Consider the following 105,598-nt stretch of genomic DNA (forward strand, 5'->3'; position numbering starts at 1 on the left):
CATTTTTTTGGCTGAAAAAAATTTTTTTTTCAAACTGATTCTGACTCCTCTCCAACATAAAAACAAAGTGCAAAAAACACATTTTTGATATCTCATGTTTTTAATAGTATTTTTTCATGTCCATTCCAATGGACGCCACGACAAAATGGGCGTAAAATGTCATAAAAACCTAAGGAAAATAATGCTGAGTTTTTCCACATGGTAACCAATATGGTATGACCTAAACATCTGGAACTGGATGTTTGGATGGTTTTGAGTCTGTGTACAGTTTTTAACATGCACATTAACTTTATGGTGTATCATAGAGTTGGTAGGGAACAGTAGTGAGGTCATCACCAGTAAAACCTGGAGCCTGCAAGAAGATACAGAAATAAAGCAATCTGAACATGCACATGATCACAATAGATGTGTGACTGCAGATAAGATTACCTGAAAAATCTGTTTTTCCCATAGTAAACTGTATGAAAATTAAAAACTTACAGATATGTTGTATCTTTACATACTGACACTAAACATTTTAGTGTTAGCTGAACCCGCCCAACTCCTGATGTCCATTGCAATGGACATCAGACTTTGAAAAAATCCTATGAATTAATGATATGATATATATTCAAAATAACTTCAAATATTATCACTTGTAACTGTTACAATTATACTGAGAGCAAATTTATTTGGCCAGCATGAACATAAATTGATATTTTTGATTGAAAATGGACACTTACTCTTCCCTCTCTGCAGTCGCTCAGCCATGCTTGTCTTGTCTGATGTCTGTCACTCTCTCAGAGCTTGCTCAATGTCATGAAATGATTGTGATTGGATAATCAGGATCCAATCAGTAACATGCACTGCTGGCATCATTAAATTACAGAGTATTTATTGGTTTAGAGACAGAAATATGTCATGTCCATTCCAATGGACGCAGGGTCTGAAGGGGTTAATCACCGATTGTGCACGCGCGATACAAGGTAGGCTCGTCCCCACGCTTATTTATCTAGACTATTGAACTTCATTACGGGCTAGTCTACTTAAGCGTTCTGATAGATCATGTAAACTCTTAAAATGCCAAAAATTAGGACTTTACGTATGACAACAACAAATCCTGCAGACTGCAGCTTTAATGTGTATTTGTGGTCTTCAGCATATATTCTGCACAGGTGCACGGTTTGTCACTTCAAGAAAAGGACTTTGGTAAGAGACAGATATCCTCACACAGTTTGTGATGTGACATTAGACTCTGCATGTTATCATTATCACATAAAACTGCTGCTACACACTGCAACTGAGCCACAAACCCAAGCGTTCACATTCAGTTTAACATCCCTAAAAAGGATTTCTACAGTTTGTTAACACACATGGATTACTCATTTTTACAGATGTCGATCTACTGAAATGTCCTTCATACAGACAATGAGATGAGATGAGACATATATGAGATATATATGAGAAATATAAAGGAGAATATTAATTCTATATGTGTGGATGTACTCATACGAATCACTAAATGTACTCAAAAACACAATTAACAAAAATTCCACACTTGAAAGAGAGAAAGTAGCTGCTGCACAATAAATTATTATTGCACAACATGTTGACTTGTTCTGGTATGTATTGATTGACACAAAGAGATTTACCTGCTGTAACTCTGCTTTCTGCACTGAGTCTGTTACTGAAGCAGCTACCAACAATGTGGTGCAAGGGTGGGAGGTGCTGTCCATTATGGATTATGGTCAGCTTGGCTAAGATCCACTGAACAACTGCTGGAAGAGACACTAAACTCCCACATTGTCGTTGTACCCTCGTGTACAATGACAATCAAGTCTTTTTTATTCTAAATAAATCCAAACAGACAAAGAATGTTAAAAAACATCCAAAAGCGTGATAAACAACAACAAAATTACCACAGATTTAAAAGGAGCACAAAGAGACAAACAACAAATATTTAAATTCATTTCAATTATTTTATTTGTTTCTCTTTATATTCTTTTATGTATTTTTATGCTTCTTACACTCCCTGCTGCAATTCTTTTATTTTATGTAAAGCACTTTGAATTGTTTGTACATGAAATGTGCTATATAAATAAATTTGATTTGATTTGATTTGAACCATTAGAGAGACACTAAATAACTTCTTTTTAAAAAGTCAAACAAAATGGCACAAAAAAGAGAAAAGTCACAAAATGACCTCAAAGGGAAATTAGGGAAACACAAAAAGTAAGATGTGACAATACAGACATAAACATCACGAATGTAATAAGATAAAGAGTCAAAAACACATCATGTGATGCATATTTTTTGGAGAGCAGAGGTCCGTTTTACAAAGCAGTGAAAACTCTGAGTTTATTAACGCTGAAATGAGGGTGTCACAGCCCCTGGGGCTTGTGCCGGGTATATCTCTCTCCTCCCTCTCTCTTTGTCTCCTCCCTCAGACCAGGAAGCTGATTGGAGTGTGCAGCAGTGATTGCGGCAGCTCATACACCTGGCCGTCTGTGGGAGTGGATTTAAGCCACCTTACTTTGTTAATTCTTCCCTTTTGGTTCCTGGCTGGGTTTGTGAGAACAGCAGTGTGTTTTGGGTTTGTTTGGTTTATCCTCTTGTTATATTTTGCACCATACAACACCTTTGCAGCACATTCATGCTCCATAAGACCACTACACTACTGATGACTGATTGCCACATCCCATTGTTTTACTTTTGTTGAATTCTCCAGCTTAAGTTCGAATTGGTTAAATAAAGTGATTTCCTTATAACTTACAAACCGTGTGCTTCCTCCTTTTTGATACGGCTTTTGAGCCAGGTCTTGTCAGAGGGGAACTCAGAATTTTCCGTTTTACAAAGGGAGGTAACTCAAACCAGAGAATGAGGTGTAACTCTAGCTTGTTTCACAAAGAGAGGTAACTTAACCTCTCGGTCAGTTACCGTAGTAACAGCCTCTATGAACCTAACCTGGTCGGGACCAGGTTTTACTCAGTGAACCTGGAGTTTCTCTCTGTGTCCGCCCTCTTTCAGCCACACACCCCATTTGATTTCCTCATTCATTCAGTCAGCAGAGCGAGTTTTGGCGTAGCCTAGTTCTCCTCGTTCTAGAAGTCCATTAGGCAGGAGGCGACTTTTTGTCACGAACATGGCATGTCCTTTTGACAACGATCCCGTGGATGAAGGTTCAGCATTACTGCGCAGAGAATTAAATATTCGTCAGGAGATGTTTATCAGACAGGGCATAGATGTTTTAGCATTTCCAAACAATTATCGTTTTGAGCGTCACCATCAGAATTTTGTTGGGACAAAAGAATAAAAGACAAATAAATATTTGTATGAATAGGCTTAAAAAAGATATATATATATATATATATATATATATATATATATATATATGCGCGCCTATTATATTTTATAAAGGCCCTTGTGTCTTGGGGGTGGACTCCCTCCGGGGATTCCCTAAGCCATTGGCCTTCCGTAAAAGGTGGCGGTGCTGGGCCACCACCCGTTTTACGGGCATCTGCCTTCTTTCTGTTGGCTGAGTAGAAGTCTGTGTTAGTTTAAATAGGCTTAATTATTTAACAGAACATGATATAGATGAGAATACATTTGTGTGTGAAAACAGCATTATGTTGGGGATAAAACAACTGCACAGTCAAATGGCCACTTAATATTTACTTTACAGTGTAATACATGATCAAAATGAGGTACCTGAAATACCGGAAATGCTGCTAGGTGTATTGCATTTCCGGTGCGAGAGACCTACAAACATGTCCGCTATCGACGAACATCCAGTCTTCAATACAACTCAATGGGATTTACAAAATGTCAAATAAAACACGACAGAAGCAACTTTTCGCTACGAAATTTGATATGGATTACCAGTGCACACCAGTAACCACTCCGGTGAGTTGATTATTTTGAAAACGGACGTTAATGGTGCTTTTACGGACCTTTTAAGACATGCACATGACTAGCCGTTCTGAAGCAGGTTGAGAAGAATCAAAATTAGGCAAATACCAGAGACAGCAGTAAACATCAAAAAAGCGGTGAGGGGGGTTCTAAAACATTGCAGACGACTCAGAAAAGAGGCTTAATGTTGAAAATACAGGAATTCCCCTTTAAACTGCTGCCAAGTGCGCTTCTCCCCCGCGGCATTGCACCTAAATGAATGGGTAACCATTCAAGCAGTTTTCCCCTGTAATATTATTGTGATTGCAAAGGACTACATTTTAAACTTCCGCTTTTGCTGCTGCAGCGGTGTTGCACTTATTTCTAAAAACATGTTGAAACTCGCCGTATGAGCGCATTAAGATTTCCAATTCGAGGTTGGTTAAAAACGTAGCCCCTCCTCTTCCCCGTTGCCATGGTGACTCGTCGAATCGGGGCTCCATTGATGCTGGCTTTTTAAAGTTGTGGTGCACGCGCTAAACTCAAGGTGAAATTACTCAGAGTTGACTAAACTCACTCAAATCAGTGTTTCTGGAACCGAAAACTCAGAGTTTTCTATCTTAAAGCAGATCAACTCAGAGTTAAGGAACAGACTCAGAGTTTGTTGAACCTACTTTGTGAAACGGACCCCAGGTAGATAACTTCTATCTTATTTTCTTTACATGTCCTCAAATTAGACATAAACCGCTCTCAGGTGCCTCCTGTAACTCTGTTTTGTAACCATGACTGGGCCTCATGTATCAACCTTTGATTGGATCCTCTGGTGTTGCCTCTTTACCACAAACCACCAATCAGGTCCCTCCACCTACAGCCTCATTTCCAGAGTAAACACAGCGCCACAACGGGCCTCTGTGGTTGGTTAAGAGACAACAGATTCAGCCGGGCACAGAGCACACAGCTCCATCATGGTCCTGTGATAGCGTGCACAGACTGACTGCTGAGGCCCTGTTTACAAGTTCCTGAGTTTACATTCAAGTAATGAGAACAAATGACCTGCAAAAGTAAACTGTAACTGCAGCCAAATCACCTCCTACAACAGGCAGGATAAAAAGGACCAGAAGCTGCGGGGTTGGTACCGGAACTGGAGGTTTGTAGGTTTGTTTTCTTTCAAATGCACAGAGGAAAAGTGCTGGTGCTTAAAGGATTATACTCTGCTTACTGCCAGTGTATTCTGCTTACTGCCAGTGACTCATAAAAATAAATAATAAAAAAATAATTCTTCTAAAGGAAGACATGAAAGGAAACTTTGACTTTGAGGTTAAAGGCCGCCTCTGGTAAGAATAAAGTTTATAACCTCGTCAACATGTTTGTATTCTAGGTTTAAAGATAAATGGATACATATCAGATCCCAATTTTAATGTTAAATAAACAAATGCATCTGCACATGGACCCCAGGACAGATTTTAATGGAACATAAACTGGTTGATTCTACAGTTTAAATTTGGTTTACTAAAGTTTTGCTGCAGTTCCTCCACAGTGGGTGTGAGGATGCGCTGAGAGCATGCCTGCTATGGAGAATATCATAATCATATCTGGACTGTGCACAGACAAAACCACAGAGGATATGTATATATAAATAGTTTTCTTTTATGTGGGCGATAAATGTTCTTTTGCACACAAGACAGACTTTCTGTATTAATGTATATACTGTCGGCCTGGTGCCTGGTGTATTAATAGCTGGTAAAATAATTGAAGTTGCACTGTGAAAGTGTTTCCTGAAGTCATTTTGAAACTTGAGACATTTGACAAACAGCCAATACATGAATTTACTCTTCACACTTGCCAATGGCAGCAGATGCAGTTATTATACCTTTTAAAAGATTCTGTAATCTGTGAATATTCATGCTATTCTGCACCACAAGGATGGCAACAATCCATTTATCTGGTTCCTGACACAGATCTGCCACCACACACCTTCCCCAAAGACTTGGAGAAGGAGTCTCTGGCATGCTTTTCCAGCTTGTATAATGCTGTCTGCCTGTTTGTGAGAACAAGTTATATAATCTCACCAGGTTTAGTGTGCTACCTCAGGACCAGAGGACTTTATTTTGCGCCTAACAGACAAGTGAGTACTTGACTCTGAAACCACTGATCCTCACATCCAAGTTTGAACAAAAACAGCTCTCTTTGACAATCTGTGGAGAAAAATCCAACCGGTCTGTTGAATCTGAAGGCAATGAGAATAAAGCCTCAAAAGCTATGCAGACATATAAAAGGCATAGGTTTACATCTTTCAGATGTTTGATTTTATTAACTATTTTGGCTTGCGAGACTGTCTTCACCGTCTCTTCATGAGGTGTCTTAAAGGTGACATTTGACACCATTTTCTTTTTTTTAAAAACTTTATTTTGGAATTTTTCATCTTTTAAACAAAAATGATACAGAGCATGTTGTTCAAGCAGTCCCACACCTATAGCATATGGTATGACTAACAATTCTACCAGACTGCCGAAATAAGAGATCTCATATTCCCCCCACCCACCTCCCTTCACAAAGAAGAACAACTAAATAAAAATTACAACCAACCAAAAACAAACAGACAAATAAATACATTAAAAAAAAAAAAAAAGGGGGTCAAAATAAATAATAAATCAGATGCAATCAATTAGAATTGGTGCATCCCAAGCTGCGGCAACACTCGGCTCCAGATACAATCATCCTCAAATTGTTAGATCCAGCCCGCAGTTCTCTATATGTGTGATGAAAGGCTGCCAGGCCTTGTAAAATCTGTCAGTTGATCCCTTCAAAGTGGACCGTATTTTCTCTAGCCGCAAGAACTGCATTAGATCTCGAATCCAGTGGTTATGTGTGGGTGGTGCTTCGTCCTTCCATTTAAGAAGAATTAGCCAGCGAGCAATCAGAGACGCAAAAGCAATAGAATTTAATTTATATTTTGGAAGGTGAGCATCTTCAGTCACTCCAAACAGTGCTGTCAGTGGAGACTGATTGAGAGGAATCTCAAATACTGTTGAGAGAGTTTTAAATACATCCTCCCAGTACTTACAAAGCTTCCAAAACGTGTGGATAAGAGTCCCTACCTGATTTTTACACCTAGCACATAAGGGGCTCATATTAGGATAAAATCTGGCCAGTTTCGCTTTAGTATAGTGAAGACGGTGGAGAATTTTAAAACTGCAGGAGTCCGTGCCGCGCGCAGATAGATGAGGAGTGGACCCTGTGTAGAATTAAATCCCATGTGCCCTCGTCCAGTTGTAACTGCAAGTCCTCTTCCCATTGGTCCTTAATTATAGATAAGGAGGGACAGTCAAGTTGTGAGATTAAATTATATATTTGAGCAACCACACCCCTTCCAAGTGGGTTAATATCCAAAATAGGGTCTAATATGGTTTTTTTTGGTGTATGAGGGAACTGAACTAGATTGGTTTGAGCGAAGTTTCTAACCTGCAGATATCTAAAGAACTGGTTGTTATGAAGATTATATTTCTGCTTCAGCTGGATGAATGAGGCAAAAGTGCCATCAATATATAAGTCTCCAAAAGATTGTATACCTTTTGTCTTCCAGATTTTAAAAGCAAAGTCTTGAAGTGATGGGGGAAAGTAATGATTTTGATCAATTGGTGCTGAGAGGAGCATTGATAAAAGTCCAAATCTTTTCCTAAACTGTACCCAGATCCTAAGGGAATGTCCAAGTGTTGGGTTATTTTTATATGCAGAGAGTTCTACCGGTATGGGGCATGTCAAGAGAACAGAAAGTGAGGATAATTTACAAAATGAGGCCTCAGTGGCCAACCAGGGTGGTTGTTGTTTATCCAACGACGTTTTCCAGAATAGCATGCTACGAATATTGGCAGCCCAGTAGTAATGTTCAAATTTAGCTAAAGCCATTCCTCCTAATTGCTTTGGTCTTTGCAAAAAAGCCTTCCGAATTCTTGCAGATTTATTATTCCAAATAAACTTTGAGATACATTTGTCAAGAGCTACAAATATTTTTTTTCTAATCAGTACTGGCACACATTGAAACAAATAGAGAAATTTTGGTAAAATGTTCATCTTAACAGCATTGATTCGGCCAGCCAGAGACAGGGGTAGTGTACTCCATCTCTGTAAATCTTTCCTGACTGATTCTAAGAGGTTAGTAAAATTCAGGTCAAAGAGTTTGTTATGCAATTGGGGAACTCTGACCCCTAAATAAGTAATATACTCAGAAGTTTGTCTCAGACCAAAGTTCTGAAGAGGAAGAATCTTTGCAATAGCATTTATAGGAAGCAGCTCGCTCTTTTGAATATTTAATTTATAGCCTGAGATTTCTCCGAAGCGGTTTAGTATGCTGAAAACATAGGGTAGCGAGCCCAAAGGGTCGGAAATATAGAGCAGAAGATCATCCGCATATAGGGAAAGTTTATGCTCCACTCCAGATCTGAACACTCCCTTAAAATGTGCCTCTGAGCGGAGTTTAATGGCAAGGGGCTCAATAGCTACTGCGAAGAGGAGGGGAGATAGGGGGCAGCCCTGCCTTGTACCGCGGTGAAGTGGGAAGTACTTTGATTTATCCTTGTTCGTTTGCACCTGTGCCATTGGGGATGAATACAGTAATTGTATCCATGAAATATAGTGTGCCCCTAATCCAAATTTTGTGAGGGTATAGTACAAATAGTCCCATTCTACCCGGTCAAAGGCTTTTTCGGCATCAAGTGATAAAATGATCTCTGGTTGATGTGAGGAGGGAGTGTATAAGATTTGGAACAATCTGCGTATGTTAAAAAATCCATGCCTTCCCTTAATAAACCCAGTCTGATCCTGCGATATTATTGTTGGTAAACTTTTCTCCAGACGTCCAGCCAGGCATTTAGATAAAATTTTAAAATCAACATTCAATAAGGAGATTGGACGGTATGAAGAAGGTTCTAATGGGTCTTTGTTTGGCTTTAATATTAAGGATGTTGTAGCTTCATTTAAGGTTTGAGGCAAAGCATTGGATCTTAAGGATTCATCATACATCTCATACAGGAGCGAGATTTTTGCTAAAGGTTCGACTGGGAAGCCATCTGGCTCAGGAGATTTGCCTGTTTGCATAGTTTTAATTGCTTCTTCAATTTCTTCTGCAGTAATTTGTTCGTCAAGCTGTTTCCTAGCCTCTTCGTCCATGTTGGGAAAAGTGATGTCTTCAAAAAATGCATCCAGCAGTTGTTCATTTTCACAGGATTCCGATGTATAAAGTTTGTTATAGAAGTCACTAAATGTTTTGTTGATTTCACCAGAATCGTAAGTGAGGCCAGAGTTGTTTTTGATTTGATATATTAACCTTGAGTTCTCTGAACGCTTTAATTGGTGGGCTAGAATTTTAGATGCCCTTTCACCCTGCTCATAAACCAACCTTCTTGATTTTAAGATCATCTGCTCAGTCTGTTTAGTAGAGAGAAGATTAAATTCTGTCTGTAAACATAATCTCTGTTTATATAAATCGGGGGATGGAGAAGTAGAATGTTGCTGATCTAGATTTAAAATACTATCAGTCAGTTCCAGCAGGCGCATCCTTCTTTGTTTGTTTTTGAAGGAGCTATAAGAAATTATTTTCCCACGGATATATGCTTTAAGACTTTCCCAGATAGAGCTCCACTTTACATCTTTGGCAATATTAATTTCTAGGAATATGTCAATTTCTGAAGATATAGATGTTATGAAGGCTTCATCAGATAGTAAGTAAGTGTTAAATCTCCAAGATGGAGAATAGGATGGTTGAGTCCGAAAGCATAGCTCCATGAGTAAAGGACAATGATCAGATATTATTATAGCATTATATGAGCAATTTTTAACCATAGGGAGAAGGTGTTTGTCAATGAAAAAATAGACGATGCGTGAGTATGATTGATGTACAGGGGAAAAGAAAGAATACTGCCTGGCTGACGGGAAAAGGAAACGCCATACATCTACAGCCCCTAGTGTTTCCAAGTGTGACTGCAGAGCCAATGCACATTTTGGTAACTGCACGGGTCGTGCTGAGGAGCGGTCTAACTTCGGGTATTTGACACCATTTTCTGAGGTTTTATTGAGATGTGAGACAGGCTTTGGTAAATAATAAAGTTTCCGAAGAGATTGTGACCAACTCTGACAGAACCAGAGTCAAGGAGCTCCCAGAGGTTCAACCATCAAGGCTGCAACAGGACGTTGGAAGGGTTAGATTCTGTATGTTCGTATGTTTCGCTGAGGACACACTGTCATTCTGCTGTGGAGTTGGATATGCTGAAGTTGGAAAGCGCATCTCTTCATAGCTGCAAAGGAAAAAGATTGATGAAGAGGCACTTTATGGTCGGTGACAGGTAGATCCAGTAGCTTCAGAGAGTTAGAGTAAAACCAGACGAGAGTGCTTGTAGAGTGCAGTCTCTTTCACAGATTTAATTAGGTTAAAACAGTCGAGAAGTTGTAAGGATTTAGAGGTTTGGTAATAAAAAAGACAACAAATGAACACTGAAGTCACTAAGTACACGCACCCTGTCACATTTAGGTATTCCAATGGAAAAAATTCCAAAAACTGCTGAGATAAAAAGAGATAAATGAGCTGATTTAAGGTGTTTTCAGATTAAGATGCATAGTAACGTGGAAACATAGAGCTTCAAAGGAAATAAAATCAGCTAAATTCATAGCTGTGGAGACTGGAGATCCTGCTGAAAGGTCCAAATCCATGGTTCAGTGTCAGAATGGGACTGAAGAAATAAACTGATTTGCCACAGGCCATTACACATAATAGGTTTCCTATGTTTAATTGTGAATAAAATATTGGTTTATGCGATCTGAAAATCATTGTATTCTGTTTTTATTAATTTTAAACAGTGTCCCAACTCTTTTGAAATTGGAGTTGTACTAAAGATAGATTGCTTGTTTTAACATGTGGTCATCCTCTGAAAATAAAACACATTAAAGGAGACACACTATTTTACGCATGTTACCTGTCATCAACACCTGGACAACTGCTGTGTAATTTAATGCAGTAAACACAGACAAAATTAAGCTATTCCTACAGCTCTACATTTAGATATAGATAGTTACTCTATTGATCCCAGAGGGAAATAGTTTAGAAGTGTAGCTGTAAGTTAGCAGCAGATGCTAGTAAACAATGCTTTGTCAGACACACACCTGTTTCCAGCCACATTCAGACCCCCCCCGTGCCTCATCTGTCCACCCTTTCACCACCATTACGATCTCATTGACCCACGGGTTGAGATCAATGCCCTCTCCAATCCCTCTCCCTCTGAGAGAAACTCTCACCCTCTGAATCTTTATCAAAGATTTGATCAAAGATCAAAACATCTTCTCTTGTTCAACTGAACATCTTCAATATAAACCTGAGCTAATGTACGTCACCAAGTCCTTCTCAATTCACTCAAACATTTTTAATGGAAAGACCTCATTGCGAGAATATAAGTAAAATAATGCAGGTCTGCCGTCTAGTGGAAACGAGTAAAAACAAGATTTCTTTAAGTGTTATGTGGGACTTTTAGCCTTTTTTATTCAGCAACAGTGACGCTAAAGGGGTTAAAAAAACGCTGTAGCAGACACCCGGATGTGTTAAATGAGCACTACGTGGCCTTTTGATGTCTATTTAACACCTGGTGGTGTCTAATTATGGTCTCCATCCCAGGCTTTTAAAGCAAGTTCATTTTAATATTTTTCACCCAATCAGAATTATGACCTTTTTGGGTTTCCATTAAAGTAGAGCAGTGCTGTCTACGTAAGTGTGGTGGAAAACTGGAGCGGACCGAACCACAATGCGAAATGTGAGGAGGGGGATCGAATCTTTCAAACTTTCAAACACAGTTTTCTTAAAAGTTGGGTACTTATAATGAACTTTATTCATTCATGTAATTCACCGATATATATGTAGCACGTCACTGTTTTTCCAGGGTGGTGATTACTGCCTGATTTTTACAGTCAGTCATGTCAGTTTTGGAAAGTCCTGTTGTTTTTCAGCTCTGGGACAAATCAGCGACCACAGACAGACTGGCTGACCACTGAGTCGACTACTCTCGGATTAAGGAACTCAAACTGGTCAGTTTTGCTGCTAATTTGAGGTTTTTCAATTAGTCTGAAATTTTCAGAACCAGATGTGCTTTGTCAGATGCACTAAGCTTCATATTTTGGTCGGGGCACCAGCCTAAACCTACACAGCCTGAACTCTCTTAGGCAAACTTTCTGTCATTTCTTTAAGCAGTCTTCAGGAATAGTTTTCCAGGCTTCTTGAAGGAAAAACTCTTCTTTGGATGTTGGCTGCCTTTTGTTCCGTTCTCTGTCAAGATGATCCCACACTGCTTCAATAACGTTGAGATCCGGGCTCTGGGGAGGATTCATCCCTCCATAAGACCTGTTGTCATTGATTTTCAGTCCACTTCTTGTGTCATTTGGAATAGCTCAGCCTTTTCTCTCTATTTCCCTTCCTTAAGAATGGTTTCTTGACAGCCACCCTTCCATGGAGACCATTTCTGATGAGGCTTGGGCCATCAGTAGATGGATCAACTGAAGGTCCAGATGCATCTCTCAGGTCCTGTGTCAGGTCTTTGCTGGATTTTCTCCTCAGGACATGAAACTAAAGAAATGAGAACAAATGATGTGTCTTTGTGACAATCCAATTTGAAATGGCTTCTTTGCTAAATTGTCTGTAATGTGTGGACACAACACTGGTTCATCCCTTGAGTTGGGAGCCTTTTTTATGCTTGAATGATTCATAGGTCTGCGTTAAGTGGCTTAACAAAGGATGTCTTTAATCCTAAATGTACCTGGAGGTGAGAGGCTAACTCGGCCTTTACTGGAAGAGGTGTGAGTAAGAATGTCTCAGAGTGCATGACATTGATTCCACATTGTAAACTGAATTAAAAATAAATTTGTACATTTTGTGGTCATCTGACACAGCAATAAAAACAACTGCAGGGTGTAACAAAACCATATTTATGTGATGCATTTGTGTCACACATCGGTTGGTTTGAAATGATGGCTGACTTTTTTTTTTACTGCACATGTACATACTCGACACTTTCTGCTTCTTTGCACTTCTGGTTAGATGCTAAACTGCATTTCGTTGTCTCAGTACTTGTACTCTAATCTAATCTAAAAAATGTTGTCTCTGCAGTGTGGAAGTCAGAGTAAATTGATGTATTTGGACACGATGGGTTCCCCACACTGCTTCCTGCTGCTGTTTCAGTTCCTGCAGGTTCAGTCCAGACCAGCCTCAGAGGACAAAGTCACAGGTAACATATTTCACAGATGTCAGAGCCTGGACGTCTGAATGTGGTTTTTCTCACAGACATTAAAGCTGAAACAGTGATTCTTGTGTTTGTGGTCTACATCAGGGGTTTTCACACTTTGTGTGTGTGTGTGTACCACTATTTGTGATCAAGAATTTTTGCGGACCACCTCATAATACACATGATAAAATATGTTTACATACAGTCCTACCTGAATTACCCGCACCTCTTAATAGGCCTACTAGCAGTGGTGAAAGCAGTTTTATTTTCTTGCCAGAACTATTACATTAAATCAAATGCACTGATCCCCATAGCAACCGCTGTGTTTCGGAAGTAGACGCGCATGTGCACTCACGTACTGCTGAGTGAAATCTCCGGTCGTTAGCTCATAAGCAGTTTATTTTCCGAGCTGTTTTGTATTGTTAAAATTGAACAAAATAACACGAAACACAACTGCTTACCCTCCTACTGATTTTAATTAGGACATTTAGCAACAAACGTTAAGACATTAAACGTGTGGTACATGTTTCAAAGGCTAGGCGCAGAGGAGACAGAGGGGAGGGGGAGAGAAGCAGGGCAAGAGCCTCGAGGAAGAGAGGGAGATGCCCGGCCACGGCACTATCTTATATTTTATTTTGCTTTTCCACAGACCACCTGCAGTGGTCTACATGATGTCCAAAAGCCAAACATGTTCAGGTTAAATGTTTCTAAGACGCGATTTTGAAGAGCTCTAACTTCCTTGAACTCATTGATTTAAAGCTGGATTTTGTATCACTCCATTTGATGTGAAAAACAACTGAAATGATAAATCAAGTTTATCCTCAGTTTTCATCAGCAGATCCTTGTTCCAGCCTCTTTTTTAACTGTGTGGTTGCTGTTTTGAGGTGTCAGTCTTCACAGCTGTGAACAGAAACTGAAGTGAATTACTTCACGTTGTCGTCCCCTTACTCTCATCTTTCTGCCGCAGAGCATTTCCTTCAGTCCGATTCTGCAGGATGGTCTGCCGGCTAATCAGACAGCGGTGGTCGGCAGCAATGTGGAGTTTGTGTGCAGTGTTCAGCGACCCACAGCATTACATCCAGTGGCTCAAACACATCACTTTCAACGGCAGCAGAGTGGGACCAGACGGAAACCTCTACGTCTCGGTTCTGAAGGTATGAACAGCAGCGTCCGTGCTGATTTGGTTTCAGCCCAGTTTTACTCCACGTGTGACGTGTTTTCCTCTCAAACTGCAGGTTTCAAAAAACGACAAAATAAAGAAAAGAAGGTTTTGACTCTAAGGAATGCAACTGCCTGGCAGGTGTACTTGCCAGCATCAGTGAGCCATGCAGAGTGTCGTACCGCTCTGCGTGGCCCACTGTAGTCTCTTTGTGATTTCTCTCACTTCAGAAGTGCTGTCCTCCAGATTTATCTGCTGCTTCCGCTTTTTATCTGCGGATTCCTCTGAGGAAGGTGAGGAGGCACGTGTCCGCCGACTCCTCTTCAGGCAACTTTTAACCCACTGACTACTGCATGCATGTAGTCAGTTGGTTCTGCTCATTTCTTATCAAGGCCTTTGCACCCACTCCTACACATTTAATCTAATCTAGAGAAATTGACAGTGCTCAGAAGCAAACATGACGAGGTTTTGCTGAATGGTGTAACATGACAGCTCTGGGAATACTGCAGACCACAACGGCTTCAAACCTGATCAGAAACGGTCTGAAGGGGTAACATAAGAAGTCAGGAAACTACAGCAGCAGCAAGTCAAATAAAAGAAAAAGACTAAACCGAATGTGAAACCAAAGAAGTCACAGATCTCTGCCATGGATTAAGCTAATTCTGACATTTCCCTTTTCGTGGAGTGTCTTTACCCAAAGAACCCAAAGTGTTTGTGGACTAAGAGCAGGAAATACGACGCAGCGAGGCCATTAGCTCTGAACTGAAACATTTTAGTTAAGCTTTCAATCAGACGTGTTTACTGGTGTTATCTTCAGCCGTAGTCAAACCTTCTAAACTTAAAGACTTTGACAAAACCCTCACTCATGTTGATAATCTGGTGCCAACTTTTAAAACTCCTCAAACCTTTGGCACTGCCGGCAGCTCGGGACAATTATACATTCAAAAATCAGATTTGGCAGAATTTGTTTTAATTTCTTCAAGTAAATTCCAAAACATGCAGAATGAGAGGAGAATATCCTAAGAAAACATTAACGCCATGTAGCAACTCCTGGTTTACAGTGAAATAAAATCACAAAGGTTTACAGACTCAGCAGGACGTGACAGGAATTAAATACACATTTTATGGTGGGTGTAAACTGAAATTTCTGACACTAATCTAACTTTTAATCTCATTTCATACATTTTGTTCCATGTAATCAGCAACTATAAATGTGCATGTTGCACTTTGAATTGCCTTGTGTACAAATTGTGCTCTACAAATGAACTTGCCTTGCCTTACTCAGTGAAAATTGTTCATTTATAATCAAAATAAGCACCTGACATGAAAGAACCATTCTGGATTATTTCATATGAGTATGGTTCATATGGTTCTATGGTTCATGCTACATTTACCTGTTTTGTACAGATTCAGGTGAACAAGGAGTAACAGTACAGTTTATATCTGGATAAAACCACTAGCTTCCTGGAGCTTTATAAAAAGCCTCATATGCTACAGTTAGCTTCCTAAATGCTCCACATGACAGCATGGCTAGTTGTAAAAGCTCAACAAGGAACAACTTTTAGCCAAAATGGGAGAATCAAACACCAGAATGAGTTCAAACTCGGCAGGGTGCTTCCTCACGTGGTCAACAACACACCTGCCAAGTCTGGTTGTCTAGAAATGTGAATAACACACACTCACAGAGGAACCACCGGGCTGAAATAAACAGGTATCATCCTTTAATAACTGTCAGAGGTAATATGAAGAAGGTGGAGATCTTCAAGGGTCCACCCAGACCTGAGGGCCCTACAGGGAACATGTTCAGGTTTTAGAAGGTCAGTAAATTCCACATTAGATCCTGTTGAACCTGTTTGAAAAACCTCCATAGGGAGGCGACCAGAAGACATCCTAACCAGATGAACCACCTTAGCTGACTCCTTTCTATGTGGAGGAGCAGCAGCTCTACTCCGAGCTCACTCCGGATGGTGGAGCTCCTCCCCCTATCTCTAAGGCTGAGCCCAGCCCCCCTCTGAAGGAAACTCATTTCAGCCACTTGTATACACGACCTCATTCTTTGGGTCACTACCCAGATCTGTGACCATAGGTGAGGGTTGGAACAAAGATGGAGCAGTAAACTGAAAGCTTCGCCTTCCGGCTCAGCTCCCTCTTCACCACAAAGGACCGGAGCAGCGCCCTCATTACTGCTGACAAAGCCCCAATCCGTCTGTCCATCTCAAACATCAACTCACCATCATTGAGAACAAGATCCAGAGATACTTAGGTGCTGTTTACACATACCCGGGTATTTTGATAAACGCATATTTTCTAACCTTCGTTTTCAAAAAAAAAAACTTGGTGCACACAGCCCCGTTAAAAAAAAAAAACAAAAAAAAAACACGTCTACATTGATCCGCATAAATACGCTATCAGGAGCTGTTAAATTACGCCAAGCCTGACGGTGGTATGGCCGGGCTCTGTCTGCCAACAGAAGCTCCGCAATTGCTGCTCTCCGCGCCGTAATGCACCTTTGTTGTTCAATACATTGTATGACTGTAATTTTCAAAATCACACAAGCGAGTATAGCTCTCAACAACAGAAATGCTGCTAGTACCTCCATGCTTGCCAGAGCGGGGCGGGGCTCTGTACTATGACGACAACTCCGCATTCCATTCTGAAAACTCTAACACAAACGCTAAACGGGGTTTTTAAAAAAATCTCCACTTTTGCCGGAGTTTTTTTTTTAGCTTCGTTTTCGGAGGAAAAAACTCCGTTTGTGTATAAACGAAAGGCACAAACGAAGGGAAAGGTCTTCGTTTTTCAAAATACCCGGGTATGTGTAAACAGCACCTTAAACTTCTCCACCTGAAGCAGAGACTAATCCCTGACCCAGAGGGAGCACTCCACGTTTTTCTTGTTAAGAACCAAGGCCTCAGATCTGGAATAGCCGACTTTCATCCCGGCTGCTTCACACTAAGCTGTGAACTGAAGGTCATGGCCTGAAGAAGCCAACAGAACCACATCATCTGCAAACAGCAGAGGTGTAACCCTGAGGTTCCCAAACCAGATGCCCTCCTCTCCCCGACTACACCTCCAGATCCTGTCCATGAAAACCACAAACAGGACCTTTGATGAGGGGCAGCCCTGGTGGAGTCCAACACGCTCCGTTACCCCATACTCCTGCAGCATCCCCCACAGAATCCCTGACCCATTTTTTATTTTATTTTTATTATTACTGCACACCTGGGGTCCGTTTAACTTTACATATAAAACCAGAGTGGATCTGAGGAGTCCCCGCTGTGAGCACAGCTTCTGTTGTGTCATTCAGATGATGCAGGAAACTGCAGAGCGTTTCTGTGGCATCACATGGCACCTGTGAGCTGCAATAAACCGTCAAAGTGGAGCCACTTATTTTACTACCAGGTTCGTTAGTGCCCTCCAAACCTGAGAAATTAGGCTCTTGTCTCTAAACCCTCCATGTTTCCACATTGGAGGAGAGTTGGCTACTGACGCACAGTGTTGAGGTTCAGGTTCAGAGGGAGGGGCTGGGACCTGGACAACCCACTACACCCATCTTGTCAGTTGAGCCCCCTGAAAGAGGTGATGGAGTATATCTGCTCAGCAGACACTGAGAGGGTGCATTAACAGCATGACGCCGGTCTCAGCACACCTTGCCACGTGAGACCCGCTGTGGTGGTCGAAGAAAGGAGAGGTCCAGCTGGTGTTAGAAGACCCCACCTGTCTAAGGGAGACCCCACACTGAGTGACATTATTTAACAGGACTGAATCGTGTCAGTTTACCTGTTAGTTACCACTTGATTCGGCTCTCTCAGATAGATGGTTCAGTTACAGGTTCTGGTCTGAGCTTGTGGACCTCTGAAGACCTCCTGGTGGAGGTAACTCGTTCTATGAGACAAACTAAACATAATTTAGATGGATTTCTTAGTTTCACATTGGGTCGCCCTCTGAAAATAACATAATAAAACCCGACCAATACAAAACCTGGATCAGCTTAAACACAGGTGGTCTGATTCTGATAATACCCGGTTCTCTTTCTAAGCTTTCTGTTTTGGTTCTGACAGACATGAACTGCAGGGAACTTCACCTCGAATGATAATTCTGTCTGAAGGTGGCTCAGAGTGAGAGCAATTATTTCAGTATAATAAACATCCAGCTTCCCTTTCAGTGGAGAACTCCTTTAGCCTGAAGCTGTAGAAACATTCAGTGATGCAGATGTTGGGCCAGCTGCTGATGAGGTGCTCATTTGTCGTTAACATGTATATAAAGGTCTTTAAAACAGCTCAAAACTGTTAATCAAGGGGTATGAATATCACACTCAACAAAACACAGTATTAAAAAAAAAAACAATGCAAAACTACATTCAAAGCCTTTTTGTAAACATGAAACAGAAGAAAGTGTTGCTGCTACACAGATTTCTCCTGTCTAGATCCAAGTTTAGTTGTTTGCCACAAACATGGTTTAAAAAAAACAAAAAACAAAAAGATGATAAAATCATGTTTTCATCCAAGAGCTGAATAAGTAAGGTTTGGCATTCATCCGTCACCTCGACACTGGGAGAGTAATCTGTTGGGATGTTTCACCGCACGCTCTGAGACATGTGCAGTGGAGTCAGCATCTCCTCGAAGATGGCTCCCTTCACGTTGGAGCCTCTGAGGTTGGCTTCCTGAAGATCGCATCCGGACAGGTCGCAGTTCTGAAGAAAAAACACAAAAATAAAAAAAGACACACCAGAGTTAGAGAAGTTTGCTGTGTTTTCTGCTTGAGGATTTTAACATTGGTGGGTTGTTTTTATCTCATTACAGCTGGTTGTTAGAAGAGTGTACATTTCTTAATGTGGACGACACTGCAAACTAACAATTTGACCCAATTTTCTGATAATGAAGCTATTCCTCCAGTCATACCAAAAACACTCCAGCTATATATAAAGATAGTTATTCTATTGATCCCAGAGGGAAATAGTTTAGCAGTGTAGCTGTAAGTTAGCAGCAGATGCTAGTAAACAATGCTTTCTCATCAACAGTAATGGACCAAGCCGGAAATGTACACAGCGTAACTCGTAGTAATGCATGTGTACCGTTAATTACTGTGTTTAAACATTTTGTGTATATTAACCTCATTAAAGAATTGTACTTGAAGACTTAAATCTTTATCAGAAACATGCCGATAATGTAATGTTTAACACACTGAGAGGCTTCAATCTAGCAACCAGAGTGAGGAGTTGTGTTGAAAACACACCTTATCGACATAGCTGCAGGTTGTCTGAGTTACAGAACGTAACCATTCAAATAGAAAGCTTCAGTTAACAAAGTAATGTGGTAACAATAATGTTCATCTTTCAGAAACTTACAGCAATAACTCCTTAGAAGTTGGTGTACATCATCTACATTAGCTAAGCTGTTAGGGTTAGCTACTGCCTAAGGAAACAAATAAATAAATAAATAAATAAACCATGAGGAATTATTTCTCACATACTTCCATTTCCCTGCTCTAAAGTTCAGGCTCTCAGAGTGCGTACTGGTCCCTCTTTGCAGCTCAGTTTCTTCAGTTCAGCGTTAAACTGGATCAAGTTGTTAAAACAGTGGAATTCTAGAATGCGCTGCTGAGGGTGGCAGCACGTTGGAGTAGCTCTGTACCTCATATTGAGATTTATTCTTTTTTCTAAATTTCATTCCTGTTTTTTCTTGGAAGAAATTGCATTTTTTGGACAACTGTTCCTTCCTGCCTTGGATGCTGTGCAGCTGGATTGATTTTTCCCAATACTTTTGTATATTTTGCTCTTTTGTTATGATGCATAACCATAGCAACAAGGTGGCTTACAACAGGGAGCAGCTGATTAACATTGGAAAAGCAGAAATAATTCGACAACTGAAGCCAGAAATCCCACTGGAATTGAAAAGGAGGCGTCGTGGATGCAGAGCAGGAGCAAAGAGGAGAGAAAGAAAGAAGAAGTTCAAACCATCTCTGCCATCCGTCATCATGGGCAATGTAAGATCGTTAGCTAACAAGTTGGATGAACTTTTAGCCTTGACAAGGACTCAGCAAGAATATCGTGAATGTAGCATTTTGTGTTTTACTGAGACATGGCTGCAGGATCATATCCCCGACTCCAGCGTCTCTCTGCCGGGCTTCCTGACTGTACGAGCAGATCGAGATTTAAAGAGTAGCAGGAAAAGGAAAGGGGGTGGATTGGCAGTGCTTGTCAACAACAGATGGTGTCACCCAGGACATGTTACTGTGAAGAGTCGTCTCTGCAGTCCTGACATTGAACTATTGGCAGTAGGTTTTCATCCATATTATTTGCCAAGAGAGTTCACCAGTGTTGTTTTGGTGGCTGTTTACATTCCACCCTCAGCTGTTGCCAGGGCCGGCGCTAGCCATTTGGGTGCCCTAAGCACAAATACATTGTGGTGCCCCCCCCCCCCGAAAATGGACATCAATTCAGTAATTGTCTGTACGTTTCTCTTTATTTCCAAACTAACTTTGCATTAACAAGAGCACTACACATTAAACTAAATACAATAAAATTCTGATATGTGCATTCACTGTAGAAGAACTGAACATTATAAACACAGTACGAAGTATTAAAGTGATGATGCAAGTAATAACCACAAAAAACAGTGCAAATACAAATACAAATAAAATACAAATAACTGCACAATAGAATGTACACAACAGAACTTAAAATAAGAAATTAAAAGTGCACATTTCTTCAGTAAATAACCATAAATAACAGAACAACTACAAATAAAAATACAAATAACTGCCCAATAGAATGTACACAACAGACCTTTAAATAAGAATTTAAAAGTTCAAATTTCTTCAGTTAGTAACCATTCACGAGTGCACATAGCTGCACAATAGGATTGCAGTGCCTACAGATGGACACGTCTGCATTTCCTGGCTGCAAAATCAGCAATCAGGTCATCATATGACAGTTTCTGAGCCACGTCTCGATTGATGCTGATGACGGCCAGTCCACTTAAACGCTCCTGCCCCATTGATGAACGCAGGTATGTTTTAATGAGCTTGAGTTTTGAAAAGCTTCGCTCAGCAGAAGCAACTGTGACAGGGAGAGTCAGTGCAATTCGCAAAGCAATCCACAGATTGGGATACACCTCTTGGAGCTGATTGTCATGAAGAAATGTCAGCATTTCCAAGGCAGATGTCTTTGGTGGTAGCTGAGGAAGGTTGAGGATTTCCTGCATCATCTCAGGTCCATCAATGTCAGCTGTTCCCTTTTCCGTAAGTGTCTTGTGTACCTCATTGCAGTGTTTTTTCAAGTCCTCCTTGGACATTCCACTAACTTTGCTGAAATCAAGCAGCACTCCATATTTTTCTTTGACTTGATTCATAGTCTCAAACCTCTCCTGCAGTGACATTAAAGAAGAGTCCACAACACTGTTAAAGAATGTGACCTCAAGCTTTTTAATGGCATCAGTGAAGGGCTCATCAACAGTTTCATAAGCAAACTGCCTTTTTGTGCTCCTGAGCCTTTTCTGCTTGAGCTCTGGTTCTATATTCATGGCCTCACAGAGTTCCTTAGCAGTTGACACAGCCTCATCAAACCCAGACTGTCTGTATTTAGTGAGGTTACTTTTGGCACTGTCAATGAGCCTAACAGCAATATCAAGCTGCATGGAAGCTGATTGAAGTAGCTTGTTCACCTGGTTAGTGATGGTAAGAAGTTCACACCACACAATAGAGCAAATCAAAAATCGAAATGAGGCTACTTCCTCAGCAAGAGCTTGAGCCTCCACTTTTGCCAATGGATCATTTACAGCCTCCCTAGCCTCCAGGAGAGCACATCTCACTTCTTTTGTTTGATTCCGGACAGCTGTTACACTCTTAAGCCTGCTCTCCCATCTAACATCACTCCAAGATTTCAGTGTCAGTTGGACATGCTTTGTCAAAATGGCCCATCGCTGGGTGGCCCCTGAAAAGAAATTGAATAACTTTTGCAAATAGCCAAAGTAGCCAGTGGCATCTTGGGAGGATTTGGCAGCATCAGCTATGACGAGATTCATGGTGTGAGCTCCACAAGGAACAAACAATGCTCTTGTGTTTAATTGTAGAAGTCTAGCCTGAACACCTTGCTTCTTCCCCTTCATGTTGGCTCCATTGTCATAGGCCTGTCCTCGACAATTTTCGAATGGAATACCAAGCTCCTTCAACTTTTCTAGGATAACATTTGACAGGCTAAGGCCAGTAGTTTCCTCCACATCAATATATCCCAGGAAGTATTCTTTAATGTCTGGTTGTAGTTGGAGATGGACAATGCGCACTATGACTGACATCTGTTCCTTGTGACTCAAATCTGGGGTACAGTCAAGAATGATAGAAAAATATTTTGCTGACTGGATATGTCTCACTATAGTGCGTAATGTTTCTGAAGAGATGATCTGAATGAGTTCGTTCTGTGTCTCATGACTGAGGTAGTGTGTGTGAGAACGTTCATCTTTTATTTTAGCCAGGTGAGTCTCCATTACAGGGTCATATGTTGCCATAAGCTCCACTTCCTTCAAAAAGTTGCCATTGTCTGGCTCATAAGGATGCTCAGAAGAGCCTCTAAAAGACAAATTTCTTGAAGCCAGCGAAAGAGTGATTGAGAGCAGGCGTTTCAGAATATCTCGCCACTTCTTCCTTTCTGCCTCTAGTAATGTCAACTCCGCTTGGTCTATTGCCATGCCCTTTTTAAGCCGTGTGTCCAATTCTCTCCATTTAACCATGCACTGTGTATGGTTTGGGCTACACTCATGACCTCTCAAACTGGTGTTGATGTTTGACCAATCACTGTGGCCCTCTGCAGTCAGCTTTATGTCCTTCACACTAAAAAGTTTGCATGCAAAGCAGATCACAGCATTATTCTGTGGAGAGTACACTACCCAGCTTCTGTTAATCTTCTCTCCATTTGGTAAGGTTTTGAACTGGAGGCTGGAATGAAATGCTCTTCCATCGGGTCCCTTTGGAAAACTAAAATCAGGGCTGACTTTTAAAGGCCCTCTGTGCACAATTTCAACCCGATCAGTATCTGAAATGTGTGCTGGCCATAGAGCAGGATCAGTTGGAGGAGGCACATAAGTCTCTACAATGTCACTTGCTGACCGCCTCTCAGTGACAGGACTCACTCTGCCAGAAGTGGTGGTTGTGGGCTGTATTGCATCTGTACCTAAACTCGAGGTTGATGGTTGGTCAGGGCTGGGTGCTGTTGCAAAGTCTGCTGAGATTGGTGATTGATGGTGTGTGCTTGAACTGCTGGTGGATAGTTGATCATCTTGGTCTTGAGGAGCTCCTTGCACATACCTAAGCATTGACCCTGCATTCAGAAATACAAGAAAAAATGCTCAAGGATTGTACACTGAAATACAGTTTTGCAACTTGATTAAAAAATAATAACATATTAATTGCAGATCTATGTAAGCCTATGTGTAAATCACTGGTGCATGACAACATTTACAATTATTTTACCTTTAAAGACAATGACTGATGGCTCACAATATTAAAAAAAAAATCTACATAATTTGAAAACTATGAATGTGAAGGGAGGGGGATCTACATAACTAAGATTTCTTTCTTTCAAATTGTAGTTTCACCTGCAGATGTCGCCCTTGGCCTATGAACCTTTTGAAAATGTCGGCATCTTACAACTAATAAAGTTGATGAACGCCCGTCTAATTTGGCTTAACACATCTCGTTCAGTTGCAAGCTTCCTCAGAGTTTATGTTACCAGGAGACGTTTTTTCATTCATCAACTCATTACACATGCATAACGTAGGCTACATAACAGACGCTAAATAAACATCCTGAAATGCAGTAGGCCTATTGTAAGCCTACAAAGCAAAAAGGCAGTAACGACGCAGTGTGCAGAACTGAGAAAAAGGACTTTAAAGTTATCTTGTCGTCCAGCCTAAGCTGTTTTAGGTAGATTAATGGACATGTGGCAGTTTTGTTACTTTATATTAGCTTATTCTTTGTATATATTAATCCTCATTATTGATTTAATATTTTACCCTTATTTTGCAGTTACTGTGTTTGTGCTTTGTATAACTTACCAAAAATGTGGCACCATACCAAGGAAAAAGGCAGTAACTGTAGATTCTTCAAAAACTATTTTGTCAAAACTTGGGCTCTTGGTGTGTTAGATACACTGTATTTGGACTGATTGGAACCATTTATTTTCCTTAACATGGAATAATCCGACCATTTTAGGTCAATATTTTCCACCCGGAAGTTGCTCTGGTGCTGAAATTGCTGCTTAAAGTGTCTTGCTAAGCTGTATCAAGGCCCAAATGGGAACAATTTATTTTGAATAGGACCACATTATTTGTGAGTATTAGATTAATGTGTATCTGGGTGTGTTTCTGTATCTGCTACAAGAAATCACATTAACATTAAAGCACTGCAAAACAATTTAACTTTGTAGCAATATATAGGCAAGTTAGGCTAACTCCAGTTCAACAGAGCAAAACAAAATAATTTTGTCTTAGTTTTTTTTAAGACTTTTCAAACTCTTTTGATGATAACTAAGATGAACAAGTTGATGGTTTTATGTGGTACAGTATATCTGTTTCAGTAGGCTAATGAATACAAAGTAGTGAATGAAATTAATAAATGGGACACATATTTCAAATTAGTAAATATTTAATAATAATTTGAGACAACTAAGACAACTGCATTTGGAAATTAGCTCCTGGGCTCAATCTGGCATATTTACAACAAATTCTTTTTTCCACTTCCATCACAAATAAACTAATAAATGAAAAACTCTACAAGAATCATTGGATTAGGAAATCAGAATAGGAATAATAATAGTTCAGTGGAGGCCACTATTTATGAGTAAGCTACAAACTGAGTATTATATATATAATAGATCATTTATAAGTGGTGTTGTTTTCTATAGCTGCTCCAAGAAAGCTTAATCAACCCTAAAACATCTAATAACAGCTGTATTGGGATACACAACATTGTTGACCACTAGAATAGATGATGCTTTGTGACTTCATGCTAACAAGCTAACTTAGCTAACTTCTATAAATAGCGGACATATTCTTCAAACAGTGGCTAAACATAGAGTGTGTTTTAAGTTGAAGCGGACATTTGTCACGTTAAAAAGTAACTGTTACACCGACTGCTTTGTTTATTGGCAATATATTCCTGCCGGACAACGCCGTGAATGATTATGAATAAAATGAAAATGCCGTTCATGTAATTAGACGAAGAGACAGATAACGCTCATGGCTGCTTGAATGTTGTGGGATAACTTTAAATATGATGCCTTTTGCCTTTAAATATTTTTCCACCGCTGGTTGGATTAAAAATGTGTGATGTGTGAACGACAAAACGATGACATGGGATTGGCGATGATGTGAAGTTACAGAGGATAAAGTTACAGCTAAGAGCAGGGAGGCCCGAGAGCTGGCAAGTAAACGCTAGCAGCTGTATTACAGCTGTATGACAGCTGACAGGTGTTTATATTGTGATTGCTCATTTCTAAATGCTTAATGTCACTGTTACTTATCATAGTCCGGGTATTTTATTTTCAAGGCCAGTTCAACCATCATATTTCCCCTGGATTGTGCCATTTCATACAAATTTGTGTTAAGTTAGAAGAGTGAATTTGCCGGTAGAATGTCAAAACAGTCGCGTGAGGATGGGAAGCCCGCGAAATCGGCCGCAGCTGTCTGTGTTCACCATGGTAACAGTAACTTCACTGTGCGGCTATACACGGGTGTTTTTATGTGAAGTAAAACAAAGCATAAGTACAGTAACTGACATGAAACAAAGCAAGAATACAGTAATGGATGTTACTGTATTCTTGTTTTGTTTCACTTGGGTTTTTTGCAGTTACTGTACAAACGACTACCATTTTTCTCCAAAACGACACACATTTGAGATAAGATGTTTTGTCACATAACAAAGGATGCCTTGAATGTCATGAAAATAATAATAACTCATTTTCGTCCAAACTCATTCAATAATCAATATCTATATCAATAACGTGAAATAACTAGCTAACCAGCATCAATTAATTATTTGCAACAGAACACTTAGAACACGGAACACGGAGCTAACGGTAGTTTGTTGACGTTAACGTTAACACTACCTATCATGAGCATAGACATTCATACAAGGACTAAATGTTACAGAATTAGCCATTTTTATTAAAAAAAATTGTCTTACCTGCCATCGACGCGCGTACATCATCTCGCTGTCTCTTCTTTTTTCTTTTATCCGCCCCCGACTCTTGATGCCTTTTCGAGGCCATGTCCACCGTGACAGGTGTCAGTCTGCCAAACTTGAGAATGATTCCAATCGAACATACCACTGATGTGTGTGTGTGTGTGTGTGTGTGTGTGTGTGGGGAGGGGGGGGGGGGGGGGGGGGGGGGGCACTAAGGGGAGAGAGAGAGGGCCGCACAGGAGACGCATCTTTTTCTCGAGCAAATGTTACTTTTGTATTGCTTATCTATTAACACGTTTTACACATGTTTATTTTAAATACATCGTGTTATTATGATTATTATTATGATATGATTATTGTGGTTTTTTGGTGCCCCCCCCAGGCACTTGGTGCCCTACGCGCAGTGCGTGTTCTGCGTGTGCGGAGCACCGGGTGTGGCTGTTGCCGACACTGCATGTGATGTCATCAGTTCCGTTGTTGCTAAGATACAGACTCAACACCCCAATGCTTTTGTGGCAATATCTGGTGATTTTAATCATGCCTCACTCTCTGCTACACTGCCAACTTTTCAACAGTTTGTCAGCTGCTCTACCAGAGAAAACAAGACATTAAATTTGTTTTACACAAATGTCAAGGATTCATACATTTCCAAATCAAGACCTCCCCTGGGTAAATCAGATCACAACCTTGTTTTTCTCTGTTCAGCATATAAACCCCTTGTCCAGAGACTACCTGTCACAAAAAGTACAGTTAGAAAGTGGTCACAGGAAGCTGAAGAAGCCTTACAGGGTTGTTTTGATGCAACCGATTGGATTTCTCTTTGTAAGCCACATGGAAAGGACATTAATGCCATGACTGAGTGTGTGACTGACTATATAAACTTCTGTGTGGACAACACCATCCCCACCAGAACAGTGAGATGCTTCCCTAATAACAAACCCTGGATCACCAGTGAGCTAAAGGAACTATTGAACAAGAAAAAAAGAGCCTTTAGGGAGCGAGACAGGGAGTTACTGAGGAGTATACAGAAGCAGCTCAAAGTCAAGATCAGAGAGAGCAAGGAGGTGTATAGAAAGAAGCTTGAGAGTAAACTGCAGAGGAACAATATCAGAGATGTGTGGTCAGGAATGAAGAAGATCACAGGCCTCAAGCAGAGGGAGGATCGGATGGATGGAAGTCTGGACAGAGCAAATGAGCTGAACACATTCTTCAACAGGTTCAGTTCAGGAACAAGCTCACCATCCTCCCCTCCTGTTCCCAGCCAAAGAGACATCCCACCCTCCTCTGACCCACAGCTTTCCTGTAACATCTCCACCTCCACCTCAGTCATGGATTCTTCTGCTTCCACTAGTTTGTCTTCAACCCAATCAGGAGATGCTGCTGTCCCCTTTGCCTCCCCCTCCCACTTTTCTGTTTCTAGAAGTCAGGTGAAGAGGCAGTTGGAGAGACTGAACCGGAACAAGGCTGCAGGTCCAGATGGTTTCAGCCCCCGAGTCCTGAAGGCCTGTGCAGAGCAGCTCTGTGGGATTCTGCAACACCTTTTAACCTTAGCTTGACCCAAGAGAAGGTACCACTGTTGTGGAAGACATCCTGTCTGGTTCCGGTACCAAAGAAAACTCACCCTTCAGACATCAATGACTACAGACCTGTTGCCCTGACATCCCACATCATGCAGGTCCTGGAGAGACTCCTGTTGACCCACCTGTGTAAGCAAACCAGCACATATCAGGACCCCCTGCAGTTTGCTTATCGCCATGGAGTTGGAGTTGAAGACGCTATCATACACCTGCTTCAACAAACCCACTGTCATCTGGACAAAGCAGGCAGCACTGTGAGGATCATGTTCTTTGATTTCTCCAGTGCATTTAACACAATCCAGCCTGATCTGCTTCGTCTGAAACTCAAGAAGACTCAGGTGGAGGCCTCAATCACCTGGATTAATGACTACCTGACAAACAGACCACAGTTTGTCAGACTGAAGAATTGTGTGTCTAACCAGGTGATCAGCAGCACAGGAGCACCACAGGGGACTGTACTCTCACCATTCCTTTTCACTCTGTACACTTCAGACTTCCAGTACAAGTCAGACTCCTGTCATCTACAGAAATATTCAGATGACTCTGCAGTTGTCGGGTGTATCAGAGATGGACAAGAAGCTGAGTACAGAGAGCTGGTGGACCGCTTTGTGGCATGGTGTGGGAACAATCATCTCATCTTGAATGTTAACAAAACAAAGGAGATGATTGTAGATTTCAGGAGAAACAGGGTCAGATCAAACCCTGTTTCCATCATGGGAGAAGAAGTGGAGGTGGTTGAGGAATATAAATACCTTGGTGTTCATGTGGACAACAGACTGGACTGGAGACACAACAGTGAAGTCATCTACAAGAAAGGACAGAGCAGACTGTACTTCTTGAGGAAGCTAAGGTCCTTCAAGGTTTGCAATAAGATGTTGCAGATATTCTACAAGTCTGTTATTGAGAGCGTCATTTCCTCTTGCGTCATCTGTTGGGGCAGCAGCATCAGAACCAGGGACCTAAAAAGACTCAACAACCTGATAAGGAAGGCTGGTTCTGTTCTGGGGACGACTGTGGAACCTCTGGAGACAATAATGCAAAGAAGGATTTTGCATAAAATCAAGAGAATTATGGACAACCCTGAACATCCTCTCCATGAGACTGTTTTCGGAAAACAGAGTCTCTTCAGTCAAAGGCTTCTTCAGTTTGGATGCAAAACGGACCGCTACAGGAAATCATTCCTGCCCACAGCCATCAGCATCTATAATAACTCCTTGATTTAATTGAGCTACATCAACATTTAATTTCCCTCTGGGATAAAAATAAAGTATTTTTGAATTGAATTGAATTTGAATGAAAAGTGGTTGCTGCACATACACAGTCTTTAGCTAACTCTGCTGGAATATTACCCTCAAATATAGTTTATCCACTGGGCTCTAAGGCTCCGAGGCTGCTGGTAGATGGAAGATGCATGCTCCTCAGTACAGCTGACAACAGAACATTTCCACCAGAAGCTGGCTTCATCTGTCTAGCGGGGTGGATGTGAGTGGACGGGGCTCAGCAGAGGAGGTGGAATTAATTTAGGATAGTGTATCTAGCAATGTGCAAAATCTGCCTCACAAAAGCCACGTTAACCATCTCCCTGTAAACTTTGCCTCTAAGAGAAGAAGGAATCATGAAATCGGTGGCATCTTACAGCGCCGAGGATCCATCAAGTTAGTGGTCAGAATATTTTTTGTTTCACCAACTGTCAACTGTTAAAGGCTTTCCATCACAAACTTTACTTTATAGAAACAAACAAAAAAAAACACACTATAGATATACGTTCCTGGAGTGGATCAAGCAGACACTGGTCCTGAAAAGTTTCAGCTTTTTATATTTAAAAAGTAGTTTTCTGTGGTTATAAAGAAGTAACTTGAGGATAGAAAAACATCATGGACAGGAAACTCTGATCAAATCATGAGACAAACCTCTGGTCATTGTAGTCTGTTAAGATTTTACAGTTTAACTATCACAGACATATCCGGGCCAGCTGCTGTTCTTACCTCCAGGTCGGTGCCGGCCAGCGTGGCTCCCCTTAGATTGCAGTTCTTCAGTTTGGCGTTTTTCAGGGTGGCGACCCTCAGGTTGATCCCCGTCATCTGACTTCCCTCCATGTCCACACCCTTCAGGTTGGCTCCTGACGAGACACACACACACACACACACACACAAGTTCTGAATAAAACCAGTCTATCTGGGTCTACCTCAGGAGCAAATGTGTCTGGCTGCCTCACCCTCCAGATTCGCTTTGATTCCTGCAGGATCCTCAAAGTTACAGCCTCTCAGTGACGCCCCCTCAGCGTTGGTACACAGCATCTTCACACCTTGCAGATTGGCCGCCTGTTACACAAACAGAGTTGTATTTATGTCACTTCACAAGGACTTACTTTTGTTTCCTTCCATCTAAAAAGTGATTATTAACATTTTGAGGACTGAGTTTAGTCCAAACAAAGTGAATAAACCAATCTAACAAATGAGAATGTACAGAATGAACTGTAATAAATAAAACAAATAAAAATAGTAAGCTCAGATTCAGATTGAGCACCGACTGTTCCTGATGAAGAGAAATTAAATGCTGATGAGCTCTGTCTCCATGTCAGGTGGTTGAAGCGAAACTCACATCAAGACACGCCATGGACAGGTCGGCTCTCTCCAGGTTGGCCCCGCTCAGGTTGGTGTGGCTCAGGTTGGCGCCTCTCAGGTTGGCCATCTTAAAGTTAATGTAGCGAAGATCCAGACGAGACAGATCTGCATCAGCGAAGTTCAGACCCTGACAAACCACAAACAGCAGCCATTTAAAACCAGCTCATTAACAGGGTCATTATTCTGTTGAATGCGTTTACATCATCACAAACCCTCATTCATTTTTTCCTTTATCTGTAAGGACTGCCTCATCAAAAGAGCCAGACTGACAGACAAATTAAATAAAATGTTTAATTAAAGAAATAGAAGTGTATGATACTCATATTTCAGTATTGATTTTTTTCCTGATGACAACAGACCACAAATTCAGCTTAAAACAGAGACAAATGGACATTTTTTAGAATATAAAACTAACAAGAGAACTGATGTAGAGTAGTTGGCAGAGCCTGATCAGGCTACTGGAGCTGACCAATCAGAGAAGACTGGGCTTTTTAGGGGGCGGAGCTCTGCTTCAATCGTTTCTGTTTTACAGGAAACACGTAAATATGCGTTGTTAATGTTTTGTATTAAGACTAAACGCGAAATTAACGTTATCCTCACTTTGCTCGCAATGACAAGTTCAGTTTCCAGTCTTTTTGAAGGATTTCAAAACACAGATTAGTGTTGTTCCGATACCAAAATTTTGACTTCGATACGATACCTGCCATAAATACCTCAATACTCGATACTGAACCGATACCACGGCGAAAATCTAAAGAAATAAAAATAAAAAAAAAATCTGCAAAAGAGATGAATAATGGTCCAGCTCGGTCTCACTATGGTTTAATTTTCAGCAGCTTGCTCCTTTCCTGTTATTTGAGCAAATTACTACAAAGCAAGTATGAGCACAATCTCTTCTGTTAGCATATTGGCTTTTGCTTAACAAGTTACTTTTCTGTCCAATATCAACGTTTGAACAGTGAACACATTAATGACTGACTTACACATTTCAAATACCATTTTATTTAAAGTGATACTATGTAACATTTCTACCTTAAAATAACAGCTTGAAAAAAATTGTGCGGCTAGAATGAGTTTTAATATTACGATTGGCCTGTCTCCTATGCCCTTCGGGGGTCTGAGTTGGAAAAACTGCGCTATGTAACTTTGCTGGACCGGCCCGGGAGCTGAGCGGAAGTACTTTGACTTGCTTTCTGGCACACCTACCGCAAAAACAAATAGACCCCTCTCACGCTCCCAGGTACATTTGATTACTCTTACCTTCTCGGTCGACATAGCTTGCACCTTCTGACTCCTCGCCGGTTCATCAACAAACGTGAAACGTGAAAGCGAAAGGGTGTTGTATTTACGACAGTGTAACCGTACATTACCTCCAAGCCTGTAAGGGGAGCTCCATAGTGGGCTTTTTGAGAAGTTACATTGTATCGCTTTAAAAAACAAATAAAAAAAAACCCTAAAAACTAAAAAAAGGACGTATCGCATCGTTTTTTGTGTCAGGGTATCATGATACCGTCCAACACTGAGGGGCACTTTACACGGAAACGAAAACGGGTTAAAAACGCAAAACCTTTTTGCGGAAGCACTATATCGTTTAGATGGTAACGGCATTTTGGGGGCATGAAAACCCGAAAAAGTGAAACCGCCCTCCAGAGTGGAATTCTTGAAAATGCTCCACTGTCACACCATGACAGTGACATGACACGTGTAAAGGATGAAAAATGAAAAACGCAAAACTGCGTTTCTCGTCACATAGAAATGACGTGACAAGCATCTTGGTAGTGTTGCCACCTAGCCATCTGGCATGTTTACTGCATCGATAAATATGAAACGTCACACACTTTTGCATTTCCGTATGCACGCAGATTTTCACCCTAAAACGCTCGTCTAAATGCAGATTTAGAAGTGAAAACGAAACGCCACTTTTGCGTTTTGGTTTCAGATCGTTTCCGTGTAAAGGTAGCCTAACACAGATATTCTCCCCTCAGGGAGGAGGGTCAGTCTTTAGCCACCATTAATTACGCTACAGACAATGATCTGCTTTGTATCTATCAAAATAAGTAGATCTAAGATTTTTTACAGTTTTTTACTTTTTCGTTACTTTTTCCTGTTAGTCGTTAAACATTAGACTGGACGCGTTTTGGGTCTATGTAGCAGGTAATACGGGTAGAACAAACTGCTGAGGGTTATATAGCTCATACTCTTATTTCAGAAATCAGGTAAAACTTTATTTTACCCGATTTCTGCTTCTGCCTCTTAATTCCCTGCTGTATTGACATATAATACTCGGTATTAAAACTAGTATTATTCATGTGTTGCCATATTGTCTTTTGTGTCCTTGTACATGCAGAGGGGAGGGCAACGCCGTAACTATGGAAGTCCTGAGGGAGCTGCAGCAGTAGAAGTTAAAGAGAAAACACATTTTCTTTAAAAATAGTCTAAACCACAAAGTCAAACTGAGTCCTACCTGTTACCTATAACTGAGCCGACAATGGAGCTGAGTTAAAGCAAAGCTGTACCTGTTACCTGTAACTGGACCAACACCGGAGCTGACTTAAAGGACAGCTGTAATCAGAGAGTGCCCTGATGTTCATGATCACAAACGCTGTCATTCATTCTAGGGCTGAACGATTTTAAGAAAAAAATTGAAATTGCGATTTTTCTGGCAGAGATTGCGATTTCAATCACGATTTATTTTCTTTAAATCAAGTTTCAGTGTAAATTAATTCAATGCGGCTGGCCCCGGTTCGACTCCCGCACCGGGCGGCCCTGTGCTGCGTGTCTTTCCCCTCTCTCTGCCCCCTGCTTCCTGTCTCTCTCAAACTGTCCTAACATTAAAGGCATAAAAAGCCCCAAAAAAATAGCTGCGGTCGGCAACTTTTCTTTAGTCATATTAGCTTGAACTGTCATGGGATTCTGGAAGTGGAATATTAAATAGGCTGTTTAGGAAAAATAACGAAATCTGTAGCTCCCTCTGAAGCCTGTAATCATGCTTGCAAAAACCGAGCGCTCCCGGCTGTTTTTAACCAATCAAGTTAGGGTGGAGGAATCCTACCTGTCAATCACAGCTTGTGCACACGCATCTGAGCGTGAGTCTGCCCTAGCTTGTGTGTGCTCACACTGGTGTGAACTCACGTGCACAACCTCATCCACAGAGGGGGAGGGGTTTGGGGGGCGATTCGGAGCTTGTTAGAGGTTGGAGAGGGACCTGAAAGTTGTATCAGTTCGAATTTTCCGACTTTAGACTCGGAATTTTGAAAACCTGCCGACGGCAGCTTTTAAAAAAAATAAAAATAAATTATGCACCAAAAAAACCCCGCAGCTTTGACAATCGCAAAATCGTGTTGTCTGAGATCGCGATTTTCGATCGAAAACGATAGATCGTTCAGCCCTAATTCATTCCTAAATAAATCTACTGATTCTTCCTCCCAATGATGGAAAAGAAACTCAGCATCATGAAAATGATCAGCTCACGTTGAAAGACTTCCCACTTCCCACTGTGTGACATCGTGTCTATTGTTCTGTTTCTGCTTGTGATCATGCTGCACACGCAGGTCACCTTGTGTTCAGGCATTTTTTAAATTTTTTTTACCTGACACCGCAGCTCTGACTTTGTGGTTGTTGCCAGCAGAAATCTGGTGAACTCCTTGCGAGTCAGAGGGGAATGATCATCAGGAGGCTTAGAGGCCTGAGCAGCAGAAACAAACATGGAGATTCAACGTTTTAACACTAAAAACATACAGGACTGAGCAAAATACATCACACACACACACACCTTTATGAGAGTCTCCAACTGCTCCGCGAGCTGTTCTATCCCAAAAAAGCGAGCTTCTTCCAGCACACCTGCAGAGAAAAAAAAAAAAACAGGTGAGAGAAAGCCAACGCAGGATGATTTTTGTGTGTGTGTGTTTGTTTTTACCCAGAGGGTTGATGCCTTCATTGATGATGAGCTGTCCATGTCTCAGGTAATTCAAGATGGGTTCAAAATAGTCTGGACTGCGATCGATCAGGTACGCTCCCCGAGAGTCCCGCTTGTTCCCCCAAACATCTGGACGCAACGCACGGAGAAAAGGCGTCACTTAACACGACAGAGATGACACACTGACCTGTTATTTCCTGTGAGGACACAGCGTTCACCTTTCTCCCTGAACATGTGGGCCAGCATGCTCTCAGGCTCTTTACTGACCAGCGTGCTCCTAAACAAACACACAAAAAAACACATCTCAGGTTTCTTGTCCTGAACCCAGCTGCCTTAACCTCTCATTTAGAATCACAAGTTTGTAGTTTTATCTTTCAGCTGAAGGTGTAGGCGTGTGCAGCTCCTTCATATTACTGACACTGATGGTTTGAGTTTAGACATAGAAACAGTCAGACAATGCTGCCCTTTTGAGGTTAAAACAGTGCACTACAGTCACGTTTACCTTGTGGTGGTGAAGCAGCGTCCACCAACATTGAGCGTCAGCCAATCAGTGTGAGTCTGACACTTCTCTGGGCCTCTGAGCTCCTCCTGAGGGTCTAAAGAGAGAAAATCACAGATTTCACCTCAAATTTGCTTTAAAATCCGTTTCTGAATAGATTGAGCTACGTAGTTGCTTCATTTTCACTGTGATCTATAAGCTCTGATTTTAAATATTTCATAAGACAGGAGCTCTACTGTACTTCCAGGTATCTCAATTATTTTTTCCCCCTTAATTGAACAACTTTTACTTTGCAAACCTTTTAGAGCTGAATACTTCATAGCAAAGTAAATTACTCACATATGAATAGATTAAGAAGTAAAGGGTTAGTTATTATTGCACCTCCCTTATTCTATTCTAAATAAATGCACAATTAGATTTCTAACGTTTGTAATTGTCATATTACAACAAATATTTGTTTTATATTTCTGAATATACTATAATATTTCGAGGCGTAATCCCTTTAATTAAGTGTGGCTAAACTGGTTTTAGTCCCGAGTAATTCACGGTGAAGTAATGACTGATTCTTGTTCGTAGTGATATTGGAAGAATCTGAATGCTGATAAGCTTCCACAACAAGAGTCTCCCTAGTTTTGTTGCTTAAATTGAGCGATTTTTAACTGGGACAGACGTCTATCTGCAACCTTTTATTGACTTTGGAGGGAATCGCACGGCCCATCCAGTTCACAAGACTAAAAAGAATATTTGAGGTGAATTCTGAGGTCTTTAAAAACCCTCTTTCAATGAATTTCAGATGTGCTTTTTATCCAAACTTGAATGGGACTTACCTTCAAAAGACTCTCTGTCTGATACGTAGAGCACATCATCATCTCTGCGGACACAAAAACAGGTTTCACTGAAACAGCCAAACAAACTGGACTCGCCTGCTTCAATTTAACACTCATTTTATGATCATGAAAGAAAACAATTAAAATTTGCCAGGATGAGTAAGAATATCTTCCAAGACAATATCTCTGATGCATAAAACAGTTTTAAGTGTAATGAAACACAACATTGACTTGATTTGTAATGGACATATTGAATTGTTTTTATTAATATAAACTATTTCAAATGGAGGCGTAATCCCTTTAATTAAGTGTCCACCTTCAAAGTGACACGAAGGTGGATAAGCAGCAAAAAGATGGAAAATTGGCCAATAAAATGTCCCCCATCTCAACAGTTAAGAAAAGGCCCATTTCAGAGCACTTTTGGCATTTAAACATTTATATCCAGACTGGGTTATCTCACAGAGAACAGAGATTCTTCAAAATACAGTTTGTAGTTTTAGCTTTATTTACATAAAAAGCTCCTCCTTACTACGAAAATATATGAACATCACGTGGCTGGTGTTTTTAACCTGGAGCAAGATGTTACACATCAAAACAGGATTCATGAACCATAAACTGTACTTTATAGAGTACTGTGTATATACAGTATATATATATATATATATATATATAAATAAAATACTTCATACGGTCTTTGGGATAACCAACCACATATTTGATCAATCTAAGCATCCTAGTTTTCTCGTTTGGTCTGTAGACGGCAGAAAAAAAACTGTGAAATGGTTATTTTCAGCACTTTTACAAATGAAATAAAGATTTATCAGGTAACTAAATGTGTGTGAAATAATCTGTATTATCTGTAGGACAATCTAGTCCAGAGTTAACTGTCTAATTATTGGGTTTTTTCATCTGAACTTGTTCTTAAACAGCATAGATCCCCAAAATACAGTAAAATGGTCCATTTTTGCACCTCAACGAACAGAATAAAGTTTTCACAAATCACAAATTGTGTCTTATATAATTTCTATCCTTTATGTGATGCCACAGTGCAAATTTGACAAGTCTGGACCTGGTTTAAAGTGTCCTATAAAATAAATAAATAAGAGAAATGGTCCTTTTCTAAATTTAACTGCCGCATCGGAGGCCAAATTCAGGTGGTCAGAAGTACATCTCAGACCTTTGTCAATTAAAGACATTTTAATATCCTTTTAGACCTTAAGAGAAAACTGAGTTTAGTAGTTTTTAGGTGCAGCAAATCACGGATAACCGGTTGGTTTTGTCTCACCTGATCAGCGATATGTCGTCGATGACGCCGCCGTTCCCGTTATAAACACTAGAGGCTCTTATCCCCAGTTTTGAACTGGCCACACTCAGTAAATCCTCCATGGAGCCGTACACAGCCACCACCTGTATGATAACATCAACAACACACACTCACCTACGTTACGGCGTCGAAAATTAAGCAAAATGTCTGACAGTATCTTCTACAAACCGCAAACATAACTGAAATGAGCCATTTTGTTTGGTCGTGTCGTTACGGGCGCTAACCAACACACCTATTTCCCGGTTTTATCTTTCACTCTTTACCTTTCCATTTGTGGACGTTCCGTTGACAAACAGCGTGACTCTTCTCATGGCAAAGAACAATCAACCAGAGCGTTAACTGCTTGGAGATTTATTCGGAAAAAGAAGCTTTATTATTCGATGACAATAATCTCTTGGCAGCCTTTTCTTCAGAATCCACTAAACGCTAAAGAGGCGATATTAACCAATCACCGTGTTAGAGTGAGATACAACAGCCAATCAGTGAGCGAGGTGGGCGGTACGTATGCGTCTCCGTTGAATAATTGATCATTTTACTTTTGTACAAGTGATGATGCAGCACACTATGAAGTACACCGTCAATTATACAAATTAGTCAAAAACAAAGTGAAAAATAAACAAACCTTCCTGTGAAATCCTTTACAATACTTACAGGAACAAAGATGAACTGTTGGTGGCTGTTGACTGTAAAAGTTTAGGAAACAATCTTAAAGTATATGGTATAAAACTGCAAACATTTCAATTAGAAACTACAACTAAGAGACTTGAACAAAAAATTATCACTTTGAAACATCCCAGGTTTATAACTTAAAGATATTCTTGCCAATAAAGTTCTGAAAAATCGATTTTGATTTTCTTTCAAAGTGTTTCGTTGGACATTTTCTGCTTTTTCACTCATTTTCAGTCCAGTCCTTGTACCGACCATTTTCAGAGGAATGTGTTTTTTCTTTGTTAAGACACTTAACTCTGACCTATGAATCATTCAAGCAGAAAAAAGGCTCCTAACTCAAGGGATGAACCAGTGTTGTGTCTACACATAACAGACAACTTAGCAAAGAAGCCATTTTAAATTGGATCTTTAGGCACTTTGTTACTAGCTGCCTGTCACAAAGACACATCATTTGTTCCCATTTCTTTTGTTGCATCTGTGAAAAACACCAAAGATAACACAGTTTGACAGACAGAAAATAGTATTTTTGCAACAAGGTGATTTCCAAAGAGCTATTAGCTAAAAACTTAAACATAAAAACATATCTCAGCATGGTGTGCAGTGTGTCCTTAAAAACATCTTCTTTTTGAGAACAGGTAACTGACAGGTGTCAGGCCTAAAATAAACTATCTACAGCAGATGAACAGTATCTGAAAGTGATGTCCTTAAGAAAGGGGAAAATAAAGACAGCAAAGACCTCACACAGGACCTGAGAGATGCATCTGGACCTTCAGTTGATCCATTTACTGATGGCCCAAGCCTTATCAGAAATGGTCTCCATGGAAGGGTGGCTGTCAAGAAGCCATTCTTAAGGAAGGGAAACAGGGAGAAAATGCCGAGGTATGCCATATGACACAAGAAGTTGACTGAAAATCAGTGGCAACAGGTCTTATGGAGGGATGAATCCTCCCCAGAGCCCGGACCTCAACATTATTGAAGCAGTGTGGGATCATCTCGACAGAGAACGGAACAAAAGGAAGCCAACATCTATACTTTATTACAAAGACATAGGAAATCTAAAATACCAACTAATCTTCAAACCCCCCATTTAGTAGTTTAAAGCAGAAAAACAGGCCTTCCCCTCCCTCTCTGCTGTGCTTTAGCTCTGCTTTAAACTCCTCCTGGAACATCTGCTCAATTAGAGGTGCTTTCCACTCATTTCATGGAGTTGGTTGACTCTCAATGTGAGGTGTTTACACATTTATTTATATATAATTTCTCCACCTGTGTGCACACAAAGAAAGTTTTTTTTTTTAAATCTACGAGAAAAGTATTTTAATTCACTTCTGCTTTAGAAGCAAAAACATAGAAAATTTTAAAAGAAAAAAAAAAAAAAAAAAATTCGACCTGTAAGCATTTTGAATAATTTTATAATTGTTTCTGCCACAAAGCAAAAGTATCAAAAGATCTACTTGATTTATGAGATTTAATAAAGAAATTATTCACAGAGACATAAATTAGAGCTCCTTACCAGACAGAGATTGCATGTGAATTTTCTTTTTTGAGTTTTACAGTAAGTTTGTTTGGCAATAATAAAAACTAATAAACAGCTTCATAAACCATATTTGACCCAGGAACTCTTATTTTATATCAACGGGAAAACAGCACATTTCTTCATTTTCAGCTGCTTCAATCCAGCAGTAAACAAACTAAAATATTAACACTTCAGTGTTTAAATCCCATTAGTTCTGCTCCAAAAAGGCCAACAAATGAAACCCAAGTAGCATTAGTGGATCCCACTAATGCTACTTTCCAAAGCTATGGGATGAGTTCACTGGTCAACTAGTCGTGTTAATATAGTAAACGCCTAAGAAGAAAAATAAAACTCACTCAAAGATGTGCCTGTGCGTGCGTGTTTGCATTAGAAGTTCAGGATAATGGAGTTAAACCATTGTTTGCAGGAATACTGAAAACAAACTGATTTTGTCCCACATTCAGCACATAAAGATGGAAAAATGAAAACACCACTAAAGTGAGGTCAAAATATTTATCTTGCCTTTGATTGTGGTACATGTCACAAAACCTCAAAAATACACCTCAAATAAATTATTTTACACTTCCCGTCATAAAGTCCCCTGCAGACATTTTACTGCAGATTTGACTTGTCATCCGCTTCAAACTAATAAATACGTAGTTTGGTATTAAACTGAGCTGACAGTAACCCTAAAAGCTGCATGGTTAGTTAAAAACTAAGTAAATTCACTGCTGACATGAAATCACTGATTTGATTAATAAATGAGTAAAAGCAGAAAAACGGAGAGTGACCACTGACTGGGAAGTAAATCATCATTCAGTTTAGGTGTAACGACAGGTTCTCTCAGTCATTTCCTTCTTTAATCTCCATAAACTGTCACGGTGCAGCTGAGGTACAGCTGAAGGCGCCTCGCGTTTGTTGCTGAGGTTTTTTTTAAAAACAGCAGAAGTAATTTCAAGGATAAAACTTCTTGGTGTCTGTAACTGATTTTATATCCAGGAAGCCTTAACTCGCATCAGAAAGCTTTAATCACTGTTTTATGTTATATTATTTTGTCTGTATGGATCTTTGTATATAAGGAAAATCTTACTTTAAGGTAATGGGGCCCTGATTCTTAGTGTGATGCCACAATGATGCATCTTTTATGTATTTGACTTGTTTAGTTGTTCTGGTTATATATGAATCATTTTCCTGGTTTTAAATTGCATTTTCTGGAGATTTAAGTCTGTTTTAACAGCACCGCAGTCAGAACCTGCTCTGTGATCAGATATTTCCCCAGGTGAAACAAGACGCTGCATCTTTTTCAGTGCCAGACTTCCTCGTGTCTGATGAAGTGAAACTGCAACAGGTGAATAAACTCAGGTGGAAACAGAATTATTCAGAACTCTGCAGGATGCGGAGTCAGTTAAATCTGAATGGACAGTTTTGAACATGAGGATATTTTTCTAAATGTAATACTAAGTTCCACTGATAGTTTAACCCGAACAAACCCCAAAGTCTTTGGGGTTTGTTCGGGTTAAACTGTCAATGGCACTTAGTGTTACAGTAAGAGAAGCAGCAGGTTAAAAATGATGATAACAGGCCCAAAAGAATGACTTTTAAGTCATGGTAACACATAAAAATAAGAAGCTTTTTATTATTTCCTGTTCAGGTTATCAAACAGATAGTTTTGGGTGAATCTGTAGGGAGCTTTCGTCATTTCAGTGCATGCACAACACACTTCCTTTTTCTTTTTCTACCTTAGTAGCTTAAAGTTCTGCTTTATCAAACAGTTTGAAGTAACTAAACCCAATAAAGTCAAGGTTTGTTACGGATTCGTGAAGCTGCAAGCAACAAAGACTTCCTTTAATCACAGCTCAGTGTTTAAGTCACCAAACAGAGAAAAGGTTGTCATTATTACCTGCAGCTGTCTGACCAACCCTCAAAACACACAGATGCACCAGCAGATTTTTTACAGCTGAGGTGGAAGTTGCTCAGTGTTAGTAGATAAGGCAACGCTTCATGTTTAATTCATATATTCAATGTAAGGCAACAAAGGACCGCCAGTGTGGTCAGCTCATTATACAGTGCAGGATTTAACAGATCACGCCTTTAAAGAACAGCACCCACCTTGCCTCCACAATGTGTTTAAGTTAAAATCCCCTCCCCGTCACCCAAGTCTTTGCTTTTCTGAGTCATTCATTCCCGCTGTCCTCTGCGTCGTCCTCCCCGCCCTCGGCCTGTCCGTCCCCCTGTCCTTCTGGATAGTTGAGGATGTGTCTGTTGGCCTGAATGACGTACTGCTGTTGCTTGAAATACACCTTCAACACACCTTTTATCAGCACGAATGCGATGCCGCCCTGTTGAGATGGAGGACGCAAGTGGATGAAACTTAAACACAGGAAACATGACAAGAAGTAAAGTGTCCTAACAGAAACACTCATACATATCCTCTAACTTCTGACAGGCTGCTGATTGTCAAAAGAGAAACACGTCTCCTTCAAAATAAAATAAAATGGAGCAAAAATAAGTTGGTTCTTCCATCATATCTGTGTGGAATAACTGATGTTCGTCACATAGAGAACATGAGAGTAGAAAAGGTTTTAATCAGAATTTATTAAAGCTCAGAACCCCAAAACACATCACTGTTTATTCATTAATCCAAAAAGGATTTACAGAAAGTTACTGGTGTGCATTCCTCACAATAAAGATACTTTAACATGGATTTAACACTCATAGCAACTTTTGATTCCAGTGTTTGTAAAATAATCCAAAACATTCAATCTTTTCTGTTTTCTTTTGGTATCTCTAAGGATGTTTTGGGCTTTACGCACATTATTTTGGACAGATTAGTGAAGGTGTGGCTGAAAAGTTCAAAAAAGGACAAACAAAAGGACAGCAACATAAAATGAAACATCAGAACTGGACCCAGAACCACAGCTTCTGTAAATGTGACTATTTGGTGAGTTTTAGAGGCACCATTTTCAGTTCTCTCTACATCCAACCTCGACTGTCCTGTTTGGAGGTGAAATTATATTATATTATAGTATATATATATATTAATAACTGGCGGCCTGTCCAGGGTGTACCCCGCCTCTTGCCCATTGACCGCTGGGATAGGCTCCAGCCCCCCCGCAACCCGACCGACAGATTCAGCGGTATAGAAAATGGATGGATGGATATATATTAATATATTATTATATTATAGTAAAAAATTCAGCTAACAGAGCCAAACGAGCAGAAAACGAGCAGAAAACGCCCAGAAAACGGAGTCCTCTTTTTCTTGAGACTTAGCTTCACCCGGTTATAATCTAACCAACCGACTCCTCGTGATCATATAACACCATCAACTCGTTTCAAATTAAATCAGATTCAGGGTTAGTTTGTTTATTTGTGAGCAGGATTACTCAAACAGTTATGAACAAATCTGCATGAAACTTTAAACAGAGGTCGTTTCAGCCTGCGAGTGATGAAGTTCTTTCTTCTATCCAGAAAACTTTAGTTTAGATGGTCTTTCCTTGGCTTCTAGTACTACAGTGAGGAACTTTTGAGTTATTTCTGACCAGGATCTGTCCTCTGACGCACATATAAAACAGGTTTCCAGGACTGCCTTCTTTCACTTTCGTAATATTGCCAAAATCAGGAACATCCTATCTCAGAATGATGCAGAATAACTTGTCCATGCATTTGTTTTATTCAAGATCGGACTACTTTAATTCTTTATTATTGGGCTGTCCCACATATTCTCTGAAAAGCCTCCTGATCCAAAATGCTTTGGGGGATTGGATCAAAGAGAAGTTTCAGTGCAATCTTTTGGTTTATTAGCTAGGCTAGTTTTTAATGAACTCTGTGTGAATTGGACTCATTTGAAATTGAATTATTTTGATTTGATTGGATCATGACTGTATAAAAAAAGAAATGGATTGTAATTGGCTTGAATTGGACTGAATCTTTAAAGGGCGCTGAGATGACAATTGTTGCGACTTGGTGTTTTATAAATAAAACTGCATTGAATTGAATGGAAACATTAGGTATTTCATGTCTGAAATAAAAGTGGTCTGTTCCAAATGTCATGTGGTTTCTACTCACCAGAACAGTGCGCTGCAGGTTAGAGGAGACCTGTCGGAACAGCAGCCGCCCCACCAGGCTGGCGATGGAGGGAAAGATAAGCGCTCCACACAGAGTCCTGGACACAGACAGGTGGTCTCCAGCGCCGGTTCCGTCAGCGGGCACGCGGGGCAGGTAACCGCCGCTGGCTGAGGTGACACACACAGCCTTCGTTAGTCAGAAACTCTTTTACATCAGTATGAACCCAAAACTGTGAGAAACAGTTTGTTTTTATATTTATGGTCAGTAAAATCTAAACTAAAATGCTAGCTGATCAACTCTTAACAATCAGATAATTTTCCTGGGCAGTACACTCAACATGTTAGTTGTAATCCAAATTATTATCATCAGGAAAAAACATGTTTTTAACTTTAACCTGTTGGTCTTTCTCACAGGTTTACCGGCCGTTACCTGTTCCCATTTGAAAGGCTGTCGCTGTTTAATAAAAGTGGTCTTTAAATCAAACAAAAGCTGGAAAATCTCTGGAGATAAAAGGAACAGTGATAATAAAATATAATAAAACAAGTATTTTTATTTCCTGAGTGCGAAATGTTGGGCCTGAAATCTTTAATCAATACTTAAAACATAAAACAACATTTTTGTCTGCAGAGATTTGGGATGTTTGCAGCTTTAATGTTGCAGAGTCAGCAAGTGTTTTCAATACGTTTACAGCCCTTTAGTATTAAGCTTTTATTTCCTGCCATGAAGGAACAAAAAAAATCATGACTAAAGGAAAGTTGGTTCTCTGACATCTTTGTGTGCTTTAATAAAAAACACACATAGTGGAAAATTAGTGTTTTATAATCCTAATTATTAATCTTAGCCTCATATTTGTGAGTTTCACAAAACATTTGCAGATTTTACTTTGTAAGTAATGTTGCTGAATACTTTCGGGATCTCATTTATTTTTTTCTTTCTGAATTCTGTGTTTTGGAGTAAACACAGAATGTTTATGGGACATAAACCCACAACCTACCTGACAGATATCTAAAGCTTGAACTATAAAACCTCGATCCATCTGTTTTAAGACCCAGACGGATCCGTACAGGTCTTAAAACATCTCATTTATGTTTGCATGGTGCCGTTACATCCCAGTAACAGCTCAGAGCAGAATTTCTGTCCCTTTCGTCTTCATCTCGACCAAGTTTCACCGTGCTGCATTCACTGTATCTCAAAAGTGGGAAGTTGGAACTCTTACTTTTTAGTTTAGCCCATAACAGCAAATTCTCATCAGCAGTTATCTAGTTAACTAAGCATAAAACTATGCTTAGTACCTTAGTTAGGTACTGTATGCTCACTCACACAGGAATAAAGTACTTCAAAGGTTATTGAGTTTAATTTGTCAAATTTACATTTTGACTGTTACGACTTTGTGATTCAGCAGAGGTAGAAATGCACATTTCTTTCAGTTTAATCTCAAAGTTGTGAATTCAGGAAGAAGTATAAAAAAAGATGAAGGATGAAGAAGCCAGTGATGTGACTGCCGTGTTGGAGTGATAATAGTGTGCTGACATGCCTGGCGGGAGCTTGCGTTTGTAGTAGTATTTCTGCCACAGCCTCACTAAATAATCCTCCCAGCGGATCATCTTTCCCAGGACGAGCAGCACAGGGATGGTGGGCAGACCCATGAGCAGGAAGAGCGGGTCGGCTCGCTCCATCACGTACAGACCCTTCTTATGTCCCACCACCTGCAGGTGGAAACACAGGGAGGTGAGGAGGCTGCGCACGGTGGAGGCTCAGTGTTCTCTGTGCAGATTTAGCTCTGTGCACCTGCATGACCGTCACGGCTCCATATGTGACTGCTGACCAGTAGACCGTCCCAACCACCACCCCGACTGCAGCGAAGGGACTGGCCCGGGACAGAGCTCTGTCCACCTGCTGCAGGAAGTACACCAGTGGGCCTGAGGGAGCAAAGAGACAAGATCAGTCTGAGGATGAAGGTGTGTTCTTCTGAGCTGTCCAAAATATCTGAAGTCAGACTTACAAACAGTTTTCTTTGTGTTTAACATGAGATGTTTGATAACCTTTAACCTAGGGATGCAGCGATACCACTTTTTTCCAAACCGATACGATGCCGATACTTGGATCTGAGTACTTGCCGATACCAAGTACCGATGCCGATACTTCTACCCCAAAAAAATGCAATGAATTGGAAGACAGGTTTCAGTCTCACTAGTCTAGTGGTTCCCAAACTTTTTGTGCCCAAGGCACACCTATTGTGCAAAATAGCCCTTATAACACGTGTTATCACTCATATCATGTAAAATATCTGTAAATGTGCATTATTATTTACTAATGCCAAATACAATGTGACAAAGACATTAACGAAATATTTCAAAAATTAATTTGAAACTTTATCAAATTAGGCTTCATCAAAGCAGCAACACATTCATTTAAACCAGACAGGTCACAAAATTAAAAATGAGGCAAAGGAAACTCAGCAGAAATTCAGCACAGAGAACTGTCAATGCAAGGAAGCTGCATTGTCCATGGTCCTAAACTACAAATTATCAATGCAACATTTCAGCAATCAGCAGTGAAACATGTGCTATTGTAAATATTTTTCCTACTTACAAATTAGTGAGATACATGTGCCTGTCAGGGCACGCAGATCTCTTTAACCCTTGGTGGCACTGAGCAGAGGGCCACTCGCAAGTCCTGTTCAACAGAGAGCCGTGACCTCCTGTTGTTCTTCATGTGAACCAGAGAAGAGAACGCCAACTCATACAGGAAGGTAGTGGGGAAAGAAGAAAATGCTCAATCGCGTGGTGGGAGATGCTTGGGTAGTTCGATGCAGAAGTTTTAGCTAACTAGCAGTTAAGTTAGCATTAGCTAACTTCTCCCGACAGGACGCACTCGGGCTGAGGATTGCTGACATCCCCGGCCCAACTGAAGCCATAAGACGGGGCGTAACTTTCATGATACTTTCAGATGACAGTTTTTTTCTCTTTGCTTTCGGTGGTGGGTTGTCAGCAGTCTCTGCACTGGTGGTTGGTGGTTTGCTCCGCACAAGAAAGCTCTCCATTTTCCCTCTTGAGTGTTTCTCTGTTTTAATGTTGTCCTTCAGCTTTTGATGTGTCAGTCTCATAATTCCCACCTGCACAACTGTGTTAACAGCGAGATATGGGGTTCTCTGAGGATTTTTAATTTTTTTTTAAATAATTTTTTTAGGAACAGAGTTTTCCTCTGTATTATGAAACGAGTACATACGAAGTACTAATATGGTAAATCAAAAAATAATTATTTTTGGGGCGGTCGGTGGCGTAGTGGGTTAAGCAGCCGCCCCATGTACAGAGGCTACAGTCCTCGCTGCAGCTGGCCCCGGTTCGATTCCCGCACCGAGCGTGCTGCGTGTCTTTCCCCTCTTTCTGCCCCCTGCTTCCTGTCTCTCTCAAACTGTCCTAACATTAAAGGCATAAAAAGACCAAAAAAATACTTAAAAAAATAAAATAATTATTATTATTTTTGTGTAGTTGTATATTCCAATAATAACGTATGGTTGTCACAAAATCCCACGGCACACCAGGGGCCTCATGTACAAACCATATGCACAAAATAGTGGCGTACGCACCTTTTCACGTCAACGATCAGATGTATTAAGAGTGAAAAGACCGTGGAAATGTGCGGTGCCTCATGCCAACTTCAGGGCTGGCGTACGCACTTTTCTACAGCTGTTGATTCTTTGGCAACACCTAAGGTGATGTTGGGAAACTGTTATAATAAATAAATGTGAAAACAATTAGTCCTCAGACAGTGATGTGCACATTTGAGATAGATGAACAATTAATACTGATTAACAATTAACGCACCCATGTGTCTGCAGTTACACGAGTGGATACAAAAGCAGCGCAAAGTGGTGCAATGCATACCATTAAAAACAATGGCTGCTTTAGCAGTATTAGAAGACTTTGCAAATGGTGCAATTTGAAGAGAGCGTGTGTTCACTAGACAGAGAGGATTTTCTGGCATATGATGGCGACTGACTCATTAGCTGTTTTGAGGGAAATCCTCCTAGAACTGTGCGCAGAGCTGCGGCCGGCGTTAGAGCGCAACACAGCGAGGAGCCATGCGCTGCCTGTGCTCACAAGTGATGTGCACACTGGGGTTCCTATAGCAACCGGGGCATTACAGGGGGAGCTGGCCAACCGATTGGGACTGTTCCAGTCTACCCTGACCCGAGCCATGCCAGTAGCATGGGACAGAATTATCCGCATCTCAGCCAGGTATATCAAATTCCCAACAGGCCAACATTAAAGCTCAATTTGAAGCGAGAGCCGGTTTCGTAATCGGAGCTATCGACTGCGCACACATTGCTATAAAAGCGCAATCACATGATGAATTTGTATGTTAACAGGAAACATTTTCATTCGATCGATGTAAGATCACGTGATGTGTAAATGCAATTAACCAACATTGTGGCGAGGTGGCCTGGTTCAACACACGATTCATACATTCTGAGTAACAGCATCGTTGGGAACAGACTACAAGGTGGCACTGTGCGTGATGGTTGGCTTCTTGGTGAGTAACTTTATTGTGTAATTGTCCTAATATTATTCCCTGTGACGTGCATTGAGCATGTGCGCCCCCAATTTCTATCCCGTCTTCACAGCATCATAGTCGGTGGTTAAAGTGAGTTTCTTGCTGTTTCTTGCTGGTTAAACTTCAGCTTAAGATCTTTCTAACAAGCCCCTGATCGTCTCTGTGGGCAAATGTTTTTAACCCAGTGCGTAAAGTGTGAAATGTCTCAATCAGCCTCACTTTTTCCCCAGAGCACTTCTGCACGTTACTGTATGAACACGTTGTGAGTTACACAAAAACATCAGTATTTAGCTTGGGGGTAATCAGAGTCACCCACATGTGCTCCCACCACCCCAGAGAGAGCAGTTTCACCCATAGTTGCGCCGACTCTCTGTTCAAACAGAGTCGGTCACCCCCCCACCCGACTGTTTTGGCCACACTGCGGCGGTGGGCAGCCAGTCTCCGCTTCACATCCACCTTAATGTCGGACCACTTCTTCTTCACCTGTTTGTGTGCGCTTATCTGACCCCACAACATTAACAGCCTCGCACAGGCTCTCCCACCCACTCCTCTTGCGTTTGCTGCTTATGCCGGAGGACAGCGTGCCAAAGAACACATTTTTGCGGGCCTCCACATCAGAAAGTAGCACAGACATCTCGCTTTCCGTGAAGTTCTTCTTTTTTCCGTCTTATTCATTCTTTTTTCTTTATTTTCTGACCGTACACAGAGGGGAATCGCAGGTGCATGGCTCATTTAAATATGATTTGTGTATTTAAGTAGGGGCGTGGACAGGTAGGAGTTGGGTGCTCCGACATGTGCGCTCAATTCCACGTTGATTGGGATGTACAAACGAAATGTGCTTGGATTGATGCGTGCGCACAGATTCGTACATCCGACGTTGGAGGTCATTTGGGTTTGAGCGTACGCTATGTTTCAGTAGGAAATCCACGCAAGTCTTTGTACATGAGGCCCCAGGACTTGGACACCGTATGATCGCGGTCTTCATGTAATAAATTGGTATCGGCTAACTTTAACGAGTACGAGTATATTAGAATAGTATCGGCCCGATACCAGTATCGGTGCATCCCTACTTTAACTTGGCACTCACCCATCTTGGGGAAGATGATGTGGTACTCGGTGCCGCACTGCGGGCAGCTGACGGCTGCTCCGCTGTTCGCTTTCTGCTTCTCATCCAGCCAGCGCTGTAAACACGACTGGTGGATCCACTTCGTGCAGCCTTTACACCTGCAGGGGCTCACCCACTCCGCACTGCAGTCGTCCCGCTCGGTAGCAAAACACACCCAGCAGTGTCTGCACACACACAGAAACACACACACTGCTTGTGAAAACAGGAACAATAAAGCGTTGATCTGTTCTGCGATCAGCTGCTATGGGTGAGAGGCTGGAAACACCCGCTGTAATGACAACTTCTGAATCAAGGAACATTGACCCTCATGCTACAATCGTTCGTACGCACAGATTTGTTCTTAAGTCGTGCGTACGAGGGATTTAAGAGAATTTGCGCATTCACCAATCTTTTCGTATTTTACATTTTCTTTCAGGTACGAACAGAATTCACGAGTGATCCAGACCTGTCGTAGGAGTTTCGTAAAATAGTCCGCTGTTATTCCAATCAAGTTTGCTTGACTAATGGATTGTATATTTAATTACTTTGAAGCAAACATAAATAAATATATACATTTTACCCGATAATGATGCTGACATTATTCTGTTTGACTTAAATTGTGCACAAATTGAAGGTTAATTTGACTCTGTATATAACAAGGTCAATGGGAAGCGTAACCAGCGGCTGACTTGCTACTTTTGCGATTTAGATTGCCAAGGACTGTGCTGCTGCAAATATGCAGCTTGCTAGAGCCACAACTCCAGAGAGAAACATGTAGATCAAGCCCAATTCCACCACACGTCCAGGTCCTCACCACCCTTGGATTTTTGGCCACATGAACCTTTCAGAGGGAGATTGGAGACAGATCGGGGGTGTCCCAGTCCTCTTTGAGTCGTGCGCTCCCCTTGGTCATCAAAACTCTCATCAGTTTATCACCCATGGTACATTCAATTCAATTCAATTCAATTCATTTTTATTTATATAGCGCCAAATACAACAAATGTCATCTCAAGGCACTTAGATAGTAAGTCCAATTCAAGCCAATTGGAATTCAATTAATTAATAATAATCATAATTCATAAAATAATCCAATTCGTTCATATAGAGCCAATTCAAAAACAATTTCCTAGCTAAGAAAACCAACAGATTGCACTGAAAACATCAAATTCCCATTCACCGCTGCCGAACAAGTACAAATTAAGAGGGACTTTCATGCCTTGGCTGGACTGCCAATCATAATCGGAGCACTAGACTACACATATATACGCATCAAAGCACCCGTGCTGTCGGGGAGCGCACTGAGCTGAAGGCCAGGTGGGTGTGTCTCGATACAGCGGGGGGCAAACTGCACTATAGCCCAGAGAAAGCATGCCAGATTTGCACAATATTGCCATGAACGAGGGTCTCCACCTGAACCAGCCCAGGCAGACCAGAAGGTGTGGTGCCAGAAGACCCCCCTCATGGACCGCCCCATCAAAGTGCCATCATGATGAGGTAACAACTGATTGCACGGCTTTAGTTGCAGTCATCGAGCGCCTGGTAATGGCGAGACATTTTTTTTTGTAAGCCATTTTAATATCAAACCATTTCTTTTTTATTTCGGTGACACTACAGGTTACACAGAATTAACAGCACTCGGAATTGCTTCCCATTTCTTCGCTTTAGCAGGTCCTGTAATTCCCCTGCTGACACAGCTAAAAATGACAGATTTTCCTTTTTGGATCTCTGAAAGTAGAACTTCAATCTCAGAGCCCGTAAAATTGTTATTTTGCGCCTTGATGCCGTTTTCATGACTCAACACTCAGTTCCTGGCACAGGAGAGAGGAGGCGCAGCCTTATATGGTATCATTTTGGGCGTGGAGTATGCAAATCTACTATCCTCGTGCACGTGCCCTTAAATACGCACGGGTGGCATTCACCATTTACACAGTTCGTTTACACACTTTTTCCCAAATTAAGAGCATTTGTTGAATCTGACGTGGCGTGTTTGTACGAGACCTTCGTACGAAAAAGGTAAGAGAAATTTAGAATAAAAATACGAAAATGTTCTTGCATGATGCCCATTGTGATGAAGACTCATTAACATATTGGGTCCGACCAGAACACAAGCTGTGGAGCAGAAGATGAGAAAAAGCCAGAAAGCTAAAAAATAATTAAAATGTATGATACATGTTTTCTATTTATATCTAGAATCTTTCTTTACAATACTTCTGTCAGATATTTTTATATGATGAACAACATTTCTGAAAATCATTTAACAAATTTATAAAGAGACTGCAGGGTCGTGTGGTGGGAAGCAAGAGGATTCTCTCTGGGTTTTCTGGATTCTCATCGTCCAAAACCTTGTGTGTCAGCCGTGCCCACCCAGTACATGGCAGCTGGGCGAGACTCGCGACCCTGAGCTGGATTAAGTGAGTATAGAAAATGGATGGATGGCTGAAAACATTAATCTCTTAAAAACTGGTAAAATTAGTAAAAAATAATTGAACAGATGTGAATAATAATAATGGAATGGAATGTATGTAATAACCCTAACACAGTCAAACAATAAGTAAAATGTCCAAAAATATCACCTTCTAACTGTTGATTAAATGTCTTTAAATATCAGGAAAACATTCTCAACATATATTTAGAATTCGTTTTAATTAATGTTTAGATTTAATCCATTAAACTTTCTTAAAGATCCAAAAGATATTGTCAACATAACTGATAATATGGTGATGTTCAAAGATGTTTTTTTAGAAAGAATATTTAGAGTTTATGGTGATAAAAGGTCTATAAAATATCTTTAAAAAATATTTAAGCAGCTTTGAAAATATCAGTAAAGCTGTAAATGAAAAACATTTAAACATATGAGAAATAATGACATAAAAAGGTTGATATCTGAGTAAAATGAGTGCTCTTACTTCTCAGGCTGCTCTTCCTGCAGGGCCATGATGCTACTGGACAGTTTCTGCTCCCAGAGACGTTGAACCCATCAGACTCCTCAAAGGAGCTAAAAGACAAACATCTACACACTGAGCTTGGTTTTATCAGCAGTTATATTCCAGTGTTTAACCAATCAGTGCACATGAGTTTAGCAGCAACATGCTATAAACACTGAGGTGTCATCATAGGAGCGTTTGGTTGATTCAAGTTCAGAAAACAGTGATAAATCTTCATGGTCGTTTAAAATTATTTTAAAATGTTTGTGTTCTAAATTTTTTGGCTCTAAGGAAGAAAACATTGGTGCCCTGAAGACTATCCTATGACTCCAGTTTAACTTTTACACTGAGAGGTTTTAAAACTTTAGATTCAACTTTACATGCATACAGGTTTAATTTGTGGACACATTTTTAAGCCAGTCTTAAAATACGGGCTGGAACACTACATCAGACCTTCACACAATCACCATAACTGTAAATACTACTGGACATATGTTTTTGTGTTTCCTTTCATCACGATTTCATATGAGCGCTAAGATAAAAGTCTCATTTGATTTCATAAATGTACTGTCACCTTCAGAAAATCTACTTCTGCTCTTCCTCCATCTACTCTCGCTACAGTAAAACCAAACCAGAGACACTAAATTAGTCCATAAACACATAAACACAGTCCAAAGTCTTGAAGACAAACGCGACCTTTGACACAGAACATTTACTATAAAGTGAAACCAATACTAAAATGTTCCTGATCGGGCTTATCAACCAAAACCTAACACAAAATAGGCCTAAGTTACTTTTCAAGTTAACTTAATGAACATTACTTTCAGCTTCTTTGTCAGCAGCTCTGTCCCCCCCAGGTTCACCTGTCCTGTCCTTAAACTCCAGCGAGCTAAAGCTAACAGTAGGTAAACAAGGTTAGCTCAGGGTGCTAACATAACTAACTATACGCTTTAAATATCAGTCCACAGCCACAACACATCAAAAAAATACCACTAACTGTGAACTTGAAAAGCTCATGTGTGTCAACTATATAAAGCCATGACCTACCTGACAAATATGTAAAGTTTGAGCTATTAGAACCGATTTTATATTGTGTTTTTGCTCAGATGACTCCGTTACGAAAAGACCCGCCTGGTTTCCTTTTAAGATTGTTTCTGATTGGTCAATGGCCGTGACGATTGGTGCTGTATTCAAGGTATGTGGGAATGTTAAAAGATTTTTAGTTCTCCAGGGTTTAATTTTAGCAGGTTATGCTTGTTTTAAGATTAGGTCATTTTACAAAAAAAAAAAAATAAATACATACGATGACCAAAACTCTTAAATGGATGTCTATTCTGGTGAGGCTTGAATTTTGAAAATTGGCATTTTAACAGTGATTGCTGACTTTGATGTTTTTCACAAATTCATTCATTTTTTTATTGTTATTGTTGTTGTTATTGTTCTAATCTTAATTTTCAATCTTTGTAAAAAAAAAAATTTTTTTTAAAGAAACAAAATTGAGCTACTTGACTAATTTTGAATTCCCCGCACTGGGGGATGAATAAAGTAGTTTCTATTCTATTTCTAATTTTAAAAAAAACAATCAACTCCTAAAACTTCCACATCAAGATTTTGTTGGCGTTTCCGCGGTTTCAACAAAGTTTTTTTTTTTTTTTTTTTATTGGAAGTTTTCATGAATGACAAAGCATATTGACAGTAAAAAAAATAAAATAAATAATATAACATGAAATAAAATAAAATAAATAATAGCAAGAGAGAGAGAGGAGGGCCTACATTACATTAAATCAAATCAAATCAAAGCTACACATTATTTCAATTAGCCTGTTGCTCTTTTTACTCTTCATACACTTTAAGGATTTACTGTATAAAGACCACTCATTTTTAAATGCGCTGAACACAGGACTTGTCTTTATACATTTACATTTGTGTAAGAGATATTTTTCGGTTTCAACAAAGTGTCGGCTGGTAGTTGACAGCAGTTTACGCATGGCAGTTCAGTTAAACACATGATTGGTTATATTCACTGTAATTCAGAAAAACCTAATTTGATTGGCGATTTCTGCTGTCAATCAACTGGAAGCAGGGACGATGCGTTTGTTGTGAGCCCGGAGGCGGGGCTTCGCCGATCGGCAGCGGTACAGAGGAACGGCGGCGTCGACACGGCGGAGCGTACAGTGACAGGGCGTTATCTTTTACATGATTAAAACACTAAACGCAGAGGTAGACGTACGCGGATCGGTAGAAACAAATTTGAAACACACAGTCCGTCATGGAATCCTATGACATTTTAGCTAACCAGCCGGTTGTGATTGATAATGTAAGTATGATGATGTCATTCATCCACACCCAAACCGAGGCCGCTAGCTGTTAGCTCGGTTAACTATTGTGTTATAGCTAACAATATACGTGGCCGACCTCGTGCACCCGTGTCATTTGTGCAGCAGTTACACGCATTATTTTACAATCCTTTACCTGAAAAACCACAGCTGTGGCTCAGAGTTAAAGCTAACTGCAAAGATTCATGTAGCTGTAAGCGGATGCTAGCCGGCTAGCTGTGCCTCGGTTTGCAGGATCATAAATGTCTGTTTGTGGCTATATCATTTCATATCCTGCTCAGGCTTTAGCTCCAAGATGAACAGAAATATTCAGCATGTAACCCAAACAGGATGTGAGCAGATATATCAGCTCTCTGTCTATGTTTCACCTGAAGGATTTTTAGCTAGAAATCACCACCTCCGTTTTTATTACGTTTTTATTATGTTTACACAGGCTAGACTAAAGGAAGAGGTCTATTATTATATGTGCAGCAGGCACTTAATGATAAAAGGAAAAGTAACCTCCTGCTATTTCAGTAGTCAACTCATAATTTCAAACCAGTGTTACTTATTTGTTGTAGAAATTTTGTCCATTTTGAGCCGCCTGTGAAACAAAAGGGATTGCTAATCAATGAATCATCTTATTAAAGAGAATAATCTACAGATTGATTGATAATGGCCACAATTGTCTGATGCACACATTCAAACAAAGTGGATATAAAGCAAAAATTCCTAATAGATGTCACAGGATATAGCTAGTATTTGGGGTTTTATCAGAGTCTTTGTGGGCTTCTCCTTTTCACGAACTCAGCTGCACTGACAGATCATCCTGTGATTGGATTTGAACCGTTGGCCGCCGATAACCAACCGATCTGCTTCAGATTAATTTGATTCCGTCTCAGACAAAGTCTGAAAACGCATTGAAAACTCAGTTTAAGTGTAGAGCAGCACCAGCTTCACCTGCTTCAGAGTCAAACCTTCCTGATCCAAAACTGTTGTTTAGGCACACAAAGCTTTTGTCCAGCTTTAGTGAGGTTGGAAATTAGCTTCAACATAATCTTTTATCAGAGCACAGCTGGACAAATAACACTTGTTCTAATGCTCAACAACCCAGAAAAGAGCTTTGGCTTCTGCTGTGTGGAATGTGTGATGATTCATTTTCAGTTTGATGAAAAAAGTTTGCCAACACAAAGCGCTTTGTTGGAGTTTCCTGCTGCACTTATTTTACAGAGTTTGTCATTATTTTTATTTGTGCTCCTTTCCTGAAGTTCCCGAACACTTTGGTGGAGAATCATCTTTGTGAATCTGTCTCTGCAGTTTGAGTTAGTTTAGGGTTAACTATCTTGGACAAATAAACCAGTTAAAGATGGGTGAATGCAGCAGAAACGGACGCCGTAACTACAGTAAAGGACAAAGTGTCTGTTGAATCAGAAGGCTGAGAGTGTGACTGCCGGTGGCCTCCGGCTGAGTCTCATGACCTCCGTCTTTCTGAAGCATAATGCTTTGCAGCGCTCTGCACAGTCCTGTGATGCTGAGCTCAAATATCACCTCTCTCCTCTTGCAGGGTTCAGGGGTGATCAAGGCTGGTTTCGCAGGTGACCAGATCCCCAAATACTGCTTCCCGAACTAGTAAGTCTTTAAGCTCCTCCTTCAGACCCACTGTGGGGCAAATTCCCAGAACTTGAAGATATTCTAGGAGGCTGATCTCTGGCTCTGTCAGTGTTTCTGTCAGTGTTTTGAACTGTGTGACTGTGTGACTGTGTGTGTGTGTGTGTGTGTGTGTGTGTGTGCAGTGTGGGACGTCCAAAGCATGTGCGCGTGATGGCGGGAGCCCTGGAGGGAGACCTCTTCATCGGACCCAAAGCAGAGGTACCAGAAGAAAGTTTCATCATGAATCACCTTTGCAGTGTTGTTGTTTTTTTTAGTTAAATTGTCATCAGGGGACGTTTAGTCTCTGTTTGAATTGTTATGTGTTTATAATGTGGCTACATCTGTCATCTCTAACCATGGTTAGAGGGGGGTTTTCTTGTCCAGTATTTGTCCGTATCCCTCTGACTTGCTGTTAGCGTTGTATTTTTCACTCTGAGCCGAGCGTTAGCAGCTGGCTGAAGAAGGTGAACACGAGTCGTTCCTGACTGTCTGTAGATGGTAAAAGAGTTTAACAACCACGTTATCACTGCTTTACTTTTGCTATTTTTTGTTGAAACAGCTTTGTATCCACTTATTACGTATGAAGTGATGTCCTCAAACTTAACCTGAGCGGGCTGAGCCTGAAATATAACCGGTTAAATATAACCAGATAAAAAAACACTTTAAGTATGTTACAAATAAGGAAGAAAAACCAGTGGAGAAAAGAGTTGATGTGGTTCCCAGAAATGGCTCAAATGAAGCCTTATCATGTAGGTAGGTTTCTATCACTAATTTGACCTGAATTTGTCATAATTAAAAATGAGTTTTTCTGATATTTTCTTTGACTTTCTTCTCCTCGGACCGTCAGTAACTTTACTTCATCTGGAACACAACAAACCACATTTCAGTTCAGTCGTTGCTTGAATGACTTTTGGTTCTGAAGTTTTCATCAAAACAGAATCAGCTCACTGGACATGCTCAGAGTGTTCTTCTCTGAAATTTTGATTCTTCATTAATGTAGACTTTATCACCACCTACTGGCCCGACAAGTGTATCTTCAGTTTCTGCTTTATCGTCTGAAATATTTTATTCAAACTGAGGGAAAAATATCAGTTTAAAGGTTATCTGGAGTTGTCCTTCAGCTTCCAGCTACAATGATATTATTGTGGCATGTTATTAGTTATTAACCTGAGAGCTCAGACTACCAAAAAACCTACTTAACTGGCAGTTTTATTCTCCAAAACCTACATTTCTCTCCTGTGCAGTTGGGCCACAGTCAGCTGGTACCGGTTCCTCTTTACGGATAAGTCTTGTTGAACTGGTCCAGGTTGGAAAACAGAGCTCAGAAAAGACAGCTGAAGTAATGTAGAGGCTGGCAGGCGGCTTAAAACGGTCAGCTCCATTAACTCTGAGCTTCACCATCTCAGCTCTGTTCCTCTGTGTTTTGATCCAGTTTGTAGCAGCGAATGTTGAACTGGTGCTTACATGTTCTACTTTAAACTAAAGATGGTGTTTATGATGACAGAGGACGGAGCATTTTTTTCAACCCCCAACTGGGGAAAAACAATAGGCGCATTCCCACTGTTGGAACCTTTTGCAGTTCATATAACCTTTTTAAGGAATTGGGGCCTTTTTCCCGCATTCGGACATACAGGAACTAGGGACCATGGCCCTCAGTTCCTATAACCATTTTAGATCCTTCTCCAAGGCTGGGTCTTTTCTGGGTTCTATAGGAACACATCTGACGTAGGTGTTTGGTGGTTGGTCGCTATGCCCCTTGTTATGTTGTCATGGCTGAAATGTTTACTCATACTGGACAAACTGCTGTCAATACTGGACAACGCCCACCACCCTCTGCACAACACCTTCATCAGGCAGAGGAGTGTATTCAGTGGCAGACTGCTGTCTCAATCCTGCTCCACCAACAGACTCAAAAACTCTTTTGTTCCTCTGGCCATCAGGCTGTACAACAGCTCTCAGTGATGGCACTTCTGAATTTCACTGATCACTTTACTTTCGTCTCACTTCACTGGTCACTTTATATTTTTATATTTTATATTTTTAAACAGTTTTTTAAATTCTTAGATTGTTTTTAAAGTGTTTATAATTGTATAAACATTTTTATTGCTTTATTATGTCTGCTACTGGATGCTTGAATTTCCTTCGGGATCAATAAAGTATCTATCTATCTATCTATACGACACAGACACAACCGGCGGGCGTTTAATAAGTTAAACTTACACGTCGTCTCCTTTGTCTGCGGCGCTCTGCTCTCCTTCCTTTTGTTTTGTTGTTGAGTGTGGCGCTAAAGTAACATGTCACTGTCGCAGACGGTTGCGTCGCATCAGTCCCTACTCAATTCAATTCAATTTCAATTTAGTTTTGGATCTTTTATTGAGATCCAACAGGACAAGCACAGACACAAGTCTGCTATCAGAGGCTAAGAAGAGATCATTGATAACTTTCACCAGTGCCGTTTCTGTGCTATGATGCACTCTGAATCCTGACTGAAACTCTTCATCAGATTATTCGCACATGAGTCGGGACCTATCAAGGTCTTAAACTTAAACTGTTCCCCTGGTGAAGGGCAGTTATTAGAACGAAAATCGAGGTGGACCGTTCTTAGAACGGCGTTCTGAGAACTGTTCTGTCCGAATGCGGCTAATAAGAACACCAAATAGAAGTCAGATTCTCTGGTTTGGATACAAGAGATTAAAAAAAACACTAGTCAGAGCGTTGTTAGCTTGGGAAAAAGCATGAGAGAAACAGTTTGAAGTTCCAAATAAGAAGGTGCAGCAACTGTGGCGATCACTATGTCATCATTTATACATCATTTCCAAAGTTTTCCGCCTCCTCAGACTTATAAACATAACCTTTTTTGCATTATTAATTTTTTTTTCCTCAAATTAAAGATGAACATAAAATCAGCTGAATGGAAATGACTTGTTCTGGTTTCATTGATACTTCTGCGTGCCCACAGATGATTTGAAACGGTCCATTGCCACATCATGATGCTGCCTCCACCATGCTTCATGATGAGGATGGCCTGCAGACTCGTCCATCGTTAGATCTCATGACGCTCCTCTGCTTTGTCTTCCATGAGCCTTCAGGCCGGCTGAGATGTCATGTGGTGTTTTGCCTATGCAGCAGTTTTTTCTCCTTCAGCATGTGACTAAAACATTTGGTCTGCTGTCCTTGTTCCTCCTCCCCTCTGTGGATCAGGAGCACAGGGGCTTGTTGTCAGTGCGCTACCCGATGGAGCATGGCATCGTGAAGGACTGGAATGACATGGAGAGGATCTGGCAGTACGTTTACTCCAAGGAGCAGCTGCAGACCTTTTCCGAGGAGGTGAGCTCCTCTGCGGGTTGATGCGCGCTTCAGAGGAGCTATCAGAGCACCTGTAACCCTCACCTTGTGTTTTCTTTGTAGCATCCTGTGCTGCTGACCGAGGCTCCTCTCAACCCCAGCAAGAACAGAGAGAAAGCCGCAGAGATCTTCTTCGAGACCTTCAACGTCCCTGCGCTCTTCATCTCCATGCAAGCAGTGCTGAGCCTGTAAGATCTCCCACTTCTTCCTGTTCGATGAGCTGTTTCATGTCTGATTTTCACCCAGGTCATGAGGTGTGTCCTCCGAGTGGTTTGACAGAAACAGTGCGGTCACTGTTTGTCACATCTCTGCTGACTAAACAGTCCAGTCCAGATGTTATGTGACAGTCACCCGCTCTCTGCCACAAACAAAACTTAAGTAATCACAGAGGGATGATTATGCACAGGACATATCAGCAAATAAAGACACAGAATTAATGATCTACCAGAAACAGCTTCACAGAAGGCTTCAGAGGTAAACTCTGCAGCTTTTCCCTGCAAGTTGAGGATTTAAAAAAAAAAATTCAAAAAGCCGTAATTTGTATCAATAAGAGCAGAAGGTTGTTGCAGTTAATTTGTGGATGACTTTTAGCTTTAGAGGCTTCAAATATTTGTCCAGTTCTACAGGAAAGGTCGGCTGTAATAGGGCTGCAGGTTTGATACAAACCCTGCGTATGAGTAAAAAGCTGCTTGGAATCTGATAGAAGCGTCCAATCTACATAAATATATCCAATCTAGGATCAAATTAAAATTTTGTTTGTCACATCACACATCGTACGATCTGCAGTGAAAAGATCCAAAGAAGTTTGAATTGTTAAAAAGAAACTGTAAAGTGAAATTAAGCAAGAAAAGCCACAATTTAAATAAACTATACAAATCAAAAGAATGTATACCAACATCTCATATCAGACTGAGGTTGGAGCTGATAGATAGTGTTTGTATGTTGCTGTGTAAAATTATATTCCACTTAGAAATATTATGTTATATTGCACGTATATGTGTGCAGGTGAAAGGGGTGGGACACAGTCTCGCTTCTGGTTGATAATCTGAATAACCTGAGGGAAAAAGCTCCTCCACGATCTCTCAGTGTTGGCCTTTAAGGAGCAAAGGCACTTCCCTGACCACCATGTGCGCAGTTTTCCATTCAGTCCACAGTCCCTCTAGCACTAGAGGTGTAGATGGTGGTTCTGCTTCAGAGTCTACTCTAAACAAAACTCCTTCTTGTTCTGCTCCTTCTTTGTCTGGTCCGTTTTTTTTTTTTTTGTTTGTTTGTTTTTTTGTGGACTGGTGCAGAGAGGAAAACAGGCCTCCGACACAAGTGAATGAACCATGAATTCGGCTTAACCTGCTTTTAAATCAACTCCAGTGTCGAACAGTAAAAGAATATCAGCTAAACATTTGATTATTAGAAGCAGTGGACTGAAGGATTATTAAAAAGTAGATTTTTGGGCTAAATTTCTTCTAAACTTCACTGCCTCCACAGTTACTTCTGTCTGCCTGTAGAGGGCAGCTTTGTCTGAACCCCCTCCATGCTCCCTGAAATGGTTGTAAGAGACTATAAATGAGTATAAATTGGCCTTCTGTTGTCGTCTGTGATATGAAACCAAAACGTCAGCAGGTTTGATGCTTCGTTGTGTTCAAAGGTGAAACCCAGCATGGTGTCTGATCTGTAGCACCACATAATGTCTGACAGAAGATGTTCTGACTCATCACGCAGGTACGCCACAGGCCGCACCACCGGTGTCGTGTTGGATTCCGGTGATGGCGTAACCCACGTGGTGCCCATCTATGAGGGCTTCGCCATCCCTCACTCCATCATGCGGGTGGACATCGCCGGCAGAGACGTTTCACGGTACCTCCGTTTGCTGCTACGAAAAGAAGGTTACAACTTCAACACGTCTGCCGAGTTTGAGGTCGTTCGCACCATCAAAGAGGTGAGGTGGCGGCTGGGGAATCGTCTGAAATATCAACCGGTCATTTATGTTGGAGGAGGTCTGATTAAAGGTATTTCTAACTTTGCAGAGAGCCTGCTACCTCTCTCTGAACCCTCAGAAGGACGAGACTTTAGAAACAGAAAAGGCTCAGTACGTCCTCCCTGATGGAAGCACATTAAATGTGAGTCCAGCGGACGCCGAGGCGTCTCCAAAACACGCCGAGTTCTTCAACCTCCCCATCCTGAACATAAACCCTGATGTCATTGTTTACAGATCGGTCCAGCTAGGTTCCGTGCGCCGGAGCTGCTGTTCCGACCTGACCTGATTGGAGACGAGAGCTCAGGGATCCACGAGGTTCTGGCCTATGCCATCCAGAAGTCTGACATGGACCTGAGGCGCACACTGTTCTCCACCATCGTGTTGTGTGGGGGGTCGACACTGATCAAAGGTCAGTGAGGGTTCGGGTTCAAGGGCAGAGCGTGACATCAGAAACTGTTTGATGTAAGAAAATGATGAAACATTTAGCTTTAGATTTGGTGAATCTGGAAATGAGATCAGTGTTTCCAGGTGATTGTAACAGAATTTAACGTGAAGCAGAAACATTGCTAGCGTCTCTAATAACTCTCTAATATTAGACCAACCAAATTTCATGCTCAACCAGCCGAGCTGTACGCCACCTCAGAGACGTCATCTTTACTTTATTTGAAATGTGTTTTCTCTAACATCAGATGTTTTTCAGATTCATGTCAAATCAGGGGGAGAAAAAGCCCATTTTTGAATTCATGACCACATTTTAAACTTGTTTATTGAACAGAAGACTTTGGATTAGGGCTGGAACATAAAACTATTTAAAAATTAGATCATGATTAAATTAACGTCCATCTCAGTGACGAGAATGAGATGGTTCCAGTGGATCCAACTACAGAGTCTACTGTGGCGTCATCTGTACACTCCAGTCGACTAGGTGGCAGTAAGGCACCTCTGAGCTGGTTGGTAACCTACAAGGAAAAACTGAGGACGGGAATCGAGCAGAAACGCAGCAGAGAATGAGCGTAACCGAACAGAGCCACGAAAGCTATGGGGCACAAACTGAACTCACGTTATCTTCCCAAACTGTCGAAAAGTGGCTGATCAAAAAATCACCGCACATCTCATCATCTGTGACTGCCCCAAACTCCACATTGTGATCACGATCAATTAATGTGGTGATATTTTTGCCCAACTTTAAAGGATTAATAAAATGACCCACAAAAGGCTCAAGCTGATGATGCATTTGAGTGTAACAGATGCTTAACCCTCACTGACCATGTGGTTTCTCTCAGGATTTGGGGAAAGACTATTAACTGAAGTGAAGAAGCTGGCACCCAAAGACGTGAAGATCAAAGTAAGTCCGCCTCATGTTTTTGAGTCGATCAATTCTGTTACTCATTTGGACTTACCTCAGTCCAAACCATTGCCACAGTTTTTTTTCCCCCTTCATTTTGGAAAAAAAAATCATATTTTGAAAGCAAAAGATTTAATTTGTCTGCTCTGATTGGTCATGTGATTGATAAAGGAAAGGCAGGATGTGACACAAGTCACGTTTGTCCAAAGAAATCATATAAATTCAGCTTCTGAAAACTGGACGAACACACTCTGAAACTACAGTTTCTCTACTGCTCTGTTCATGCTCCAAACTTCCATCTTTTTGCATCTTTTAGTAAAAACAGTAAAGTGTATATTAATCCAGCTGAATTCCCAATAAAGCTGCTCTCATTCACATATTTTTCTGTTTCTTTAGTCAGAAACTGGGACTGAAAATCAGCCCATTAAGACTTACTTAAAGCATTTCCAGTCTGTCGCTCTGCTCTAATAAAATCCTGATTTTTAGAACCACAGCCTCATCTGACAAAATCACCATTAAAGTAACTTAAAGACAGCGTCTGTGCAGTAAATTCAGCTGTACATACATGTACCATGATCTCCCACAGAGAGGAGGAGTAAAAGAAAGTAAATAAGGAAAAAACTGGACTACAAATGATGTGTTTCAGGTGGTTGAGCTGGGGAAAAGAACTCCCTCTGGTGTTTTTGTACTTAAAAAGCTGGGAACAGCCCATTATGGCTTCTCTGAACAAAGGAGCCTTTATGACAAACTGAGGCCAGACAGAGCTGTGGATGTGACCCTAAAAGTATGAGCTTGAGTAGCAGCTTATTCAGAAATGCTCTGTGTTTTATGACGTGTGGTTGCTTCGTTTCTCCTCCCCGTGTAGATCTCTGCTCCCCAGGAGAGGCTGTACTCTACATGGATCGGGTAAGAACTCAGCGCATACTGTGTTTGATGTTCACATGTGTGTAGAAAAGTTCATGAAACTCCCTTTATTGTCCTGCAGGGGTTTTCATATGAATGTCTGGTCCTGATGAGGGTTATTGTCTGACAGGTTAACAGAGGAAACAGCTGCTTTAACAGGGTACCCGCGGGGTCTTAAAAACTTGAAAAAGTCTTAAATTTGATAACCGTAAATTAAGGCCTTGAAAAGGTCTTACATTTTGTTTACAAGTCTTAAATTTCATTCTCAAAGGTCTTATTTTCTCCCTTATCTGCATGATAGTACAGCTCAACAACATAACTGTATACTTAGTAAAACACTAACAAAAAACAAAACATCGAATGTTGCGTTGTAAAATGATTTTTTTTTTTCTCTCCGACTATCGATCTCCGACATGAGGTGGCATTAATGCACTATTTCAACTCCGCGGTCGGAAAATCCTGATTTCCAAGTGTACTAGAACGCCACATTACGCTAGAGCGTGCACAGTTACGCCGCTGACCCACCGATGCCGTCGCTCGCGCAGCAGCTTTGGGATGGGCACGTGCAGATTTAATCCACTGTGGCTCAATGAATCAAAATATGACTGGGTTCAGGCTGTACCGGGGAATGAGTGTGAGGCTCAGTGCCGTCTGTGCCTAAAAAAATTCAAGCTCGGCACAATGGGTCTTTTGGCCTTGGAGTCGCACATGAAGAGTGCTAAACATTTAGCATGCTTAGCAGCTACACAGAAGCAGGCACCCATATCCCAGTTCTGCGCCGCAAACCCGACGCCAACCTCAACAGTCACCTTGGCTGCCAGCAGCACCGAGCCCACACAGCCAGGTAACATACGAGCTTTTTGTGGCTCGACGCCAACTCTTAAGGCAGAGGTGACGTGGATACTAAAGACGATATCGGACCACCACTCCTATACGTCAAATGAAAATATAAGCGAGCTCTTCAAAGTGATGTTCCCCGACTCGGAGATCGCGGCTACTTTCACATGTGGGAGCAACAAGACTGCTTATATTACCAAGTTTGGTCTGGCCCCTTTCATCACCAAACAACTGACCGACCAGGTCAATAAGGCGTCAGGATTTGTGGTCATGCTTGACGAAAGTCTAAACAAAAGCACAAAAACTAAACAGCTGGACATTCATCACTTTATTCTTTATTAAAATAAGTAATTGTTATTTGTCCCTGTGTTATTCTGACAGATTTCTTTTGCATTATTTCATAAATGTATGCCAGAATAGGTGCGAGGTTGGTCTTAAATTTCATTGGACATGGTCTTAAAAAGTCTTAAATTTGAGTGGAAAAATCCTGGGGGGACCCTGTTTAAAGAGTTGAAGCTGCGGAAAGATGAACATGATGAACAGATTAACATCTGCTGTGTTGTTTTATCCTCAGTAAAGATCAACCTGCAGACTGTCTCTCTGAAAGTTTCAGTTGTTACTGATACAGTTCTGTTCACAGTCTGTCAGGAGGTTTCATCCAGCTGCAAAGTTGAAGCCATTGAAAAATGGTTTAGAGTGAGTAAACTGTTTGGTCAGCAGGTCTACGTTCCACACGAATAAACAATAGCCGCATTCCCGCTGTAGGAACCTTTAGCAGTTCCTATAACCTTTTCAGGAACGGGGCCATTTTTTCCCGCATTCGCACATACAGGAACTCGGGACCACGGCCCTCAGTTCCTATAACCATTTTAGATCCTTCTCCGAGGCTGGGTCTTTTCTTGGTTCTATAGGAACACATCTGACGTAGGTGTTTGGTGGTTGGTCGCTGCGCCCTTGTCATGTTGTCATGGCTGAAATGTTTACTCATATGACACGGACACAACCGGCGCGTGTTTGATAAGTTAAACTTACACGTCGTCTCCTTTGTCTGCGGCGCTCTGCTCTCCTTCCTTCCTTCATGAAAGGAAGAAGTATCGCCTGCGCTCCATCCTGACTCTCTCTGTGTGCTCTTCCAGCCTCGATGTTAGATGCCCGATGTGATCGTCCATGATTTATATCACCATCATGCAGACTATGAACACGGTGGCCTCCCCGCTCTCCAAATTAGATTCTTGGTGGTGTTTTTGTCTTCTCTCCTTACTTTTCGCGAGTTTTGTTTTGTTGTTGAGTGTGGCACTAAAGTAACATTTCACTGTCGCAGACGCTTGCGTCGCATTAGTCTCTATCAAGGTCCCGACTCATGTGCAAATGCAAACTGAAATAGTTCCCCTGGGGAAGGGCAGTTATTAGAACGAAATTCGAGGTGGACCGTTCTTAGAACGCCGTTCTTAGAACTGCTCTGTCCGAATGCGGCTGTTGTTGCTGCTTCGAACCAGGAAACAGAACTGGTAGGAAGAAGATACAAGCAAAGCCAGTAATGTTCAGAACTATTCCAAAGTCCCGATCCAGCCCTCATTTCTTTCTGTATATCCAGGAAAATGGGAAACAGCTGCAGTGATTTACTGAAACATGGTCTGACATGAATATGAGGCAGAAACAGAGTTTGTGCAATTCTAGGGAGCTTTAAAGTGAATATTTGGTCTGAGCTCTTTTATTCTTCAACACAGCCTGAACCCTCTTAGACAAGCTTTCTGTCATTTCTTTAAGTAGTCTTCATGAATAGTTCTCCAGGCTTCTTGAAGGACATCCCAAAGCTCTTCTTTGGATGTTGGCTGCCTTTTGTTCCGTTCTCTGTCGAAATGATCCCACTCTGCTTCAATAATGTTGAGGTCCGGGCTCTGGGGAGGATTCATCCCTCCATAAGACCTGTTGCCTCTGATTTTCAGTCAACTTCTTGTGTCATATCGCATACCTCGGCATTTTCTCCCTGTTTCCCTTCCTTGAGAATGGCTTCTTGACAGCCACCTTTCCATGGAGACCATTTCTGATGAGGCTTGGGCCAACAGTAGCTGGATCAACTGAAGGTCCAGATGCATGTCTCAGATCCTGTGTGAGGTCTTTTCTGTATTTTGTCCTCTTTCTTAAGGACATCACTTTTAGATACTGTTCATCTGCTGTAGATAGTTTTTTAGGCCTGACACTTCTTTGTCCTCCACTTGTCCAGTTTCTTCAAATGTTTTAAGGACACACCATGCTGAGATATGCCAAGTTTTCAGCTAATAGCTCTTTGAGAATCACCTTGCTGTTGCAAAAATACTATTTTCTGTCTGTCAAACTGTGTTATCTTTGGTGTTTTTCATAGATGCAACTAAAGAAATGGGAACAAATTATGTGTCTTTGTGACAGGCTGCTAGTAACAAAGTGCCTAAAGATACAATTTAAGATGGCTTCTTTGCTAAGTTGTATGTTATGTGTAGACACAACACTGGTTCATCCCTTGAGTTAGGAGCCTTTTTTCTGCTTGAATGAATCATAGGTCAGAGTTAAGTTGCTTAACAAAAAAAAAACACGTTCCTCTGAAAATGGTCAGGTACAAGGACTGGACGGAAAATGAGTGAAAAAGCAAAAAATGTCCAAAGAAAAACTTTGAAAGACATTCAGAAAGCCTGGAGAACTATTGATCAGGACCACTTTAAAGATTACAGGAAAGCCTTAAAGAAATGAGGACTGGATACTGTAACAACTCGGATCCTTTTCAAAGTTTCAGTATTTATCAAACAGCTGCCTCCATCTTCTACCATGTTTGAAATAAAACCTTTTGTGGGTTTACTTTGTAAACTGCATGAATGAGTTCCATCACAGGCTTGTAAATCCTCACATTCCTTGTTTGTATTTGTGGGTCAGAAACCTACTAACTGTAACCTCTCTCCTTCGGTAGCGGCTCCATCTTGGCATCGTTGGACACCTTTAAAAAGATGTGGGTGTCGAAGCGAGAATATGAAGAAGACAGAGCACGTGCCATCCACAGGAAGACCTTCTAGACAGGCGCAGCACCCCCAGCCCCTCAGAACTGCCCTCAAACATCCCCATCATACTGTTGGAGAACTTCCCAGACATCAGCGGGCCCTTCTGTATCATCCTTCATCACCCCAGCCCAGCCCAGCCCCCCCTCCACAGAAACACATATTTATGTGTACTGGTTCCCATATTGACCCCCTGTTCCGCCTGCTGTTGGGTGACGGTGAAGCATCCCACACACCACCTGTACACTCACATTCACAGGGCGTCAGGGTATCTCAGAGGGCAATGGTTAGCACTGTGGACTCTTATTACTCTCATTGAGGCCACATTGAAGTATTGTTTTTGCTCTCTGACCTCCGCAGCCCCGTGAGGTGTAGAATTATCAAATGTCAATAACCTTGAATGTTTTTTTGTTTGCTACTGTTGAAACTTCCATTCCAGACCGAAGATTTAGATTTTTTTTTTTTTTAATTTCATGTCTGTTTTGTAGGCTTATTTTTTTCTCAATTAGCTTGTACACAACAAAGAAGTACAACAGCTATATATATATATATATATATATATATATATATATATATATATATATATATATATAATTAGTGCTAGTACGTTAAAGACCACTGTATAATAGGTCTAAACTGCAGTTATTTCTCAACATCAAAGCGGTTAATTTATCATCCAAATGACTTTTCCTGTCATTCATCTGTTCTGTGTGGACATGATATCACGAGTTTGTCGAGACGTTCACGACCGTCAGCGTTTTGTCTCTGCTGACACATTAAAACAACATGTGGGAAATGCCTCCATTTATTTATTTATTTTTGTTTTGTAAATCTGTCTACAGATTTCACGTTTGCTTTTTTCAGCGTCACGCTCGTAGTCACATTCGTTCTAACTCTGCTTCCTGCTATACGCAGACAGAAACCAAAAGGACAGAAACAGAAAAACGATGAAACTCACACACGTGTGGGGTATTTAAGTCCAGGTAAACGGAAAATAACTCCATTTGTGGTAAGAAGAAAAATCCATAAAAAAATCCATTCTTCCATAAGAAGAAAGTAAATAATCAGAAGAAAATAGAAATGTTAAGAGATATAAAGTCTTTGTGGTGAAAATTTGACAAAACACACGCGTTCATTTATCTTTGTATGGAGTTTATCTATATTTATTCTTTGCTTGTATGTTATTTTAAAATTTAGTTTCCTTATTTTTCCCACTTGCTTTTGATATCACCGGAAGTCAGCTGCTTTAACAGCTGATATTAAAGCAACTGGATGCTGACGGGTAAGTCGAAGGAGTCTGGTTCAAAACCAGAAAGAGCAGTGAAAAGTGAGGAAAAATAAATTAATTTAATGATTTACATGCAAAAAATATAAAGATTAATACAGAAATAAATGAACACATGTCGTTCCACAAAAGGGGACTTCTTTATTCACTCGTTGCTCCACTTTTACATAAAATGAGCAGAAAATTTCCTCAGACAGGAACGGACTCGGATTTATTAGTTTAGCTTCTGTTTCTTGAAACTACAACATGAGATGACAAGTGCTAAAGTCGGAATGTTAAAAAAAAAACCACTCAATTCTTCCTGAAAATGTTTCAGTGTTCCATCCGACCGATGTGGTAGCGTCACACGGCTGTTTGAAGCTTTGCTCGGTTTGATGGCGTCCACTCATCAGCCGCAGAGACTCAGACAGCCTCTGGATACTGGATGGTAAAACTCATGGCTGATCATCTCCTCCTCGCCTCTAACTTTAAGTCCAGATCTTTTTATTTATTTTTAATTTTTTTTCCCCTACATTTTCGTGGCAGTGAAGGGATCGTCCACACCCGTGTCTGCCTTACTCCGGTGTGTCGGCGCTGGAGCATTCATGTCGTCTGCTTTTGGGAGTTTTTAAAAAAGATGAAATTTAAGAAAAAGGTTGTAAAGTGTCATCAGCCTTGTGTACAGTGGAATGCTTTTCAAAAACAACCACCACAACCATAAAATAACTGACTAAAAATGTACAAAACTGTTTATTCAAGTGTTTGCTTTTACTTTTCGTAAATTCAGTATAATAAATAAGTTAATGGCTGCTGCTTGGATGTCTTGTCGATTATTTCTTTGCTTTCTTTAGATTTGTTATCGCTGTGTACACACAAAGAATAACTGTGTAGTGACATTTTTAAACTATTTATTTTTTTCAGTTTGGCCAAAGTGTGAGCACCTCTATAAAAGCAGAAACCCAAGAGCTACATCTCAGACTACAGGCCTCAGTATGTTAAATATTAAAGTTCATGATTATGATTAGAAAAAGACTGAACAAGTATGGCTTTTGGAAGGGTTGCAGGAGAAAGCCTCTTCTCTCTATAAAGAACATGGCAGCACAGCTAAGGTTTACAAAGCTGCATCGGAACAAACCTCAAGATCTGGATAGTGTAGTGGTAAGATTGCTGCCTTTCATGTGGGTGACCGGGGTTTGAATCTGAACCCACCCGCATGAGAGGTACTACCTGCAGTTGGGGTTCTTAGGCGAGACCCCCTTACGCTACTTGCCTACTTATGAGTGTAAGTCGCTTTGGATAAAAGTGTCTGCCAAATGCACAAACATAAACAAGACTTCTGGAACAATATATTTTAGACAGACCAGAGGGGTATTCCACGAAGCTGGCTTAGCAGAAAGCCTGGCTTTTCCCGCTACTTCTGGCTAAACTTAGAGAGTTCCGTTCCACGAACGTGGCTTATTTGAATGCCCGCTGAGTAACCATGGTAACTTATGCCGCTGAACTAGCCTGGTCCCGGGCAGGCTAAAGTTGAAGCTTAGCTGCATCTCAAAGAATGTCCTACCGGCTAAAACAGACTCCCGAAAGAAATGTTCACCTAGAATTCTGCACTCCTGTAACTCATGTCTTGTCTAAAAAACGAAACAAAAACTGTGGTTATCATATCACCACTTTCACTGTCTCGAAAAATCAATCAGTCGGTGCCAGTGCAACTAAAGAAACGCAACTATACACACGTATTGAACATGAAATTAAATGAGAGAGAACATGGTATTCATTAAAACTAATCAATACCTAACAAACATCCGATCTACACACACGTAGGACCAGACTCAGAAAAATGGGGGACAGGTAATAATGTTAATTATACAAATTATTGAAAGCTCCTTTCAAAACAGTCAAGGATACTGTACAAACAAGATATTAGATAAAACACAGGAATTAAAACATCATACCATATTAAAAATACACAGAACGGAGCAATCAATGGAGGTAAGCACACTTGAACGGATGGGTTTTGAGTTAAGACTTGTACAGAGGGAGAGTGTCAGTATTGCGAATTGCGGGGGGGCAAGACTGTGGATGACGTGTACAGAAGAATTTTGACCTCTGTCCTTTCAGGCTGCTGCTCCACATTTACAGTAGCCGATAATGTAAAACAACCTACTGGCTGAAGTATTTGCATTAAGTTCATCATCTCCCTCAGGCTTCCCCAATGTAATCGGTGCACTACACTGTGCCCATGTCCGCATCCAAGGCAAGGCAATTTGTAGAACATAATTCGTAAACAAGGCATTAATTCATTTAAAAGTGAAGAGTGCAGACTTTCAGGTGTCATATGCACATCTAAATAGAACTGTTTTCAGTCTGGATTTAAACATTGTCACATTGTCCAGGCCCCTGCTGGACCTGTGGAGGCTGACTATGTAAACCTAAATTTTTTCCATATCCTAAATGTTCAGGTACACTTGGGGATAATTGTCCATAGACTCTGAACTGGATTTCTCATTTTGAAAAATACCACATCAACCCCTTTGAGTAATGCTGAGCAATGTTACATTTATGCCCTGTGAAACCTCATCATTGACTCCTATCCTCCGTGCATACAGATGATCTGTGATGGAGGTCATTTCATTTCCAACATTGAGGCTAAATGGCCGGGATCAGTTCATGATTCTAGGATCTTCCGAGCATCCTCACTGGCACAGAGGTTTGCACAAGGCGCAAGAATTTACTTACCCGAAGGAGTGTACTTTTGAAGTAAGGTGTATATAGCATAGGCAGAATGTTGGTAATCTAATGAGAGGTCAGGTGTAGAGGTCATCTTAAGGAATTTAAAGTGCTCGTCATACTTTATTATAGATAGCCATATAAGGCACATATTGCATCAAATTGCTTAAAGTCTTAACACATGTATATCCATCCAACATTTCTCTTATTCTGCAGGAGAGTTCGTTTGAGTTTGTCTGGATGTATTTTAACACAAAGTTCAATGGGTGCATAATCTGATAAAGAAATGGCATTAATTTTGCAGTCAATGACTGCATTGATTAGATTATGAGACATCAAAATAAAATCTATACGTGAATATGATTTGTGGCATTGGGAGTAAAAAGAATATTCCCTCTTACTTGGGTTAACCATACGCCATATATCAATTAAACCTTTATTTTTAATTAACACCTGGATAGCTGCTCTGTCCTTGGGCAAAGCCGTTCCTGAAGATCTACTTTTATCTAAAGCACCATCCAGAACCTGGTTAAAGTCTCCTGCCAACACCACCTGTCCTTGTGCATTTCCCAAAATGTTATTGACCTCATGGAAAAAAGCCGGCTCTTCTTTGTTGGGGGCATAAATATTACAAAGTATTAGTTTCATGCCATTTATGATAGTGTCAAGACAAATAATTCTACCATTAGAATCTGCATATTCCCTGACTAAGGAGAAATTTAACATCTTGTGTACCAGAATAAGAACCATTTTTCTTGGTAGAAAAAGAGCTAAAGAAAGCTTGCCCCACCCAATCTCTTTTAAACTTTCAGGCCTCATCATCTTTTAAGTGAGTTTCTTGAATAAATGCTATATCTGTATGTTGCAGTTTGAGATATGAAAGCACCTTCTTCCGTTTCAGTGGATTTCCGCATCCATTAATGTTCCAGGATACAACCTTAACAAAAGAATTGTTTGCCATTCAGGGTATAATGAAAATAAAAAAGTACATATTAGGCATACAGAAGTAATTGTAGTGTGTCTGACCCTCATAAAGTTGTTCCATGTTCAATGCTGTTGTACCATTGTTGAGTAATTTCCAAGTACCATAAACTTTTAAATGAAAAAATATGACCAAACTAGTCAACATGACCCCCCCCCCCCCCAAGACAAGTAAAAACATATTCCCACTTGTATGAGACTCCTAGAAAATAGAGACTCTTCCTTTAACGTGGAACGTCCAACTAGTGTCCTAGTTTAAGATAGCGTCACCAACCATCCAGCCACACCATACCTTCGTCAGTCTCTCAGTAGTAGGATATTAATAATCGTTGTATTAATCTTCACCAATGTTGTCTCGCTCCTCGAATTCCGTCACCGTCACACGTTGCCGAATGAATCCCACCGCCTTGCGTCTTGAAAGTTTAGTTTCGTCCCCCTCCAGGTAAACTTCAGTGTCGCAGGGAAAGCGAGTGTGAACTTTACCTTCTTTGCGTGCAGTAGTTGTTTGGCCGGCTTGAAGGCTTTTCTTTTTTCAGCCAGACTTTTTGTCATGTCTGGGAAAAACGAAAGTCTGCAGCCATTCCACTTTGCTCCGTTCTTCTCCCTCGCTGCTTTGACAACTTTATCTCTGGCGATTGTAACAGTGTCGAGAGGTAGACACTACTTTAAGCAATCAATTTGTGCAACTCAATATTCCTTTAAATATACACAGATTGTAGGGGATGAATGACAGAGACGTGGGTTACAACATTTACAATTCTTTATTTTTCTTTAAGGATGAACAGGTAAAATACCGGCATTAAAATCACACACTCACACACACACACACACCAGACACTGGCTTAGGCTACAGGTTGGACACTCCACCCTAGTGGAGCTATTCCGACAGACAGGACCAATGATGCTAAGGTAAACAAAATTAACACAAACACTGCAAACCAATAATGAGAAAGCAAAATAAATCACAGCAAAGAAAATAAGGACGGCAAACAAAAGAACACGCAAAAGCAAAATACCCAGTGTAGCAGGATGACTACTGTCATTGTAGTTCTGCCCGCCCACAGTATCATTCCCTTTAATTGCTCAGCCTTTAAGAAGGATCGGTAGATCTGCCCTCTTTCTCTCTCTCTCTGGCAACGGGTGCGTGTTTGTCTTCCGGGTTACCTGGCTGCAGGTTGTGCAGACGCTCTGCATTCTTCTCCTCTGGTGTTGTGCAATTCATGTTCAACCGCGCAGGTACGTTCATTTGTTGCTTTTACCATCCGTGCACGCTAATTAAGAACGTGTTTATGTGCAGGCGCCGGCAGGTGGACAGAGCACGCCTGCTCATTCCCCTCTGTGCTGGAGCTATGCTACGCTGAAGGCTCGGCACCCAGCTACCACGAGCTGAATTGCTCTGCACCGAGGGCTGCTGCTGCTTTAAAGGGATACAATCGGCTGCTTTAGAGGGATCAACTGCTTTAGAGGACGATCGGCTGTTTTAGATGGATCAGCTGCTTTAGAGGGATACATCGGCTGTTTTAGATGGATCAACTGTTTTATGTGGCTACCTGAAGCAACAGGAGCAAGGGAGATTTTCTTTAAAGGATAAGACCGGTTTTTTGACATTGGGCCCTTGATTTCACATTATAACATGATGTTCTACTCACCCCTGCTTGTTGTTTGTCATTTGGAGCTGTTCCGAAGATATTCGCGAGGCATCAGGCTGCTCTCTTGAGATATTCGGCCATGAAACGGTTTCCTATGGGCAAGCTTATACAGGCACAAACTATGCTGTTTATAATTTATTAATTACTCTACACTAGCACTGATAACGTGGAGGTGCGTCGCTTACTTAAAAAAATCCGGGTTATTGTAATTTTGATTTTTTTTTTGTCAAAGTGGGTGTTACTCTCTTCATCGTCGTGCTACTGCCACAGACAGCCCACAGACCTGCTGCCTATTTATTCATTCGGTTAAAATTCAAAATTAGTAACCCGGATTTTTTTAAGTAAGCGACGCACCTCCACGTTATCAGTGCTAGTGTAGAGTAATTAATAAATTATAAACAGTATAGTTTGTGCCTGTATAAGCTTGCCCATAGGAAACCGTTTCATGGCCGAATATCTCAAGAGAGCAGCCAGACGCCTCGCGAATATCTTCGGAACAGCTCCAAATGTTCAACAACAAGCAGGGGTGAGTAGAACATGTTATAATGTGAAATCAAGGGCCCAATGTCAAAAAACCGGTCTTATCCTTTAATTATCTTTGTGTTGGGACATTCTTTATTGTTTTCATTTATTTGCAGTCTCCCACTAACTGTCCCTGTTTGTGATTCCAGGTGATGAGGGCCTCACTGGTGAACCCTTTTTGGTGGTGTCCCTTCGTGTGTTGTGCCCCATTCACTCCCTTTTCTTTTGATTTGCCCTTGTGTGTGTGTGTGTTTTAAATGTGGATTGTGGTGCTCCCATGTTGAGTTGGTACCTTCACCCCTCCCCTCACTCACCTTGAGCACAAAGGCCCCAGCCCTGGAAGATAAGGTAACCTTTTTTAGCGGTAGATTTTAACTGTTCTTAATACTGATTCAAATAAACTTTTGTATATTCTTTTGGAAACACGTCTCTTGCCTGCTCAGTGTTTCGAACTTGTGTTGTCCTTTGTTTAAATTTCGCTTATTCATAGATTTCCATTTCTTTCCCTGGGTTACATCCTGGGGTGGCGTTGTCGGTTTTTCTTTAATTAAAAATATACACTATTGGGGCATTATCCCCACCTCACGCTCGCCACACCAGCACACTAGGTTCAGCAGAGGGAATGCACCATTAACTGGAGGGTTACAAGCTCACTATAAGCACATACAGCCAGCGCGCACAGAGGGGCAGACGTTGACCAAACAAGAAAACACAACGGTAACAAATCACGGACAGATGATGCAGCCCAACGAGCAAGCTCAGCGCCATGCACCCGCACCCAAACCTACAAAGCGGCCAAGCCGCCGAGGCTAGCAAGCAATAGAGGGCGGCAGTCACCGTGAGCAGACGGGAGGAACGAGAAGCAGGGGAGGACACAGCAGCAACTCTGACCGTTATTGGTTGGAAGCCCCACAGGCCCGCTGTAGCTGGCACACGCAGTCCTGAGAGGCACTCGCTGTCCAGGAAGCGACTTCGGTTACCGAATCGTCTCGTGATGTATGCTGAATAAAGGTAAACCGAGCGCGTCGGAGGGATAAAGATGGAGCCGTACGGCTAGGCAGTTGGCAACAATTAGCCCAAGCGAACAGCCAGGGGCAAGACGAGTTCCCTTCGGGGCACAAGCGACGAGGAGCGTACAAAACCAGAGCCGTTGGCCTAGTCTGTTCCTCTCAGCAAAAGCAGAGAGCCTGTGCACAGCCATGTTGCTTAAGCTGGTGTGACTTACAGTCGCCCAATAGTAAGGAGCAGTCACCAAAGTGTCAACAACACACACAGGGAAGGTGCAGATGTAATGTAGCCCAATAAACAACTCTACTGCTACACATAGCTGTGCAAGAATCGGATCATGAGCACTCTCGGGGGTTGATTATCCTCCAGACGTGCACCCGGGGAACGATGCGCCCTCTCAACTTCAAATTAACCATCAATTACCATCTTTAGACCCTCAGTCAGGATCTTTTCAAAGCATGCTTTTATGTCGTCCCCTTCGCTGCCCTCTTTCAAGCCTAGCAGCCTAATGTTATTACAGCGGCTTCTGTTCTCTAAGTCTTCTGCACGGCTCCACAACGCATCAATTCGCTGACTGTGTAGCTCGCGGTCACTGACCAACTGCTGCAAGGTGTCCTCCACGTCTGATATTCTGGTTTCTGCCTCGGTCATTCGTACTTGCATGGCACTTACAGCATTTTTCAGTTCCATTTGATAGTTCCATATTTTTTGATAGTTGACACGTCTGTAGGCACCGTCTTGAGCGTAGTGCCCATTGTAGTCACTTCAGCCAAAAGCTTCTCCATGCTTGTATTCTGTGCAGTGCTATCATCATTGTCCACAGCAGGCTTAGCACGCGTGCCTGTGCCCTTGAAATATTTCGAGGATGACATTGTACTAGGCTATTTTTCACGGTGAAAATGAAGTGAAACTATAACTGGCTGTTGACGATTTCAAAAAAGAAACGTTAATAGCGAGATATGAACGGATAAGTTACATTATTCCGGTGTGGCTTGCGGACAGCTTCTAGTGAGCAGCCATCTTGCTCGGCGATCCCATGTGACTCCCAATATCCACCTTTCTCGAAATAAATAATTCTCCTGAAACTTCCAGTCTGATAGTTTGGGATGCTCTGAAAGCTTTTCTGAGACGTCAGATCATTTCCTACAGCGCAAACATGAAAAAGAAGGCCTCCAGAGAAAGACTGGAATTGGTCAAACAGATTAAAGAAATTGACCTACAATATGCTCAAGTTAAGAACCCTGAACTTTACAAAAAAAGGATGGAACTAAAGGCTAAATTTGACCTCCTATCTACTCAATTGAACGTCAACTTTTAAAGAGCAAGAGCAGATTTTATATACATGGCGACAAGACGGGTAAGATGATGGCTAATCAATTAAGAGAAACCAAAGCAATGCGACATATCACAGAAATTAGAATGGAAGATGGCAATATGACCACAGATTTCTCCCACATTAATGACACTTTCAGTAACTTTTACAACAAACTCTACACTTTCGAATTCCCAAATGACAATACCCCAATGCAGGACTTTCTAAATAATTTAAATATCCCTGTACTGTCTCCTGACAGCCAGGGAAATTTGGAAAAGCCCATAACAAAGGAGGAAATAGCCATAGCTATTTCTTCTTTGAATTCTGGAAAGTCCCCTGGACCAGACGGTTTTCCTGTGGAATTTTTTTAATCATTCTCTTCAATACTCTCACCTCAATTGTGCACAGTGCTCTCAGACTCACTCAAGTTAGGTAGACTCCCTGTATCACTCTGGTGGCCAAGAAGGGCAAGGACCCAGTGGATTGTTCTTCTTACAGACCCATCTCCTTACTAAATGTTGATGCCAGAATACTGGCTAAGGTTCTAGCGCTTAGGTTAGAGAACATTCTACCATCAATTACATTAGAAGACCAAACAGGTTTCATCAAAAACCGCCATTCCTATTTTAACATTCGTCGTGTATTTGATATTCTTTATACAGCCTCAAATGAGACCCCTGAATGTATCTTGTCTCTAGACGCCGAAAAGGCTTTTGACCGTGTGGAGTGGAGATATTTGTTTGCAGCTCTAGAAAAATTCAACTTTGACCCAGTCTTTATTGCATGGATAAAATTACTGTATCACCGCCCTATGGCATCAGTTCTTACCAATTCGCAACAATCGCAACCCTTTAACCTCCTGAGAAGAACCCGACAAGGGTGCCCTTGAAGTCCATTACTTTTCAATCTGGCAATAGAACCATTAGCAATTGCATTACATTCCTGTAAAGATATTACAGGTATCTCGAGGAGCGGGTCTGAACATAAGGTGTCTCTTTATGCAGACGACCTTCTGGTATTCATATCAAACCCACATACTTCTATACCCCACATGCTATCAATACTCGCCCAATTTGGATACTTTTCTGGTTACATGCTGAATTTACATAAAAGCGAACTCTTTCCTGTTAATAAAGTGGCACTTGCACTAAACAACACTAATCTCCCTTTCAAGACTGTTACAAACCAGTTTACTTACTTGGGCATTACAATTACAAGAAAACACAGCGGTCTCTTTAAAGAATATTTTCTCACCTTGCTAAACCAGGTGAAACGAAGCCTAACGCAGTGGTCTCCCATGTGCATGTCCCTGGTGGGCTGAATTAATTCGGTTAAAATGAATATCCTCCCTAAATTTTTATACCTATTCCAATCCGTACCAACTTTTATCCCCAAATCTTTTTTTTGATTCCTTAGACTCTAGGACTTAGACTTCTTCCTTTATATGGAAAGGCAAACGTCCTCGAATAAGTAAAGTCCACCTTCAAAAACCAAAGGATGCTGGAGGCCTGGCCTTGCCCAACTTTCGTCTTTATTACTGGGCAGCAAATATACGTTGCGTTGTATTTTGGTCTCACTTTTATAATCGCATAGATCGTCCGGCATGGGTGTCTATGGAGTTGAACTTAGCAAAAGATGTTTCCATTCTAGCACTACTTGGTTCCCCCCTACCCCTACCTCCAAACAAATATAGTGATAATCCTGTCGTAAGACATACAGTGAGAGTGTGGGCTCAATTCAGAAAATACTTTGGCCTCTCTGACCTTTCTCTTTTAAGTCCTGTTCTGTCTGTTTTTCAACCTTCTCTTGATGATCCCATGTTTCATGAATGGCAGACAGGGTATCAAGTATCTTAAGGATTTGTATTTTAATGACATTTTTGTATCTTTTGAACACTTGTCTGAAAAGTATAAACTACAAAAGGTTCATTTTTTCAGATACTTACAAATTAGACACTTTCTCAAATCTCAGACACCTAACTTCCCTAGGAAACCTGAATCCAGTGTTGTTGACACGTTTCTTAGCATGCACCCATTACAGAAACGCCTGATAACTTTTATCTATGGCAAGCTGGCCGCTATAAGACAAGCACCCCTTGAATAAAATAAATTGGCCTGGGAAAAAGATCTGAATTTGGAATTGACTAACAATGAATGGGATTGAATATTGAAACATGTTAATTCAACATCCTTCTGTGCCCAGCACCGTCTGCTAAAATTTAAGGTGGTACACAGGGCCCACATATCAAAAGAGAAACTTTCCTGTATGTATCCAGATTTTAGTCCAGGCTGTAATAAATGTAAAGCAGATGAAGCCTCACTTATTCATATGTATTGGTCATGTTCAAGTTTGGGAAAGTTCTGGAGAGAGGTTTTCCAAACTCTTTCTACAGTCCTCAACCTTGACCCTACACCTGACCCTCTGATCGCTCTCTTTGGCATTAACGGAATAGATGAATCTCTTTTAACTCCATATAAACACCGTTCGTTGTCGTTTGCTTCTCTCCTGGCCAGACGAGCAGTACTACTAAGATGGAAGGATGCTGCCCCGCCCACACATGCTCAATGGCTGGGGGACATTATGTCCTGTCTGAGCCTGGAGAAGATCCGCTACTCAATCCATAATTCATACAAAAAGTTTTTGAATGTGTGGGGACCATTCCTCGAACACTTTCGGGGTCTTTCTTCTCATTTTCACAATCCCATCTGCTCTCACGTGCCATGTAAATCTTATTCACCTCGACAACTGATTACAGATAAATTCTTTAATTTCAATTTATCCCTGCTCACCCCATTACTTCCACCCAGGGGTGGAGCAGTGATTTTAGATGTGGGGGTGTTCCAGGGGTGGCACATGAGCACCACATCAAGTCCAAAGACTGTATATAAAAAGGTCAAGCCTCACAATAGAGATATGGTATCATAATTTACACATTTTTAATCACAAAATGTAACATTTAATCACTATCACGGAGTTATCACCGTGGATTTACTGTAGGCTATGAAATTGCCCTCTTTTGCCGATCTACGGTGGGTCTCTTCATTGTTATCTGTCCCTACACAAAACAAGACAGCCTGGTTAAACCTCAATATTGTATTAATCTTAAACTATTTGTCTCCATTCTTGTGCTTTAACTTACTTTAAAACCACAAAAGTAGGTTCACTCTGACAGTACAACAGGACACTCTCTATGCCTGCCACTCATTTCAAAGACGCCGCGTTTCTCACTCATCTTTCAACGAGACTTGCCTGTCAATCAACTGGAGTGACACCTGAGGTGTCCAATCAGGTTCCAGAGGTGGCCGTTCGGGAGCCGGCTCTTCTTTGGGAGCCGAGTCAAAAGAGCCGAGCTTCCCATCACTAGCTCCGGCTGTTCGTCTCTGACGTAATATCAAATTTCCCGGGCCGTGTCGCTGACAACAGTCTGTGATTGGGTGAATGTCTGTTCAGTTTGACTAATGCCTTTTCGTGCATCGTAAGGAAGCTGAGGTGCACTCCTTTTTTTGTATGTTGGTGCACTATGAGGGTGGGAAAACGGGTTTACCTTTGGAAAATGTGGGGGGGATGAAATCCCCTTGCTGTAAAAGTGGGGGTGTCAAAACACCCCATCCCCCACGGGTGCGACGCCCCTGCTTCCAGCTAAGATGTGTTAATCAGCTCCAGTGTGCTAGTGTCCTGATTGTGTGAGTATTATTAAATACATTTAAGAATTTCCATCATGTGTGTTCTTTATCTTATTAGCCACTTGTAGTGATGTGTTGGTCAATCTGGTGTTTGTGCCAGCTCTTTTAAGTGAACTCAATTCCACTAAATTGGTTTTATCCAACCAATCATATGGTCACAAGGATCATACTCTAATGTCCCATATATCTCCAGGGAGGTTGGTGGAGGTTACTGTCCTGGTATAGAGGATGAGGGAGGCAGGGAGAGCAGTACAGCACAATGGATAGCAGATTAGATGAAGTACCCAGAGAGAACATCTGTACATGCATGTACAGGGAGAACATGCAAACCACATACAGAAAGACCCCTGGCTGGATTCTAACACCTGCAACAGTGCTATCAACTGCACCACTGTGCAGCCTCAAAACTGTAAATTTACTCGTAATAATAACCCAATTTTAGGTCTTTTGCAGCTTCACAATAAATCATTTTCAGGTGTATAAGGCTTAACTGGTGTGATTTTTATAGAGTCATTTCTAGTTGATAAGCAAGTTTTTATCTGTATCTACTTTTGTTAATTAATCATAATAAACAAAGGTTCTGGACCAAATGAGTCCACCTTCATTATAAGTATCATACACGGATCCAAAACGGATCCGCGCTGGATGATGTGTTCTATGAACGGATCCAAAACAGCTCCGGGCCAGATGATGAGTTCTATGAACAGATCCAAAACGGATCCGGGCCGGATGATGAGTTCTATGAACGGATCCAAAACGGATCCGGGCCGGATGATAAGTTCTATGAACGGATCCAAAACGGATCTGTTCCGGATCCGTTCCGGTGTGCAAGTGGACTTCGATCCGGGTCCGTTTTGGAGATCCGTTCCCTACCCTAAATCCGGAACGGATCCGGTCCGGAGTCCGTTTGCTATCTGGGCATACACAAGCCTGTTAATGATGTCTTGATTGTGTAAGAGCCCTCTCGACTTTTATCCTCATATATCTTTCCCTTCTTAATTCCCTCAGTAGGTCCTCCACACTGGCCCTGTCATGACTGGCCCCTGGCACACTGGTTCCTGGATGAGTGGCCCCTGTCTGACTGGTACCTGGCACACTGGTTCCTGGATGAGTGGCCCCTGGCTGACTGGCACCTGGCACACTGGTTCCTGGATGAGTGGCCCCTGGTAGTCTACTTACATCTGCTTCATTGTCACCTGATACATCCCTCTCACTCGCCTCTAACTGCACTTCAATTTCTCCCTCAATATCTGTCATAACAATGTATTGTTGGTGTTATATGTATTCATGCCACTTTCACTAGATCCCTAGAAGTGAAATTGACATGTCTTTTGACAATAGCTTTTTTTAAATACATGAAATGGGAAAAACTGTGGAAAGACTGTGTTCACTGGTATCATACCAAGGTTTGATTTTATGCAGTAAGTGTGGTCATCAGGTGTTGTAAATTCTGCAGAAGCCATCCTCGAAGGTGTTTTCCTCCTCCTGGGCTTGGGGCAATGGATGAAAATGGTTGGGACAGCATCTGGTCTCAAATTCTGTGTGCCTCTTTTTGTGTCCATAAACTGGCTGTCCTCAAAGTGTAACTGCCGGGAGGTAATGAAGTCATAGGCTAAATTCAGTTTCCCCTGCATACTTCACGTTTCTGTTGAACTGTTATTCTTTACATTCAGGTGTACAATTTATCATAAAACCTCTGTGGCCATTACTTACTTCACAAAGTTTTCTGTTGTTGTTGTCATGGAGTGTGGGTAAGTAGGACCCAAATGCAAGCAGGATACTCCTCATTGTAGAAAAGGATGAGTTTATTATCAATAATCCAAACGCAGGGAGCAAACATATACAGGACTTAACACACAGGGAGACATACAAGACTCCGGCAGGGAACAAGGGACAGAACTGAACTTAAATACACGTGAGGGTAATCAGGGGAACTAGAAACATCTGGGGCAAATTAACAAGGGCGAAACCAAAAGCACAGGAGAGAACAGGGTAACCAAACACGGATCCGGACAGTTGTGGTCACCTTTAACCTGAAAGTTTTGCCTGCTGACCATCGCCAACCATCTTTTCCGGCGTTCAATGTCCTTGGGGAAGCCATACATCCGGATTCCTTTCTCTGAGCGATTGCTGCATCCAAAGGCTACACAACCAACCATGGTAAAACCACTGATCTACAAAATGATGTACCATGCTAAATTGGCCTTCTTTGCCGGTTTGGTGAACAGAGACTGTTGCCGTTGAAGCGCCATTATCTTGTCTGGCGCTCCACATTACACCTTTTACTGACCGACATGCTGGCACCGCAGATCAGACACACACACTTGTCGTTAACGTTTATAAAACAAAATTCTCTTGGTGAAAATTATACATTTTAATCTGCTTGTTGGTTTGTACACTTGTTGTCGCCATCGTAAACTCCTTCTCATCTCACATCACCACTGACTCATCAAGATTGACAGCAGCGCAACTTTTTGATTGACAGCTAATTGGCAAATAATAATTTTGTGTTGGAAGGAGCAGGAGCAAGCTACTTGGAAAGGGGCGGCGAGCTACTGGTAGCTCGCGAGCGACGCGTTGGAGACCCACGCTCTGGAGGTTTACATGAACCACGTGACAGCCCTAGCGGCGACATTAAAGTGTGTTGCAACTCTGTATTTACTCTATAGCTCTGCTCCCACCCTATTACAGGTTGCCTCTACTCTAGAGCTCCCCCAGTGGTCATGTAATGATCTACCGTAACTCTGGTACAACAGAAACTAATCTGATCTCACAACATCTCCCCTCTTTTAAAGTTAACCATGGCAAGATTCCAAACATCTGCAGTTTAGTTCAATGTCCTAAATGGTACATTCTCTAATGTTCAGTTAGTTACCCTTTTACTTTAACCTTAGCTGTCACATTTCTTTCAAAATAACCCCAGGATATCTTCAGAACACATATAGAACAATACAGGACATCACAGGGGTAGACTGCCCTACGTCCTAATAGGGATTATTATGCCCTTTTGAAACCATCAGTCTCTGAATCTAAGAGGCAGTTTATTTCACGGCCCCTGGAAGTTGTTCTCACAGGAGTAGGTGGTGGAACGGGAGACCCTGAAGAAGGGCTTGGTGTTGGCTGGTTCAATGGTGGTTCAGATGAAACAGCCACACCTATAGCTGGGGGTCTGCAGTCCTGCTGTGGCACTGTAGGCTCTGCGCTACGTTGTTCTACAGGAGTATCAGTCTCAGGAACCTCCTGAAGGTGACATCTATTGCGACGGGTCATGTTCCCATTGGCCAATTACACGAGGTAGGATCTCGGCTCCTTAGACTTGCTGATGACTTTGGCAGGTGTTGTCCACGCTTTCTCTCCATCAAGTTTCACTCTGACATTCTGACCAGGGTGAAGTTCCGGAAGTGGGCGAGCTGAATATTGCGGTTGTAGAAGAATCTGTAAGAATCTTTTGCTTTGGCATCTTTTAAGTAAGTAAGTAAGTAAGTAATTTTTATTTGTACAGCGCCTTTCACAGACCAGGGTCACAAAGCGCTTTACAGGTACAATAGAAAAAAACACAGTTAAGAAGTACATAAAAGTATAAATTTAAAAAGGCCAAAGCAACTCAGTAACAATCATAGCAGCCCAAGACAATTAAGAAAATTAAGACAATTAAGAAAATTAAGAAAATTAAGAAAATTAAGAAAATTAAGAAAATTAAGAAAATTAAATAAATTAAGAAAATTAAGAAAAAACCTGAACAAATAAAAAGGTCTTAAGTTGCCTTTTGAAGGCGTCAACAGACTCCAACCCAGACTATAAGTAGACTTGGTCTGGGTTGACTGGCTTGGCTTGGCATCAATGACTTTTCCAGTGCTGATTCTGTCGGCCAGTCATGTTGCACTGGACTTGCACCCATTGCTGCTATTGGTGTTTGGAGCGATAACTCATAAGGGCTAAGCAGGGGTCAGGCTGTTTAAGGATGTACTTGGCAGTCTGAACAGCCCTTTCCGCAGCTCCAATAGATTGTGGATAATGTGGGCTGAAGGTTATGTGAGTGAATCCATACCTCTTGAACTGTTGGAACTCTGTTGATGTAAACTGTGTCCCATTGTCGCTGACAAGTTCCAGCGGGATGTCCCATTTCACAAACATGTGTTTGAGCTTGTTGATGACCTGAGTGCTGGAGGTGGTGGTGAAGGAAGTGTTCTCAATGTCTCTGGAAAAATAATCAACAGCAACAACATAGGTCCTACCCTCTAGCACAAACAGGTCAACCGCAATTCTCTGCCATTGACCATTGGGCAGGGAAGTTGTCACCAGCGGTTCACGTCTCTCTGTAGGTCTCTGCTCTCTGCAAAAATCACACGATTTCACTTTGTTTATGATCTGTGCACCAATCTTCGGCCACCACACTGTCAACTTAGCTCGCTCCCGACCCTTCGTGAGGCCCTGGGGGTGCAGTTGGTCTAAGACACCCGCTCGGAGCGGTGTTGGGACCACGATGCGGTCATGATACAGGACCAGGCCGTCCGACTCTTAAAGGTGACTTCTAGCTGCATAGTATCCATGCAATGGCGAGCTCTCCACTATACTGCAAGGCCACCCCTTCCTGACAAATGTGATTAGTTTTTGAAGCTCAGAATCGTTTTGTGTAGTCTGGCGGATTTCCTCGAGCTTGGGAGACTTAATGGGTTTGCTGGCCACCATGGTGTTGACATATGCCTTTACTTGTGTTTCAGTTTCTGGCACATAACTGTCTTTCAATGGATGTCTGGAGAGTGTGTCGGCAACAACGAGCTGCTTACCGGGAACATGTTCGGCAGTGACATTGAATCTCATAAGACGCATAAGTAGTGTCTGGCATCTTAGTGGCGTTTTATCAAATTTGTGAGAGTTGATCAGTGGCACCAGCGGCTTATGGTCGGTTTGTAGCCGGACATGGCTCATCCCTTGGATGTAGCGGGTGAAACGTTCACAGGCCTAGACAGACGCCAGGCACTCCTTTTCGATCTGTGAATACCTCTTCTCGTGTAGCGTCCCGGTTGAAAAGATGGTCTCTCAAACTGATGGTTCACAATCCTTTATTGAACAGCCTTGCATGTGAACACACCGTAAGAGCTAGAAACATACAGAATAAATACATTATTAGTAACTCTGACAGTATGTTACCTTTATTCGTTAATATTGTCTTCAATATTTTACTGTACTGTGAAATAAAACAAAATACACAAAGATAAAACCTGTGACCTTACATAGCATATAACATTGAAACTTATAAACCTATATATGCTAAACATGACTGACACATTAAACACGAGTGCCCTCTACTGGGAAAAACATTACTGCTAAGCTTGATAGCAACCTGTATGCTCCGTGAAATATAATTAAATATACATTTATACAATAAAACACTACTACCAACCTTGTTCCTCCATCAACCAGGTGCTAAAGGACCTTTTCAATCCACAATAATACTGTAGTAATATGTTCCGTTCAACTGTGGAGCACATCGCCTCTCTTTTCCCTGGAGTTCGCGCTACTACCGCAGTTTGCGACAATCGATTTACGACACCTTCCTGTTCTAAGCTTTTCAAAATAAAAGCATTGGCTGCGCAACAGCTGCAGCAGAAGGACAAACACATATGAATAAATTTATAATACAGAACATATTAGTAGTCCTTTACATCTCGGCATCAGTGAGTGTGCGTGAGCAATGGGCAACAGGGCGTAACTCCTGATCGTGGTCTTGCAACAGAGCCCCACCAAGGCCCTAACTGCTGGCATCCGCGCTGACCACCGTTGGTTTGTTGGCGTCATAAGCCGCATTCGCACTGTAGGAACCTTTGGCAGTTCCTATAACCTTTTCAGGAACAGGGCCGTTTTTTCCCGCATTCGCACATACAGGAACTCGGGACCATCGCCCTCAGTTCCTATAACCATTTTAGCTCCTTCTCCGAGGCTGGGTCTTTTCTGGGTTCTATAGGAACACATCTGATGTAGGTGTTTGGTGGTCGGTAGCTACGCCCCATGTCATGTTGTCACGGCTGAAATGTTTACTCATAAGACACGGACACAACCTGCACGTGTTTAATAAGTTAAACTTACACGTTGTCTCCTTTATCTGCAGCGCTCTGCTCTCCTTCCTTCATGAAACGAAGAAGTATTGCCTGCGCTCGATCCTGACTCTCTCTGTGTGCTCTTCCAGCCTCGATGTGATCGTCCATGATTACACGATTACCATCATGCAGACAATGAACACGGTGGCATCCCCGCTCTCCATATTAGCTTCTTTGTGGTGTTTTTTTCTTCTCTCCTTACTTTTCGTGGGTTTTGTTTTGTTTTGTTTTGTTTTGTTGTTGAGTGTGGAGCTAAAGTAACATGTCACTGTCGCAGACGGTTGCGTCGCATCAGTCCCGACCTGGTCCCAACTCATGTGCAAATGCAGACTGAAACAGTTCTGCTGGGGAAGGACAGTTATCAGAACGAAATTCGAGGAGGATCATTCTTAGAACGGCGTTCTTAGAACTGCTCTGTCCGAATGCGGCTATAGTAGCAAAGGGCTGACGCAGCTATGAGCATTCTTTTGGCTTTGTTGAACGCTCGCTCCTGGGGTTCACCCCAAACCCATGCAATCTCTTTCTTTAGCAGATTAGTCAGTGAATATAGTACTGTGGACAGACCTGGAAGAAATTTCCCAACATGGTTCACAAGTCCAAGCACCTGCCGCAGCTGTTCCACATTTGAGGGGCGGGGCATCTTAGCAATCGCATCCACCTTGCTCTCATCAGGCTTCACCCCCTCTGCACTATTGACGTGTCCAAAGAACTGTAGTTCAGTTTTCCCAAAGTGACACCTAGCCCTGTTCAGCTTAAGTCCAGACGCTTTGACCGTCTGCAAAACTGCATCCAATCGATGCTCATGCTGTTCCTTGTTAGATCCGTAAACCCGGATGTCATCCATCACAACAATAGTTCCTTCCAGGTCCTTGAGCAGATTACTCATCAGTCGCTGGAAAATCTCAAGAGCAGATGTAATTCCAAATGGCAAGCGTTTGAAGCAAAACCAGTCCATTGGGGTAATGAATGTGGTCAGTCTTTGGCAACTGGGGTCCAACGGAATTTGACAAAACCCACCAGAGGCATCCAGAGAGGAGAAAATCTTGGCTCCAGCCAGCTTCGGTGTTATATCATCTAAGGTGGGTGAAATGTAACGTTCTCGCTTCACCGCCTTGTTCAGTCGTTTCAAATCTACACAGATCCTGACTTCATCCTTGTTACATTTTGGAGCGGGCAAGGGCGTTAGTTTGGTTTTAGAAGTGGTGGGGACAAAAAACATAATGCATTCTATGCCCCCCATGGACCACCCACCATCCAACACATTAAAAAGTAACGCATTCTAGATCTATTCCAGCGTCATGTTTAATAAGCTGCCCTTTTTTTGATGAACACATACAGAGTTTATAAATGATATCCTTTGATTTCATGTTTCCATATCATTACGATCAGATTCGAAATTATGTATTTATTCATGAATTAATTACTGTTAATTAATTACGCTACTGTACTGCTTTGTATGGCTTTGTTTTTGCTGGTATTTTTAGTGAATATAGGACTGTTTAGGTGAATTTGTCTGCTGTATCTGCTAGTGTGTCTTGTCCTGCCTCCACCTCTGGCACCTTCTATACTTTCATTACCCCCTACCCGAACCAGGGTTTGAATCCCATTCCCGCTTATCTTACCTCTTTTATTTCTCCCCCTACCCGAACCAGGGTTTGCATCCCCACCCCGCTGTGACTGGTGTGCAGTTGGTGAGAGGCTGAGGTAGCTTGTGGCTGTAAAAAGATGGTTGTTGTGGTGTGAGGAGCAGATCTATATAGGGAGTATAGGGAATTACTCACTGAGTCTGGTCCTTTATTTATTTATTTTTTCGTTAGCACAAGTTTCTTGTGTTTACCTTGAATAGGGATGGCTCAGGTAATCCTGAAACATCCCATAGTTAAGCTGCTATAGGCCTAGACTGCTGGGGGGCCTCATCTGTCACACCTTTCCTCACTTTACTCTCTTTATGTATATGTGATATTATTGTGGTCATTAACTCGTGTTTCCCTGTTCCAACAGATATCCTTTGAATGGTGTTACAGTGCCGCCGCCGCCGCCGCCGCCGCCGCCGCCGCCCCCCTCCCCCCCTTTCTGTCTTCTCAAACCCCAGCTGGTCGAGGCGGATGGCCACCCTTCCTGAGTCTGGTTCTGCCAGAGGTTTCTTCCTGTTAAAAGGGAGTCGTTTCTTTTCACAGTCGCCTCAGGCACGCCGCTCAGGCCGGGAGATTGGACCGAAAAACAAAAAGTTTTCAGTGTAATCTGTTGGTTTTCTTAGCTAGGAAATTGTTTTTGAATTGGCTCTATATAAACGAATTGGATTATTTTATGAATTATGATTATTATTAATTAATTGAATTCCAATTGGCTTGAATTGGACTTACTATCTAAGTGCCTTGAGATGACATTTGTTGTATTTGGCGCTATATAAATAAAAATGAATTGAATTGTACTGTTTGTAAGAAAGAACAGTGAAAATGATCTGAACAACAGAAAAAGGGGAAAAGTGCAACTGCAACTGCAGTTGTTAGTCCAGACAGACTATCAAAACAAACACAGACTTCGGCCTATAACTAAGCAGAAACCTGTAGTCTGTGGGGCTCCTCATTCCTCCTCATCGAGCCTCTCACTACCACCTTTCCATCAACTACATTTGATACTGAGCATATACACAATGTTATTTTTAGGAGTTGCTAAAAAAAACAAGCAAATAACTAGCTTAACCTTTCCTTGGCTAACCTAATACTAAAGTGCTAACGCTGCACACAGAGACTTCATAGCCACCATGGCAAATTATATTCATAATATTATAGTCTACACATAACAAATATTTTACACACATTTCACACACAGACAATATTTCAGATGATTTCTATGGATCGTATATGGTTTGCTTATCATTACAAAACATGAATGTACAAAGGCTATTGTACGTTTTATTGATAAAAATAAAACGTTAGACAATTTACCTTGATAACTGTGTATATACTCCTCCACAAAGAACTTGTACCCTTTCCTCAGCCTGAACTGTGGTGTTGGTGAGTGTGACTCCACGATCCTGTGTATATCCTCAAAAGTTATCCTTGGAAGAACCACCAGCGAAGTTGCGAAGAAACGCTGCATTTTTGTTTGTGTAGAAGTAGCGCTAAATGAGTTTCGCCGGAAAGCGGTTTACCCGGGGGTACGTTTCACAAAGCAGGTTCAACATACTCTGAGTCTATTCCTGACCTCTGAGTTGATCTACTCTGAGATAGAAAACTCTGAGTTTTCAGTTCCAGAAACGCTGATTTGAGTGAGTTTAATCAACTCTGAGTAGGTTCACCTTGAGTTTAGCGTGTGCGCCACAACTTTAAAAAGCCAGCATCAATGGAGCCCCGATTCGACAAGTCACCATGGCAACGGGGAAGAGGAGGGGCTACGTTTTTCACCAACCTTGAATTGGAAATCTTAATGCGCTCATACGGCGAGTTTCAATACGTTTTTAGAAATAAGTGCAACACCGCTGCAGCAGCAAAAGTGTAAGTTTAAATGTAGTCCTTTGCAATCACAAAATTACAGGGAAAACTGCTTGAATGGTAGCCCAATCATTTATTTAATTTAGGTGCAATCTCGCGGGGGAGAATCGCACTTGGCAGCAGTTTAACCCTTTAACGTTTTCATGTCCCGCCGGCGGGACGTTGCATACTTCAGGGCAAATCTGGGGTTTTCCTCAGCCCCCCTTTATATGTACCTAAATATGTTATACACCGTTGGAAAGCTAAGGGTCTTGCGATTCCAATGATGTATGGCAATCCAAGATACAATCAGAACTGTGGACACAATAAACACTTATGTAAAACCAGTCGCAAATGCTAAAAAGTGTCAAAGTCACCTATAAAGCCTCACAGTATTCTAAGAAAAGATACAACTCCAACAAAAACGGTCCTGATACGTTGGCAAGGATCCAGTAAATGTGCTCAAGTAAAATAGTTAGTCTACAACAAGTCTTTTGCCCACAAAGACACAAAGTCTGCGGCGGAAAAATTTAAAAATTTCTGTCAAAGGCATATTTGTCCGCACATTCTTGATCATAACTTCAGTTAGCATGCATGTATTAGCCCCAACGTGATACTGAAACAGATCTGGTCTTTTAGCTTTTGAATGGCATCTTACTTGCTCCAATAGATGACTGTTTACCCTGTCTGCTGGGGCACAATACTCAATTACTCACTGATGCGTCAAAAGTATCTGCCCCTAGTCTTATGTGTGCGGCTCGAACTAGTTTCGGCGGATTTTACTTTGAAGTGGCGCATTGAATAGCTCATGAAATTCTGAAAAAATTGGTATTCAGGTTGAGGGTTGGTTTCTTCTTCCATCGGTTCTAACACATATATGGAAAATGTAACGCGTAAAAAGCGTCACAGGGAAATAGTCTAGCTTTTTGAGTTGCAAATTACGCATCGTCGTGCGTAATTTCAGATTCTGCAGTTTATTCGTTTATTTTTGTAAAACATGGCTAAACGGACGTAAAAACAAAATACAGTAAGCAGGAAGCGTCGGAGGTTTGTTTACACCGGGACAGTGATGCTTCTGACGTCAGACGGGGACAGTAATAATGACTTCACGAAGCATCTGAAGAGGGAAACGTGCTGTCGACAAGTGAGTATTATTCATATTTTATTGTTATTTTACTTCATATTATTCTAGTTATAGATAGATGGATAGATAGATACTTTATAGTTAGATACTTTATTGTTCCCGAAGGAAAATGTGGGCTCAGCGTTATCACTCAGCAGCGTTCTCATCAATACAGCAAACAGCGAAAAAGAGCTAAAAGTAGTGTCAATTATTATATACACAGCTCAGTCTTTCTTGTATTATAAAACGCATTTCTTTGTTTTTTATTTGTTTTACATAACAGAACGTCTGAAGATAATTCAGAGGACGGGGTCCCACGTGCTACTTTCTCTGAAAACATAGTGGAACAAAACAAAAGTTTAGAGGAGCCCCATCACCCCTCTCCTGGAAAAAGTAAAAAGCACGAGGTCGAGAGAGAACAAGGGGGTTGTTCGGGGGGGGGGAGTCTGCCTTTTGAAATGTAATAATTTGTGTGCAGGACATATTTTGATACGATTTTTCCTTCTTTGTTTTTCCAACTGTCCTTTTAGGTGCATGGGGGAGTTGACCTATCAGATGGCCTGATAAGATACCTCAAGGTCTTGCACAAAACACAGAAGTAGACTTTCTTGTTCCACTTCATGGACATTGCTTTTGTGAATGCATCTTGCGCAAATGTAACGGGCGTGCATTTTCCTTTGCAGTTTTTATATTAGTTTGTATGCACGTCCGTTAACCCTTGTATATTCTGCGTTGTGTTCTGTTGTGTTGAATGAAGAAAGACTCGGACCACGACCAGCTGCTGGTTGCTCTTTTACTGGAGGCAAGATGATGGATTTGTCTGTACAAGTCAACAGAAAAGCACATAAGGCGCTGCAACATGCAGTCTCCTCCACATAGCACACAGGTCTCAAGCTCCTCCTCTCAGCTAGTCTGGCGCGAACTGCATATAAATACATGACTGATACACTCTTTTAGTATCAACAGCAAAAATACTTTTAAATAAAAAATATGAAAATGAATTACATGAATTATAAAATACTCAATGTATTTCATAATATGAATTTCTTTAACAAGCCTAATGCAACCAGTGTAAATACATGTAAACACTATGCCCAATGAATTATAATAAACATAACGCACATACCTGTACAAGTCAACAGAAAAGCACATAAGGCGCTGCAACATGCAGTCTCCTCCACATAGCACACAGGTCTCAAGCTCCTGTTAGCAGATAAGAAAACCCTGTAGACTGGCATGTGGAAACTTTGTCTACTTGTAAAAAGTCTGTTTACAGAGTTCATATTCGACCGACACATTAACTGCATGTTCACAGCCTAAAACCTAACATTTATACACGCATAAAACAAGTTTACATTGCTCAAAAACCGAAATAAATGTTCAAAAATGAGGACCAAAACAATACATTACCTCCTCTCAGCTAGTCTGGCGCGAACTGAGAGAAGCACCGTAATGACGGCATAAAGCCTGCGACCTCTTAAAGCGACAGTACAGGTATTAACACTGTGGTCTGAATACAACACCTAGGCATAGATATGGGCAATAAAACATATATAAACCATATAGAAAACAATATTGATCAGGATTTGGTGACATTTTATATGTTAACATAAATATATAATTTCAACCTGGTTACATACACCCCTCCTAAAATTCACCAACATCCTGATAATGGAAAGTCTCAAGACTAAAAAGAGCGTACAATGTCTAACACTGACAATCTGGCACAAATGAACCAAAGGACCTAGTCCACAGTCAACTTAAAAGTTACCTCACATACAAGGTTCAGGGAAGAAAGAGGTTGATCAGGTCTCTGAATCCCCTTAGCTTAATGCGACGCCTGGTACGCCACACAACACTTGGCCCACAATACTTGTCCCATAGACATTTGCACGTTTTTAATGCTCATAACTCAGTCCAAAAAAAATAAAAAAACATGTCCCAACCATCAAAATTCATCTCTGCAAAGCAAGGAGAGATTGAGCACGGCTCCCAAATAAAATGTTTGAACCCCTCAAAAGTGGTTTCTGAACCATGGATTCTATCAGTCTGTTCACTGATTTCACTACTCTCCCTGCACGTGTTCTAACATGACCATCAGCTGTAGTGTGTACGTGCGGGTCAGTGTGAACCAAAGCGTTAGCATGCGGTGAGTGTGAGGGATCTGACTGTGGTGCAGGTGAGATGGATGGACAGTCAGCATTGGCACCAGCAGGATCGTGCACTGATTGAGACTGGACCAGCTCTTCTGAATCAGCCGACTCAGATTCAGGTGGGGCTTCAGGTGACAAAACTCCAAGCCTTTCTCCATCTCTGGGATCAGACAGGATCTGTGCACTGTCGTCTTGAGTCAACATCTCAGACACTGAGGCTGCATCATCACCACAGTCGCAGTCCTCCTGATCAGACTCGTCGCTGGTCAAAGACTGATCATTTGCATGGGCATCCTGGCTCTCGTCCATCCCAGGTAGTGGCAAGAAGTTGACTTCCAACAAAAGATTTCTGTGCACAACTTTTGTGTGTCCCTCTGCATCCTGTATTTTGTAGACATGGATATTGGGGTTTGCACCAACAACTGTGTACACTCCATCCTCCCATTTGTCGGCCAACTTCTTCTTCCCTCGTTCTCCCTTATTTGCTACCAAAACACGATCTCCCATGGACAGGTAGGTACCCTTGACACGTCTGTTATATTGCCGGGCCTGGTGCTGCTGCTCAGTGGAAGAATGTTTCTGAGCGATTTCCATTGCACTTTTGAGGCAGGCAAGCAGGGACTTGGCGTATGAGTCATAGTCAGCAACTCTTGGATCGTTCAAAACCTGCTTGAACAGAATATCCACCGGCAACCTTGGTACACGGCCAAACATCAAGAAGAAGGGCGCATAACCCGTAGTCTCATGAACTGTGGCGTTATAGGCAAACGTGAGGGTCTGGATTTGTTGTGGCCACCGGTGTTTTTCTTTAAGGGGAAGGGTACGAAGCATGTTGCCCAAGGTGCGATTGAATCGCTCTGTTCCCCCATTGCCCATGGGATGGTAAGCTGTTGTGTGAGATTTTGCAACACCGGCCAGATGAAGGAGCTCTGCAATCAAGTTGCTCTCGAAATTGGTGCCCTGATCAGAATGTAGTCTCTGAGGGAAACCGTAAACACAGAACACATTGTCCCAGAGCTTTTTGGCAACCTGTTTCGCCGTCTGATTGGCACAAGGGAATGCATGAGCAAGTTTGGTGAAATGATCGGTGACCACTAGGACATCCACAGACCGCTGCTTGTTGTCCTCCGCCGACCAAAAATCCATGCACACTAACTCCATCGGGGCAGAGCTCTTGATGCTTTCCAGGGGTGCACGGGCAGCAGGTTCTGGTGACTTTCCAAACACACATCTCTGACAGCATCTGACATGTGCCCTCACATCCCTCTCCATATCAGGCCAGTAAAATCGCTGCCTTGCCAATGAAAGAGTACGGTCTTGACCCTGATGACCTGCCAGATTGTGAATGCCTAACAGTGCCTTTTCCTTTAGACTCAGAGGCAACACATATTGAGATCTTCTCTGCTTGGATACGGGATCTCTTGTCACCCGATACAACACTCCATCATGGACTTCCAGCTTGTCCCATTGCTTGAACAACCTGAGGACTTTCGAGTCAGCGCCATGCCTTTCACGCCTGGATGGTCGCTTCCTGGCTGCAACGAAGGGCAGCACCTTAGAGATGCAGGGGTCTTGCTCTTGGCTCAGCTGCAGCTCCTGGGCAGAGAACATAGGACTTGAAGCTTCCTGACCACTCGACAGCTGCTGGACATGATGGGCCAGACAGAGCGCTCTGGACTCCGCTGCATCAAGCCAGTCACAGTGTGCCTGACAAAGAGCTCTGATCTCGGCTGAATCACACGCCACCATAGGTGCTGGATGGCTCCCTGATCTGTAGCTTTGAGACTGGCAGCTGACTCTGAAAACATCCTGCACAGAGTCCTCCTCTATCCCATTAGCTTCCTGCATCAGAGTGGGATATGATTCCTTCAGCAGTCTCTGACCGATGGGTTTTGCAAAGAGATCGCGACTCAAGGCGTCAGCCACCACATTTCTTTTTCCGGGCAGGTGTTTGAGATCAAAGGAGTAAGATGCAAGCTTAGACACCCAGCGGATTTCACATGCGTCAAGCTTTGGTTTCGTTAGGAGGTAAGTGAGTGGATTATTATCCGTCCAGATGGTGAAGCTACGGCCTTTCAGCCAGTGACTGAACTTTTCACATACGCTCCACTTCAAAGCCATGAATTCCAGTCTGTGAGCTGGATATTTCCGTTGTGACGCACTGAGGGTCTTGCTTGCAAAAGCAACAGGTCTGGCCTTGAACTCTCCTTGTGGCACTTGAGAGAGCACGGCTCCAAGTCCGTCCAATGACGCATCAACTGATAGGATGAATGGCTCGTCAAAGTTCGGATGGGCCAGCACAACACATTCCAACAGCATGGTTTTCAACTCATCAAAAGCCTTTTCACATTCCGCTGACCAGTCTGCAGGGGTAAGCTTACGATAAGCACCTAGAAGCTTCCTATCCTTAGCTGACCGTCCCCGTCTCTTCTGTCCAGCTGTGAGTGCGAACAAGGGCTTTGCTATGGAGGAACAGTTTGGGATGAAATGCTGGTAGTAAAATACCATGCCAAGAAATGACTTGATTCTCCGAAGAGAAGGCGTGCACTCATCATCCTCCATGAGGTCTCGCACTGTCATCTTTGTGATAACCTCCACTTTGGCAGGATCGACGGCAACACCCTCACCATTAATGACATGGCCAAGGAACCCGACTTGTTCCCGAAGCAGATGGCACTTCTTAGGGGCCAGTTTCAAGTTGTTCTCTCGCAACCTCTGAAACACTGTGTGGAGTCTGGATAGGGCCTCATCCTCTGACGATGCGAAGACCAGAAGATCGTCAAGATAACACAGGAGTTTCGTGAAGTTCATGTCCCCAAAGATCCCAATCATCATCCTCATGAAGGACGCTGGGCTGTTACACAGTCCCTGTGGCATGCGATTGTATTCATGCAGTCCAAGGGGAGTCGTGAAAGCCGTGTATTTCTTGTCGTCTTCATGCATTGGGATGTTGAAGAAGCCGGAAGTGAGGTCCATCGTGCTGAAGAGGCAATTGCCACCAAGAGCAGCCAAACAATCGGACTGGTGCGGCAAGGGATGGGCGTCCTTTAAGGTTCGGGCATTCAGCCATCTGAAATCCGTACAGATCCGTAACCCACCGTCTTTCTTCCATACCATCACCAGTGGCGAAGCATACTCGCTTGAAGACTTCCTGATGATCCCTTTTTCCTCCATTTCAGTGAGAACTTGCCTCAGCTTCTGATAATGGGCAGGAGGGACCCTCCTGTATGGCAGGCGAAAAGGGCGATCATCGGTGAGATGAATGCGGTGTGTGTAACCCCTGACCTCACCACAGTCCAACGAGTGCTTGGAGAAGATGTCTTGATATTCAATTAGCAGCTGTGTGAGCCGAGACTTACAGTCTTCACTGACCTGACATGAGTCTATGTCAATGTCACTTAAGCCTAACTCTGACAGGTTCTTCGCCAACTGATCGGCAAGAGAGGCACTAGGCGAGGTGTCGGGTTGCTGTTTCAGTGTGTCAGGTTGTTTCTCTGAAGCCACATGTAGGCCCTGGAAAGCGTCTAGATCCTCGATTGCCAAGCATGGAAAGACATCAGCCATTTTGCTATTCCTCTTCAATGTGACAGCTTTGTCAGATGGGTTCACAACTGTCATCGGTACCCATCTATCACCCCAGAGAGGTGTGACAAGACGACCCACTAGAACACCTCGTGGCATGGCTTTGGAGTTGGTTGGCTCTACAACAACTGTGCTTCCAGGTGACATCGGCACGTTAGCAGGAAGTCTACCCCAAACTAAATGTTCATGCCTGGGTAGGAGTGTCACTGCTTGGGTGAGCTTGACAGTGCCTATCTTGTCAGGAACCTCACTCCCTCTCCAGCGCTCAACATTGGTGAACATCGACAAGAATTGTTCAATATCGGGGTCAGTCTGATGCTCAGGTCTGGATGCCATGTTCCAATAGTCATTATCACCCTTCAGAGCACGAATCACGTGTTTGATGATATTTGAGCCCAAGATGAGATCGTCATGCTGACCAGGCACAACTAAGGTCGGTACGACACAGCGAACGCCGTAAAGCTGCATCTCCAAGTCATAGAAACCCTCAGGTCGAGTCTGCAGACCACCACAGCCAATCAAAACAACATTTTCTTTAGGGTGCTGCTTCTCAGGCAAAACTCCTGCAGAGCTGAGTTTCTCTACTGCATGCTCGCTGATGCTACATGCCATAGAGCCAGAGTCCAACATGCCTTTAAGCTGCACACTGTGATTGACAAGGACAGGAGCATAAAATAACTCACTGAAGGCTGTGATCTTCTGTGTGGCTTGAATGACTATCTGGGTCCCCTTAGGTGCTTTGGCACAGCAGTCCTCATATAAACGAGCTAGGTCGTGTGCATCAGAGAGGGATTCATCCACAATACCCACACCGCCCCTCTCCAGGTGTGGGTTTTCTAGTTTAACTGTTGGTTCTGTCCACCAGCGCTGTTGGCAGGCGGAGAGCGGCGCTGGTTGGTCTGATTAGGGCAGTCCCTCTTCCAGTGACCAGGCGATAGGCACTTTAAACACCTGTTCTCTTGCCTGCAGTGAGACAATGTAGAATGATCAGAAGCCCCACAAACCCTGCACACTTTTTGAGAAGAGCGAGGCACTGTGGCTTGTGTCTTGAAGTTAGCTGGTACTTGTGTATGTTGTGTAACCAGTCTATCTAACAAGTTCACCAAACTCCTCATGCAGACATTGTCAACACTTGCAGTAGTCATGGGTACTAGAGATGGCACTGACGGTACACTGGTGTTCGGGACTGGTGCATTATCAGCTATAGGTACATGACACTGGGAATGGACTTTGTGCTCTACTGTGCTTGGCTTAGGTAGCCTAACGGCTGCAGCTCGAGTTTTCTTTTCCTGCATGTGCTCATCAAGCCTCTCTTGGATCTCACAAGCTGACCATTTCTCTGCAGACTTGAACTTGAAAACACTTGCAAGAGACTGGTCTGGGCAGTGTTTGATGAACATCATACTGACCTCATGGCCTGGGTCATCAATGCTTCGGCCTTGTCTTTTCAAACATTCATCTGCCACATCAACTGTTTTGTTCAGCCTTATCCAATACTCCATAGCGTCTTCACCTGGCATGGGCAATGTGTTGTAAAAATCTGCCAAAGGCATGCTTGAGTATGACAGTTCACTAAAGTGTTGTTTCAGAATATCAAAGATCACATGGGGATTTGCAGTGTGGTTGATAGATGTGTTGTTTCGCAGCTTTATCCTCACCACATCCCCTGCCTTGCCCATAAGCCTTGCCAGGACTTCTTGTGAATGCTCATGAACTGGAATAGCTCGCTTCTTTAAGTACAGAGTCATTAGATTTTCCCACTCATGAACTGTGAATTTGTCTGAGCTATCACCCCTGAAGATGGGAGGCTCCTTTGCATCAGACTGCATGACAACCTTGACGTTAGGCATTGTCATCTCTGAGGGCTGTACAGGAGTACTGGAGTTGTGTGTGCTCCTGTCAGATTGCAGTTTAGCTGTAATGGATTCACCTAGCTTTTCAGCTAACTGTTCAATGAGTGATCCCAAGTCTGGACTCTTCTCAAATTGACTTGGCATGGTACGATCTACATAACGTGTAGAGGTAAGCTGTGGGGTGTGTAATGCTGTGACATTAGGCCCTGGTGTTCTGGACTCTAAGGGTTGAATGAACAATCCCCTCCCCACACCAAACTGGCCCCCGACAGAGTCACTCTCAGCAATATTACCCTCACCCTCAACAAAATATGTGTAACCCTCTGCCATATTTCAGTCACACCATGCACAGAAAAATATTTGAGAGAGAAAAAAAACAAACACAGCTAATAAAATTAAATCTGAATGGTTAAATAGGAATAGCACCAAATAACAGATCTGGATAATCACATCAACCAGCAATCAATTGCATCAGTATATCACTCTCTAAGGTGCTGTTATATTGACAGAGACAAAAAAAAATAAACATCACCCGATTGCAGTCCAAGGGAATACCTGACTATAGCGAATGGTGAGTGAATGCAGCTTCCCACGGTGAACGAGCTGACGTCGATCTTCAGACCAATCCTTGAAAGGTCACGGCACCATTGTAACGGGCGTGCATTTTCCTTTGCAGTTTTTATATTAGTTTGTATGCACGTCCGTTAACCCTTGTATATTCTGCGTTGTGTTCTGTTGTGTTGAATGAAGAAAGACTCGGACCACGACCAGCTGCTGGTTGCTCTTTTACTGGAGGCAAGATGATGGATTTGTCTGTACAAGTCAACAGAAAAGCACATAAGGCGCTGCAACATGCAGTCTCCTCCACATAGCACACAGGTCTCAAGCTCCTCCTCTCAGCTAGTCTGGCGCGAACTGCATATAAATACATGACTGATACACTCTTTTAGTATCAACAGCAAAAATACTTTTAAATAAAAAATATGAAAATGAATTACATGAATTATAAAATACTCAATGTATTTCATAATATGAATTTCTTTAACAAGCCTAATGCAACCAGTGTAAATACATGTAAACACTATGCCCAATGAATTATAATAAACATAACGCACATACCTGTACAAGTCAACAGAAAAGCACATAAGGCGCTGCAACATGCAGTCTCCTCCACATAGCACACAGGTCTCAAGCTCCTGTTAGCAGATAAGAAAACCCTGTAGACTGGCATGTGGAAACTTTGTCTACTTGTAAAAAGTCTGTTTACAGAGTTCATATTCGACCGACACATTAACTGCATGTTCACAGCCTAAAACCTAACATTTATACACGCATAAAACAAGTTTACATTGCTCAAAAACCGAAATAAATGTTCAAAAATGAGGACCAAAACAATACATTACCTCCTCTCAGCTAGTCTGGCGCGAACTGAGAGAAGCACCGTAATGACGGCATAAAGCCTGCGACCTCTTAAAGCGACAGTACAGGTATTAACACTGTGGTCTGAATACAACACCTAGGCATAGATATGGGCAATAAAACATATATAAACCATATAGAAAACAATATTGATCAGGATTTGGTGACATTTTATATGTTAACATAAATATATAATTTCAACCTGGTTACACAAAGAACATGGCAGAAGCAGAGGTGAGGTTCCTTTGCACCAGAAGGCATTCAGGGAGACCTTAGCCTTGGAGTTGGCAGAGACGGGGTCTACCACCTCAGTTGAGCCTGGACCATTTCTTCCCAGTCATCACAAACCTGTGCACATATCAGGACACAGCACAGCTGGACACTTGAGGTGCAGACACTGCCAGACCAAGACTCCTGTGAAGTGTGCCACATGTGATGTGCCCCTATGCTTTGTGCCAGGCAGAGACTGCTACAATGATCAGCATGTTGCCAAAAGCAAAAAACGTTAAGACAAATTGTAAATACTGTTCAGTGTGGTTTGCTATGTCATTATTTATGTATGTAAACTAATTGCATTAAGAACCAACTATTTGTTTGGACTTTTATTGTATGCACAAAGCTCTGGTTGTAGACAAAATGTGTTTGTGCTTCCGTTGCTCTTTGTCAGTAATTCTCACAGAGGATCTGGATGTGACATAAGACAGTCCCAAGTGTAACCTTTCATTAGAGCCCAAGATCATGACTGTATGTTGAAGCGTTCAGGAATGGCAGCCATTTTTCCCAAGGCTCTCCAAATGGCACAGGTTTGGCACAGCTTTGGCACGCCTGGTCCTATCCTTAGAAAAACCTGTACAAAATACTCAGTTTTTGTTGTATTACAGTCAAATTTGAAGTGGGACTAGGTAAGGTGTAGTCCCATTGTGTTTTTCAGCCTGCAGCCCTATGCTAAAGTCACTTTTAAGACACATATTTAGAAAGAAAAATTTGGCAGACATAAATATCCATCTCTTTCACTGTATTCAAGCTCATATTACTCTGTGACAGTAGCACTTACAGAGATTCTGACTGTTGGTGGTAAAAATTCAGAGTGTTCTCTTTCAAAAGAGACCTCAACCAGCCCTCTACTACAAGTGGTTCAAGTACAGCTTTCAATTTACTTTGGGTATGCTTTTTTTAGGAGTTGCAGGCAAAAATTGCCCGCCTGTTAAGGGGTTATGAAATATAAAAACATTGTTCAAACAGGTGAGACCTCGGCATGGAGGTACCTCATTTTGATCATGTTTTACACTGTAAAGTAAATATTAAGTGGCTATTTGACTGCAGTTATTTTATCCCCAACATAATGCTGTTTCCACACACATAAACTATGTCTTCTCATCTATATCATGTTCTGTTAAATAATTAAGTCTATTTAAACTAACACAGACTTCTACTGAGCCAACAGAAAGAAGGCAGATGCCCGTAAAACGGATGGTGGGCCAGCACCGCCACCTCTAACGGGAGGGCAGTGGCTGAGGGAATCCCTGGAGGGAGTCCACCACCAAGACACGAGTGTCTTTATAAAATATAATAGGCCTATATAGATCTTTTTTAAGGATATTTATACAAATATTCATTTGTCTTTTATGTCTTTTTTTTCTTTTGTCCCAACAAAATTCTGATGGTGCCGCTCAAAAAGATAATTGTCTGTAAATGCAAAAACATCTATAACCATCTCCCGACGAATATTTAATTCTCTGCGCAGTAATGCTGCACCTTCATCCACGGGATCGTTGTCAAAAGGACATGCCATGTTCGTGAAAAAAGTCACCTCCTCCTGTGCCTAATGGACTTCTAGAAGTAGAAGAACTCGCTCTGCTGACTGAATGAATGAGGAAATCAAATGGCGTGTGTGGCTGAAAGAGGGCGGAGACAGAGAGAAACTCAAGGTTTCTTGAGGAAAACCTGGTCCCGACCAGGTTAGGTTCAGAGAGTCTGTTACTACGGTAACTGACCGAGAGGTTAAGTTACCTCTCTTTGTGAAACAGGCTAGAGTTACCCCTCTTTCTCGTGGTTGAGTTAAACTCAGAGTTTCCCTCATTTCAGGGTTAATCAACTCAGAGTTTTCACTAAACCTGCTTCGTGAAACAGACCTCTGGTGTGACGTCATTTGAATGCACCGACTCCGCTGTCATTTTACAATGTCATGTTTCTACAGTGGCTCACAGTCGGCAAATCAAACGACTAGATACCAAATTGCGTTTTTCACATGTTCGTGCGCGCCTATCGCATGATTTAGACTAGACGATTTTGGTTGATATGTGGGGATTTTTTTCCGGTCGCAATTGGACATCAGAGCACAGTTTTAAAAGTGGTGGGGACAAAATTCAAATCATAAATAGTGGTGGGGACATGTCCCCACCGTCCCCCCCGTAATCGACGCCTATGGGAGCGGGCACCATAGGGGCACACCAGTCCGTCGGTTCGGTAGCCTCCTCAATGATTCCAAGACTTAGCATGCGGTTGAGTTCTTTCTCCACTTTTGGAAGGAGGGGAAAAGGGACTTGGCGTGGTGTACTGATGCTGTATGGAATCGCTGTTTCAGTCAACTCAATTTTAACGGGTTCACAGTTCAGTAGTCCTATTTCCCCAAACACGTCACCTAGTAACATATAGTCACCGCTGATAGCATTGACTCGTTTGACCAGTCCCATACACTTTGCCACTGCCCTGCCTAATAGGTTACTGACAAACTGTCCTTTAATAATAGTAATCCAGTACTGGTATCTCTGACCTTTGTATGTGGTATGGCGAGGAACTTACCCACGCATCTGACCTTCCCTCCTGGGCTGTACACTGTTGGTCTGGATTTATTCAATTTTGGTTTTTGCTGTAGATTATTGAATCGCGCTTGTCATAACCATGGTATCCGCACCAGTATCAATTTTAAAATCCACTGGACTGCCATTAACGAGCAGCTCAATGTCCCAATCGTTGTCTGAATCAGACTCCTCAATGATGTTTGACTTTGTTGCTGCTCTCAGGAACAGTTTGCCAATAAAAAATTAATCCTCATCTGAATCTGCCTCCCCATGAGCTGTCACCTTACCGTGGTGGGGGGGTTTGCGTGCCCCAATGAGTCTGGGAGCTATGTTGTCTGGGGCTTTAAGCCCCTGGTAGGGTCACCCATGGCAAACAGATCCTAGATGAGGGACCAGACAAAGAACAGCTCATAAAAACCCCTATGATGATTAAGAAGATTGGACACCGTGTTCCTTTGCCTGGACGCGGGTCACCCCCTGGATCCAGGCCCAGGGGTGGGGCCCGCCGGCGAGCGCCTGGTGGCTGGGTCTGTGGCTGTGGGGCTCGGTCGGGCACAGCCCGAAGAAACGACATGGGTCCCCCTTCCGACAGGCTCACCACCCGTGGGAGGGGCCATGGGGGTCGGGTGCAGTGTGAGCTGGGCGGCAGCCGAAGGCGGGGACCTTGGCGGTCTGATCCTCGGCTACTGAAGCTGGCTCTTGGGACGTGGAACGTCACCTCTCTGCTGGGGAAGGAGCCTGAGCTGGTGCGCGAGGCTGAGCGGTTCCGGCTAGATATAGTCGGACTCACCTCGACGCATGGCTTGGGCTCTGGAACCAGCCTCCTCGAGAGGGGTTGGACTCTCTTCCACTCTGGAGTTGCCCGCGGTGAGAGGCGTAGAGCAGGTGTGGGCTTACTTATTGCCCCCCGGCTGTGCGCCTGTACATTGGGGTTTACCCCGGTAGACGAGAGGGTAGCCTCCCTCCGCCTTAGGGTGGGGGGACGGGTCCTGACTGTTGTTTGTGCTTATGCACCGAATGGCAGTTCAGAGTACCCACCCTTTTTGGAGTCCCTGGAGGAGGCACTAGAGAGTGCTCCTCCGGGAGACTCCCTCGTCCTGCTGGGGGACTTCAATGCTCACGTGGGCAATGACAGTGAGACCTGGAGGGGCGTGATTGGGAGGAACGGCCCCTCCGATCTGAATCAGAGTGGTGTTTTGTTGTTGGACTTCTGTGCTCATCACGGACTGTCCATAACGAACACCATGTTCAGGCATAAGGGTGTCCATATGTGCACTTGGCACCAGGACACCCTAGGCTTTTTTTTTTTTTTTTTGGACCGCCAAAAATGCCCAACTGAATCAAACATAAAAAACCTCAAAACCTCTGTGAAACGTGCTTTGCAGATTGTGTTTAACATCCATGGGCTTTGTTTTCGTTTTTTGCCTGTGTGAGTGAAAAAGACTGTGCGAGTGGAGTGGTGCGACTCGTGGAAGAGAACGCAATTCAGCAGACATCGCAAGTGATTAAAGGGCGGTTTATGGTCGGGAACCAGGTCGTCTGCGTGTGTGTCGCAGTTAACGCAGACACTCTGGTGCACCTCCCCAAAATTGTAACTGACCGCAGACAGTGCCGCAGATATCGTCGCAGGGAGGAGAGAAAGGAGGCCTGATTGGTCAACTCTACATCCGCTCTACACTATGCGTATTTCCGGTTTGCTAACGGTGACGCTAACTGTGCTAACCGTGACGATTCTTTCGCCTCTCTGCCAGCTCCAGTAGTAGCAATATTTCTTCTATTTCTAGATCGATCAGCTGCATCTCAATCAAAGTGCGCATTCGTCCAGTCGCCATTGTTGTTGAATGACCTCCGTAACCGGAAGATAAACACGCCACCCACCACACCCACAATTCTAGCTTGTTCGTGATTGTCCTTCTTGCGTTGTGGCGTGGGATTAACATAGCGCAGACCGCGCTTCAAAATTGGGCATAAATCAAAAATAACTGCGTCATGTCTGCGACAAGCTCACTGCGACACACTGCTGCAAGAGTATACATGGCCCTTAAGCCTGCGCAGCGCAGCACTTGGGCGCAACAAAGCCAACAGTTTTAAAACAGTAGCCTATGCATAATGAGTTATGAGTAGGCTATGATGTCTTCTTTGACAACTTTGAGAAGCAATTTGATAAGTCACTGTTTTTAAGAAGCCGTCATTTGGTTAGTGGAGAAAAAAAAAGACCGACTGACACCATCAGCTGCATAAAATATGAACATTAAAAACATAGGCTCATGTAAAAGCATAGACTATCCGTGATCTACCATTCATCATTCAGTTCAACAAGTTCAAAGTTACCCCCTATATTCTTTAAAAACATGGTGGTGTACTATAAAAAAAAATGTAAATTTAGTACAGTACATTTAAAAAAAATAAATGCTGGTTTATACAATTAAAAGACATTTAAACAATACAACTCTTGTGTGACCTGTAATTTAATAAATACATTAAACAATATAAATAT

The 105,598-nt window shown here is 42.0% G+C and overlaps 3 protein-coding genes across 5 annotated transcripts; 1 reads left to right on the top strand and 2 right to left on the bottom strand.

Annotated features, from left to right (window-relative positions):
* Positions 1-13,494: 13,494 nt before the first annotated feature.
* On the bottom strand, positions 13,495-40,897 carry kctd9b (potassium channel tetramerization domain containing 9b). Of its 2 annotated transcripts, XM_075456230.1 has the most exons (13): positions 37,488-40,897; positions 37,186-37,307; positions 35,901-35,944; positions 35,077-35,170; positions 34,793-34,851; positions 34,575-34,703; positions 34,431-34,498; positions 34,248-34,343; positions 30,636-30,785; positions 30,250-30,355; positions 30,020-30,153; positions 18,824-18,973; positions 13,495-14,350 (listed from the first exon to the last, which is right to left on the bottom strand). In XM_075456230.1, exons 1-12 carry the CDS (start codon positions 37,533-37,535, stop codon positions 18,857-18,859), a joined length of 1,167 nt encoding a protein of 388 aa, XP_075312345.1. In that variant the 5' UTR covers positions 37,536-40,897; the 3' UTR covers positions 13,495-14,350; positions 18,824-18,856. The 2 variants fall into 2 exon arrangements, with proteins under 2 accessions (XP_075312345.1, XP_075312344.1); XM_075456229.1 differs by having other exon boundaries at positions 13,509-18,973.
* A 118-nt stretch (positions 40,898-41,015) lies between these two features.
* Positions 41,016-53,200, bottom strand: marchf5l (membrane-associated ring finger (C3HC4) 5, like). Its single transcript, XM_075456231.1, has 7 exons — positions 53,108-53,200; positions 52,043-52,131; positions 49,119-49,321; positions 45,263-45,393; positions 45,009-45,180; positions 43,475-43,641; positions 41,016-41,745 (listed from the first exon to the last, which is right to left on the bottom strand). Exons 2-7 carry the CDS (start codon positions 52,069-52,071, stop codon positions 41,581-41,583), a joined length of 867 nt encoding a protein of 288 aa, XP_075312346.1. The 5' UTR covers positions 52,072-52,131; positions 53,108-53,200; the 3' UTR covers positions 41,016-41,580.
* A 976-nt stretch (positions 53,201-54,176) lies between these two features.
* Positions 54,177-69,527, top strand: actr1b (actin related protein 1B). Of its 2 annotated transcripts, none has more exons than XM_075455752.1 (11): positions 54,177-54,377; positions 55,940-56,004; positions 56,169-56,244; positions 59,227-59,352; positions 59,434-59,558; positions 61,087-61,303; positions 61,392-61,484; positions 61,577-61,751; positions 62,626-62,687; positions 63,553-63,593; positions 67,366-69,527. In XM_075455752.1, exons 1-11 carry the CDS (start codon positions 54,330-54,332, stop codon positions 67,466-67,468), a joined length of 1,131 nt encoding a protein of 376 aa, XP_075311867.1. In that variant the 5' UTR covers positions 54,177-54,329; the 3' UTR covers positions 67,469-69,527. The 2 variants fall into 2 exon arrangements, with proteins under 2 accessions (XP_075311867.1, XP_075311868.1); XM_075455753.1 differs by lacking the exon at positions 54,177-54,377 and adding an exon at positions 55,048-55,052.
* The last annotated feature ends 36,071 nt before the right edge of the window (positions 69,528-105,598 follow it).

The sequence above is a fragment of the Odontesthes bonariensis genome, chromosome 22 (genome assembly GCF_027942865.1).
Source record: "Odontesthes bonariensis isolate fOdoBon6 chromosome 22, fOdoBon6.hap1, whole genome shotgun sequence".
NCBI lineage: Eukaryota > Metazoa > Chordata > Actinopteri > Atheriniformes > Atherinopsidae > Odontesthes > Odontesthes bonariensis.

Excerpts from the sequence above, each read along its gene's own strand:
- kctd9b (XM_075456230.1), bottom strand. The coding sequence starts at position 37,535 with ATGAGAAGAGTCACGCTGTTTGTCAACGGAACGTCCACAAATGGAAAG. Across the intron at positions 35,171-35,900 it reads AGACAGAGAGTCTTTTGAAG|ACCCTCAGGAGGAGCTCAGA; the intron begins GTAAGTCCCATT and ends TTCTCTCTTTAG. Across the intron at positions 34,852-35,076 it reads CGCTGCTTCACCACCACAAG|GAGCACGCTGGTCAGTAAAG; the intron begins GTAAACGTGACT and ends GTGTTTGTTTAG.
- marchf5l (XM_075456231.1), bottom strand. The coding sequence starts at position 52,071 with ATGGCCCTGCAGGAAGAGCAGCCTGAGAA. Across the intron at positions 45,394-49,118 it reads CATCATCTTCCCCAAGATGG|GCCCACTGGTGTACTTCCTG; the intron begins GTGAGTGCCAAG and ends TTGCTCCCTCAG. Across the intron at positions 41,746-43,474 it reads ACCTGCAGCGCACTGTTCTG|GGCGGCATCGCATTCGTGCT; the intron begins GTGAGTAGAAAC and ends CCATCTCAACAG.
- actr1b (XM_075455752.1), top strand. The coding sequence starts at position 54,330 with ATGGAATCCTATGACATTTTAGCTAACCAGCCGGTTGTGATTGATAAT. Across the intron at positions 59,559-61,086 it reads ATGCAAGCAGTGCTGAGCCT|GTACGCCACAGGCCGCACCA; the intron begins GTAAGATCTCCC and ends CTCATCACGCAG. Across the intron at positions 63,594-67,365 it reads CTGTACTCTACATGGATCGG|CGGCTCCATCTTGGCATCGT; the intron begins GTAAGAACTCAG and ends CTCCTTCGGTAG.